We start from the raw sequence: 144,179 nt of genomic DNA on the forward strand, positions 1-144,179 counted from the left end.
GTCATTGGATTGGAAGGCTACGCACCCATGGGTCTCCACCCACTGACATGGATGTGTCAATGAGGGGGAGAGAGACAGAAAAAGAGAAGGTCTCTGATGTTGTTACAGGTCCATTGACTTCAGGATATGACTCTATTGAAAGTCTTGATAGCGAGTTTGGCATACCTGTAGTGGTTACACCTGGAGTTAAGCAGAGATATGTACTGCCTCATGAGAGAGCAGAATCTAGTTTACCTCCATTGTGGGGATCACAGAGAGAAAGGAAGCATGTGTATAGGCTTACCTATAATGGATACTTAGTGAGACATTATGTATACATGACAGAAGTGCTGAAATACAAAGAACCTACATCTTTTGCAAAAGTAATTAAGGATGAGAACTAGTGCAAGGCTATGGATGATGAATATGAGGCTTTGCTGAAAAATAGAACATGGGATTTGGTTGAATTGCCTGAGGGCAAAGCGCCTATTGGATGCAAGTGGGTCTATAAAGTAAAATGTAAGTTTGATGATTCACTAGAAAGGTACAAAGCCGGATTGGTAGTTAAAAAGGTATGCCCAATAGTATGGGCTAGATTATGAGGAAACCTTTAGTCCGATTGCTAAGATGGCAACTGTACGGATTGTTATAGAATTGGCTGCATATCTAAAGGCTGGAATCTTTATTAGATGGACGTTAAAAATGCTTTCTTAAATGGTGATTTGAAAGAAGAGGTTTATATGGATTAGCCCTAGAGGGCTATGTGCATCCCGACTATCCATTGTATGTATGCAAATTGAAGAAAACATTGTATGGCTTAAAGCAAGCTCCATGAGTCTGTAATGCTAGGATTACTTCCTACTTATAAACACTTGGATTTTAGCTAAGCAAAGCTGATCACAGCCTATTTACCATGAAAATAGAGAAAGGATATGTGATTTTGGTGCTCTATGTAGATGATCTAGCGATCACAAGTGATGACATATACGGCATTGATGACATAAAAGTTATGTTGCACAAAGAATTTCAGATTACAGACTTGGAAGAGTTGAAATTTTTCTTAGGCATTGAAGTTATGTGTACACCTCATGGGATGTGGGTGATAGAAAAATAGTATGCATAGAATATGTTAGAGAAATATGGCATGCTGGAATGCAAACCCATGGACACACCACTGAAGAAAATGTAAAGCTAGTTGTTGATACAAGAAATTTCATAGAGAACATGACTATGTATAGACAAATGGTTGGTAGTTTGATCTATCTCACTATCATTAGACCGGACTTGAGTCATGCAGTTGGTTTGATAAGCTAGTTTATGTAGCATCCAAGGAAACCTCATCCACATGCTATGAGGAGGATTTTGAGATATGTGAAGAGTGCATTATCTTATGAGCTATTCTATGAGCATGCTAAGTCGGTTGAGCTTACACGTTATTGTGATGCAGATTGGGCTGGCAATATGTATGATAAGAGATCGACCAATGGATATGCATTTGGTCTTAGAAGTAGCATGGTCAGTTGGAGTAGTAAAAAACAACCTATTGTGGCTCTCTCAAGTACAGAAGCAGAGTACATGGGTGCAACATTGGCTGTGTGTGAGGCTACTTGTTAAGTCGATGGATGACTTGGGGATTCGTGTGGATAAACTAGTCAATTTGTATTGTCATAACATGAGCAATGTGCTCCTGGGAAGCAATCCAGTTTATCATGCTAGGTCAAAGCACATAGAGGTACATTACCATTTATCAGGGAAATGCGCTTGGAGGCAGATAGACCTCATACATGTGAAGACTGAAGACCAAGTGGCATATATCTTTACCACATCCCTTGGTAGAGATACGTTTACTCATTTTAGATCACTGCTTGGGATTTGGGATATAGGAAGTGACTGAGCTTGAGGGGAAGTGTTGAGATATGCAAGCTCAGTCTACCTACTACTTGCAGACTCTATCTAGCAGTAGATTAGTTGGATGACATGTGTGTGTAATAAAATGAGTCAGAGTTAACTGGTATAGTTAGACTAGGTCTCTTTTTACTACTTGACTTGGATTGTAGTATGTTGTACTTTGTGTTACTCAGTTAGAGGAAGTGTGATGGATAATGAAGAAGAAGAACATTGAGAGCTATCTGCTCTTTGTTGCCCCTATCTCTCTCTCATCTTTCTAACATAGTGAGCATGGCACTTTCATATATATGAATGCCAACTTGCCAAATCTCATTCATCACCACATCACTCTTGGGGAATTTATTACTATATTTTGGTAGTTGTGTGTGATCACACTCAAGATCGTCAAAGCACCTTTTTCTCTCTTTAAGAGTTTTTTCCCCCGGACCTCTATATATACCTATCCAATTTTAGGGCATACTTAGTGTTGTAAATGTTATCTATTGATACCTCTCAATAAACTTTAAGTTGTGCTCTTTCAAGTGTCTTCTTCTCCAATTTGTGTATTTGCATTCTTGCTACTATGAGTTTTAATGCATTTGTGACTCTTAGTGAATTTGCACAAAAAACTATAGATCCTCATATGATTAATCTCATATTCAACTTTTGAAGTTTAAATTTTAAATTTTACATTGTTTCTTGAAAAATTTTAATCCTAAGAAGAGTTGGATAATGACATTGAACATTAGAAAGGCGTGGCCTATTCTATGGAGTCCACTTTGAATGACTATCAAAGGAGGGCATTCTTGGATGTGGTTGAGGACGTGGACTCATCACATAACTTCTTTTTTTTGTCGTTCTTGGTGGGTTGGGGAAAATATGTTTGTATAATTGCTTATTGTCAAGGTTGTGAGGGGATGGAAAAGTTGTACTAGTAATTGTATCTTTTGAAATTATTGCATTGTTGTTGCCTAAGGGATGAACAACACACTCAAGATTTAATATTTCAATAGAGCTAAAGAATACATCCTCCTATAGTATTCATGTGCAGAGCTAGCTTGTAGAATTGTTGTGAGTTTCTTGTCTTATAATTTAAAATGAGGAATCAATGATGCATTGATATGCTTTTGAGGCATTGGATAGAACTTTGCAAGACATCACAAAGCGTAGTAATCTATTTAGAGGTGTTTTTCAACATATTTTTCTAGTGATTCCAAAGAGCAACTATGAAGAGATAATAGATGTGACACTTTGTTGTTCTCCACTATGGAATCATATGCAGATTTTGTTATTGTCACAAAATATGTGGGTATCCATGCAAGGAGCGATTTGTGAGACAATCAAAACTATTTGGATGATAGTAGGCATGCTGCAATTTCCTCTCATATGGTTTTGCATGGTCTATCATGGATGATATCATCTCTCATCTTTATATGGGCATTCTTTGAGTGCGTAACTATGCATCCTATTTTAATGATTGAGCAATATTACCTCCAAAAACAAGGACTATTGATGCCTTGAATATTGATGATCTGTAAACAATGCCATGTGATTCTCATTTTTGCTATAAGTGTTGATTCTATAGCTAAGAGCAATGCAAACCTTTCCTTACTCCATTGATGAGTATATTAACTCCATTGAACTTGGTGACAATTTCCCTCTATATTGCTTGGCATTGAAAAAGGAATGCTCTTATGATTCTTCTAAGAAACTTGAATCCTACAATTGGCATATGCAATGTTATTAGATTGGTATGCAAGTACTTCCATGGAAAGGACTTGGAGGCTAAGGTATTATTAGAACAAACTTTGGTTATATTGTCTCTATACCTAGAATCAAATTTATTCCAATGTCTACTATGAAGGGCTATGAGTGCCAACCCACATAGAGGAGGTAAATTTTTAATGTAAACATAGATGCCTAGATGGCTTTTTGTAACACCCTACCCTTGGAGAGGAATAACCCAACCTTCATGCCATATCTAAGAAGGGTAGGAGTGGATTTTAACCCAAGCATCCATAGCCAATATGACTTTCCATGGATCTACAACACCAATGCTACTAAACTTGAAGAGGCCCTCGTTTTCACACTAGAGGACCTATATGATTCAGTAGTTTGCTTCATCGACGAATTTTCTTCTTGTATCGATCCTGCCTTCATTACAATGTGTAATTATCTATCATAGACTGCGTACAAATTTTCCATCGATGAGAGAGTTATCAGTCCCTTGACCTCACAAACATTCTTATGTATGAGGACTACTATTAGAGAAGGAGAAAGTTATGCAGCTAACTAGAGTTACCATCAATATCGATTCTTACATATATTGAGTTGTTGAGAGTTTAAGTACAATTTTCTTGAGATTAACTTCCAGGAGAGAAATTGAGAGAAAGGCTAATTGCCTAGAATATTCATATGAATATTGAGTTATTTGTTCATAGGATTGGATGTCTACAAGATTGTTGTTCATAATGAGAACAATACAATTTCCCATTTGATTGGCTTTTGCAATGAGTATCGATAAGTCTCAAGGTCAAGCACTAACATATATGGGATTGTATCTCAAGGCCCTAGTGTTCTCACATGGACAACTCTATGTTGATCTCAATCACGTAAAGTTTGTGAGTTCTATCAAAGTTTTCTTGGAGAAAGAAGTGCAAATTCACATAGCACAACAAACATTGTATGTCACGAAATTGCAAGGAGCAAGATGATTTGTTTTTGCTTTCTTTATTCAAATGATGCAATGCCTATATTGACATTAGCTCTAAATCATGTTGAGATTACAAAATATGATTCTCCCTTTTTTCTAAGATTTATGTGTATGATGCTTGAGTTTGGCACTATTCAATAGATTTCTACATTGTGATGAAACACAACCACTCCTTTATCCTTGAAGTCCATTTGCCCATTTCAAATACATTGCTTGCCATGTCTCAAAATATGATACCTATAGGCAATACAAAAGAATGTAAAACTACAACCTCTTGAAGAACTTGCCTTCTTGTTGGTGTCACTCAAGAATGTGTGATACTTTTGACACATAAATGATTTTTATTTACTATCATTTTCGCAAACAATATCTATTGAACTCAATCTTTGACGTTGCCTTAAGAATTCATTGTTACTATTAGTGTAGCTCTCAGTACTCTTAGGAGATGCCATTGCTAGTGTGCTTCTTTTTTCTATTTTCAATGCAAATACATTTTGATAAAGGGAAAAGACCTTGCAATGGAACAAGGAAACAAAAAGAGGGAGAGCAACAAGCACGACTAGGCTACTTGAAGTGTCATGGAGCAATGGTGCAAGCATAAGTGTAAGGTCTTCCTCAAGCACTTGCAAAATTGAGAAAAAATAGAAATATTGGCTAATCGTGTTGGTACTACCCTTGAATGTTTGTCCAAAGGCATAAATACATGGACTATATACTTGTATGAGGTTACTTAAGAAATAAAGAGTGCACATCTTTCCCTTCACAAAGTCATCAACAAGTTGTGCTATGAGTCAAAGGGTGTAACAGAGGTTGCATATGGAAGAAGAACATCGATAGATGATGTGCTTAAAGAATTGATGTCCATTTTTAGGGAAGTAAGGAAACCAAATAACTCCATTGACTCAAGGGATAATTCTCTTGTAATATTTCTAAATTTGAAGAACAAGTATCATTTATGTAAAAGGAAGTGTCACCTCTAAGGATGTAAGTTGCTAGATTCAATGGATTGTTGGCACAAATGGGCCATCGCATGCATTCGACCTAAGCCATAATATAGGCTTCTTGTAATATACTTTTGTGCTTATTCTCATATTCAATGAATTGATTTATCTGTTCTATATTTGATTTTTGCAACAATGTTGGTGTTCTCCCCACACTAAAAGTATGTTGTTTAGTAAATTTTTTGATCTTTGTAAAATAAAGATTACCTTTCTTTTGTTATTGATTTTAACACAAAAGTACTGTGATGAATTGTCAACATGATTCACACGTTTTTAAAAAACTGGTAGTTTTATTTCATACATTGTTCATTGCGGATTTTTATCTAAATTAGCTTGTGATAACATTGAGGCTTTGATAGGTATATGTAACTAAACTTTCTCATTTTTTGTTTGACCTTTCTTGCTTTCTTTTACATTACTTCATGTATTTAAGATCTCTCCTTTTTCATTTGCTTCTTTAGATGTCTATGCCCATGTGCACATACTATCTTTCTTCAAAAACTCAACTTTACCCATAGGAGGAGTTTATTTCTATGTTGATAGATCCCATGTTGCGGAGGAGCCTTGCTCACATTGTTGAGCAACTGCCTATTCTATTGTATATTGATTCTTCCTATTGGCATTTGTTGAGATTCAATATTGGAGTTTTGTCCAATGCTTTTTTCTTTTTGGGCATCTATAGATGCATTTTTGCACATCCCTCAACATTTGGAGCATCACAAGTTCATGAATCTTTCATGCTCAATCAGGGTGCATCAATTGCACCTTAAGATAATTGTATTCAATGGATTAAATATTTGCACACCTGCTTCTAATTCAAGTTACTCTATATTTTCTCTTTAATTACACATCTTCTTTTATGCATCTCCTACTGATAAGTGGTTTACATGTTCTTCTCAAGTAAAAGGAAATTTAGCTCGAGTAAAGTTGATGAGCATTCACATAAAAGGATGGTGCAAGCATCACCATTGCACAATGTTAGTAATGTTCTAGTGGTGTCAAATAATGCCCATTTGCGAAAATAAAAAATAAAAAATATTAAAAATTTGAAAGTTGTTTTTGTTCCGTATCTTCATTTCGAGACTTTCCTAATGCTCCCTTGAGGTCTACTTTAGATTGTAGTGTTTAAGCATACATTTACTTTTATATGATTGCGATCCATCTAATGGACCATTTAACATTTATATTGTTTTTGTGCAATGTGTTTTCAAAGAGTGTTGCAACAATGATCTCTTTGAAAAATGTTTCCCTTTTTTAAATCGTTGGCAAAAATTGTGCCTTTATGTTGGTCAAATTTTGTAAACCTTAAATCAACAATTGATTGCTTTTTAGCACATGTAGCACACCATTGATTTGTTCTTTTGTTGAGCATAAGGAATCTTAGCATACTAAACTCCTGCCATTATAATGCCGTGTGCAAAGACTAAAAGTACATTAAAATATTGCGATACTTTATTAATAGATGCTTGCTTTTTGTGTGCATAGTGTGCCATTGGGTAGTTTTTTGTTGAGCAAAGGGAAGCATATGGTGTGGTTGCTTCCTTTTGCTTAACAAAATGCAAAGTGAGCAAGGTGTAGCCTTGTGAGCTTTGCAATAACATCAAGCGATGTGCCAACTAGGCTAGTTAATTAATTATATACTTATAAATATACATACATAATTAATGATTATAATATATAAATTATAATGTAACACTAATATTAATGTAGCTATTGGTATTAATATAGATAGTAATATTGATAACTTATGTAACTAATATTAATGTAGCTAGTAATATTATTATAGATATTAATATTGATAACTTATGTAATATTGATAGCATAATATATGTCTTAATCCTCACTGACCTCAAGGAAACTCAAAATAGAGGCCATGGGTTTGTATAACTAGACTTTGGGTGCCGAGATGTGAACTTGAGAGGGAAGTAACAATTATCATTATGTACCAATATTTATAATTATTTGTAATATAAATATTGTAGTATATGTAGCTTGTATATTTTGTTATTTATCTTTTTTGCATGACATACAAAGCTTTCAAGGGGGTGCCATATGATGTGTATTTGTAGTTATTTGTAATATGAATAATGTAGGATATGTAGCTTTTACATTTTATTATTTATCTTATAAAATATCATATAGAGCTTTCAAGAGGGTGCCATATGATGTGTACTTAGCCCCCCATTCTTGCCTTTCCCTCAGAAACTCTATGCATAGGCCATCCGAATACAGTAACAAAATACGATGTTTATGTGTGGAGTTTTTATAACTAACACTCTTGCCACGTGTGAAGTAAGCTTAGGGTATGAAACACACTTTGTTTTTCTAAAAACGTGTTGTGATTTATGACAGGTTATTAGACACCCTCACAGTGCCCTGTACAAGTAGAGCTTGAAATCCACCAGTCCACCCCAGCAACGTTTCGAATAGCTATTAAGGCATTTGTGTGTGTAACTTAAGAAAGCCAATGTACTTTGTTTTTGCAATGTTGTGATTTTGCATGGCCTAGGGGCTGAAGCAAGCATTGTGTCATGCGGCCCCTTGGTCATCATCAGCACGACTAGTGTGTTTGGAATACGAACGTCCGAATTTTTGTTATATAGGAAGAGCTTGAAATCCACCAGTCCACCCCAGCAACGTTTAGAACAATTGTTAAGGCATCTGTGTGTGCGTGACTTAAGAAAACCAATGCACTTTGTTTCCATGATGTTGTGATTTGCGTGGCCTAGGGGCTTGAATTTTGCCCTACACAGGTAGAGCTTGAAATCCACTAGTCCACCCCAGCCACGTTTAGAACAACTGTTAAGGCATCTATGCGTGTGACGACTTAAGAAAACCGATGCACTTTGTTTTCGTGATGTTGCGATTTGCGTGGCCTAGGGGCTTGAATTTTTGCCCTACTCAGGCAGAGCTTGAAATCCACCAATCCACCCCAACAAGTTTAGAACAGCTGTTAAGTATCTGTCTGCGTAACTTAAGAAAGCCAATGCACTTTGTTTTCGCGATGTTGTGATTTGCAAGGCTTAGGGGCTGAAGCAAGCACTGCGTCTTGCGGCCCCCTAGTCGTCATCATTACGACCAGTGTGTTTGGAACACGAACGCTCGAATTTTTGCTATCGATCAGACATGAAAACACGAAGACAGAAGAAGAGGATTGCAGTGCCAAGCGGACGACGATGCCCGCCCTGTGAACGGTCTCCCTCCTCCGAATGGATTTTCCCCAAGCAATGGCGGTTTATCAAAACGCAACGCACAGAATTTGTAAATGCTCTAGGCAATGCTGCTGTTTATCAACATGCAAAGCTCAGATCCCATGAGTGTTCAAATCAACCTGGCTTATCAGGATGCTATGCACAGTCGTACCATCCTGGCTTGCTTTAGCATCACAAGGCCTTAAGCTTGCTGCCACAAACCCATGCCTGCTGACAAACAGCTGGCCTGACCGAATTCGGCAAAAGAAATGCCTTAGGAGGATCATGTTTGGATGTCATGAGTTCGCAGATCGACCACGGTGCCTTCACTTCAGCACAACCGGTTTTATGTGCACAGTGCAACCTGCACAGGTAGAAATAACTCTAGAAAATTCCATTGATGCACTGGGAGAGATCAATGGTGACCTCCCTTCACTTTACCAGCTTGTTTCTGTATTGCATAAGTGCAAGGAGAGAAAGGATCTGTTCTATGTTAAGGATGCTCATGTACACATTTGTAGTAATGGCTTGGATGCTCTTGCAGCAGTCGGGAACTTCATTGTGCCGGTGCTTTTGGAGTGTGGAAGCACATTCGATGCTCAGAATGTCTTCAACAAGCTAAGATACAGAAATTCATATTCATGGAGCTCTGTCATATCTGGTTGTATTCAATGTGGGCAGTATCTTCATGCTCTGAATCTGTATCCAATAATGCAAGAGGTTGGTGTATTTCCTGACACTCACCTACTTGTGGGCCTTCTACAAGCTTGTGCTAAGCTGAAGAAGTTGGAAACAGGGCAAGACATACATGTTGAGACGGCTCAAAAGGGGTTGGAGAAGGATCCTTATGTTGGTAGCGTCTTGGTCGACATGTATGTGAAATGTGGCATGCTTTTAGAGGCAGGGATGGTTCTTGATGCACTGCCAGCCCGGAATGTTGTATCATGGAATGCTCTGATAGCAGGCTATGCAGAGTTTGGACCTCCTGCAAAAGCTCTAGCTTGTTTTAGGCAAATGAAGTCAGAAGGCATCTGTGCGGATGCTGCTACATTTGTTTGCATATTTAAAGCTTTTAAAAGTCCAGAAGCTGCTGATAAGGTGGGAGAACTGCACACAGAGATTCTACAAAGTGGACTCGATGGTGACCTGTTTATTGGCAACACTTTGGTGGACATTTATGCTAAATGTGGCCTGTTTGCAGAAGCACAAAATGTGTTTGTTAAGCTGCCAGTTCGCGATGTTGTGTCATGGACAGCCCTAGTTGCAGGATATGCAGAACATGGACCTTGGCAAGAAGTGCTTAGATGTTTTGACCAAATGGAAGTGGAAGGTGTTCTTGTAGATGCTGCTATGTTTGCTTCTGCTTTGAAATCTTACAAAAGCAAGGAAGCAGTAGAGGATGGATTTGAAGTACATAGAAAGACTGTAGAAAAGGGATGCGACAAACAGCTTGTGGTCGGCAATGCTTTGATTGTCATGTACGTCAATTGTGGCTTGCTCATAGAGGCAAGGCAAGTATTGGAAAGATTACCACCTCGAGATGTTGTGTCATGGAATTCTCTCATCGGAGGTTATGCTGAGACTGGATGTACTCAGGAAGTTTTAATGTGCTTTGAACAAATGCAATTAGAGGGAATTTCACAGGATGCTGTAACACTCATCAATGCCTTGAAAGCCTGGGGGAACATTCGAGATGTAGCAAAAGGCAGGATAATTCATATGGAGTTAGTATACAGGGGTTTTGAAAATGAGCTTGTTATCAATAATTGTTTGGTTGATATGTATTCCAAGTGTGCCTGCTTTGTGGAGGCACAGGAAGTATTTGACAAACAAATCCACCACGATGTCATTTCTTGGAATGCCTTAATTGTGGGACACTTAGATCATGGATTCTGCCAGCAAGTATTGGATTGCTATGATCATATGCAACTGCAAGCTGTCTTTCCAAACAATGCTACATTTGTTTGTGTCTTGAAAGCTTGTGGTACAATGGGAGCTTTACACAAGGGCCAAGAAATACATGTTGAAGTTAAACGAAAGGGACTTGAAACTGATGTTCTTGTTGGCAGTTCTTTAGTGGACATGTATTCTAAATGTGGTTCACTTAAGGAGGCACGTGAAGTTCTTGAGAATCTGCCTTTACGAAGTGTTGTCTCATGGACATCTCTTATTGTAGGATATATAGCACATGGACCAGATGAGGAGGCATTGAAATGCTTTGAGCAGATGCAGCTAGAGGGTATTGTGCCTGATGTTGAGGTTTTTGCATGTGTCTTGAAAGCTTGTGGCAACATTGGAGCCTTACAAGTGGGTCAAGAATTACACAAGGAGCTTGTTGAAAAGGGATTCGAAAAAGATATTTTTGTTGGAAGCACTTTAGTTGATTTGTATGCCAAGCATGGGTTGCTTATAGAAGCTTGGAAAGTCTTGGAGAAGTTGCCAGCTCAAAACGTTGTGTCATGGAGTGCCATGATACAAGGTTGTGGCATGAATCATAATGATGGTATGATGCTTCAATATTTCAGGGACATGCAAGAAAATGGTGTCAATCCAGATGCTATCACATTTACATGCCTTCTTAGTGCATGCAGCCGTGCCAGCCTTGTGCTTGATGGCCAGGAAATATTCAGAAGGATGTCAAAAGAGCATGGGATTGTGCCGACAACTGATCACATAACCTTAATGATTGACATTTTTGCACGATCAGGGAATTTGATTGAGGCAGTGAAGTTTGTTGAAAGCATGGCAGGTTCTCCATCGGAAGAAATGTGGATGTGTTTGCTTTGTGCTTGTAAGACTTGTGAAGAAACAGAACTAGGGAGGAAATGCTTTGAGCGGCTTATACAATTGAGTCCAGAATGGAGTGCACCTTATATTGTGATGGCAAACATTTATGCGAGCACTGCAAGGTGGGGTGATGTAAAGACAATAGAAGAGATGAGAAAAAATGCAGGTGCAATGAAGAAGCTTGCAGTTGCTGTAATTGAAGTGAACAAGGAGATCCATGAGTTTGTGGTCAATAGCAAACAAGACAAGGAAATCTTAGACATGGTAGAGAAAATCAGTTTACATATGGAAGTGGCAGGATATATACCTGTTGTGGACCTTGTGTTAAGGTCTGTCTGATGACCAGAATGAAGCAAATTCACAAATCGGTGATGATGCAGCCACTCATACTGACTTTGACAAGGATGCATGATACAGTAGCAGTAACCAGTGGACAATTCAAGGAATGCATGCAAATTGCAAGGTTGCACCCACCAAACTCAGCAGACATATTGCCAACCTATTTATCTAGTGCTCCTCATTCTGACCTGTTGTACTGAATGCATCTATCAAAGGCATGCATAGCCATCTTCACTATCAGATCCTCAAATTGACAGTTGGACCATTAATGTGGATGGATACACCACAGCAACAGATGCCTCATTGAGGTTGCCAATTTCATGGGAATCTTACAAGGTGGTGATAAGATTTATGGCGAGCTTTGTGTTTCCACTTGATACACTGTCATGCAGGGGCAGGAATGCATGTATTTAAAAATCATTAGCTGTCTCGGTCAAAGTGTGGGGAACAGGAAATAGAGACCAAGCAACCCCAATGCGATTCCTGCATCTGCTGATTCATTCACTACTCTCTGAAGTTTCTAACTTCTCTTCTGGGGGAAATCTTCTGAGTTTTAGCTGCAGCTAAGTAAAAGAAATCACTGAGCAAGCATTCTACATCAAGGAAGTAAAATCGATGTCTTAAGTGCAGTGTTACTGCCTGACTGCTTGGTGGCAGGTTTTTGAGACTGGAGTACTGAAGATGGCTCTGTCAGAATAAAAACTCTTGCATGAGGATGAGAGAATACTTCCCTGTGAGGTGCACAGCCTTCTGATGGATCCTGAACATGTTAACGAATACCCTGGAATCTGATTGGAGAAGCAGTGTCTGATGTAGATCGTGAAATGGCCAGCTTTCAAAGCAACTGAACTGGCTGAGCTGGAACAAGTGAATGTTTTACAAGAACATCCTAGTATTTGCTTTGGAGAGAGAAATCTGGTCCCAATACTGATGACGATCAAGGCTGTCAAATCCTTTTTGGTAGTAGTTCAGAGTAGTTGGTGGATATTCTTGAGTAGATTTTGCAACACATTGGCTGACTTGGTAAAGAGGTTATAAGGTTGAGTAACAGATATGATCCTGCTGCCTTTGTACTGCTCCACAGCCAAAATGACAATTATGGGAGAAGGAAGTTGGTACTGTCAGGCAAGTTGAAGAGAAAGGTCTTTACTCCAGAAAAGTGTTAGGCTCAGGGCAAGTTATGAAGAGAAGGGCCTTCACTCCAGACAAGCAAGTCAGCAGGCTCAGGGCATTTGAAGAGAAAGGTCTTCACCAAAGATCCAAAGTTGTTGAATGATGCCTTGGTTGTGGCTGTCAAGAAGGTGGCCTTAATCTGTCAAAAGACAGGGAAGAACACTGTCATGTCATGAAGCAAGCACTGTCATGTCATGAAGCCAGGAGTTAGAAGGTATTTATTTGTAGAGAAAAGTCAAATGAATATGCAAAAGTTTTAAGTACACAACCACCTTGGCATTATAACCATAAATTTTAGTCCCAACCAAAAGAGGATGAACATTGTTTTCTTTATTGCAGGGAAGGAGGGCATTTTCAGCATGATATGGCATGTGGGGTTTAAGAGAATTATTTTGATTGATGTGGAGAAAGACACCATATTGGTCTAATTCTACTAGGAGAGGCACATGAAGCACCAAAACAGAAACAATGTTCAGAGATGTGAAGTAGCACCTGAGGAAGGAGCGTTCTTTAGTCTACTAGGAGAGACACCATATTGGTCCAATTCTACTAGGGGAGGCACATCAAGCACCAAAACAGAAACAAACATAAACAATGTTCAGAGATGTCAAGTAGCATGCAAGGAAGGAGCATTCTTGAGTCTACAAGATGGTATGAAGAAAATCCCACTTGTGTAATCAGGTGAGTCTCTTCTTCATTCATCTGTTTTCCTAGAAGGTGTTATGTATTTGAATTTCATGAAAATGCCGCGATGGAAAAATGAAGGGAAGTTATTCTTAAATATGGTGTAGTGGCTTGCTTAAATGAAAGCGCTAAAGTATGATCACACCTGTGGATGAAAAGGCTGGTTGCTGCTCTCATCATGCACATTCAAACAGAAGTACTTGGAGGTTAGAAGAGAGAAGAGAAAGAAATGTAAAATGGATCCCAAGTTCTGATTTTCGAGTGAGTTCTGGAAACTCATTGAACTGTTGAACTGAGGGATGTTATGTACCCCTAAAATGCCAAAAATAACCTTCAAACCTGAACTGCTAAAAATTACTATTGATAGCCTGAGGCAATACCAAGCTTACAATGGCCTGAAGTTCAGGGAAAATGACAAGATAGATCCCAAAAAGTAGGAGCAGTCTGCTTATCAGTGACCAGATGATGATGTGGCAACCTGTGAGAGCACCGATTATAGAAGTAGTACTCCAAGATGGAGAATACAGCTGTATCAACCTCCTAAGGGCAACAAACCAGCAGCACATTAGCGTGCAGAGCAGCCATGGGAAGTAGACCAGAAAAATGCAGGTGCAGCAGGCCTTGACCAGTGTGATATGCCTCAATAATGACATACTGAACATTTATGTAACATGTGTATAAGTGGTGTTTAGAAGAGTTTTTAATGTCATTTTGGATGGGAGAATATTCTCCATCCTTGAGCTTGATTTTTAGCTAGACAGAGCAGAATTTGGTTAAGGGTTGTCTCACAAAGATTGAAGAGGACGTCAAGAAGAACATTTCCTCTCTCTCACAAGCTCAGGGTTTGTAACAGTGAATCTGTGAATACTTCATCTCCAATGGCTGAAATGACTAAGATTTGTTGAGAGAACTTGAGAGATGTCTGAAGAATGAGAGAATGCTGAGGAGAGAGAAAATTCAGTTTGTCATTGCTGAGAATTGTCTAATTTATACTGTTGTCTTGTTGGAACAGCCCTTGGAGCTGTGATCTACAGCCGGAAGGCTGTGGCCTAGCTGATTATCCCTTTTCCTAGCTGTTGCGTGTTGCTTTGGGGCCTTGGACAATTGTCGCTTGCTCCAATTGCTGCTCTTGGTAGTTGAGAACTTCTCCCAAAAATCTCTGCATGGAGAAGAGCAAGGAGAAGTCAAAGAATTGGCTATTTCCATGGTAGTTGAATCTCGAAAGATGATTTTAGCAAAGGAAAACAATGCTAAAAGAGACTTCAAGCGTGGAGAGTAGAGTATCAAGTTTGATGTTTTCTATGGTAAGAGAGATTCTCAATAAGCCGTGTCTTTTATTAGAAGGATGCTACTTTAAATTGGTGGCTCAAAGTTGTTCAAGAGGAAAAGGAACCCAAGTCTTGGAATCATTAAAGAAGATATCCAACAAGAAGTTTCGGCATCCATCCTTTGAAACTGACATACAACAAGAATGGGATAGCTGAAGTAAAGTCAAGGAGACAATGTTGAAACATATATCAACATGTTTGCGGCCATTTCTCTTAAATTTACATCTCTTAATGAAGTTCCTTTCAATATCGAGATAAGAAAGTTTACCCATGGGTCATATCCAATGGTACATTGAGTTGTCAAGATGACAAAGCTTGATACTTTTGAAGTAGCTCAAGATGCGGCCCTAGAAGCTAAGGATTACATATGCCATGGATGCTTTGTAAATCCTCCAAAGAAGAACCACAAACCCTCTTGAAAGAAAGAATGGTATCTGTCTCAAATATCGTAATATACTGTATATTGATAGATGTGATGCTCCTCTATCTCTAGTTCTTTGTTACAAATTTGGGCCTTGGCATATGCAGTCTTCTATCTCCATACCATCCCATTTGCCTATCTCAATCCGCAAAAGAGAGAGAGAGAGAGAGAGAGAGAGAGAGAGAGAGAGAGAGAGAGAGAGAGAGAGAGAGGGTCGCGATGACGCCGCCTGCGTGCCCCGCCCTGCCGTCGACCGGCTGACTGTCGACCCTGCCCGCCATCGTTCCTGCTCGCTGTCGAGTGTCACACCAGCGGCTCCTGCTCGTCGTCGGTGCCCGTCCGTCCTATCTGCCATCTGACCTGCTCGCCATCAGACCTGCGCGTCGGTCCTGTTCGTCGTCAGACGCCTGTCGCCTGTCAGACGCCTGTCCTGTCAGACGACTGCCTGCCCCTGTCGCCTGTCCTCTCGCCAGCCTCTGACAACTGCCTGCCCTGTCCTGTCAGACGACTGTCTGCTCTGTCGCCTGTCCTCTCGCCCGCCCCTGACGACTGCCTGCCCTGTCGCCTGTCAGACGCCATCGCCTGACAGCCGCCATCGCCTGCCAGACCTGTCCGCCCTCGCCTGTCGGACGCCACCCTCGCCTGTCAGACGTTGCCCTCGCCAGTCAACCGCCGTGGTGGTCGCCCCAGGTAACACATCGTTTGTGGCAGCGTCTCGCAGGGCGCACTGATCTTTTCTTCCTCTCAGCGAGAGGCAGTATCCTCTGTTCGTGCCTGAGCCTGCGCCTCTGGGTTCTGCGACCTGCACACGGAGACAGTGCAGCCTTGCCTTTCCACAGACACCGAGAGAGAGAGAGAGAGAGAGAGAGAGAGAGAGAGAGAGAGAGAGAGAGAGAGAGAGAGAGAGAGAGAGAGAGAGAGAGAGAGAGAGAGAGAGAGAGAGAGAGAGAGAGAGAGAGAGAAGAGAGCAGTATGGCTGGCCTGGATATGGATTTTCTAGACCGGACGGTGGCAGCCCTTGGCCCTGATTCCGATACAGAGGAGCCGGAGGATATGGTGCCGTGCACGGAGGAGATGCCTCCGGGTTCTGAACTGCCGCCTGCGGGCAAACGCTCCAAGCATACTTCTGATGAGCCAATGGGTCCTCAGGAACGTTCCTATGCGCAGGTTGCCTCTGATCCTGTGGATTCGCAGGAGATTGACTGGGAGCATTTGCTGGACTTTGCCAATACTCTGCTTGGCGATTATGTCCAGCATAATAATGAAACTTTTTCTGACGCGGGAACTGATGATGTGCTGGAAGCCATGGTGGACCCGAAATCAGTCTTGCAGTCCTTCTCGGTGTTTTATGACCGTGCAGTTATACTTTTCTTCACTGGCAGGATCCCAGTGCTTTCACATATTCGCCAGTGGATGTACCATTTATTGCAAGGGGAGTGTGTTGAGGAGATCTTCCTTGGACCTCGCGGCTTTTATGAGGTGCTGTTGAAATCGGAAACACATCGAGCTGAGCTCCTGTCCAAGTTGCCATTATTCTTTGATCGCCGCTTGGTCCATGTTGTATCATGGCGCCCTATGGGCGACTTCCAGTGCCTGCTTCAACGAGAATGCCCGGTATGGGTGGAAGTGGAAAATTGTCCGGCGGTCTATTGGCCATTGTTGAAGGATGCGATGGCAGTTGTGGGAACAGTGTTGGTTCCCCCAAGCCTCAGGGCTATGAATCGAAACCGTTTATGCATGTTATGGGACACGGCCAGGAAAAGGCCTGCGTGGCTTCGCCTCAATTGTTCTGGCATGCCTCCTTTGCATTTTCGCTTGAAATGGGGCAACTTTGCATGCCACTGCTTTTCATGTGGTAAATTGGGGCATTTTATGGCCGAATGCCCTGAAAGGCAACCGTCTTCCGAGGATGCACAGGTTGTGCTGCCTAAGGATGACATGGTGCTTGATGCCCCGACACAGGAGGCCCTTCAGCCACCTAATGTCGTGGATAAAGGCAAACAACAGGTCCTGGGTTTGGATTCTTGTAGCACTGATTGGATTGAGGCACGTCAAAAAAAAGGTAAAAAGTTGGATGCAGGCCTGGCGGATCCTGGGCCTAATGCTTCACAGGATTCCGTGCGCACGTATATGCGCAGGAAAGAAATGTTCACTTCACAGCCGGTTGCGCGTACTATGGCCCTGTCTGCCCCCCCGTAATCAGTCTACAAGGAAAGTCTATACAGACGGCCCCAAGGGCCCACCTGCTAAGCTGGCGTTTGATACAAAAGGTAATGTGATTACACCCTGGGATCGGCGTTATCCCTGCCCCACTCCCAAGGCAGTGGATTTTCCTTCTACCTCTAAAGCAGGTCGCCAGAATTCATTTGCAGTATTGGTTGATTTTCTAGATAAGGGTTTCCTAGATGCTCTCGCGGAAAAGGTGAAATCGAGGCAATAGGCGCCTCGTTCCTGACTTCCTTTTTTTGAAGATATATGAAGATAGCCACGTGGAATGTGCGAGGCATTTGCTCTCGCCATAAGCAACATGCCATGTGGACTGTCTTGCATGAGAACCAGTGGGATGTATTGTGTGCAGTTGAGCACAAAAGTCACGGTGAAGCAGGAAAAGTTGTGGATTGTCATGGATTCTGTCTGTTTTATGCAGGGACACATGCTACGCACTATTCGGGCGTGCTGATGATTGTCCATGAGAAATACCAGCCTGTTCTTGTTAAAAATGATGTGCAGGGCCGCTTTCTGGTAATCGAAGTCTTATTTGAAGGAGAGATTTTATGGTTGCTGGGCCTCTATGCTCCGAATGATCCCGCATCCCGACGGGATCTTTGGTCGACTTTGCAGGGCTTCATGTCACTTGGCCGAAGGGGGTTTTTGATGGGAGATTTCAATATGTGTGTTGACTCTTCTCAGTCCACTTCAGGGCATTCGGTAATGGATACGCCGGAAAGCCGGGTGTGGAATTCCTTTGCTTTGCGCATACTTAAGCAAGATCTTTGGTCGTGGCTTCACCCTTCTTTTTCAGGGTTTACTTTTCATTCCGCACAATATGCAACTACTTGGTCGCGGTTGGACCGAATGCATATCATGCAGGGGAATGATTTTCTTCTTGAGATGCTGGAAATGAAGGTCTTGCAGCAATATGCGTTGTCGGACCATTTCCCCCTCCAGCTTGAGATGCGGGCACAATCTATTGCACCTTTTATGCAGTTGTTGGATAGGCTCCCTTTACGTTTCAACTCCTCTTATTTGAAGCATCCAATTTTTCAGGGCTATATGCAGCGATTGATTGAGAGGTTCTTATTGGACTTCGCCTCTGACGACTTGGCTGCATTTGCACGGCTGCTCTCTAATGTGCAGCGGGTTGCTCGGCAGTATGGGATTCATCACGCCTCTCTTTGTCGCCGACGTCGACATGCAGCAGAGGACTTACTGGCTTTGGTCCGTTCCTTGCTCGTGGATTCCCCAGATGATGATTTTCTGCTGTCACTGGAGAGGCGTTTGGCCCATCTTATTCAAGTATTTCAGTTGAAATCTTATCAGCAGGCCAAGCTGCATAACTTGACTGACACATTGCAAGATAGTGCTTGCCAGTCTCATAAGTTCTTTCGCGCCTTGCATGCTTCTCCGGCTCGCGAAAATATGACTAGACTCCAGGATTCGGAAGGTCGCATGGTCACTGATTCGCAGACCATTGTCAATATGTGCAGAAATTATTTTATGGAACTTCTTGGTTCTTCTCCCTCGCCTTCTAGCCAGGTTACGCATGCCCGCTCGGTCTTCTATCATCTGGTCCGCCAGCAGGTTCCACTTGATATGCAAGCCACTTTGGAGGCGGATATTTGCGAGGAGGAGGTTATGGATGTTTTGTTGCACCTGCCTAAGGATAAAAGTCCTGGTTGGGATGGTCTCACTAATGAATTCTTTGAGAACTCGGCCACGCAGTTGGTGAAGCCATTGGCAGTCATGTTTCAGTAGGTTTGGGAAACAGGGGTCATGCCTTCCTCATGGAAAGAAGGCCTTATCAAACTGATTCCCAAGGTCCCTTTGCCGTCAAAGCTGCAACACTGGAGACCAATTTCTTTGATGGGCTCGATGTATAAAATCTTCTCTAAAGTGCTGGCGAATCGGCTTCACAAGCACCTTCCAGCTATTGTGCATCCTCTCCAATATGGTTTCATTAAGGGCCGCAACATTCTGCATAATATCTTAAATGTGCAAATGGCTATTGACTATGCGCAACACTCCAGTCAGGAAGTGGTATTGATTCAATTGGACTTGGAAAAGGCGTTTGACTATGTGGATTGGTCTTTCATTGCAGATCTTATGTCTGCTATGGGCTTTGGTACTCGGATGTCTCGATTGATCTACACCATTAGTGCTGCGGCTTCTTCAAGAGTTATACTCAATGGTGGGGTTACAGAGCCATTTGTCCTTGCACGCTCGGTCAGACAGGGTTGCCCTTTGAGTCCTCTCTTCTTTGCCCTGGCGACTCACCCGGTCTTTTCAATGTTATCCTCAATGGCGGCTTCTGCTCAGCTGGCAGGATTGTCTCTTCCTTTGGGGCAGCACTTCATTAGCCAATCTTTGGCTGATGACACCTTTATGATTTTGCGGGCGGACAGGGACAACATTCGAAAGGCATTAGATGTTTGGACGCTCTTTGGTCAGGCCTCTGGTCTTCGCATCAATGCCTTTAAGTCAGCCATTCTCAGTTGCACGGAGCCTGATTTACAGTCATTAGGCTGGCAGGGCCAGGTGGTTTCCCGTGGCTCCATTGTCAGGCATCTTGGATACCCGTTGGGGGTGGATGTACGGCCAAAGGACCTACTGGAGTGGATTTCACAAAAACTGGCGGCGAAGTTTATATATTGGAAGTTGCAAGCGTGGCCATTCCATGTCCGCCTCAAAGTGGCTCAGACAATTATGCTACCAATGCTAACGTATTTCCTGCCATTGCTGCCGTGGACGCCTACTACTTTGAAGGCTCTCACTCATCCCATTCGTTTCATGCTATGAAAGAAGGATTCACTGCAGGCAGGCATTTCGTGGATTTCATGGTCACATACATGTACCCCTAAACGCATGGGTGGTGGCGCTATTTTGGATGCAGAAACTCATATGCTGGCTCTTCGTTGGTCTCTTTTTCGTGCCATGTGTGTGGATCATCACCCGTGGACCATCATAGCCCGTTATTTTATTGAGGACAGCGGGCTACGCCATGGTAACACACGGCTTCGGGCCTCCTGGTGGCATGTCCTTAATGCTGACTCTCGATTTTCCAGTCCCTCTTCCTCTTTGTTACTGCACTTGGTTGGCTCTTGGAAAGTGGTGCTCCAAAAGGCCTGTTGGCATCCAGTAGGGGACCGCTTGCAGACTAACTCCTTTCAGCTGGAATTGTTGGCAGTATCGAGATTACTTTCATGGGAAGACAAACATCAGCTCAGACCGAGATTTAACCGCATGGCCCGTTTAGGTGTGACTTCGATTGCGGATGCTACCCTTGCCACTCGCAATGTCCTCGCATCGTTTCGGACTGCTAGGAGACTTTTCAGGATCCCGCGCGGATACCGTGGTTTATGGGGAAAGCTTTTGTTGGAGCTTCAGGGTAGGCAACCCTTTCCTGCCCTGGCTGTGGATCGTCCTTGGCAGGACTGGGACCTTGCAGGCCGGTTGAGTCTGGAAAAGGCCTCTACTAATTAGGTGTATCATCTTCTCATTCAAGATCACCAATGGCTGGGTGTGAAAGCTAATACTGTTTGGGGACTGCGGAAATCGCTGTCATGGTGGCAGGCAATGCTGATGGAGGGCTGGCTGAATAAGGCACCTTTCAAATGCAAGGTCTTTCTTTGGCAGGTAATGATTGGTGGTCTTCCTCTTGCCTCGGCCCTTTCCAAGCGTCGAATCTCGAATGGCAATTGTTTCTTCTGTACCACTACTGCGGAATCGGCCCGACATCGTTTTCTTTCTTGCCCGCTCGCCAAGAATATCTGGTCACTCTTGTCGCAAATCTGGCGCGCAGTGGTGGGGTCCTCACTAACTCCTTTCGATTGGGTTTTTGTGCGCCCAAAGTACCCCACACCGCCACAGTTACATATGAAGATCTTATTTCACTTTTTCAGATACTGGGGATGCTGGCACATTTGGACCACGCGCAATGCTTTTCTCTTTGATTCGGCCTCTAATGTACCGAGACATATTGCCAGGCTTAAAGGGCTCTTGCATTGGCAGCTAGATCTCATTCGGCACTCCGACTTGCTCCCTCGGGAGGATTTGCATCCCTGGCATATGGCAATTGCCTCTGGGTCGTTGCCACGATTGGTGTAACCTTTTTAGTGCATTAGTATGGGGATTTCCCACACGTTGGCCTAGGGCCCTCGTGTCTCTTGTAATCATGTAATCATGTAATCTTGTACCTTTTTTTCGTAATTAATACAATTACCTTTTACGAAAAAAAAAGAGAGAGAGAGAGAGAGAAGCAATGTTGTTTGTATGCTTGAATATGGCATTGTCTATCTGGCCTCTGCGCCTTCTTCCTTGTGATTAGGTGGATTGGGGGTTTGCAGTGCCGCTAGCTTGCTGTCCAACACGCCTGTCGTCTGGCTCTTGCAGTGTGCATGGAGAGAGAGAGAGAGAGAGAGAGAGAGAGAGAGAGAGAGAGAGAGAGAGAGAGAGAGAGAGAGAGAGAGAGAGTAGTTGAACCCGATGACCTGACCTGTGCGTGAAGATGGAGACTACCTAATGACTTGACTCGATGACTTGAGTTGACGACCTAACCTGTGCGCCGACTATCCTCTAGCGTGATCTTGCCAGCTCTCTTGTCTTTTAGCATCACTTGTATTTGATCCATCAGCTTGTGTGTCTTTTGACTTGCCCCTGTAGCGCGTAGGGGTCATGCAACTTCAAAGGTGGTGAAAGAGAGACAGAGAGAGAACCCTACTTGTCTACACGAGATAGAGAGAGAGTAGGAGAGAGGACCTAGATGCCAACCTTCTTGCATATGTCTGGGCGTGGGAACCTGTCATATTGTGTGCCTGCCTTGCAGGAATTATAGCAAGTCTGTGTGAGTAGTAAGGGACAACCTACAACATATTCTATGCCAACTTGCCGCTAGATTTGTAGTCCAGACAAAAGCGAATTGTCATAGACTCAGCATGTCTAAGCTCAATATGGCTTTTATAGACCAAGTAGTTGATGCTTTGGGGCTCGATTTAGGGGACAAGGATGAGATGCTATTGTGCATGGAGGAGATGGCTGAGGAAGTGTCTCCAAGCTCTTATGCACAATCTGCAGTGAAAGGCAGTAAGCATAATGAGGATGCTCCTATGATGGCTGTTGATAGCTTGGTACCTTTGGAATCCTTGCCGCGTTCTATGTGCAGGCTGCCAATGCTTCCAATAAATCCCCAGAGCTGGATTGGAAACATCTTCTAGAGTTTGCTAACTCTTTGTTCAGAGAATATGTTCAACACAATCATAGTAATCTTCCAAACTATGATGAGCAGGACATTGTGGATGCACATGTTGATATGCAAAAAGTGTTTTAATCTTTCTTTGCATTTTATGAACGTGGTGTCATAGTTTTCTTCACAGGTAGGATCTTGGTAATCCTTGGATCCAACGGTGGTGGCTTTCATTCTTAGGTGTGATTGTGTTGATGAGGTTTTTGTGGGCCCCAGGGGTCTCTATGAGGTCATGCTCACATTTTCCACTAACATAGATGATCTTTTAGGTAGGTTGCCCCTCTTTTTTGATAGACAGTTGGTGCATGTGGGACCATGGAGACCTATGGTAGATTTTCAAAATTTGCTCAAACAAGAATGTCGAGTTGCCCTGTGGTTTATTGGCCCTTGTTAAGGGAATGCAATGGTGGTGATTGGTATGGTCTAGTGCCTTCTAGTACGAGGGAAGGCAAAAGGAATCGTTTATGCATGCTATGGGACACCTCTAGGAAAGAGCCCAATTTTCTATACCTTAATTGCATTGGCATACATCTAGTATGGTTTAAGCTTGACTATTAGGTGTAAAGGCCCTTTTGCTACTCCCGTGTATATATTTACTTGCACATGTGGACGCACCCTTGTGGGTGTAATGTGAGATTGAGAGAGGATTGAAGCTCAGCTCAGAGTGCAGTACACTAAGGTACACTCTATCAAAACTTTCTGTAATGCACGTAGTCCAAGGTGCATTCAGTGTTCAGCAACACTGTATGAGCAAAAACCCCAAAATTTCTTACCCCAAAATGGACCAAAATAGTCCATCTTTGACTGAGACTGTAGTATAGGTGCCAATGTTTCCATAAAACTCAAAAGCCCCAAAATTTTATGATAAATTTTCCTAGAAATTTGCATCAATTGTGTCCCATATACGTATCCAGACTCCTGTACTTGTTGGTCAAAAGGCCCCTCTTCCATAGATGAATCTAGAGTAAAAAGGTTAAAAAAAAAACATCTGAAATTTCGAGCTGGAGGTAGCCGATGCAAAGATAGGCGCCAATGGCCTCGTATGCAGCTGGCATGGTCGGGCGCTACTAAGGAGTGGTGGGGGCAGTTCACAGGTTTAGGCGACTTATGTGGCATTGGGTAGGCGGACGGAAGAAGGAGATAGGATGCATAGGAGTTGGGCTGAAGACGCAGGGACTAGGCGGCGCAGGGCAGGAGTTGCAAACGACAGGCGGTGCTCCTAGACAAGCTAGCGGGCAGCTGGCGCAGGCGAAGTCGTTGGCGGGTACAAGGGAGGCGCAAGGTTCAGGCGCAACGCTCAGGTTGCTGGTCAGGGGTAGGACGTCTGCTTTTGACGGGCTCAAGCTGACTTCTTGGATAGGGGGCAGAAACCAGGACTCCTCAGTGGCAGAGTTGAATTGAGCGGGAACTCTTGGAGGTTGAGCGGATGTGAATTGTTTAGAGCCTCAGCTTTGATACCAAATGTGAGATTGAGAGAGGATTGAAGCTCAGCTTAGAGTGCAGTAGAGAGTATGGAGAGTGAAGCATGACACCCAATGCAATAGACTAAAAGAGTGTAATCTGAAAGTACAAGGTACAACCCTTAAACCTTAGGGTTGTAGGGGATATTCACACCCGAACATGATAAGTGCCAATAAGTGTGTGACATAAGCACATACAAAATAAGACGATAAGTCTAGGGGGAAAAAACCTCTCGTACTGAGAGTAAAAAGTGCCCCTGTGTCCTACTGATCACCGACACTCCTATGTGAGCGTAGACGTAAGTGAGGCGGAAGTGAAAACCCAACATGTAAGTGTACCGTACCCTAAGTATAAATACATTTTTTTATTCTTTGTGTGTACCACATTGGTACCCACCCATTTCGAGTCTCCACTCTCTTTGCACACTCTCTATTGCTGAATACACCTCCTTTGCCGCGCACATTACCTGAGTACTTCTGCTCGCCCTTCAAACTGGTATCAGAGCTGTGGCAAGAGTGTGTCCCTTTCAAGGGCTATATGGGTCAGTCTTTGTGCACGGGCGTCAGGAGACATGCAAGTCGTCACTTCTATGTGCAAGTGACAGGCAGTTGAGACCAATCGGTGGTAAGTTTGACCAGTGGCAGCAGGCACAGGTCATGTTCAGGGCAGACGGCAGCTGGCACGAGGCGCAGGTCAGCTGTGACAGAGTAGATCACAATCAGGTAGTCGGCGGTTAGTTTTTTGACCAGGCGGCATCAACGTTTGACCTGTGTGACTACAGCGGAGACCAGGCGCAGGTCACGGGAGGCCACGGGGGATTGTTGCTAGAACTGCAACAGCATTTTTCACACAATTCAGTCAGCTTTAGTCATTTTTTTCTATTCATTATTTTATTTCCAGCAAGCAGGCCCCCTGCTGATTGACGGGGGTTCGCGCGTCCAAGTACAGCTTGCAGATTTGTGCTTTGGGGCTTTTCCCAAACTTGATGCTGTTCATGTGAAACAGTGATATCTGACCCAGAAATTGCAGACATTGTGCGCATTTGCTTTGGAAAATTTGGGGCTTTTCCTATACAAGTGAAATTTTGCTTAGTTGAGCCAATTTCACTGAGATTTGTGCACATTTGACCCCGAAATTTGGGTGTTTTGCAGAATTTGTGAAATTTCTGCAACATTTGCCCGTATTTGACACTCGAGATGATGTATTAATACAATTGGGGCAGATTTATTGCAAATTTTGGGGCTTTTTGCATCGGTGATGCATTTTGAGCCAATTTGGACTTGGGATGTATTAAATGTTGTAAAAGGGCAGCTTCTCTTGGTACATGTATTGCTGAATGCTCATTATGCAGTGAAACAGCGGTACATACAGCACTTAGGTTATTGCATTTGGGTGTTATGGTGATGTATTATTGAAGTGGGAGCTGTCCTTTGTGCATATGAATCAGATTTGGTTCATGTATATGCTGTAATCAGCCCTTGGGACAGAAATTGCAGCAAAATATCTGCTTCTTGGGCACTTTTGGAAGTGCAAGTTTGCATACCTGCTGTTATATTCAGCAACCTTGCTATTGGCTGAAAGTATTCAGCATTTTATTGCAGTTTTTTATCGCTGAAGATGGCTAGGAGTGCATCTACATTTGACACAAAGAATCTTTTTGAGATTTGTAAATTTGATGGCAATGGCTTTGATCTTTGGATAAATTGTATGTAGGGTATACTTTTTCTGAAGGATTGTGATGATGCTTTGGCAGAACATAAGCATGTTGCTTTGTCAGCCTAGGATTGGGCTAAAATGAATAAGAAAGCCATTACTTACATCAAAATGGCAATCATAGATGATATCTTGGTTGATATCAAGGGACTCACTACTGCTTATGTAGTTTGGGAGAAACTCAAGGCTACATATGAGAGTACGACTCCTGTCAATCAGGTACATCTCATGCGAAAGTTATGAGTCTAAGATCGCCTCAGAGTATTTAAATGCATTCAATGATACTTTGAGTTAGTTACATGATGCAAGCTTGCCAGCTTTTGATCTTATGTTGAAGGCTATCTTCTAGCTCATGACTTTGCCAGATTCATGGGAAGCATTGGTTGTGTCATTGAGCAACAACCCCAATTTAGCATTTGATAGTGTATGTGGTTCTATTCTCAATGAGGAGACTAGATGCAAGGCAAGTGGGGAGAATAGTGATCAGTTTACAATGTGAAAGGAAGATCTGAAAAGAGGTCAAATGCTGCAAATAAGAAAAAAAATCGCAACAAAAGCAAGGAAAAACAGCAAGATGTCACTTGCTATCAGTGTAGACGCAAAGGGTATAGAAAGCCCGATTGTAGATACTATAAAAAGGAGCAAGAACACAAGAAGAAGGCTAATGCAAAAGGCAAAAAGAATGAGAAGGATGGCAACTCTACCCCTAAAGAAACAGAGAAGGCAAATGTAGTGTCTAATATTGTTATTGAGGAGATAGAAGAAAATAAAGATGTTGATTTGCTGGTTGCATCTTCAGATCCACATGCTATGATAGTGAAAGATATGTATATCACTAAAAGGGATGTAATAGATGCCTTGTTGTCTGCTCATAATGGTTTGTCACAATCGTGGATTATTGACAGTGGTGCTTCATTTCATGTAACTCCATCTTTGGAGTGTTTTTCTTCTTATGCAGCAAGTAACCTTGGGAAAGTTTACCTAGGGAATAACCATGCATATGATATTGAAGGAATGGGCACCATACACTTGACTCTTGAAAATGGTCAAGAATTGATTCTTCATGATGTCATGTAAGTACTTAGCATTAAGAAGAGCTTGCTTTCTATTGGGTAGTTAGACAACAGGGGTTACTTCACTTCCTTTTGTGGTGGAATGTGGAAGATATAAAAAGGATCCATGCTAGTCACTAGAGGCGTTAAAAAGGGAACTCTATATTATCTTAACTGCAAGGTACTTCCTAGAAAGTTTGTTGCAATTGTAGATTTGCAGTCACTGATGGAGTTATGGCACAAGCATCTTAGACATATGAGCCGAAAGGGTTTACAAGCACTTTCTTCACTTGGAAGTGTTGATGTGAAAAACTCAAAGTCTGACTTTTGTGATGATTGTGTTTTGGAAAAACATGCAAAGAGTTCATACTCGCATGGAGTCTCTACGAAGGCATGTATTTTGGATTTAGTCCATTTTGATGTATGTACCATGCCAATAAAAACTCATAGTATAGCGGTTTCCGTTATTTTGTATCTTTTATTAATGACCATTCTAGAAAGTTATGGGTTTACTTGCTTAAGCAAAAGAGCGACGCATTGGACGCTTTTAAAAGGTTTTATGCGTTTGTTAGTACTCAAAAGGGTTTAAAATTAAAATGCAGAAGAACAAACAATGGGGAAGAGTCTGTATCTAAAGAATTCAATAAGTTTAGTGATGACAATGGGATCAAACGGGAGCGTACAGCTCCTTATAATCCGTCATCTAATGGTGCGGTTGAGCGAATGAATCACACTTTATGTGAGAAGATTCAGTGCATGCTGTCCACAGCTAATCTCTCGCAATCATTTTGGGGGGAGGCATTTAAAACCGTGATGTATATTTGCAACGGATCTCCACATCGTGCACTTGAAAGTGGCATCCTTGAAGAGGTTTGGTTTGGCAAACTTGCTTCATATGACCACTTAAGGGTCTTGCGAATGCTATGTACATGTACTTGTTGATAGCTGAACCAAACTTGACATGAAATCTCACCAAGGCATCTTCATGGGTTATGGAGATGAAGGTGAAATGGGTTATAGAGTTTGTGTTCCAAGCATGAAAAAGATACTACGCAGTCGAGATGTGGTATTTAACGAGTCAAAGCTATTGAAAACTTCCATATCTAGTGATTTAGACAAAAAGAAAGTAAAATTTCCGCATGATCAGCCACTCGGATTGCCATCAGCCACTTGAAATTTACCTCCATTTGATGCTGATTTTGATAATCAACATATCATTATTGAGCCAAATGACAATGGGCAGCAAAGGAATGCTGAAAATCAGTTCGGACAACAAAATTAGTATGCTGAAAATGAATCACAACAGCTTGAAAAGGTATTACAGCGACCTGAAAATGCAATTCAGCAGCCAAATAATGAGGTCATTGACATTCCTTTGGATGTGGATCCATTGCCTGATAACACAAATTATTGGGTGAGAAGGTCTACACATGTCAAAAGACCTATACAGAGGTTTGATCCCTCTTTGGACTACATTTTACTCACAGATAAGGGTGAGCCTCTCACATATAAAGAGGCATTATCATGTGAGTTAAAGAAAAAGTGGGAGCTAGCTATGCACGAAGAAATAAAATCTTTGTATGAGAATGATACTTGGGATTTGGTTTCATTGCCCAAAGATAGGAAAGCTATTCCTAATAAATGGGTCTATAAAGTCAAGTGTGTGGATGGTAAACCCAAATACAAAGCCAAGCTTGTGGCTAAGGTTTATACACAGAAAGAGGGGATTGACTTTCAATAAGTCTTTTCACATGTTGTCAAAATGACCACTCTTCGGGTATTGTATGGTGTTGTAGCATCTATGGATCTTAAACTTGATCAGATGGATGTCCTACATGGTGATTTAGAAGAAGAGCTGTACATGAAATAGCTAGAGGGCTTTATAATGCCAGAATAGGAGCACTTGGTGTATAGGCTTAAGAGAAGCTTAAAACAAGCTTCTAGACAGTGGTATAAAAAATTTGATGTCTTGTTCTCACATGGTTTTAGAAGAAGCAATGGAGATCAATGCTTATATATAAAGAAGGCTGATGATGGAAGCCTTATAATACTTGTGCTTTATGTGGATGATATGCTTATTCCTGGTAAGCATAAAAGCTAGGTTAATGTACTAAAAAGACAGTTAAATTCAGCCTTTTCCATGAAGGACATGGGTGCAGTTGAACACATTTTGGGCATGAGTGTGACAAGAGATAGAGAGCAGCAACTCTTATTTCTCTTACAAGAAAAGTACATCAGCAAAGTACTTGATCATTTTTCTATGGCAAATGCTAAGTCACTTGGTGTTCCTTTACCACCATATCTTAAGCTTAGCAAAAGCAGATTGCCCAAAAGCTGATAAGGCAAGTAGCTCTATGAAGGATGTTCCTTATGCTTCAGCTTGTGGGTCACTCATGTATGCTATGGTTGCTACTAGACCTAACATTGCTCATGCAGTGGGATTTGTGAGCGGGTTTATGTAAAATCCTGGCAAAGTGCATTGGGAGGCAGTGAAATGTATCTTCGGGTACCTTAAAAGCACACAAAGAAAATGTATTTGCTATGGAAAGGGTACGTTAGAGCTGCACGTTTATTGTGATGCAAACATGGCAGGTGACTTGGATACTTGTAAGTCTACTAGCGGGCACATCTTTATCTTAATTGGTGGGGCCATATCTTGGTGCTCTAGATTACAAAAAATAGTAGCACTTTCTACCATTGAGACTGAATATATTTCAGCCATTGAAGCTTCGAAAGAAGCTGTTTGACTTGATTGCTTGGTCAAGGATTTTGGGCTACCCACCAAAACACATGTACTTGGATGTGATAGCCAAAGTATTGTACGCCTGGCTAAGAATGCCATGTTTCATGTACGTACCAAACATATTGATGTGCGGTATCACTTTATGAGACAGGTTCTGGATGATGGTCTAGTCACACTGTCTAAGATCAAAACACAAGATAACCCTACAGATGCTCTCACTAAAAGTCTTGCAAAGGCTCAATATGAGCATCGCATTCGGCTAGTGGGAGTTGGTGAAAGGTTTGCTTAGGACCTCTAAGTGGAAGGTTGTTGGGTGTAAAGTCCCTTTCGCTACTTGCGTGTATATATTTACTTGCACATGTGAACATACCCTTGTGGGTGTAAGTGTACCGTACCCTAAGTGTAAATACATTCTTTTATTCTTTGTGTGTACCACACTGGTACACACCCATTTCGAGTCTCCACTCTCTACACACACTCTCTACTACTGCTGAATATGCCTCCTTTGTTGCACACACTACCAGAGTACTTGTGCTCCCCCTTCATTAACTATGCCCTGACACCTTTACATGTCATTGTTTCACTCGTGGCAAGCTTGGTCATTTCATGGCCAAGTGTTCGGACAAAAAGGATGCTACTGTTTCTCGTAATGGGGATACTAAAATGATGATGGAGACACTGCTTGCTGGGGAATGGCCTCCGTAGAAGGATGTGGTCTAGCAAAAGCAACCCGTGCTTTCTTCAAACTCACATGATTTGAGATGGGTTGATGTCCAACGTAGAAAGGGTAAGAAGGTTGAAATTTAGTAGTAGATGGATTCATCGTTAGGCATTCAAGATGCCTTTTGTACATATGTGTGTAGAAAGGATAGATCTTTTGAGCTGCCATGTTCAACTATCATGGACCCCTCTAGTTCAAAGCAGGCCGTGCGGCAACGATCATAGGTTGAGCGCCCTTGAGAGCACCCCGTGGACCCTCCGACACATCTTGCTTTTAATCATAGAGGCAAGGTGATCATCTCAAGGGATCGTCAATATCCTCATTTGCCTGTGACAAATGGAAGCAATCCCCTGCGAAACCTCCTCACACAGGACATGATGCTTTTGTAGTTTTGGCAGATTTTTTGGATAAAGAAATTTTGGAGAATTTAGTTGAAAAGGTGCAAGCAAGGCATGAGCAACCTCGCCTGTGAACTCCTAGATTTTACGAATGCGGATTGCCACTTGGAATGTCCGTGGGATTTGTTCCCACCATAAGCAACATGACATGTGGCGTATTTTTCATAATAACTGCTAGGATGCTTGTGTGCTATTGAGCACAAAAGCCATGATGATCGGGTTGTCATGGATTCTGTCTTTTATATGCTGGTTGCAAGGCTAAACACTATTCGGGTGTTCTCATGGTTGTTCACGAGAAATTCCAGCTAGTGTGTGTTAAGAATGATGTTCATGAATGCTTCTTGGTGATCGAGATTGTGTTTGAAGGGTAGGTCTTATGGCTGGTTGGCCTTTATGCACCCAATGACTCATTGCATCGTCAGGCCTTGTGAAGCCGTCTTCGGGGTTCTTTGAGATTGGGAAGACCAAGTTGCTTATGGGCTATTTTAACATGTGTGTTGACTTGTCCTAGTCCACTTCAAAACACTCTTTGATGGATAACCCAGAAAGTAGGGTGTGGCAAGCCTTTCTTATGGATGTCCTGAAACATGATCTTTGGTGTTGGCTTTCTCCATCGGCTTTAGGATTTACCTTTCACTCACCTCAATATGTGGCTACGTGGTCTCTATTAGACTGCATTTATGCCATGCATGAAGACTCCTTTTTACGAGAAATTTCAGAGATGCGAGTCTTGCAGCACTTATGTATTATCCAACCATTTTCCTTTGCAACTTGACATGATTAGGCAGCCGGTGGTTGCTTTTGCCGGTCTCTTAGGTAGGCTGCCCTTGAGATTCAACTCTTCCTTTTTAAGTCACAGTTTTCAAGGGCTACATGACCTAGCCGCTCGAAAGGTATCCATGTGATTTTCCACTACAAGGATTGAACTCCTTTGATGGATTGATTCCAAATGTCCAGAAGGTGTCAAGACAATATGGCATCTATCATGCTTCGCTTAGTAAGCAATGTTTGCATGCTATGGAAGACATGTTGGCCTTGGTCCATTTGTTGTTGCTTGGCCTACCGCATAATGATTTTTTGACCTCATTGGTAGCTGGATTGGGAAAACTTATTCAAGGCTTTCAACTACGGCCTTACCAACAAGCTAAGCTAAGGAATTTGATTGACAGTCTTCAAGATAGTTCTTGCCAGACTCTCAATTCTTTCAGGCCTTGCATGCATCCTCAGTGCGGGAAAATGTGGTGAGATTGCTAGATGCAAAAGGTCAAATGGTCACAGATCCTAGATCAATTGTAAGTATGTGTCAAGAATACTTCGCAAACCTTTTGTTCTTCTTCACAAGTTGCGCAAGCTTTTGCACCCTTTTATGCTTTGGTCAGAAATCAGGTTTCCCATGACATGCAAGATTTCCTAGAAGCTGATATCCGTGAGGGTGAAGTTATGGATGTCTAATTGCATCTACCAAATGATGAAAGCCTTGGCTAGGATGGCACCTGTGCATCCCTTTTGGAAAAACCTTTGGTTGCCATGTGCCAACAAATTTGGGCATCGTGCAACATGCCTTTATCATGGAAAGAAGGGCTGATCAAGTTGATTCCCAAAAGGTTTCCTCCCGTCCAAACTTACCCAGTGGAGACCCATTTCATTGATGGGCTCTATGTATAAGATCTTCGCGAAAGTGTTGGCAAACCACCTCCATAAACACTTGCCTTATCTTGTTCATTCTCACCAATATTGGTTTATTAAGGACAGAAATATTCTTTATAATATCCTCAATGCATAGATTGCCATAGACTATGCACGACACACACAACAAGAGGTTGATCTGGTGCAAATAGACTTGGAAAAGGCCTTTGACTTCTTGGAATGGCCTTTTGTTGCAGATCTCATGGAAGTTATGGGTTTTGAACCTCTCATGTCAAGGTTGATTAGGATCTACACCATCAGTATGGGTGCCACCTCCCATGTCATGCTAAATGGAGTCACTGAGTCTTTTTCCCTTGTGTGATTGATCTGATAGGGCTGTCCTCTCAACCTACTTTTCTTTGCACTTGCTACTCACCCTACTCTTTCCATGCTATCGCATCTTGTGGATATAGGGCAGCTAGTTGGTCTTTCTCTACCTTTGCAGTGGCAGTTTGTTGGTCAGACACTGACTGATGATACTTTCATGATTTTGAAAGCAAATGCTTCTAATATTTAGTTAGTCTTGCATGTATGGATGTTGTTTGGGCATGCATCGGTGGGCCTGCGAATCAATGCTACCAAATCTTCCCTTATTGATTGCACAACCTCCAATGTGGCGGATTTAGGAAGACAAGGTAAGATTGTATAGTACGGCAACATTGTAAGGCATCTTGGTTATCCCTTGGGGGTTGACGTGCAGCTGAAACTCTTGCTGAAATGGATATTGCAGAAATTGGAAGCCACGTTTGTCTATTGGAAATCTCAAGTTTGGCTATTCCATCTACGTCTCAAAGTAGCCTAGATCATTATGCTTCCTATGTGCACCTACTTCTTGCCATTGCTGCCTTGGAACAATATTGTCTTGAAGGATCTTGTCTGCCACTTCTGTTTCACGCTTTGGAAAAAGGATTCTGTGTAGGTAGGTATATCTTGGATATCATGGAGTCGTGTTTGCACCCCGAAATCCATGGGAGGTGGGGCCATTTTGAATGTAGGGGACCCATATAACAGCCCTCCGTTGGTCAATGTTTCAGGTCTTGAGTATCGGTCAACAACCTTGGACTCTTCTTGCTCATGCTTTCCTTGAAGAATGGGGCCTTTGGCATGGCAATACAAGGATTTAGGGTTCCTAGTGGCAGGTGCTTTATTTTGAGGCTCGCTTTTCTACATCTACCCCGGGTCTTCTTAACCATTTGATGCTTCATGAAAAATCATCCTTTCCAAGGCCCGTTGGCATCTAGTAGAGGACAGATAGGTGGTTAATTCATGCCGATGGAAATTCTAGTGTTTTGCCAATTCTTTCGTGGGAAGACAAGTTGGAGGAGAGACCTAAATTTAATTGCATGGCATGCCTTGAATTGACCTCAGTGGTTGATGCCTCTCTCTTGCCCCAATGCACCCTGATGTCCTTTCACACCATTAGAAGAGTCTTTCGAGTACTGTGTGGCTATAGAGATCTTTGGGGTAGAGTCTTCGATCTCTTGCAGGACCAATAGCCCTTTCCTATTTTGGATTCCGATTGCCCTTGGTAGGACTACGATCTTCCAAGGTGTTTGACCCTTCAGTCCTCTTCAATTAATCAGATTCATCATGATTAAAGATGGCACAATTCTCTTTGGGGATTGCACAAATCTAAAGCTTGGTGGAAATTGACAATAATGGAGGGATGGATCAATAAGACGCCATTCAAATGCAAGGTATTCATTTGGAGAATGTTGGTGGGGGGCCTCCCTCTTGGGTTGGTCCTTCACCACAGAGGTATATCTAATGGGAATTGTTTCTTTTGTACCACAACAGTGGAGTCTTCCCGTCACAAATTCATTTCTTGCCCTTTGAAGATTTGGGCCCTTCTCTCGGACATTTGGCTTGCGGTGCACAAGGATGTGTCCGCTTGACTGGAGTTGGTAACATATTTGGGCCACTCGCAATGCATTCATTTTTTATGCTGCCTCGGGCATTCAGTGTCGTGTTGCGAAGCTTAAGGGACTTCTCCAGTGGCAGCTTGACCTTCTGACTAGAGCCATCTTGTATCTTGTAATCTTGTACTTGTTTTTTTCATAACTAATACAATTACCTATTATATATATAGAGAGAGAGAGAGAGAGAGAGAGAGAGAGAGAGGTGTTGGAAATCATAATTGATTGATTGAATAGTGAAAAGAAAGCATTCATTGCATTTGTGTTGGTCATCTCCTATTTGTGACCTAGTTAGTTTGATAGGGACATTTGGAGCTTTGAGGAAAAGATCCAACTTGCATACAAGACACAACACAAGCCATACCCATGTTAGAGAAAAGGGGATGGACATCAAACTCATCTCCTAGCCATAGAACCAAGCAGGCCCATCCCTAAGCTTGGGGCTAGCAGCGTGTTGGGTCACAATCACATCCCAAGAGTTGGTGTCCCATACCACCAGCCCACACCATCCTAGTGTATGGACATGACAGCCATTGGGCCGAAAGTTCTAGAGTGGCGATAACACAATGAATTTTCACAATGGGCCTCTTGACCCAAGGCTGTGAGCAATGCTGTCCAAATGTCCAAGGATGTAACATCTAACATGCATCTATCTTCCGCCTGATGCATTACCTGCTTTCATCTGGCATTTTCAGCATTTAGGACAAGGTGCATTGTATTTTAGCTGGCAGCCCAATTGATCATTTGCTGGTTGGACATCTGGCCCATCTTGCTGCAATTGGCCCTTTTGGAAGTAGGGCAGCCATATTAGTTCAGGTGCTGCTACATATAGCAGCCCTCTTGCATGCCATTGTATTGACTCCAGCATTTTGCCATATTCATCATCAGCACTCTCCTCATCTTCACCGTTTCTCTTCACTCCTACTGTAGCAATCTTGTGCCCTCATTGACATGGACACCACTCCGTACCTGCACAGGTTTCTCCCTTGTATGCAGCCTTTGTTCAGATCAGTGCGGTTTCTCATTCATTTGCACCCCTGCATGCACATTTCTTCCATTTGCACACTCACATGTGTAAGGGGTGGTCATGTGGGAAAAATCATTTCCTAGCCTAAAAATCAAACATCTCCATGTGCTAGAGTGTGTCAAAAGTAGAATGAGGAGAAGGGATACAATGCTTAGGTGGAACACGTAGTAAGGGGAGCTATTGATGAGCTACTATAGATTGACAAGGCTCAAGATCATGATGGATTAGTTGTTGCGCACTTCCACATTCTTGAGGGACCTACATACTCCTCTTCAAGCGTGTGCATGTTAATAGAGCCCTATGCAAGGGGTTCCATCCAAGTGGGCTACCAAGTTTTGGACCCATCCAAATAGTAGAACTACAAGATGACCATGATTGGTCACACATTGGACAAGTTTTTTGGTTCTGTTCTAGGGCATCAATTGAGCGAACATGCTGAGAACCATGAGTACAAAGGAGTTGTGTAGATTGGCTTTAACAAGGATATCTACCCCTAACCATAATTTTACCATTAGTGTCATTGTTGAGGACAGCAGAGTACACAAATAGAAGATATATGGCTGCTTTGTGCATTTTCACAAGGCATGTGGGATCATACCACATGCGGTGGCATGTCATGCTCTTACACTGATTGAAGACTATAAGATTACCATGGGAGATGGATGTGGGGGTTCCTTTCACTCTATGAGTTAGTAATATGCAAAGTGCAAGCCTTAAGTGGAATGTTTTTGCATTAAATTGAATGAATTACTCGGCTATTTAATCTTGGTTTTGTCATTTAATGTATTATTCTTCTTGTTGCATGTTTAGTTGATGGTGGTGGTAACTTGCCTTTTTTTGTTTCTTGGTCTTGTAAGCATAGTGCTTTCTTTTTTTTCCCATTGGTGGGGGCACAGAGAGAGAGAGAGAGAGAGAGAGAGAGAGAGAGAGAGAGAGCTCTATGTGTAATGTCTTCACCAATCAAAAAAATTGATTTGCAAAGTTTCATAATGAATGTTTATCTTACATACAAACTCCTTGGTAGGCACTCTAAATCAGTGTGTGTGGGGTTCAATTCCCCTTGAGTTTAGATTAGTAATTTTCTTTGTGGGCATGAAACATGCATATTGAAAATTTTAGTGGATAATGTTGTGATGCTATGCAAACACGGTGTGAAAAAGCATGGAATGCATCATCATCTGACTTTCTTATTGATCAAGAGAGTCAATGTGATCTGAGTCAGTAGTACTAGTGTGAGTGGCATGAATGGTTTTAGATTTTTGGACAATTTTAACCTATTTTTGATATTATTTATTGTAAAAATATAAAAAAGTTAGAAAAGCTTCTAGATTAGGATAGCACGCAAAAAGCAAGTTGCTTTTTCAACCAGTTATTATGAGAATTTTCATAAAAGACAGATTGGCGAAATTGTGCGCGTCGTGATCACTGTTGACTAGCTGAAAACTGCACTTTGAACTGGAAGAAGAATGAGTGAGCTAGATCCCTGACCAGGTGTCGTGGTGTTTTGGAGTTTTACCGTCCTTCCGTAGCCAATGGAGCCATCAGATTTGGGTTTCGAGCAGCAGAGGAGTTGTTTTTTTTAAAACACGTCTTTGGTCTACGAAGAAGCTCCAAGAGCTCTAATGCCTGGAGATTGCTTTTGAGTAGTGCCAGACAAAGAATTTCAGGTTTTGTCAATACATATTGATTCAATTCATTGTGCTTTGTCTTTGTCGTGTTTACCTCTTGTCTGTTCTTTTTCTTCTCTTCCATCTTCTATCTCTACTTCATTCTATCTCTAATCCCTGGTGGATTCAACCTTTCGACAAAAATCCCTCTGACTTTGATGTTTTCTTTTTTATGTTTGTTTCCCTTTAATTTGTAAGATTCTTTGCTCTTTGGATTTAGAATATACTTTATGATGTTAAAAACAAGAAAAAGTTTAAATTCTGCAATAAGCAAGACATAGTTGCAATGCACTTGAGCCGAATTGCATTGTAGAGAGCTACATAGTGCACTCTTGCGAGTTTTAAAATAAATAACAATTGATATCAATGTATGTTGTGAATAAATTTAATATCATTAACATCATATGACAAAAAACATTATATATTCAAAAGATAGACCAAATATGATTTGCATTTTTTGATGGATAATGTATACAAGAAAAGTGTGTTACAGTGAAATTAGAGATAGATGGGACCTCCTTATCTTAGATTTACATGTTTATTAAGTTTCATTAAAAAGTGACAAGACAGCCCCTTTGCTTATGTCGAGAGCATAAGGAGAGATGTTGGGAGCACTATTAATAACCTTTGGGTAATATTGCTTTGGAACATTGACAAGCAAAATGACTTATTTGCTTATCTTTATTGCAAGCATTGAGAAAAGAAGTGAGCTAAGAGGGTGTTGATATGGGAAATAAAAATTTAACCTTAAATCCAAGAAAATTGCTACCAAATGTTGCTAATAAACTAACTTATATGTAATCTCTATGGTAGGGAGAAGATAATCTCAACACAAAATTTGTTCAAGAGTGCTACATCAACATGCACAATTTGACTAAGCAAATAAAAATGAGCCATTAAGTGAATATAGGGATGACTCTTTAGTGAATTGCTTGAGTTGCAATTACACCAAAAAGAAAAACTCTATCAAATAGAAAATGGAAGCTTATGATTTGTGCCTTAGATTGAGGGTATGTGAAGTAAATAATTGTTTTTCAATGCTCTAGTTGATTGTTCCACTTAATGCAATATTGGGAAATCTATTTTTGATATTTTATATTGATGTACTCTTTACTCCCTTTTATACTTGAAATAGCAATACTAACTTGAGATCTATACCTTGCATCAAGAGCTAATAAAACAAAAACATGCGTTTTTCAATTCTTGGCTAATGGTCCGGACCACTCGAATGTAATGGTTGATCTTGGATACTCACTTTCAAGGGAGTGTCTCAATAGGTTATCATCTACACTCCCTTGGGCATTCAACAATATCAGTTTCATTGCTTGAGATTCACACATTAGATTGAGTTTAAAAAAGTAAAACATACTCTTTTCAATGCTCTAACTAATGGCGCCACTAGAGTGCAAAAATTGAGTTTATAATATCCATTTTTGAGCAGCATTTCAAAACAATGTCTCGCTCGCATAACCTGATTTCTAGAGTAATCCATGTGTAACTCAAATTTAGGAGTTATTTACAAAGTAGTTTGAACATTTGAATGCAAATCTTTCAATCGAAGAAATCTATTCACAAAGTTTTGATTTAGAACTAGACCATTTTCACACACACACACACACACATATATATTGTAGGTTATACATTGTTCTTTTAAAGTAAATCCATTACTACCATGAGAGAGAGAGAGAGAGAGAGAGAGGTTGCCCACATTCAACAGTATAACAAAGTTTTAATGTCCAACATCAAATTTCCCAAACTACATATTTTCTTTTTTAGATCTTGTTAACATGGTTCTAAAAAAGTGCAAACACACATTTACAACACCACCATTTGGGATTCACATTTGAAACTAATCCAATAATGTGATTACACTATGTATAGTTTCTAGATTATAATACTCCATGATTATTATAAGTGGCCACATGTGCACACACACACACACACACAAGTTTTTAATCTCCTAAATTAAAGTGTGGAGAAATTTAAATAAAGCACATGTAGAGATACCAAGCTAGACATTATATCAATGTCAAGAAAAAGACACAAAAACAAGGTGAAAACAAGCACATTTAATCAATACATTACCAAGCTAAAAGGCTCTTACATTTGTAAGGCTTAAAGTGAGTCCCACATAATTTAGAGTGTTATGTAACCTCCTCTTTATGATGAAAAGATTCAATAAATAAATTGAAAGGCCAACACAAGTATTATGCTACATACACCTCCAATAGAGGCTAAATGGACTATGAGATGATCAATATTTCTCATATCATGTAAAACTTAGGAATGAATGAGTTCCATGTCAAGTCCCTAGCTAGTGTTGCCAAAAGAGTACAATCATGATGAAAAATGAGTTACCTACCACTAGGGGGTATGCTAAGATGTATTATGTTATACACAAGGTAGGGGGTGAGGGCTCTTAGGAGCTCTTTAATCACTTCTCCAGTTCTATGACAACGTACACCTAATATGCTAGTTTGTGTCCAAGTAGTCTCTGTCCCCTTATGGCAGTAACTTTGGAACTGTTCACTAAGCCATAAGGAAACCTGTAACATAATATTGATGGAGGGCTTAGGGCACTTTGAGGACTGGTTGTAGAAAGCTTTTGTGACTCGTTGAAATACAATCAACTTGCTCCCTCAGGCTTCTCTCTTGCTTTCTTGCTAGAGATTTGTAAAGGCACTCCTAACAAATTCATTTTAATTCAATGATCTGCTCAGATTGCTATATGAGAGAGAGAGTGTGTGTGTGTGACCCCATCAAAGGTTCCCTTTGTATATGGATAAAGCTGATTTTAATTGTTGTAACTCGCTCACAATTTTTAGTAAGCCTCCAGGAAAACCTTGATTGGCAAGAAAAATGCCATTCAATTTTTGTTTCCTGTCTTGAGGAAAATTGCCACCTTTGAAGGCAGGCCGAAGAAATCTTAAACACTTGATGGCCATGATTAAATTTTTGCTTCCTGTCTTCAGAAAAATTTCCACCTCTGTGGTCCAACCCAAAAAGCCTAAAGTTGAACTCTCTACTGTCAATTTCGAACACAGTTTTTGGGACTTTTTGCTAAGGTTCTAATTTCAAGCTACCCAGAACTGTTAAAATTTCAGATCTCAAGCTAAGGTTGTAATTTCAGAACCATTAAAATTTATCAAAAGACCAGAGACGCCTGGACAATGAGACTTCTATAAAGAGCTTAAATTGACATCCCGGAGTTCTGCAGTGGCTTTTTCAGGAAATACAGGAATAATGTGACACCCACTACCAAGTTCAAACCCACCAAGTGTGAGTAGGTGTGGTACAATCCGAATGGACCAATGATAATAGGGCACCTGGCAATAGTCCTGTACAGGACTAGTGTGCAGCATGTAATTGTAAGGAGCATCATCAAGCAGAGCTTCCAACTTTCTGAGAGTCGATGCAAGTACACTTGCCAGCTTTTGCAACTGCATTAATAGCATAAAAACACGATAAGTTACTGGGCTTTGATTCTATTTGTTTCCTCTGAAAATGAATGAAAGAAGACATCACTGAACAACAATAGAAAGTATAGTATGGCTAGTTGTACTGAACTTGCACATTCACCACACAACCCACAGGCATTACAACCAAAACAAAACATGCATTTGTCCTCTATAAAGACAGCAGAGACAACAGAAGTGTGTGCACATTGGTATGTCATCAAATCCCAATCATACATACCAAAACCAGAACATTCTTCACCTTCTCTCCAACTGTTCAGCCCATCACAAGTTCTGCACATTCCTTCTGATGTCCCTCACCATATAGCGGCAGCATTTTCAAATGGTTATTGACTGAATTCTAGTTTACTGCATCCATCATGAAAAAGAAGCAAAGTGATAGACCAATAGTTGACATCTGGAGGACATTCAAAGAGACTATTCCACGTAAAGATGGGAGCCAGGGATGAAAGAAACACCATCTCTACCTCGACTGTGGCAAAGGGATGTTAAAATGAGAAGTTCTTCAATCAGGAGCATTAAGAAAGTGTAATGTGAGGAGGCACCTAGAGGTGAAGAGGGGTATTGTCCATGGGGGCGAATGGGCAAGGTCTTGGAAAAGAGAGACAAGGCCAGGACCATAGGAAGGGAGAAAAGAGGGATCCGCCAGTGGTTGTTGCAAGGGACGGGATCTGAAAAGAACAGCAAAGAGAGGAGCAACAATAGCCTCCTATCCAAAGCCTAAGAACAGCAGCTCTCAAACACAAGGTCTGCAAAATAAGAAAGTCAAAACAAGTGTGGCGCATCTAATATATATATAGGAAATACTCAATAAGTGGCCACATAACCTCACTGCTTGTATATTATGTATGTAGTACTCTCTCTTTTTCTTGTAGATTGTAATGGTGGAGAAGAAGAAGAAGAAAGACTGGGATTTTCACCTCCTATCTTGTGTGCATTCTTTGTGTATTGTGTGTTTTGCAAGAGCTCAAGCTCCCTCTCTCCCCCCATCTTTTCATCCCTCTCTTACACTGCCACACTCTCTTCACACAAGCAAGAAGGTAGAGGCAAGAAGCAAGGAAGCTCTCTCAAGATTGCACACCACAACAATCACCTTATCTATTCACTTTTTAGTTTTTATACATGAGGTTGGGTTGGGTATCCTACGCGTCTTTTTGGCCCAAAACTGGACCTCTTTTGATTTGTGAATACATTTGTTTTAATTGGCCTTTCTCAATCTAAGCAAATTGAAGGTCCATGCCCATGTGACCATCGATAAAGAAAACACAAAATTTGAAATGCATCATGGACACCTAAATAGGGTGTACTCCACTTGACACACTTGGGAATCAAACCATAACCCAAATGTTCACGAAGTGAAGAACGCACAATAATCTAGGAGCTGTACAAGTCACATGTTAATCAAGAAACTCTCCATGAGCACCAACATGATGCTTGTTCCCTCATGTAAAGCATGTACCAAAAGCATAAAACTACAAGCATCCATGAACTTGAGACAACAACATTCAAGTACTCCATCCCCAAAAACATTCTATGTAGTAGAGGAACATATCATTAGGACACGTTTTTCCAAGCTTGATATTAAAACATGTGGTGGAACTCCTAGATCTTTGGGCAAGCAAGATATTTGCATAAGTTATGCGAGACATGGGCAGGTCCATCAATGGCAAGGGTTCAATAGTTGAGAACAAGTGATTAATGAATGATCTAATGTGCAATTGCAAGGTGCAGAATAATCGGGGCTTTTGAACCTTAGTACCAAAGTTTCAATGAAAATACTAAATTTGGGTACTTGCAATTGCAATTCTTGGATTAAAATATGTTTTTAATGCAAAAACATCAAGGAAAAAGCTGAAAATGCAAGCCAAGTTTTTGTGTCAATTTTGAGAAAATGAAGGTAGTTTTTGAGGCAGTTGTGGCATCCAAGGAAGGGGTTGTGGCTGTTTTTACAGCATCATGGTGGTTTCCCCTCTTTCTTGCAAGCATGCATGCAAAGACACATCATTTTCTCATCTTCTCCAAAGGGTGCTCAAGGCAGTTGAAGAGGTCATGTTATGCCAATACTAGCTATGGGCTGCTTTGGACAGTGTAGACTTGCTGTTTAGGGTTGCATGTAGTTTACTGGTAAACGCAGCAGTGTACCACCGATCAGAGGTTGGAGACTGTGCACAGTCTGCTGTAAACAGCAGGCTGAAACAGTGCATGAGAATGTCAGGACCTGCAATGCTGAAAACGCAAGCTGGCTAACCTTGGAGATGATGGACAACACGCTGAACAGTAGTCTCGGATAGTTTGCGGCAGTCGCCAGTAGCTAAGAGCTATCGCCTACAGCAATGGACAGGATGAAGATCATGTGGCTGCAGTCGATGATGGCTAGATAGCAGATGGAGGCAGGCTGCAAGCTGGAAACTGGGCGCCAACAACAGCAGAGGGTGTGTGGGCTGGTGTAACCTCCAAACAAGGATAATAGCTGAATGGGGGCAGCCTGTCTATTTATAGATGTGGAAGGGTGTCCCAAAAATTAGGGTTTCCACTAAACTCTCTCAAACCGCTCCCTGTTTTAGGGTTTCCACTGAACTCTCTCGAACCACTTCCCGTTTTAGGGTTTTACTCTAAAAGAGCATTTTAGTGTGTTTTGGACCTGTTTAAGAGGCTAATCAACAAGTAATGCATATTTTAGCTCAACAGTATTCTGGATTTAGTCCATTCTGATGTTTGCACCATGCCAATAAAAACTCATAGTGGTTTCCGTTATTTTGTGTCTTTTATTGATGACTATTCTAGGAAGCTATGGGTCTTACTTGATTAAGCAGAAAAGTGAGGCATTGGATGTTTTTAAAAGATTTTATGCATTGGTTAATACTCAAAAAGGCCTAAAGTTAAAATGCATAAGAATAGATAATGGGGGAGAGTATGTATCTAAAGAATTCAATAAGTTTTGTGATGACAATGGGATTAAACAAGAGCTTACAGCTCCTTACAATCCATCTTCTAATGGTGTGGCTGAGCGAATGAATCGCACGTTATGTGAGAAGATTTAGTGCATGCTGTCCACAACTAATCTCTCACAATCATTTTGGGGAGAGGCACTTAAAACCGCAGTGCATATTTGCAACCGATCTACATATCATGCACTTGAAAGTGGCATCCTTGAAGAGGTTTGGTCTGGCAAACCTACTTCATATGACCACTTAAGATTCTTTGGCTGCAAATGCTATGTACATGTACTTGTTGATAGCAAAACCAAACTTGACATGAAATCTTATAGAGGCATCTTTAGGGTTATGGAGATGAGGGTGAAATGGGCTATCGAGTTTGGGTTCCAAGCATAAAAAGGGTGCTACGCAGCCATGATGTGATATTCAATAAGTCAAAGCTATTGGAAAATGTCACATCTAGTGACTCAGACAAAAAGAAAGTAAAATTTCAGCATGATCAGTTACTTGAGCAGCCATCAACCACTGAAAATTCAGCTCCTTTTAATGCTGATTATGACAATCAGCGTATAATTATTGAGCCAGATGAAAATAGACAACAAGGGGAGGCTGAACATCAGCTTTTGAGCACCAAAATCAGCATGCTGAAAATGAATAACAGCAGCCTGAAATTGTATTACAGCAACTTGAACATGCATTTCAGCAGCCAAACTATGAGGTCATTGACATTCCCTTGGATGTGGCTCCACTACCTAACAACACAGATCATTGGGTAAGAAGGTCTACACATGTCAGAAGACCTATAGAACGATTTGATCCTTCTTTGGACTGCATTTTGCTCACAGATGAAGGTAAGCCCCTTATGTATAAAGAGGCCTTATCATGTGAGTTGAAAAAAAAATGGGAGTTAGCTATGCAAAAAGAAATGAAGTCATTGTACCAAAATGATACTTGGGATTTGGTTACATTGCCCAAAGATAAAAAAGCCATTCCTAACAAATGGGTCTATAAAATCAAATGTGTGGATGGCAAACCCAAATACAAAGCCAGACTTGTGGCTAAGGGCTATACACAAAAGGAGGGCATTGATTTTCAAGAAGTGTTTTCTCCTGTTGTCAAAATGACTACTCTTCGAGTGTTATTTGCCACTGTAGCATCTATGGTTCTTGAACTAGATCAAATGGATGTTAAAATTGCATTTCTGTATGGTGATCTAGAAGAAGAGTTGTACATGAAACAACCCAAAGGCTTTGTTATACATGGAAAGGAGCATTTGGTATGTAAGCTTAAGAGAAACTTGTATGGTTTGAAACACGCTCCTAGACAATGGTATAAAAAGTTTGATGCCTTCATGCTCTCACATGGTTTTAAAAGAAGTAGTGCAGATCACTGCTTATATATTAAGAAGGCTGATGATGGAAGCCTTATTATACTTGTGCTTTATGTGGATGATATGCTTATTGCTGGTAAGCATAAAAGCCAAATTAATACATTGGAAAAAATAGCTGAATTCAGCCTTTTCTATGAAGGATTTGGGTGCAGCTAATCATATTTTGGGCATGCGAGTCACACGAGATAGAGAGCAACAACTCTTATTTCTCTCACAAGAAAAGTACATTAGCAAAGTACTTCATCGTTTTTCTATGTCTGATGCTAAGCCTCTTAGTGTACCTTTTCCACCCTATCTTAAGCTTAGCAAAGCAGATTGCCCAAAAGATGACAAGGCAGCCAGTACCATGAAGGGTGTTCCTTATGCTTCAGCTTGTGGTTCACTCATGTATGCTATGGTTGCTACTAGACCTGACATTGCTTATGTAGTAGGAGTTGTAAGCAGGTTCATGTCAAATCCTGGCAAAGCACATTGGGAAGCAGTGAAATGTATCTTACGGTACCTTAAGGGCACACAAAAGAAATGTATTTGCCATGGCAAGGGTACGTTGAATCTACAGGGGTATTGTAATGCAGACATGGCAGGTGACTTGGATACTTGCAAATCTACTAGCGGGTATATCTTTACCTTGAAGGGTGGGGCGGTTTCTTGGTGCTCTAGATTGCAAGAAATAGTAGCACTCTCTACCATTGAAGCTGAATATATTTCGGCCACTGAGGCTTCAAAAGAAGCAGTTTGGCTTGGTCGTTTGGTCAAGGATTTTGGGCTACCCACCAAAACACATGTACTTAGATGTGATAGCCAGAGCGTTGTATGCCTGGCTAAGAATGCCATGTTTCATGCACGTACCAAACATATTGATGTTCAGTATCATTTTATTAGATAAGTTTTGGATGATGGTCTAGTCACCCTGACTAAGATCAAATCACAAGATAACCTTGTAGATGTTCTCACTAAAAGTCTTGCAAAGGCTGCACATGAGCATTGCATTAGACTTGTGGGAGTTGGTTAAAGATTCACTTAGGACCTTTAAGTGGGAGGTTGTTGGGTGTAAAGGCCCTTTACGCACTCTCCCGTGTATATATTACTTCACACATGTGAACCCACCCTAACGGGTGTAAGTGTACTATACCCTAAGTATAAATACATTCTTTTATTCTTTGTGTGTACCACAATGGTACACACCCATCCAACGACTCATTCACACTCCATCACTGTCAAACACTCCTCAGCTCTTAGCTCTCTTTCTCTATCTGCTTCCGCTTTGCCTCTGCATATGGACACTTTAATAATAAGTGTCAAAGTGTGGTGTGCCTTAGGACTTCAATGTGAATGCACAGTGATATGGGATGTCATCTACTCTATCTACACAGTGGAGATACACAATACAATCTTCATGATCTAGGACAGCTCATTTGCAGTTGTGGGCCTAGAGGCTCTGCCCAACCATCCAAAACTAGAGCCTATTAACCTCACAAGGTGGCATATCTAGAAGACCCATTGCTAGTTGGTATTTAGCAATAAGAGCCTCTCAGTGCATGCCACTTTTGTAGAGCTCTAGCGATTCATCATTCACTCCCTCAAAGCCCACTAGGAGCAACTTCAAGGAGAAACTCTGCATCGACGGGAGCTTCAGCAGTAGTTCCTTCACACTTAGGGCTGCCATAACCTGTTTTTCATCTACACTCCTCCATGGCTTCCTTTCCCCATATACCCCAAACCACCCTAAGAGGCCTTATATAGATGAGACATGATGTGATTTGCACCCAACTCTAGTTAGACTGTTGCGCATTTGAACTTCGTTTTATTTTCTTCTTAGTATAATCAGCCACACCTTTTTTGGCAAAAACAGAGTCGTTCTAGTTGATTCAACCCCATCCAGTTAGCTGCAAGTCAGCCTAAAAGAGATAGCACACCAAGTATTGACCTGATAGTGTTAGAGAGATGTAGTTCCCTCACATAACTTTTGTTTACATGAGGTTGGAAGATCTTGTATGCAGCCCCATTTAATGGAATCAAAATCATATGCATTGAAGAAAGAAGGGGTTCAAGAGCTCCAAGACTCTTTATTGTTCTTTGATGATCATGGGGGGAAATCATCAAGCTTGAGCCTTGAATATGATTGAAAGATGAACTGATGACTGCTCCTCCAGCTTTGCGCTCATGGCAGCCATCTATTCCTCCATCCATTGCATCAACATTGGCATCCATGTCCATGTTGATGGAAGGGACTCTGGGGTCTTTGGCTATTGTGATAGCACAAAGGTTACACACCAAACCAAAAAAATTTAGTTGTTCAATATTGAAACAATAAACTCACAAAGAGAGAGAGAGGCTAGATTCTGTGCAAGTCCACAACACCCAAGAGAATTACTGTACACATCCAAGGAATAGGACTGATCAACAACATACAAGGGAAGGATCTGCTGTAAGCAAATCTGAAGATTGCATGAGGCAGAGTACAAGGAACAAAATGCCTTGGTGCACTGCTAGTCATGCGCTCCTCTGTATTGCACCACCATCAGTGTCCAATGGGAAAGAAACCAAGGAGTTTGGAGCACTTGGCTATGACAATATGGAAGATGGAACAGAAAAGAAAGAAACTGATGGATTCTGTGCTATACGTTACACCCAACACCCCAAGTGTGCCTGCACATACAAGAAATGGGACTGATCTACAATCCACGAGCATCTGCTGTAAACATCAGGAATCTGGACATCTGAGAATTGCAGTAGGTGGAGCACAACATACAAAAGCCTGGGTACAATGTTGTAAAGGAGATCAGCAGCCTTTGTACACTGCTAAGGGGAAGTAGCCGACCGGCAGCTGACCTCTTGATCAGGCCAGACCAGGTCCAACCTGGCTGCCACATGGAGGCTGGACCTGCCACAACAGCAGTCCAACTATCCACTGATGTTCACAGCTCCTGTCCACTGATTATGGTATTGCAACAGCATGCTTGCTCCTGACGAAGGTCCATGCTGGATACAGTACCTTTAAGTGTAAAAAGTATCCAGGACTAGTGAAATGTGTATGAGCTTGTACAGTTAAAGTTTACTGAATTGACTGGACCCATGTGACAAATATGCCCAGACTTGACTTTTGACTCTTAACAATCTCCTCATCAAAAAGACCGGCAACCAGGAAAACAAGATGTAAAAGGCTACATTAAAAGAACAAATAAACAGAACACATATGTTCCAGTTGTGCCTTGTGATCTTCCTCCCTTCTCTCAAAAATCAGAGCCAAAGAAATGAATATTTTCTCCAATCAAAAGAAGGGCCCAAGAAAACAAGGATAATTCAGGAAATATCTTACTTCTAGATCACTTGCATCTTCAAAGTTGGAAGCATGTATGCGAGGAAGAATCCACGTTTCATATGGGTATTTAGGTGCATAGGGTGCAAGGACAATATACTCGGATGAGCAATCTATCACCCGACTTCCATCTTTAAGCTCCTGCTCCAAAATGTCACAGAAGACACACCTTCTTGTTTTGTTAAAATGGCTTATTGAGCCATCAATTTCAAGTTGCACATGGTGAGGAATAATTGGCAGTCCAATAATCTGACTATGTGAATGCTGCAAAGAAGCTCCAGCTGCTTTCCCTTTGTTCTTGAACACCTGCATATCAACATGGAAATCTAAAGATATGTTCATTTGTGCTAGCCTGGCAGGAAATTGTGAGGCATCTTCATATTTCTGGCCTTTCATGAGATAAAGGTTTAATTACCTGTACGAATTTCACATGTAGACATTAAACAAGGACATGAATGTCCCTATATTAACCATGTAAAACCCTTGTTTACTGATTGATGTTCAAAAGGGATAGTCCTCAAGGCAGGACTAGCCAAGACAAGTAAAATTTGCCAACTACATGATCTCAAGAACATAATATCAAAAGATTTACATATGTTATCAAAGGACTAGAATTGATCAAGGTCTTAAAAGACTGGGCTCCAAGGAAACTATGATTTCTTTTTCTATACTAACCAAAATGTTCCTCCAACAAAAGACAAGAAATCTAATAATCTGAAAATCAATCCCCAACAGCCAAATTGCTTCCTAAACTGCATGTGGCTCGAGCAATTGCATGTTTTGCAAACTCGACCATTATCATATATCAAACAAGATGACTATTTCTTATTGTAAATAAGCCATGTCTTCAAAACAACAAAAGAACAGAGAAATGAGTAAGGCCTTGCTTTTTTTACGCTCCTCTTGGTTGAGGGAAAGGTATATTTTAGCTACATATGAGCCTTTTGTCAGGCTACTCTATGCAAAATCAGCTTAAAGCAGCAAACCAGCAAATAAAACCACTCACAAGTAGTGTACCTAAAATCCACCCACTTGACAGCCACAACACTGATTGGCTCCAACCCTCGGTGCTCCTTGCAGTATTACTAGAGAAGAGCTCTACAAATGATTGATTGCTCATCTGATTATTCAGACAGGTCAGGCAGGCCTCAGGGCAGCACTGCAGCAGTTTGACCAAAGTGGGCAGCAGGCAGGCTGGTTGGCGGACCAGCTTGCTGCAGTCGGCTGCATTTAATGCAGTTCGACTACATTATTTTATCTTTTTCTTTCTTGCTACTTATGCCAGTCTGCCCCACAATCTCTGTCACTGCAGTTGTCTGCAGGTTGAGGGATCTTCCGACTATTCATATGCACACAGCCTGTTGTACATACTTTGCCTTCTATATTCAGCATTCAGTTTACTGCAGCCTCCAGCATTCTATTGTCTCTTTCTATCTACTCTCCGTGTTCAGTGTTTTCTTTTAGTCTGATCATACGCTTCCACATCACAGCACTCTAACATGATACCAGAGCAACGTTAAAGGGGCTGATCAATCATGGACTGACCTGAAGAGGAGATTTTAGCACAACACCAAGGCTGCATTTTCAGCATTTGGGTGTGAGTGGGAGGGCTTTGCATTGGCACAAAGCTGGAACAGGCAAAGATGCATGGGAAAGGAGCCTTGTTTGCTGTTTTTGTGCTAGAACAACTGTCAAGTAGGAGAAAGGCTGCATTTTAGGCCTTTTGCAGTGGATTTGAATTTTAATTGCCTTGCATGGTTAAAGTTAATTCAGGACGAGTCAAGGAAGCCCTAGCAAGCTGCCTTTTTGGAGTCAAAGGAGCTATCCAACTTGTGCGAGCTTTTCAATGGCAATGTCTTCCAAAGCAGATTTGGAGATTCGAGCTATTATGGACCACAAGGTCCTGGTCCCTCCGACACTTTCACAGAATTAGAAGCTTGATGGTGAAAATTACAGCATTTTGCAAGTAATGATGGAGGCTATCGTGGAGTCTTATGATCTTGCAAAGCTCATGATTAAAGCAATTGACCATCCAAAGGTCAAGGGTTCTACCACTCCTTAGGGGAGAAGAAGCAATTGAAGAAGGTTCAGGCACACTTGGACACATTGAATGCCTGCATTCATTCATTCATATTTCTCTCATGCACACCAACCGTGATTGCTCACATTAAGAATTTGACAAGTGCTCATGACAAATGGCTAGAGCTGGACAAGCTTTACAATTGGATGATTGTTATAAAGTGGGTATCTCTCAAGGTTCAACTTTGAACATGAACAAGTCCATCTCTATGTGAGATAACATTAACAAGCTCTCGCAATCGCAAATGCAAATGCAGAATGCCAATAAGGTGATTTCATCCACAAACACGGCAAGGACTTTATTGTCGCAATTGCCCACCCAATTTAGTGCTTTGTATTTGTTGGGAATAAAGGCCTCGTGCCTTTAAATGTGCTTGGGTGTGAACACACCCTTAGCACTTGTACTTACACACAAATATATCTATCTAAAAACCTAAAGGTACACACTCGTTATTGTACCTACAAACGTGCACACACTCTGCTCTACTCTCTCTCACTCTCTGTCTCTCGCTGCGCGTAAAGACTAACTGTCTCGATCCTCGTGCCTAACCTGTCACTACAAATTGGTATCAGAGCATATGGTACAAGACCGACATGTCGTGCAAGCAATCATTGAATAGGTCGTCAGGCAAAGGCCTGTGCAGCTCAGGTCGTGAGCAAAACAAACTAGCGTGTGTGGCAACTGGGCAGCGCGGTCCATCGACTAGGGAACCAATGTCACACTAAAGACCAGCGGGCAGCGACCAGACCAGGTCTAAAGACACACTGCAAGCAACATCAGACGAAATGGGCTGTAGGCGACACCAGACGAAACGGGCTGCAGGCGACAGTCTTCAGGTATGTGACAGGTTAGCAACTTGGAGGCGACAGCTCCCGTGGCATTAGGCGGCACCTTTTCTGCAACAGGATTGCAGGCGACACGTCAGGAAGAATGCTGCAGGTCAACGGGGTCACAAATTCGTTTTTTTTTTCCTTCAAAATTCTTATTGAATTTTCCCTTGGCCTGACGAGGGTTCACGTGCATAAGCATAGAATTCAGATTTGTGCATATTTTGGCCCGAAAATTTGGGGCTTTTCCGGAATTGGGGATTGTGATGCAGAGCAAGATCATCTGTCTCAAAATCGCAGGAATTTTGTGACATTTCGTCCCCGACATTTGGGGCTTTTCATGTACATGCACAATTTGGGCTGAAATTTACCCAATTTCTCGACATTGCTGCACATTGGACCCCGTGCAATTTGGGGCTTTTGTAGTTTGGGCAAAATCTGTGTAGCATTTGGTCATTTTATGTACATGCAGGTTGAATTCCACGCAATTTGGACATCAACACTTGGTAAAATTTGGGGGTTTTGCTGATATTGCTCTATTTTGGCAGAATTGGCATATCCTATGCATGACAGAGAAAATGCAAATGTGTGGTTAATGCTTTGAGCACAAAATTTTGGGGTTTTTGACCGTGTGTATCAAATTTTATGCCCGTGGGTACATGTACAACAGAAATTCCAGCTAAAATTTGGGATTTCTCATGTAATGTGATGCATATGCCCTTGGAACAGCTGTAATCACTTGTGGAATGCTGTAGTTTGGTGCTTCTGAAAATTTAATTACAGATCTGAAATCTGTGCTTCTACGTGGTTATTTATTGCTAGTTGGTATGTACCTTGGTCACTTGGGTGACAGTTTTGGGCCTGCATTTGCTGTTTTTTGGTCACATTTAGGATGAGAATCATGGTTGGCACCAATGACAACACTAATCTAATGCACATAAAGAAGCTTGAAGGAGCACACAACTTTGCAGATTGGCAAAAATAGTGCTACAATATCCTGTTGCAAAAGAAGCAGGCAAAGCCGATCAAAACCAAAAGGGCAAAGCCCGCGGACATGGAACGGGGAGATTGGGATGAGCTAAATGAGCGTGCACGCTCAACCATTGAGCTATCGATTTCTGATGCCTTGCTGTTTAACATTGAAGGTTTGGATTCTGCATATGCTATTTGGACTCGACTGGAAGAACTGTATGCACAAAAAAGTGCTACAAGCAAAGTGTATTGGCTGAAAAAGCTTATGGATTTGCGTATGAAAGAGGGTACAGCAATGTCTACTCACCTGAGTGAGTTTAACTCTATTTTCAACAAACTGGTTGCCTTGAAGTTCTTGATTGATGAAGAATTTAAGGCTACGTTCCTGCTTTGTACTCCTCCAGAGAGTTGGGATACATTGACGACTGCTATGAGCAATTCGAATGCGATTCTTTTGTATGCTGATGTAGAGAGTGCTCTACTCATGGAAGAAATGAATCGGCAGAATAATGCATCTAGTAAGTCTTCTAGTGCTTTGCATACTACGGGCAGATCACAGCAAAAAGGCAAATCTGATAGCAAGGGACGTAGTAAATCACGTGGCAAAGATGTTGAATGCCATCATTGTGGCAAGAAGGTTCACTTTAAACATGACTACTACAAATGGAAAAAAGAGAAAGGAAAGGGCAAGAAGACAAACAATAGCAAGGAAGAGAAGGAGGACAATCAACCTAAGAAGAGCAGTGTAAAAATTGAAGAGGTAAATGTAGTCACTCATGACAGTGATAGTAGGAGTGATGTACTCTTTGTCTCTTCACACTTTGGTGCACATGCTCTACTTGCATATACAGATGATGACATGCATACTTGGATTCTCGATTCAGGTGCTTCCTTTCATGTCAACCCTCATCGTGAGTGGCTCTCTACCTATACAAAGGGTCGACATGGTGTTGTCCATCTTGGGGACAACTATGCATGTGAGATTGCAAGTATTGGTAGTGTGCAGTTTTAGTTTCAGCATGACTCTGTCTTTATACTTCAGCATGTACGGCATGTACCTCAACTCAAAAAGAGCTTGATTAGCACAAGGCAGCTAGATGATGATGGTTTTTATACCACCTTTGGTGATGGAAAATAAAAAATTTGTAAGGGATCTAGAGTGATTACCAGAGATTGCAAGAGTGATACTTTGTATCCACTTCATGTATCTAGTGTGTGTGACCATGTTGTTGCCGTGACCAAGCAGCCAATTGTTTCTTTGTGGCATGGCCGGTTGGGACACATGAGTCAAATATGAATGAAAGTGCTTTCTTGCTTGGGTTGCTTGCCTTGTCATCATTATGCTGATTTTGAGTATTGTGATCATTGTATTTATGGTAAACATGCACAGACGTCTCATAAAAAGTCTCTTTCTTTGAAATCAGAGTTAGTACATTCAGATGTATGTCAGATGCCAGGATTATCTTAAGGGGAAAAGAAATATTTTGTCACCTTTGTTGATGATGCTACATGGAAGGTCTAGGTTTACCCTATTCGTAGGAAGGATAAAATACTTGACAAGTTTAAAAAATTCTTAGCATTGACTGAAAATTAGACTGATAAGACACTTAAGTATTTTCGCTCTAACAATGGTGGGGAATATGTATCCAAGGCCTTTCGGGCATTTTGTGACAGCAAAGGGATAAAGAGAGAGCTCACTGCTCCTCATAATCCACCCCAAAATGGAGTTGCAGAGTGTATGAATCAGACCATACAGGATAAGGTCTGTACGATGCTATCTCATGCTACATTACCCCATGGTTTTTGGACAGAGGCTGTTATGACAGCCGTACACTTAATTAATCGGTCACCAAACAGGTCTTTTGGGGGGGTGTTGGGGGGGGGGGGGGGGGGGGGGAGAGGAGGAAGGGGGGCGAGTTCCCCAAGAAGCGTGGTTGGGCAAGCCACCTTCATATGCTCATCTAAAAGTGTTGGCTGTGAGGCTTTTGTACACATTCGTAAAGAAAAATGCAGCAAACTTGAGCCAAAGTCCTGTAAATGCATTTTCCTAGGATATGGTGACGTGGATGAAATGGAGTATAGATTGTGGGATCCCAAGAAAAGGAAAGCAATATGCAGCAATGATGTTATCCTCCGGGAAGATCGCATGCACAAACAACCCGAAAAGACTGAGGAGGTCCGTAGGGTTGTATTCCGAGAAGAAATACCTTTTGGACAGCAAAATGTGCCCATTGTACAGCCGCAAATACCTGCTGTAAATGAACCTGTAAATGCAAGAAATAATGTTGGAAATGATCAGCCAGCTATTGCCCATGATAATGAGCCACTACATATGCAAGAACAGCCAGGACAGCAAGTTGTTAATGCTGATTTGCAGGCTGGAATGCCAAGATAGCATGCTGAAAATGAAAATTTGCAGGAACTGCCAACAAACAATGATCATTGGGTTAGGAGATCGTCTAGGGCTACTAGACAACCTGGCAAATTTGTTCCTCGTGCAGATAATGTGGCTGATTATGTCATATTGACAGACTGTGGTGAACTGTCTTGCTTCAAGGAAGCAATGGACAGATAGGACAACAAGCAATGGTATAAAGCCATGTTGTCAGAAATGGAATCTCTTGAGAAAAATGGCACTTGGGACTTGGTGCAGTTGCCTAAAGGGCAGAAAACACTTCCATGCAAATGGGTTTACAAGATGAAGGTCACTTCTGGTTCCTCACCAAAGTACAAAGCAAGATTGGTTGCTAAGGGATACAAGCAGGAGCATGGAGTTGACCTTGATCAGATTTTCTCTCGTGTAGTCAAGATGACTACATTGAGAACCATTTTGGGCTTGGTTGCAACTGAAGATATGGAGCTCATACAGATGGATATAAAGACTGCATTCTTACATGGTGATCTGCATGAGGACATATATATGCAGCAGCCTGAAGGGTTTGTTAAACAAGGGAAAGAGAAGATGGTATTTAAACTCCAAAGGAGTTTGTATGATTTGTGGAATTTGCACGTGTTTGAAATTTGCTAGACTTAGGTTCTTATAAAGGACATTCATCTGCCATTTTGCAAAGATTCTCTCCTCTCTTTGTGCTTTGTAATAGAAAGGAGTGTCTTTCAAATAGGCTGAAAATGGGATTGCAAGCTTACCTTGAATCAACAAAATCAACCTTGAATACCAAATGGTTATGAGAAGGCCCATGTGGACTTCACCATTGGGTCAAGTGGGAAAAAGTTAATGGTATACACTAAGTGATGAGTTATGGGGATTTGGGGAATATTCCTAGGAATATTCTCAGGTGGATCGGATGGATCATGTGGGTGGAGAGTTAAGGAGAAACATGTGAGTTGTGAGTTAAGAGGAACCATGTTGGAGGATATTTAATATCCTGCATGTTGATGGAGAATATTTAAAATCCTCCTCCCTAACAACCTTATCCATCCACCTCCCTCTCACCATAATGGATCCTACTTTATGGATCTACCTTTTCCACACCTACCATCCACATTATGAATGCACCTACCCTCCACTTTATGGATCCACCTTTTTCTCACCTACCATGTTGACCTCTTTTTTATAAGGTTGTTATGTATATAAACACAACATAGCTGTTGAGTATGTCGAGAGAGTTGTCACATACCTTCTACAATCACTATTCTCCATCTAGCATTTGTCTAGATCACCATTGAAGCTCATAGGAGTGCACGGGTGGACAAAGCCTTCAGCCATCCATTGTATCAGTTTAGTAAAAGAGAATTATTTTTAAATTTTTCTCCTATTCTCCCTTGTACTTCTGCTCACTACTATCTTCCATTGTGCTCTATTTTCTTACATGGCATCACATTGCAAGACACTCTTTAGTAACAACTTTATACAAGAAAATTCAACTTTTGCTGTTGAAAAGGCCAGAAGTAATGTCAACTAGTGGCAGCTGCAGCAATAGCGGAGGGAACAACAATGTGGCTACACCAACGCAAGCCTTACACATTTCTCCACTCACTGTCATGGAAAGCAAACTTGATGAAACGAACTATACTTTTAAGGAAATTCAAGATCAGCACCATCTTGGATTCATATTATCTCTTATATACAATTTAGCATTTTGACTTAGCATTTGAGCGATGGGCATACTTGATTGACCGCTATGCGGCTCGGGACAAGACCTGTCATATCAATCTTGACCATGAGCTCCAGCTTTTCAAAATCACTGACTGAGATGACTAGAAAGTCAAGTTGGCTGAGTATCGGTGTCTTCTCGCTGAATTCTCCACTAGGGGAACTCCCAAATCCTCTAACAATTAGGTCACATTGTTCCTAAATAAACTCCCCAGGAAATATTTCAATTTTGTGAAAGGTATAGTTTCAAAGCCTACCGTGCCTACATTCTATGAATATGAGTGTCAAAAGTTGCATTACACACGGTTGTTCGATCAATTTCATAAAGCAAAATCCAAATCAAAATCAAAAGCAAAATCAATCCGGGAAATCAGAAGGAACATCCCAATCTCTCAAACTTGGGTGGCAAAATATACCTAAAAGGAATAGGTATTGTCAACATTGTTAAAAGGCTGGCTATTTTGACAACGAGTGTCAATCAAAGGCAAGAGGCACAGCACCAAAATCCAAGTCATAGACCCCCGCCCCTCTGTCGGGCAACCCCTAGCAAGGGACGTAGGGTGATGGCAAGGGGCAGTTTAAAGGTCAGACTCATACTGCCACCGTTCAGCCATCTCAGTCGACAACGTTCTCAACTCCAGAGGCTTGTCTGACTGGTCTGCAGAGGCCTACATCGTCTCCATAGAGACATTAGATGCGAGTCTTGTCCACATCTGTGAGTTGTCTCCTGACGAGGTTACCGTAGAGGCCCACTTGTCACAGCCGAACACTTCAGCTTCTGTTTGGATTGTGGACAGTGGAGCTACACATCGTATGACTCCTATAGCGGACATTTTCCGTTCCCAAGCCCCTACAGCTAGATGGGTCTGCACAGGAAAGAACTCCTCGGTCAAGATTCATGCTCAAGGTTGCATCAGTTTTGCCATTGACAAGGGTCCGGATCTGGCTTTGTTGGACAATGTATATCATGTCCCTCAGCTTGGGGTGAACTTGTTATCTGTTCAGCAGCTTTGCCGGTTGGGGCGAGTAGTCTTCTTTACAGCGACCACAGTTGAAGTCCTTGACTCTCAAACTAGTTTAGTGATTGCTCGCGGTGAGACACAACCTAATGGCCTATACCACATGACACATTTTCTGACCGAGCCGACAGCTGAGCACTCCGTGTTCCATAGCTTCCAAGCCTTAGCCACATCTCGGGAGCCTTCGAACAATGAGTGCCTTTGGCATTTTCGCTTAGGGCATCTTGGTTATGACTCTCTTTATGAGTTGTCACGCTGTGAGATGGTTGAGAACCTTCCACACTTGAAGCTAGCTCGAGATGTCTATAAAGCATCACAGCTCGAGAAGCAACACCGTACCCCATTCCCTTAGCACACCTCACATCATGCTGAGACGCCTCTTAGATTGATTCATGTTGATCTTTGTGGACTGACATCCACTGCCGCCTTGAACAGCGCACTGTACTTCTTTTAGATAGTGGATGATCATTCCAAATACATGTGGGTGTATTTTCTCAAGCATAAGTCAAATACTTTCACATATTATTCTACTTGGGTGCTGCTAGTTCATAACCAGACTGGTCATCGTGTCAGTTACATGAGGAGTGATAGCGATGGTGAGTTCATCTCCCGTGAGTTTTCTGAGTTTCTACATGGCATCTCCCACCAGCTCACCTCTACCAACTCTTCTTCTCAGAATGGAGTTATAGAGCGTAGGAACTGGACAATCATGGAAATGGCACGCTCTATGCTGTTCGCAGCAGAGCGCCCTGAGCGCCTTTGGGTCGAGGCTGTTAACACTTCAGTGTACATCCTCAACCGCTACCCGACTACGGCTCTTCCTCAGAAGACCCCGTATGAGGCATTTTTTGGCTCTCGGCCTGTTATTTCCCACTTCAAAGTCTTCGGGTGTCGTGCATATACACACACACACCAGATGACAAGATAGGAAATCTCACTCCCCGAGCTGATCTCCTTATTTTTGTGGGATATTCCTCTAAAGTGAAAGCCTATCGTTTGTTTGATCCTCAAACAAACAAGGTGATCGTTAGGCAGGATGTCGTCTTTGACGAGAGAGATATCGTGCAATCCTCTGCACCGAATTCCGATCCGATTCCTTCTTCCACATCATCAGCGATTATGCCTACTGAGCCTGGTCTACTTACCGCTCCTGACATTTCCGCAGATTCTTCCGCTCCCAAGTCAAAGTCTTCGAGTGTCGTGCATACACACACACGCCAGATGACAAGATAGGAAATCTCACTCCCCGAGCTGATCTTCTTATTTTTGTGGGATATTCCTCTAAAGTGAAAGCCTATCGTTTGTTTGATCCTCAAACAAACAAGGTGATCGTTAAGCAGGATGTCGTCTTTGACGAGAGAGATATCGTGCAGTCCTCTGCACCGAATTCCGATCCGATTCCTTCTTCCACATCATCAGAGATTATGCCTACTGAGCCTGGTCTACTTTCCGGTCCTGACATTTCCGCAGATTCTTCCGCTCCCAAGTCCCCCTCCTCGAGACCTGTTACCTTACTGGTACCAGCAGACCATGTGGGATTTAGGGATCCTACCACTGGATTCCCCTCCTCCGGAGGGACCTAGAAGGTCTGCCTGGCTTGCTCCTCAAGCATCATTTGCGTCACTATTTACAAATGATTATATATCGCATTCTAAGCCAGATACATGGCAGGAGGCTCTTCAGCACCCTCAATGGCAAGAGGCCATGGAGAAGGAACTAGAGAGTATTGACCGAAATGAGACTTGGACATTGGTGGATCATCCGAGCCACAAGAAAGTCATTAGAACAAAGTAGATTTTTTGGACCAAGCTAAAAACTAATGGGACTTTAGACGAGTACAAGGCTCGCCTTGTCATGCAAGGGTTTCAACATAAGCATGGCATTGATTATGAAGAGACTTTCGCGCCTACTGCACGGTTGACTTCCTTTCAGTTGCTACTCGCGCTAGCCGCTCACCACGGTTGGCCGATACATCGAATGGATATCAAGAGTGCCTTTCTGAATGGTTTCTTGGAGGAGAAAGTCTATGTGGAGCAATCACCAGGCTTTCCTTCCGGGAACCCTAGGGATAAGGTATTCCACTTGCATAAAGCTCTTTATGGGCTGAAGCAAGCGCCGTGGTCTTCGTTTCATAGGATGGATGAGTTCTTGCAAACTCATGGATATCATTCTACCCCTTATGATCCGAACCTATATGTTCAATCTACTGCAAAGGGGGTTAGCTGCAGATATCTTGACCAAAGCGGTCAACCAGCCGGTTCTTCAGTACCTGCTACCCAAGACCGGCTTAGGTACACCCTTCCCTACTTCTTCAGCTTGACGGGGAGAGGGTGCTTCCCTCTTGCTTTCCCTTCCACTTTGAGAGGCGGCGGCTTCTACTCTAGAGAGTGACACTTACAATGCTTACAGTTTTTTTTTAGACATTACATTCATTTATTCTTTTGTATTGTACTACGGACATTTGTAACTTCATTTGCACATCTCCCTTTGCATTACCCCATGCATTGGCATTCTGTTCATGTAAAATGCATCTGTGCACATTTATCCCTTTTCGATCGTTTGGAGTAGTCGACTCTAGGATCCACCATATTTGTGGCATTGCACATGGCAATCTCCAAGGCAGTCTTTCCCAGCTTGCTTACTTGCTTTACTTGTCTTTCTTGCTAAACATATTTGCTATACACACACCTTAGCCATTGTCTTCGTCACAGACACCTAGCTTGTTTTGTGAAGGTCTTGGGTCTGACCATACCTTATCACTCTCTCGTTTGGGGCACGGATACTCAATAGGACGAAACCTGATTTGAAACCCTCACTTAATGCTAAATCTATCAAACCTAAAAAGCCCTATAATAAAAAAGTCCATGGCTAATTCCATCTGCCTTTGTAAGGCTTGGTAGGCAACCGACGTACATCCTTTGTCCGATGCCCTGTCCTCTCTAGGGTGATCACTTGGGCTCCCTTGGTAAGATAACCATCGCCTTTGTAGTCTTAGTAGGCCATTGGGCAGCCGACGCACACCCTTTGTTCGATGCTCTAGTTGCTTTAGGATGGGACGCCTAGGGGTAAAAGATAAACCAAGAAAGGGCTTGGCTGGCCTCTATTCTCATGGCATCATTGCTGGGCTTGAGAGGGGGTGTTGAGCTAAAACTGCATTAGCTTTACTTAAACAGCCCCAAAACATGCTTAATTAATGAAGAAACCTTGTTTATTTAAAAGAAACGCGATCTTAGAGAGTTTCTGTGTCCCATAAGCACAAACCCACTTGGAAGGGCCCAAACTTTCTATAAATATGTATACTGCCCTCCATTCAGCCCTTAATCTTGTTTTTGCAGATTTCAAGTGTTTCAGCTTGCTGCCCACTATCATGAGGACATGTATTTTTGAAACCTCACTTAACATGCGGATTAATTTTTAATCACATAATTAAGTAAATGATCCACATGTGAGATACAACTGGGGTTAAAGTAAATTTAAGAGCACGGGACTCGAAGAAATCACGGGATGTCAAAGGCAAAAGTTGCTATAAGTTATGCCGCACAGGTACTTGGTGGTATCTGGTGCCAATGTTGGCCTAGGTCATTTATTTGGCCATAAGTGTCAGTTGATGGCACTAGAGTTGTAGTGTTTATTGGTACCTAACACCAATCTGATGATCAAAGATGACGCAGAGACACTCGGGAATGGAAGTTGCCTAGCCAACTTAATTATTGGCCAATCATATTATTTTTCAGGGCTCCAAAATTAAATTAAATTAATTTTCAGTATTTTAAGGCTGAAAATTACTATTTAATTATAAAAAATACTGAAAAAACCATTTGGGAAGGCTGCCACTTGTGAAAAATACCCATACAAGACTGAAAAACGTCTTTAGAGGCTAGAGAGAGGCATTTCTATAAATTCAGTCTGCAAGAGAGAGGGAGGGGAGGCTGTTGGTTTGATTTGCAGCCATTGGAGGATCTTCTGAGGCAGCCAGGGGCAAAAGAAGACCAATCAATAGCAGGAGACAGCATCTATAGCTTGTTGAGGCAGGGCAACAGCAGTAAATGACTGATTTTCTTCATTTCTTTGCATCTACATGCTGTTGTGGCAGGGCAGCAGCTGCACTTGACTGATTCTCAGTCATTCTTTACAACAAAACTCTGAATTTTCTCTCTACAGCTTTCCCTCTCATCTCCCAATCATTTCACAGCCTTGCTCCAAAAATCTCAACATTTGGACCCTTGGAGGCTGAGAAATTGCAAATTTCTCTGCTGTAAATCCTAATTTACAGCAAAAATTAGGGTTTAGCAACAGCCTTGGGAAGCATGTCAAAAATTGGAAGCTCCAAGGCTTGGATTCAACAAGGCTGAAGGTGAATTTCAGCTGAATTCGGATGGAAGACTAGCCAGCCATTGAATTTGGGGCATTTCCATCGCCTAAGAAGTGGGTGAAAGCCAATTGAGTGCCCAAATCAAGGGGCAAAATAGATTGAAGACTTGCTGGTCACTTTGGACAGCAAGGGGAGTTGAAATACTAAAAGGGGTTGGGAGAATCCCATTGTGAGTCAACTTTTTCTTCAATAAAGCTAAAGAAATACTGAAAGGGACGCCAATTTTGGGGCCAATCGGGTGTGCATTGTCCAAGATCAATAGGTAAATTTGTATTTTCAGATTTGCATTTATTGTTTGCTTATGTAATTGAGTTGTAATTAGGGATTTACCACCCTATCCGAGGAGGAAGGCTGGTTTCAACCACACCTCGTTCGCGGAGGACATCTCAGCCGAAGCTGTCCATAGCTGTCTCCATCAGTTGGCGCCTGATTTCCAACCCTCTTCATGCAGTTTGGAGCTGATTCCAGCCAGGCGACTGCTGTTCCTATGCAGATTTGCTGCCGTACAGCCTGCCACGTCATCACAGCCCTGCGTTTGCTTCCTGCAAGCTGTCGCCAAGCTGTTCTACCTACATTTGGCAGTTTTCTCTCTCCTGCAGGCTGTCCTGCCTGCGTTTTTAGTCTCTCTCTCACCTACAGCCTGCATTTTTAGTCTTTCTCTCACCTACTGCATGTGTTATTAGTCTTTCTCTCTCCTCACTGCCGTTTGCATCAAATCCAGCTTCTCACTACTGCATTAGCTGGTGTTCGACATCCGAAGGCTGCCTTGCTACAATTCGGGATCCGTTCAAAGTACGACACACTCTCCAGCTCATTACCCCTGCCCTGATCCTTGAGATATAGGAGTTCGAGGTACAATATTCATTCACTGGATAGTGTGTTTGCTGCATGAGCATCATATATTCAGTAGTCATATCACTTCATTCATTCACTGTGTTCATTGTCTCGGAGTTACCTTAAGCCTAACTATGTTCTTTTATCAATCTGTGCTTTGTCGTACGGTTTCTATTTATATTTCTGTGTTAGGGTATTTCTTTACAAGATGTTCAAAAGAAAGTGCCACTACTGTGAAAAGAGTGGTCACATGATAAAGGAATGCAAAAAGGAGTAATGAAAAAAAGAATGGCATTGTAAGGTCCCCTTCCAAAGGCAAAGACTCTGTGAACACTGTAGAAGCTAAGTTGAAGCCATTCATACCAAATGAGAAGGTTTGTTCCTCAACTTAAACTTCCAAGGCTGATGAATCTTGAGTGCTAGATAGTGGAGCGTCTCATCCCATGACTAGCAAGAAAGAATGATATAGTTCTCTAAGACCCCATCACTGTGACAATCAAGAACAATGCAAAAGGCCCAATTGAAAAAATAGGTATTGTTTCATTTGTGGCATTAAATGGAGAGTCTAAGAAACGTTTAAATGTATTATATGTGCCTCACATTAAAAGAAACTTGCTATCCGTATCCTTGATTACATATCATAGTCTCAAAATTATCTTCGACAATATAAGATAAAAGATTCTTAATGGTATTGGTAATGTTGTTCGTAAGGGAGTGAGACGACACAACTTATATGAGCTCACAACTCTTACAACTACTATTGGGGAAGGCACTAGTAAGCTTTGGTAGGAGCGATTTGGCTATATCAGCTTGTTGTGCTCAAAGAAATGCAAAAGACTAGGATGGTTGCACACTTACCTAATTCTGATGAAATGCAACAAACATGTGAAGCTTGTTTGATGGGCAAACAAAAAAGAACGTCATTCCCCAAACAAAGCAACTATCGTGCAAAGACTTCTCTTGAGCTTGAACGCACTAATCTCTATGGTAAGATGACTACTCAAGCTTTGGAAGAATCTTTCTATTTTATGCTACTTGTCAACAACTATAGCAGAAAGATATAGGTGTATTTTCTTTGAGATAAGGCTAAAGCTCTTAGCAAGTTCAAACTGTTGAGCTAAGAAATGCATTCCATGCTGATTACCCACTTAAACAGCCCCAAAATAAGCTTAATTTAATGCAAACCCTAAAATGGGGTGCGTTTCAAGAGACTTCAATGAAACCCTGATTTGGGAGGGTCCATCTTCATCTATAAATAGACACCCTGCCCCCATTTAGCTCTATCCCTTTTTGTGCAAGTTTCTCACCCTTGAGTGCAGATTTCAGCCATCAGCCCCCACACACGTGACTGTTCAGCCCCATCAACTACTACCACACCTTCCTCTACATCTAGCGCTCCTCCATCAGCATTGGCGACAATTTCTGACCCTCTTTTGCTTGCGTTTGGAGCTACCACATTTTGGCGACTACATAAACAACTTTGCGTCAACCTTCCACATCTTGTGATAGCCTCTCTTCATTAGACGGCAACTTCTCTCATCAGGCGGCACCTCATTGGCTGCATTTACAGCCTTTGATTGTCACCAGCCCTCTTTCATACTCCCTTTGCTTGTGTTTAGGTGTTCAGCATCAACTAACACTTGCATTTACAACATCCTCTTCTTCCTACACTCTGACTGGTGGTCACAGACTTGGGATTTGTCTCCGGTGGACATCACTCTTTGACACACTACTCTGCCCTTGGACACATTGTATACTCTTAGATTCATTTACAGCATTCATTCACTTCATAGTTTCTGTGTTTGAGTTTTGAGTTTTGCATTTAGGGTTTGAGTTTTGCTTTTTGTGTTTGTGTTTGTCTCCTTGTGCTTCTGTCATGGTTGTACACTCTGTGTTTCCTCAGTGCAAACCCTAGCGGTGACTCCATAGTCTTCTTCACATGGTATCAGAGCTAGTGCACTTATACAAAGAATCCTGCGGATATTATGGAGTGCTAGTCTTTGCACAAGACACACAATACGACTTGTAAGCGAACCACAACGTCACAAACACCTTCTTCTTGTGACCCCATGATGTCTTATCAAGCTTCTCCATCACTGGAGGCCCTAAGGAGGCATTATGAACTTGGCGAGGAAGACAATACCCCATATTCACCCTCACCATCACCCTGTATGTTTACACCCATGCTAGATATTCCAGATTTCATTAACCTCACAGAGGAGGAGTTTGAGGAGTAACTACACAACAAGTATGGGCCAAAAGGCATCCCTTCTTCCAATTTTGCTACTCCTTCCGGACCAATTGGTGAGGTTGACCACCTTTCTAATCATGGAGGCAATACAACATTTGGGACAATTGGTGATCCATTTTCATCATCTTGGCCAGGCCTTGTGTTAGAATCGTACAACCCTTTTGAGTCGTTCGAATCAAAACCCTCTCCTATTTTGCAATGGTCAAATGTATGTAAATCTTAATAGAGGGGGCTCAAGAAGCAAACACTCATCATCAGGTATACCTCCGTCTTCTATTTCATTTGAGCAAGTCAATTGCTCTTCTTCTCTCCCTCGCATCCCACCCTCTTCTCTTGAAGCCATGTCACACTCATTTCAAAACCTCAGCTTACATTCCACATTCCCCTCTACCACACTGGGGGTTGGACCTTCTGTCTCCGCTCCTAGTACATTCTCATTCTCTATTCCATATTCACAGTTCCCTACCACTTTACATCACGGTGCCTCGTTAGGGGACATTCCACCTCTTAACACTATCACCTACCCTTTCCCACAAGCCATTTAGCACTATGGGCTTTGTTACAGGGAACATATTCACACTTCCCTACCACTTTACATCATGGTGCCTCGTTAGGGTGCATCCCACCTCTTAACACTATCACCTACCTTTTTCCACAAGCCACTCGACACTATGGGTCTTCATTACAAGGAACATAGTTTTTCCATATGGCAATCATACGTCATATGTAGACAAGTATGAAAGTATGATTGGAGTATGATTCACACCTTGGGGCTGAATCATACGTTGCCCTAATTTTAATTTTAAAAAACTGTAAAAATGTATCTAAATCTAATATTTTATACTAAATTGAGTAAACAAGCTAACAAGTTGAATGAAGACTAGAATCCCAATTTTGCTAACACCACTTGCATTTGCATGTAAACTGCCCCCTTCCATTGCTTCACAGTTGTTACAAATTTCCATTCCACTTTTTTCTTTCTTCCCATTTATGTCGGCTTGAAGCAAAAGAATGGGGATGAGGCTCCATCAAATGAAGACATTACAACTAATTTAGTTTGCTGAAATGTCAAGTTCAGCTGTAAAATCAGGAATTTCAAAAAATTTTAAGCCAATACTAAAGGGGAAAAGAGTGTTTCTCAAGAACTTGAGAGTTAAATGGCTGTTAATGTCAAAAATTTCTGAAATTTTCAGATTTCTAATCAGAAATTTCAGAGATCCTTAAGCTAATACTAAAGGGAAAATGAGTGTTTCTCAACAATTTGAGAGTTAAACGGCTGTTAATATCTGAAATTTCTAAAAATTTTAGAAATTTCAGACTTCAGTCCAAAACATTTGCAACAGTAATCAGCTACTCAGACTTGAGAGTCAAGACACGCAAGAAAGAGAGAGCAAGAGGGAGGGAGAGAGAGGGAAATGCAGTCTGAAATTTCAGACAGACAAAAACAGCACATGTAAAAGATGAGAGCGAGAGAGAGATAAAACAGTAAGAAAAAGCATTCAACTCCGGGGCAGTCAATATCGAGGCTGAAGGTTGAATCAACCTGTTGCACAGTCCACAAGCAGGTTTTCCATGTTTTGGGGCAAGGAGAAAACAAACAACAGCAAGTGACACCTTCCAAGGTGAAATTGTCAAGTGTTTTTTTATGTTATTTGCCAGGCAACAACCTTTTTGGCAAAATCATGATGTTTATTGCTTTTTCCAGTCTGTTTTTCCCCTCAAAAAGTATGTCAAGTATGAAATAGGATTTCATACTCCTGCTTTCATACATTTTCCACGTTTGATTGGGCAATCAAACGCATCTGATAAAAACTATGACAGGGAATGCCACCCTCTAACACAATTCCCTCTTTCCTCATGTAGGCACATCTTTTCCCATTGGGACAGCTGTGGTGGGCATCTGCCTCACTACCCCCAGCTACACGCACGCCATGACCTCTCAGACGCAAGGATTTCCATCCTTTGCTTATGGTGCGTCACCCCACTTTCCATGGGTCACTCCTAAGCAGGGCTTTCCATCCTCTGCTCCACATGTCTCTATCCCTCCACCATGGGGTACTCACGCAGCGACAATGCCCATGTCTAGTCATCCCATGCAAACATTTGGATCCACCATGCACACTTCTCATATGCCTGGTGGGCACTCTGGTACCCATTCCCAAGTGTACTCCATTCCACAACACTATCCGCCTTACCTAAGCACTACCACTCCTATTGCATTGGTCAAGAGTGCCTTCACGAATAAGACGCGTTTCAATGGGTCGAATTTCACCACTTGGTCGGTCAAGAATACCTTCACGAACACGACTCGTTTCAACGGGTCAAATTTCATCACTTGGTCGAACTATATGCAGCAAGTGCTTGAGTCTCAAGGTCTTTGGGACCTCAAGCCTATGCCTAACCCTCACCTAGCCCACCCTAATTACATCCGTCAATGGAGAGCTCGCAATGCGCAACCAATGTCGAGCTGATGCAAGGTTTGCTCCCCGAGTTTCACTCTCAGTTACAACACTCCCCTCTCGCATTGGAACGTTGGAGTCATCTCACCGACCACTATGTGGCTAGAGATCGTACTTGGCATATAAACATTGACTTTGAGCTTCAGAAGTTTTCCATTAAGGGGATGATTTGAAGTCAAGTTGGCCAAATATCCACAGCTACTAGTCGACTTTGCCACTACTAGCTCTCCAAAGTCAAATGACGATCGAGTCACGTTTTTCTTGAACAAATTGCCCAATAAATACTTCCATTTTATCCAGCACATTATCTCCCTATCTAGATTGCCAACCTTCTACAAGTTTGAGTGTTAGTTATTTCGTTATGCGAGGTTGCATGATCAAGTCCACAAGAAGTTCTCCACACACATTCATTCAGAGGGGTAAGGATTGGTTGCCTCTTCTTCGGGAGGGAAAACCAACAATGACAAGAACTCGTAAGATGCAAAGGCAAGCTAAAACAAGGATGACACCACTTCCTCCAACGGAAACAAAGAAACATGATCCCTTTGGCAGCAAATTCCTAAGAAAAATAGGTTTTGTACACATTGCTAGAGGTCAGGCCATGTGAATGAGGAGTGTCTTGCCAAGGCCCAAGGTCTTTCTCCTAGAAAACCACAACAAACTACTATGACTACACAATCTAGTGGGGCTACACCTCCTGCTACTACCCCATCTTCTCCTTCAAGCCCCACAGTTGCTAGACATGTGCCACACAGATAGCCTCAACAACCATCCTTCTCTACTCTTGAGTGGTTGACTGATTGGTCTACTAGCACTGATCCCATTGCACTTTATGCATCCACATCACATTTGCCTCCATCTAGGGCTACCTCGCCACCTTGTCAAGTGTTCCCCTGGCAACTACCTACTAGTGGGCCTATGCGATGGTGGCCATCCTCGTAGTTTTTTCTCATTGTCGGACTCTTAGGACTTTAGGCTATAGAGTAGGCCCATAGGAGTCTTTATCTTTTTCCCTTTCATTTTTTAGTCTTCCGCTGCATTTATGCACCCATGCACATTTGCATTATTGCACTTGTTCGTTCAATTAATTTTCCATTTTTGTTTTGTTTTTTTTTTTAAAGAGCATCTCACTACTGACCTCTGTGATTGTAGATCTTGATCTCTTTTGTAGAATTTGTTTTCAATGCAAGGCTGACATGCAGGTTCGTCTAGTCCTTCCTGAGTTGGAGACAAGAGATACACGCAATTCCTTTCATGGTTCCATCTACTTGGAGTTTTGCTCTTCTACCAGCATAGAGGCTTCTCCTCTCGAGACGGATGGTACAGTATCCCTCTTGATGCTATCGTGGCGCTAACTTCTATCTAGCTCTTCCAATTGGGATGCCTCTTCTCATCATGGTTCTTGGCACCACTGACATTTGGCTTCTCTTCCTCTTTTGGCATCGACATTCAAGGTTGAGAAGGGATTTCTACTTCTCTTGGTATTCTACAGGTTTCAACACTTGTTTTCGACATAGGCCTTTCCCCCTTGTTGTACTTTTACCCTTTCCATTGCATGATTTCATCATCTTTGTACTAGGGCACTTGGACAAGTAAACAATTTTCCCACAAGGGACATTGTCCAAGTGATACCTACTGCATTCTCATTTCACAGTATGTAGCATACTCTGTGTTCAGCACCACTAGATGGATCCTAAGCTATTTCCATCGGCAATTTATGCACCACACCACCATTACTTCATCACCATTCCCTCATCATCGACCTCCTTAAGTCGATGGGTCACTTGTCTATTTTGTGATGGGTTGGACCTAACCATCCCTTCTCATTCTCTTGTTTTCTCTTATTACTCAATCAACCACAAACCATCTCTCACTTAAACAATCAAAAACAAAAAACAAAAAATCAAAAAATCAATGTTCATTGTAGTTCCATCCGCCTTTGTAGAGCTTGCTTGGCCACTGGGCAACCAACGAGTACCCTTTGTCCAATACCTTGTCCTCTCTCAGGTGACTACTTGGACTCCCTTGGTAAGATAACCATCACCTCTGTAGTCTTGATAGGCCACTAGGTAGCCACTGTGCACCCTTTGTCCGATGCCCTAGCTGCTTTGGGTTGGGACGCCTTGGGCAAAATGGGTTGGCCTTCTTTTCTCACCCTCTTTTGGGCCTTTTGAAGGGGGGGGGGGATTTGGTTGTTAGAGCTAAGAAATGCATTCCATGTTGATTAGCTACTTAAACAGCCCCAAAACAAGCTTAATTTAATGAAAACTCTAAAATGCAACATCGTTCAAGAGAGTTCAGTGAAACCCTAATTTGGGAGGGTCCATCTTTATCTATAAATAGACACGCTGCCCCCATTCAACTCTATCCCTTTTTGTGCAGGTGTTTCACCCTTGAGTGCAGATTTCAGCCATCAGCCCCCACACACATGGTTGTCCAGCCCCATTGACTACTACCACATCTTCCTCTACATCTAGCATTCCTCCATTAACATTGGTGACAATTTATGGCCCTCTTTTGCTTGCTTTTGGAGCTGCCACATCTTGGCGACTGCATACACAGCTTTGCATCAGCCTTCCACAGCTTGTGACAATCTCTCCTCATCAAGCGGCTCCTCATTGGCTGCATTTACAGCCTTTGACTATCACTAGCCCTCTTCCACACTCCCTTTGCTTGCATTTAGGTGTTCGGCATTAGCTGACACTTGCATTTACAGCATCCTCTTCTTCCTACACTCCAATTGGTGGTCACAAACTTGGGATCCGTCTCTGATAGACATTGCTCTACCCTTGGGCACATTGTATACTCTTACATTCATTTACAGCATTCATTCACTTCAAAGTTTCTGTGTTTGAGTTTTGAGATTTGAGTTTTGTGTTTAGGGTTTGAGTTTTGCTTTCTATGTCTATGTTTGTCTCCTTGTGCTTCTATCGTGGTTATGCACTTTGTGTTTCCTCAGTGCAAACCCTAGTAGTGAGTCCACAATCCTCTTCACACAAACAATGGCATAAGCTTGTGAAGAATGAAAGTAGCAAGAAGATGAAGAACTTTCATAGTGATAGAGGAGGAGAGTTCACTTCCAATGAGTTTGTTGATTACTTGAAGAAGAATGGCATCAAGTGCCAACTCACAGCAGCCTATACACCTTAACAAAATGGTGTCATGGAGCGATGCAACCATACTATCATGGAGATAATATGGTGTTTGCTAAAGAGGAAAGGATTACAAACCTCTTTTTGGGATGTAGTCAACACAACACCATATATCCTCAACCAGAGCTACACTAAGGTGCTAAAGGAAAAAGCACCTCAAGAGGCCTACTTTGGTAAAAAAAAATCCCTCTAGTGCACATTCCAGAACATTTGGATTTGAGTATTATGTTCATTTTTAGGACCAAGCTAGAAGCCAAGAGAAAGAAGTGTATCTTTCTCGAGTAAGTGCCAACCATGATGTGGTGTTTGTCGCACTACCATATGCAGTAGAGAATGAAAAGGCCCCCTGTTTTATCACCGTCAAAAGAAGTCACCCTGGGTCTACACCAAATGCTGAAGATTCTCTAAAGGAGAAGGAGGATCTCTCAAACAATGAAGTTCCTCAACCACAACAGCCTACTTTAGTGCTACAAGGGAAGCCACTTCCCAAATGGGCAAAGCCGCTCTTTGATGGGAAGAATCCAACTCCTACAGTAGAGGAGGTCCCACTTGCTAATGGACTTTGAGGGTCAAAGAGAATAGAGAAGCAAAGAAGGGCTTTTAAACACATTGTCAATATGACCTTGTTGACTGAGATAATGCAAGTAAAGATAATCCAAAGTGGAAATCTGCCATGCAATCAAAGTATAACGTCATCAAAAATCAAATTTAGGACATAGAAAAGTAATTGATACAAAATGGGTTTGGAAGTCCAAGTAACAAATCTAGAAAAGTACAAAGCTCAATTTGTAGCTCAAGGCTACTTGCAAATAGAAGGCTTTGATTTTCAGAAAACATTTGCACCTGTAGCTAGGATGACCACTATTTGTGTGGTACTAGCCAATTCATAAGAATCTAGTCAATCTTTCAAATGGATGTAAAATCTATAGTCTTCAACGAATACCTCAAGGAGGAGATATATGGCGCCCAGCCACCAAGATTTAAGGTACCCCATCAAGAAAAATAAGGTTTGCATACTTAGAGAAGCATTGTATGGGTTAAAATAGGCCCCAAGGGCATGGTATCAAAGGATAGATGGATTTTTCAAAAGCATCGAGTTTACTAGATTGCTTTTGATGCTAACATGTATGTGTTTTAACAAGTTGGAATTTATGTAATCATTGTTTTGTACATAGATAACTTGCTCATCATGAGAGACCATGAGCATATGCTTCAAAAAACTAGGGAAATATTAGATTCTGCATTTAAAATGATTGACTTGAGGCTCATGTATTTCTGCTTGGCCCACACCAAGCATATAGAGATTTAGTATCACTATGGACAGGAGCTCATTGAGGATGGAGAAGTGGAGAAAGAACATAATAAAAAAAGGACAATGCGATGACATATTTACCAAGGCTTTTGGGAATGATCAACTAGCCAAGCTCCTCCATCAACTTGGTGTTGGACCAAACAAGCAGTTCACTTTCTAGTGGACATTGAGGAGGGTGTTGAAAGTTAGTCAAATGCCCACCTTTCAAGTCACCTACCTATGATCCAAGTGCCAAACGTTCTAAGTCTCCCAAATGAGGAGAAGCAATGATGGGCACTGGGCATTGGTAGGATTTTCAGTTTAGACATTGGAAGGGGTCTAACCTTGAAGACCAAATAGTTGTGAGATGGCCCATGTGGACTTGACCATTGGGTTCAGTGGGAAAGAGTTCATACCTTTTCCTCACCTACCATCCACTTTATAGATCCGCCTGCCACCCACTTTATGAATGTACCTACCATCCACTTTATGGATCCACCTTTCTCTCACCTATCATATTGACCTCTTTATGAGGTGGTTGTACATATAAATACAGCATAGCTATTGAGCATTTTGAAAGAGTTGTTACATACCTTCTACACTCACTGTTCTCCATCTAGCATGTATCTAAATCACCCTCAAAGCTCATAGGAGCGTACGGGTGGACAAAGCCTTCAACCATCAATTGTATCAGTTTGGTAAAAGAGAAAAATATTTTTTAAAATTGTCTCATATTCTCTCGTATGCTTGTGTTCATTGTTATCTTCCATCGTACTTTATATTTTTTAAGATTTATCTTTGGAGCACTCTTTAGCAAGTCCATGACAGTGCACGAGTTATGTTGCACTAGTGTTCACGAAAAACATTTGGTAGCATATACAAAGACGTTTAACTCAAAACTTTGGAGGGCTATTTGAATAAAATTATATTTGCCACTTTTCTAACTAAGAATTTTGTAAAAGTTTAACATATTATATAGCTTCATTTGTAAATTTTTTTTTTTTAATTTTCACAAATTGTTTCACGTTAAACCTTAGCTATTTGTGAGCATCGTGCTGGGGTTGAGTAAACACATTAGTAATCAAGCTTCTACTATGAGAAAAAATGAAATCAATTAATGTGTAAGTTTATGTACACATATTAATTAATTTAATTGGAATGAACCTTAATAAAAGTTTCACTTAATCTATTTAATTTGGGCATGGGCCAATGTTTTGGATTGGAACACCTAAATTTAAAGAATTAAAGGATTAAAGGCTAAATAGTGAAATTGCAATATTTAATTTGATTATTGTTGTGAAAAACAAATAAAATGCAAGAAAGGGTTGGAAAATGCCTATATGTGGTGTAAAATGCTGCAAAAGGAAAGGCACGAGATGCAGCTTTTCCTCAAGAAAAGGCCTTTATCAAGAGAGGCTATGGCTGCCTGGGAATCATATCATCTACGGCTTATTGCCCATTGGTTTACAATGGCTGATCCCAGATAGTGCATTATTCCAAAACCATACATGGCCAAAAGAAGCCACGAAGGCCAGCACATAACAACCACATCATCAATGAAATATGCCAATAAAATATGTCCTCCTCCGCCCTGAAATAGGCAACGGTTCAACAAAGATTCTATGCAGACATGCACACATGAATATACATACACATACAAACAAACATTCGGATACATATAAAGATATGACAATGAGACTATGGTTTCAAAGAATATCTTAGAAAAGCAGAGAACAACACAAAGATTTAGCACATAAGGAGAAGACATTACAGTGAAAAAGTATAGAAGTAAATGAAGAAAAAGGGATATTGGGTCTAGACCCTCCAAGAGAGAACGAGACTATCAGTGTTCAAAAGCTCCTTGCTTATACAGCTGTGAGCTTCCCTGGTCACTGCAGCTCTTCTATGGCTCCACAAATACAATACGTACAACAGAGCCGCATTAGAGAAGGGACTGAGTGGCACACCTGCACATACTTGAATCGACCGTCGTCGCGAAGGCAGCGTATTCGGTGGCGGAAGGCCATTAGAACTTCTTTAACATGGTCAAATGGAAGATCAGTGAGTTTGGTGTCGTGATCAGGCGTTTCGATAACCACCTCATGAGACCCAAAACCAGGCAAGCTGCGCGTGACAGAGCCGCCATGGGCGGAGACAGTCCCGAGCTCTGCTTCTGGAAAGACCGCGGGGTAGATGTTCTTCACGACGCGCACACGCCAATCGGGGGCGCTCACGGTGGTGCCAGCGCGGAAGGCGAAAAGCTCGGCGCCGGTCTCGTGCTCATGGTGCTTGCAGAAGGCGCAGGGGCCGGCTCCCTGAGGCCGGGTGGGGGGCTGGGATGGGTCCTTGAAGTCAGATGGGCGCTTGCTTCTGACAGAAGACAGGATTACCCATCTGCCAGAAATGGGATCCTTCCGAAACTCAGACATTGTAGAGATTCAATTCAGGCCAAGCGTCTTGTCTTGTTCTTTCCCTGCACAGGACCAACAATACCCTGCTCCCCACTCTTCCTGCTCCTGCTCCTCCTTCTCCTTATATGACGAGCATCACGAGCCCCCCCGGAAGACGAAGAGCACACATTAACTCGATTGTTTTTGCACCTTTGCATGTAAGCCATGAAAGCCCCAATCAGTGTAATCGCAGGCACTTCATGCTACGCACCACTAGAGGCAGTTCTCCCGTAGCCCCACCAAAAAGCGCGGTATTACAAAATGCAACCAGCTTCCTGCTCTAATAAGCCACCCTTCACGCACCAAGAGAGTTCATTCTCCACACATACTCTACATGTAGGCATCATATTTTGTTGTTGTGATAATTGTACTAAAAGACACTTTATGCACCGGAATTTGCGCTCTTTTCAAAATGTGAAAAATGTTTAATATTGCTATTAGAAATGTTTACAATGCATCCTTACGGTGGCTGCCACATGAAAACCCAAAACATAGGTGCCCAACACAAGATTACACTTTAGCCTTCTTGAGAAGGTGGTACTATACCTTGAAGACATGACCCTTCTTTCTAATCTTCCTTAGCAAACCAAGTACATCCCTAACTACACAAACAAAAAGAGGCTCAATCTTGAACCTAACGTTCTTATCCATAGCTACTCTATTTTTGTTATGCCAAATGGCTTTGATGACTAAGCCCTATTGATTCCAAAGCTTTAGAGTTTCATCATCAACCTTATCTCTACCCCTAGACAAGGTTGTTTTCTATTTTTTTGCAGTTGGTTGGACCCATTGATTCATCCTTCGCCAAATTGTTTGTGTTGTCACACAATGCCACGATGCATGAGGTATTGTCTCCTTAGCCTTAAGGCACATAGGAAACCAACAAGGAGACACCTTAGGAAATTTTCCTATTTGGGTTATTAGTGCTAAGTTTCTTATTGCACACCTTCCAAAGTATGGTGTTAAGCTTGTTGGAGGGAATATTCCTTCATACTTTTCCTATCCAACATCGCCACGCCTTCCAATGGTCCCTAAGAAAGATAGTTTTCCAAGATGCTTGAATTGCTAAGAAGTTGTCATTCTTCTCTAGCTCTCCGATGCTAAACCACATTGGACGCGTACAGGTTTCCTTCCCTACAGGGTATGAGATTATAACTCCCCTCTTCTTCCAAAAAAAACCCACTCCACCCAACTCCCCTACAACATGGCATATCCCTCTCTCCCCCTCCCAAGAAACCCCACCCCTTGCAACTTTCCTACAATAGGGTACATCTCCCTCCCCCCCCCCAAAAAAAAAAACCTGCTCCATGCAACTCCCTATGACATGGCATCCCTCCCTACGACACAGAATATGTAAGGTTTCATGTGTTTGCTGGGTTGCAGACACAAAAGGCATCCGAATGCAATTGGGTTGATGAGTATGAGAGTGTGGCTGTGCAAAAAATAGGTCAACCGTCACCAACATTGAGTAGACCACAAGAGTCTCCTAGTCATGGTTTTGTTAATAGACCTTGGAGTGGCAAATTGAGGCCACATGTTACTCCACCAAGTACATCACAAAAGTCAAGAGAAGTTGGGGAATCACTTATTGTAGGTTTGAGCTCATCCTCTTTTTATTTGGAAAGCACTTGTTTTTCTACCTTATCTTGCTTTGGAGCTAGCCTCGTCTTTTCTATCTCTTGCTTCTTGATTAGGTCCTCTCATACTTTGTTCACCTATGGCTACGTCTATGTTGGTTTAGGTTGCTCCATTTTTGTGGTTTTTTGGGGATAATCGTTAGCAAAGTGGCATGTTGCATGGCAAAGGTAAAGAGTGTGGAAAGAAAGATAACTTGACCTTGATGGTGAATCTCAATCATATAGGTTCAAAGAGCTCCAAAAACTCAATATGCTCTTATAGCAATCCCATAAAACACAAGCACGCTTCTCAGCATGCAGTACACCATGAGAAGGAGAATAAATATACAAAACATGGCCTAGTGCCTCTACTAATGCTAGAACTTCACCATCCATACAATCAAGAAAGCTAGGGAATCAAACCCAAACAGGACACTAATGTGCCAAGTTTTTGTGGAAGAAAATCGAAGTGTCCATGGCAAGATGTAAACATAGTTTCCTTTGTATCCCACTGAAGATCCTAGGATCCACTATCACTCGAAGCCCACCAAAGCAAAGAAAAACCCTTTACCAATGAAGTGATACTATTGCAATGTAGCTTTGGCTGAGTAGGTCACAAGAAACCATCGACCAAAATCACGGTATGCATCCTATAAAAAAGAAGAAGAGAACAATTATGCTAAAGTCGACATACCTTGGTTTAATTTATTGTAGGGAGAATGTGATTGGGCTATGAAAGAACTTCTATAGATCTTGGATGTAACATTTCCATATCTATGAGAGTGCCTTAAGTTCTCCCTAGGCCTCCTTCTTGATGTCTTCCATGTTGATGGCATCATTTGTGATAGCAAAGTAGTTTAACTCCATATAGTCTCCATTTCTTCCAACCTTGGCTAGATGGTCCTGTGACTCACCATCCTCATGCGACCATTTCATTAGAGATTTGGACTCAAGTTCGGGCCTTTTAGTTTTAAAGAGAGAAAGCCTCTCAACCAATGGGGTGAGAGTTACTATTATAATAAAATTAGGGTTTTCCAATTTTGAAGTCTTTTATCTTATATTTCAATATTTTTAAAATAAATTATTTTGAAGTGTTTGGAGCACAAATTCATGGAGACACAAAATATAAGAGGTATTGGCACAATTAAAGACACTATATGGAGATATTTCTTGTCAGTCATGCATACTCTTGTAGTCTCCTAGTCTTTTTCTTGAAATTCTTGAATAATGCACCCAAATGTATTCCCTCCATTGTAGCATTCCTCTCTTTTTTTCAAAAATCTCAAACATTTTAACAAAGTGCGTGTGCTCCCTTCATTTTTGAATAAAATTTGCGATTCTCTTTTTTCACTCAATGTCTTCTTTAGCTTCATCTTCTATTTCAATGGAAGCTTCATATCCTTGACATCATTTGTCTTCTATCAAAGTAATCACATACATATAACAATTTTGACCTTGACAATAATAGGTGAATTTCTACTACCATCTTTGTTGGTTCTTAGATTATGCTACAAACAAAAAAGAGAAGAAGATGCATAAATTAATTCATTAATACTTACAAGGGGCAAGTTAAGGATTTCAAGCTCGAAAGACCAATTTTTTTTTTTTAAAGGAGGTGTTTATATAACATGCATATATGTACTTAGAACTATGGTTATAGAACTGGTCCATTGGCATGCCATGCCATGGACCAAATTGTAAGTTTACTAAAATATTTCAATAGGCTTCAAAAATGGGCTTTATATTTAAGGAAATTGCTGAAGTTTGCCTATGTTTGTAGAATTATATCCATAAAAGCTCGATATATTGGTAACCTATTGAAAGCATGGTTGGAATCTTTGATGCATTTTATGGCTCTATTGGTGAGCAATTATACAAAGTGACCTCAAATAGGTTGTTGGCTGAGGAAGGTGTTTTCTTTTATGATAAAATTTTACAATGCACCATCAAGCATGATACGATACAGATCTCTCACGCCTCTTCCACTCCTAGATCTAAATAGTGCAAAATGGCCAATTCTAGACCCAAAAACATGTGAATCTTTAGATTAAAGATTTATGTAGATATTCAAAAGATATCAGCGACCTAATGTAGCGATCGAGAGATAAAGATCACAATTATACCATTACATGTTTTTGTGGACTTCTTTTATGATGAGGAAGTTTAGAAAACATCATCAATGTTCATATGTAAATCGGAGAAATGCATGGACTTCTTAGGTCAAAGTTGGGATACAAAAGAAATATACTGAATTATGTCTAAAGTACAATAGAAATCGATTGCCTATAAATATATGATTGCATTACAAAATCTTATTTTTTAACTTTCTACTATATGAGATGGCATTATATGTGGATGGAAAGATTGTGTTAATTGATCAAGACTTATAGAATGACATTAATAATCCTATGACAATGTTAGAGATTTGGAGAGGACAAGCCCTTCACGATGCTAAGTGTAAGGGAAACATCTATTTACATCAAGTGTGAATGGACCTAATAAATGAGGACATAATTATCATTGTTTCTTATCATTCAAGTGCAATGGTTGCAAGGTAAATAGGATACCTCATCCAAAATTGTGTTGCATTGTCTAAGATACATATTTTTTTATTTTCTAATAATTTTAATCATGGTAAATCTTATGTGCAAGTATCCCAAAGAAAAGAGAGAAATAATTTATGTGGGGACATTATCACAAAATAAGTTTTCCTCTTGCCACCAATAAGAATACACAAGCAATAGTTGTAACAAGGAGAAAATGTAATATAAAATAATTTAAGTTTTGTTCCTAGTGATTGCAATTTGATTACAAGGTTGTGTTTTATATACAAGAGGATAAATTTTTATTTTTATACAAGATTGTTGCATATTTACAATCTTTACATTCTCTCTATATTTGGGCTCTTGAAACTGTCAATAGTGTCCTCTGCCTCCTCACTCGCCTTCACATTGTCTAAATGTACTTTTGATTTCTTTGGGCATTGGGCAAGGTGATAGAGGTACATAGGCATGTGGTATCGAGATATTTCTATGTGTTATACAATTGATCAAAATTTCAATCATCTTTGATCTAAACAAAAGAAGATCGTCGTCTATGTAGTTTTCCAAATGATCACCTTCCATAAACTTGTAGAAAATGAGACTAACTATAAAGTCACTAACACTATGCTAAGTTAATTTAAGAAAAATAAGACTTACATAGCTGGTTTGGATCCTAAGCAAATGCTCTAAGAGTAGTTTGGCATTGTAGCAAACCCTCCATTCGGCAGCTATGTGGCCATCACCTTGCTCTAGCACTTTGCAATTGATCATGTGTATATTTTCTAGCATTTTGTAACCTTGGGTGACAACCTCAAAGCCTTTGATAAGTTTCTCAACACATTTGTTTTGGTGAAGGAAAATAATGTTAGTACCTCTCTCTCTTTCTCCCCTTCTCCCTCACTCGGGCTTAGGAAACTTACTTCTTCACATTACTCATATGTTGAATTGGCAAGAAAGCATCTCTTTGTGGTAATATCAAACACTATTAGGCTCCAATGAAATCTACAAGGAAAGGAGGTCAACAAAGTTATTTAAAAAATATTTGAGATATTTTAGAAAAAACATATCAAATAGTTCCTTACCTTTCATGGTATGCCATCACAATGTGTTGTATGAGATCTAAACTGTGATATTTGTACCATGGGCACACATTCGCACAGGATATTCTTTCTTGGATCAATATTACGAATAGTAGAGAGTCTAGGATGAAATCCTTGTCTTATTAATCAAATAAAAGATTTACAAGAATTAAGCTATAAATTTAAATAAACAATAAGGTTCAACCCATTTGATACCAAGAAAAGCATGCAAAAATTTTAAAGTACTTAACAAATATAACTTAAGACATTATTCATCACATTATCATTAACCTCCTTGTGGAGGTCTGTAAGCGCTAGAATATCCTCCTTACCAAACCGAAGGACACAATTCTTACCTTCTTCCAGCTTATTCCAGCTTGCTCTGTACTTATTGAGGAGCTTTCCAAGGCTTAGTTGAGCCTTGTTGAGTGCTTATTGAGCTAAGGAGTAGCCATTTTATCCATTCTGAGTGGATACAAAGCATGCTATAGAAGTCAAGGACAACTATAGCAGCTTGATAACACTGTTGTATTTTGGCCATAACTTTTGCATACGGTATCAGACTTAGGCATTCTATAGCTAGAAATGAAGATGGCAATGAGAGCGATAGATGTGGGGACTCATAGAGTCCCATGGTAGCTTCATAGAATTGGCACATGGCTATTGTGCTTGCCAACATAAGAAAGGAGATTTGACATTCTCACACAATTGGGTGGATCTTTTTGGTTGTAAAAGCACAAAGGAAATGTTTGTGGATGCGAGTATTGGCTAATGTATGATCAGATTCTCCTTTGGTTTGAAACCAAGAATTTGCACATACACACCATACATGTGTTTGCAAAACCAATGAAATATTTTCGTGTACTCTCTCTTTTCTGAAAATCAAGATAGGTGCAACTAGGATCTTCTTTAATGTGAACATCAGATGAACTCTCTATGAGTATTGAAAATACTACATGTTATTTTTGTACTTTACATATCATGGGCTCCTTGTAAACTTGAAAATTTAAAGTTGTTAATAGTTAGACCTACAACCACTAGATCACAATTCTCAATCACATATATAGGGAATAGAGTACTCTTCCAGGTTGATGCAATCTTCTAGCAATGATCGTGCCCATTTATACTCATCTGTGTATGCTGAAACCTTTTAACTATAGACTTGTTAGTGGTATGATATACTTAATTACTATACTTTAAGCCCAAACACATGGCATGCACCAAATTCCTCATTGGTCTTGTGCTCAGCAAGCATATTGAACTTTTAAAGATTTGCTTAGCACAATTTTGGTGTTGTATTACTATTCTGATGAATCTATTTTGACATGACCTTCCCAAAAGTTTGAGTTCGCATAGACATTGGAAATCAAAACATATGCAGCTATGGGATCAATCTCATCTATATCCAACATTACAAAATTAATCATTTTCATACCAAGATTGACATCACGCCACTTTTGACAAGCCCCTAAAATTGTATTCCATGCAACAGATTCAGAAGTTAGTTGTAGACTTTTCAACATTGCAAAAGCTTCACTAAGTTGGCCCGCTTGACACATGAGATCAAGTATACAGTTGTAATGCTCAAAAGATTTTGCAAAGCCATAGCTTTGACAAAGAGTCTCAAAGCATGTCCAACCTTGCTTTATAAGGCCACATGGCTACATATTAAGAGCACATTAAGAAACATGATTCCATAGGGTTTTATGCCTTCATGTTTCATGCTAAAAAACTCCAAGACTACTATAGCCTCTCCTTGACAAACATATCCTGAGATAATTGTAGTCCTTGATACCACATCTCACACTAATAGTAGATAATAAAAAATTAAGAGTGCATCACTGAGTGAGCCACATTTGGCATACATACTTACCAAAGCATTTCCAACCAACTTCTCATGTTCAAACCCATCCTTAACAATATCAACATGTAAATCTTGACTTTTGCCTAATGCTCCAGCACAGCCACAGGCTTTTAAGATACAAATTCTTGTGACTGCATTTGGATATGTACCCTCCACCTCCATCTCTAAAAAAAGATCTAAAGCTAACTCAAGAACTCCGTTTTCAACATGTGCTCTGAAATCAGTGTATTCCACAAGCTAGTTTCTTTGACTGGCTATTCATAAAAAATGTCTCATGCTTCCTCAATGAAGCCACATTTTAGGTATAAATTAACCAATAAATGTGCAAGAATGTGGAAATATTCCTTTAGCAATATCTGATCAAAATAGTCCAGTGCTCTTCCACACTACCCATGTTGACAATACCCTGTGATTCATGCATTCCATGAGACAATTGTTTTAACTGTTAGATCATTATGCAATCTCTCAACTTCTACAAATAAGCCAGCTCTTGCAAAAGCATCTAAAAGTGCGTTGGCAACAAATTCATCTTACAAAAAACCCTATTTTAATATTTATGTATGTGTTTCTTGAACCCAGCCTAAAGACCCCAACCTTCCACCAACTTTCAAACTACACACATAAGTGGTATCATTAAAAGATACACTCTCAAACTGCATTTTCTTAAGGCATCTTAGCACTTCCTCATTCAGGCCATGTTCCATGTAGCCAATAAATCAAAGCATTCCACAAGACAACATCTTGGATGGTTGAGCTATCAAACACATATTGTGCTTCTAGAATTGAACCTATTTTGGCGTACACATTCACTAGACTGTTGACTATGAAGGGATTGCTCTTGAGCTATTCCTTGACAACCTCTGCATGTGTGGCATGCACCTTCTACACGTTTCCTGATATGCTGCATACTTTTAGCACACATATATGTGTAATTATGTTTGAACCCACACCCTTCAGTTGCATCTTATCAAAACACTCTAAAGCTTCCTTTGCAAGTTCATGTTCAACATACCTAGAGATAAGTGTAGTCCAGCAAACAACATTTTTGAGTGGTAGGTCATCCAACACCTGATGTGCTTCTAGAAGCAGCCCACATTTCACATACATGTCTATCAAGCTACTGGCAACACGGAGATTTCTTTCAAGCCCCTCAATAGCAATTTCAACATGGAAACCTTGGTCCCTACCTTTGGCGCATATGCTTCTACACCATTTTAAAATGGATATGTAAGTAATAGCATTAGGAGAGAGACCACTTTTTATCATCTTTCCAAACAAATCAAGTGCTTCCTCACTAAGTCCCTCCTGAGCATAGCATGCTACTAATATGTTCCTTGGGACTACAGATTTAACTATGAAATCATCAAATGCATCATGTGCATCTTCAAGTGAACCTCGATTCATATACATATCAATCAAGGCATTATTGACCACATAATCTTTTTCACATCCTTGCTTCACAATCAAATCATTCCCCTAATCTAAAGCTCTCATGCTACCACAACCTTTTAAAATGCAGACAAATGAGGCACATCTAGTGAAGCCTAATCTTGCACCTGCATGGCATTAAAATAATCCAAAGTTTTCTCACTCAAGCCATTTTTGACAAAACCTACCATTAGGGCTGTCCAATCAACTATGTTTTTAATTGGTAGGTCATCATACGCATCCTGTGCTTCTGCAAATGATCCACATTAGGCATATGCATCAATCACACTATTGATAACATACTGATCCCTTTCAAACTTGTGTTTCACAGTCTCACAATGTACACCTAGAACCCCATCTGTTGTTCCCATGGTGGAGCAACATTGCAAAGAAGAAATGAAGGTAACCACATTTGGTGAAACTTTGTTCCATCTTCATCCATTGCAATGTTTCTAATGGCTCATCCTCTAAACCGTGGTCAATGTATCATGCAACCAAAGCATTCCATGAGACCACATCTCGAGTTGGAAGTTCATCAAATACTGCAAGTGCTTCTGCCAACGACCCACACTTTGCATACATATCCACTAGTGTATTTTCAATATATAGATCTTTTTCAAAGCCATGTCTTGTGATTTCATTATGTAATTCCTGACCACTATCCATGACTCCTATCTTAGTACAGTCTTTCAAGCTACAAACATAGGTGACACCATGAATAAATATACTCTGAAGTTGCATCTCTGCCAAGCACTTTAGTGCTCCCTTAGTAAGTCCATGCTCCACGTATTCTGCAAGCAGAGTTGTCCACATTATAGCATCTTGGTAAGGCAACTCATCCATGACTGCATGTGCTTCCCCAAAGAGACCACATTTGGCATACATATCTATCAGCTGAGTACAAACAAAAACATCCTTCTCAAACCCCTCATTGACCACATCCACATGTAGTTTTCGGCCAACATCAACAAACTTCAGCTTTGTTCCAGCTTTGTTCAAGCTTGCAATAGTGCCTCAATTGTAAACCGCATACTAGGATGGACAGAATCTGCTTGCATCTTTTGGAACAAAGTGAGAGCACCTTGTATATCACCAAATTCAATGTGCCCTTGCAGAAGAGAAGTCCAAGAATGCTCACTTTGCTACCTTCAGAATATTCAGGAGCATACCTCCAGAGTCTCTCTCTCTCTCTCTCTCTCTCTCTCTCACACACACACACACACACACACACACACACACACACACACACACACACACACACACACACACACACACACACACACACACACACACACACACACACACACACACACACACACACACACACACACGCACACACGCACACACGCACACACGCACACACGCACACACGCACACTCGCACACTCGCACACTCGCTCACGCACACGCACACGCACGCACGCACGCACGCACGCACGCACGCACGCACGCACGCACACACGCACACACACACACACACACACACACACACACACACACACACACACACACACACACACACACACACACACACACACACACACACACACACACACACACACACATCATGCACAAGTTGTCAAGCCACAAATTCTCCTCCTCATGATCGTAGAGCAGCCTGCTCGTCCACGCGTGTGTGGACAAACGGGAAGCTACTGCAGTTGTAGGATCCATTTTTGCAAGGTTCATTAGATGGTTTGTCATGTTGCACATTTGTGATGGTTTAGATTATTTATTCCTCATGTTGCACATTCATTGCTCATTAATGATTCCTTATGATGCACTTCTAATTGGTTCCATTGCTACCGTGTAGATCCCGTGAACTTGCAACTCTATAAACCCAAGAGCCTCAGACCAACAAAATAAAAGGGGGGTGGGACCCCCCTTTTTTTGCAAGTTAAGCCTTTTATTATCACTTAAGGCTGATTAAGCCATGGAGGACCTATGAGAGGAATCATCTTTCCCTTGCATCATCATCAAACTTCATGGTGATTAAGCCATAGTCCTAGGGCTGATCAAGGCATAGACCCTTACATCATCATCAAATCTTGCATGTTTATATGCCACTTTTACTTCCTCTCTTATCAACATCTGCAACATTTCAATCTTCTTGTTGAGATCCAACAACACATGTAGACTTTAGGCCGTCTTATTATTAATAAATTGGATGTTTTTATATCACTTTGTAGAGACATGGCTACTTCACTTTGCTATCCATCATATGATTCTCCTTTTGATGCTATGTTGTCTATCTATAACATGCAAGATAACAAAGAAATTAGTCACTCCATCTTCTATATACTTTAAGAATGTAGTCCGTAGTGCATACAAAAAAAGTATACTTTAAGAATGTAGTCCACATAAATTTGGAGCTATGAAGAAGAAAGAAATGTGATTATCCTTCCTACCAAGTATTGCAGCTAGCCACCATTAGGTTTTGCTAGCATGTAGGTGTGTAGTTCACCACTCACATTGTTGACATGTTTGCTAGAGGAACATGTGTACTAAATAGTTGAGATCTCCATGCTAGATTGCATATAATGATAGTGTGTAGTATACAAATTAGTGGAAAAATGTGTCCACTATCAAATGGGCATACAATTAGGAGCCAATTCTACCACTACAAGTGCCCCATGGTTTGCACAGAAGCCTGCTATATTCTAGAGGTCATTACTATGTAGTTGAGATATCTATGCTTTATAGCACATATTAGTTTTATATAGCACTTGACATGGGTAGGCACTTGGGACACATTCTATACCGGTATAAGTGCCCCATGTTTGTTAAGGGCTTTGCTAAATGCCAAAGATCATTGCTTTATAGCTAAGATCTCAATACTACATGCAGAGGTTAGCACTATATAGCACAACGTCTATATTATGATATAGTGGAAAACAAGCTTATGAGGTATTGAATAATAGTAGGTCTTGACTAATGTCCCATTTTGGCATAGGGTGTTGTGAATTATTACTCCAATAGCTTATCCATTTGTGTGTAGAGGAGCTCCTAGGATAACACTTTAGGCCACCATGATTTGGACCTATAGATTACAAGCTACATCATAGGTAAAGCTTTGATAGAAGATGCTTGCACGATGCACAAATGATATAGATGGTTAAGAATTCACATTAATTGCTTAGCTGATTGCAAAAGAACAAAAAGGAAATCTCGCAAAAATAAAATCCCCGAATGGATCGTGCTTTATCAATTTCATGGCCTTCATGCTCAATTGTTGACTTGCATTTGGTGATCTGCAAAATTTCAGAAAAAATATTATTTGCCCATCCTCTCTTTGGCACATTGCCATAGGTCATGTAAGGTGATCATTTGCTACAAGGTGATAGAAAATTGCTAGCATGGGTCTCTTTGTTGCTTGCCAATGTCTTCTTTTAGTTTTTCTATTGCCACCAATAGTATATAGTTAAAATCTCTCTGCAAGTAGTGTCTTGGGATCACCACAAGGGGTTTATGCATTCCATAGTGACCTTCAACTTCCACTATTTTGAGCTACAATACAATAGGTAGGTGATTAGATAAAAGACATTCAATATCCACCTCTAGGGTGGTGATTGCTAGGAGGGGACCATGAGCCATGGTCACTACAATACCACCTATATAGTCAAGCCCAATAATTTTTATGAATGAATGAGTTCTGGGTAAAGGATGGTTCACAGATTCGCAACATCTTTGTTATGTCCTCTATCCCCCAACTATGTAATACTTCCTTATAGGAATCAAGCTCAGCACCTAAGCAAACTAAAGATTAAGACGATGCATCACACTAGTCCATGATCATGTTGAAGTCACCCCCAACAAGTCCTATTCTTGGTGAGACATCAAGTAGTTGACCCCATTGCTTCCCCTTTGTTGTATTGTCATTAGCACCATAGACATTGATGTTCATTTTTCTCTTTTCCCACCTTATAGAATAGTCAAAATGCTACCATCTTCAAACCTATAAATGCATTCCGAGTCTCTACTTGATTTGACTATGTCATGCAATCAAAATTACCATTTTTGACTCCCTCAAGGAAGCATGAATACTGCTTGTGCTGGAACTTAGAACTACTCCATCTATGTCACTTGCGTTTCAAAGCATTAATAACATCAAATTCATGCTTAGTAATCCATTTCCAAAAAAAAAAAGTTTCTTCACCTCTCCATTTGATCTATTTTGATATCCCTTATCTCCATATTCATTTTAGGAGTGCTCCTTAAACCTTTTTTTTTCCTAATGTCTTCCTCCCAAGCTCTAGAGTTGAGTTGAGCCATGAAGCAAATTTGATTGTTATTCCCTACTCCTTTATGGCAATGCCCATGTGAGGCTACCTTATTTTTGCAACATGAACTGACAAATCAACTTTAGAAAAGGTTATGCTTCAGTTCTCCTAAAATAGGAATGTCAATGTTGATGAAGTTTGGCTTCTCCTCCATTATGCTCCAAAGCAAGAAAATGTAATTTCTCCAAGGGTTAGCAAGAGGGAAAATATAAAGAGGTCTACTCAAGCCCCTAGCAATGTTGAGAAAAAGATTCCATAAGTAGGCTAGGAGCTCCTAGACTTAGAAGTAGACTTCAGTTTTGAGTAATTTTGGCATTGCACTCTTATTGCTAAATACCACGTTACCCCCCTACCCCTATTATAGATCTACTCAACTTGGCATTACAATTTGAGAATCATGTGAAACAAGTTAGCCAAGTTAAGAGCTTTCAAAGCTTTCCTAGTAAAGAAAACCACTAACACTCTTATGTTAAAGTGCAATACATTGTGATTCACCCTGTTTGCATCCAAGGTGACTTAGTTGGCTATGCCATCCATTCTCTTATCCCTATTTTTGTATTGGAAAGATTTTTGAAACACCCCCAAGTATAGTTTGACGTCTTCTTGTGTGTTGAGTGAGGCTCATTTTCCTCCTTGCTAGCTTTGCCAAAGCCTTCAATGCATTCTACTACACCTTTGCTCCGCTTTCTCTTGTGTGGTAGTGCTAACTATTCTTGATGAGCTCATATCTCCTACATAGTCCTTCATTGCCACATCAGAGCTATTTTGCTTGGTATGGCCTAAGAAAGCTTCCATGCCCCCACTTGTATGGGCTCACATGCAAGGTGGGATATAGACTCTTATTGCTAATAAAATATATTGGTTTTCAACTAAGTTTTTACATTATTAAGCAACATGGCATTCAAACTTGCAAATCTTATTGTCATGATGAATTCCAATCCCTGAATCTTTAGCTATCAAGCTATGAGCTTTAGGATGGTTGCAAAATGAAGATTTGGCTGCCTACATAAAGAGGGCCAAGTCCCAGTTAATGATATCAAGAATGAATAGCATATCTTTAAATATATAAATTTGTACTCATGTAAGGAAAATATAATGAAACATTGATTGTGATGACAGTGTCATTGTAAAAAGAAAAATGATAATAAAATAAAACACCATTCTTCTATGTAGTGATCACTCATCTCTATCATTCTAGCATATCTATGTCACATTTTTTCTACACTCCTTAATCTCCAATATCTCCACCTACCCCCTCTTTCTCTTACTTCTCCTCATTGACTCCCCCCTCCATTGCTGATGTTATTGCCCTATCACTCCATCCTCACCACATCGTTTCCAAAACTTTATCATCATGTAGCAACCCCCCGCTACCTCCATCACATCCCTACCTCAAGGTAGATGTTAATCAAGTCCTTTTGTCCTATTCACACACCAGAATCTAAGGACCCCACTTTGAAAAAGCATTGATGAAAACTATTTTCACTCACCCTTCTACTCATGTTTATACTCTCTCAAGGAAGACATTTGTTACATGGAGTGAAGTGGAAATTTACTCTCTCAAAGAAGACATATGTTACCTTGAGTGAAGACAATGTGATCTTCAATATTCAAAGTCCTAATGTGTATTGCCTATTTTCTTGTGCATCAACTTGGAATGAGTCATTTTTTCCTCTATTTATGTGATAGAGTTTGCTTGTGGTCCTATAGGCTCTTAGTGTTTCTTTTTTGTCTTTCCCTTCTTGGCTAGTGTATCTAAGGGTCATTATGCTACAGGGATCATTCTAATTGTCTCTCTTGACTTTGGCTCTATTTAGTCTTGTATGCTTAATTGAGTTTGTGTTTAAGATATTGTCTTACATAGCTACGCTTAGAAGGTTCTAGGCAATGTGCAAATGACAAATTTTCTCAATGTTAGCTTAGGGTCAACTATTAGTACTTTGAACTAAAACACTCTATTGACATATAATTTTTGAGTGGAAAATCAAGTGCTTTTGAATAGACAAGACTAGGTGTGATAGTTTCACAAAAACATTAATGGAGCAATTTATGATAGATTAGCCTATTTAGACTTTGACCATGTGCACCTTCTTTACTTGTATTATTTGGTTTTGCCAGTTTCTTTATGCTGCATATATGCACATGCACTTTTCATAATGCTAAACAAGTTCTATACCTCACCATTTGCTTGTGGCATTAGGTGGGTAAGCGAGTATTGTTTTATAACTGGGAGGTTGGTGAGGCCATTGATGTAGTTCACTTTCCAACTCATTGCAACTATGTGCTAGATGGATTTTTCTATCCTACAAAGGTGCATGGGATTCCTACCAGGGTTGATGTGGAGAGATTTTATTTTTTTATAGGTGATTGCTATTGTTTATAGGGTGCGGTGGTTCAATGCAGAGGAGATGAGACATTACATGTATCTAAAGCTAGATGATGCCCTCTATAGGGAGTGCTTGTCCACCATAGCATGTGGACCGGTATCGTGATGAGAGGGAGAGTGTTTTTCTTGAGAGACTCTAGACATTTCATTTTGTTGCTACTCTTATATGTTTATTATGTACTTCATCATGTGACTATAGTTTTTTATATGACTATGCCATGTGAATATGTAGTTATGTTGAGAATATGCCATGTTGGTTTTGTTTTCTTGATGTGTGTTCATGTATTGGACATAAGCAAGAAATATTTTTACCCTAAATTGGTTGGTTATGTTGAGAGTATACCATGTTGGTTTTATTTTTGTGTTTTTTGGATAGCCTTTATCCAAATGAGAAGTGTCATACTCTTTTAGTAATAGTGAAAATTGTTAATCTCTTTTTGTATGCATGAAAATCATGAACTAGGACCTTTTCTATTTTGGTTGATCATGCTATGAATCTATGCATGAAATTCATGCATGACCTAGGATATTTCCATATGGGGATATGCTACGTGTATATATATATATATATATATATATATAAAATCCTTGAGATATAGTAGATCCTGATGGTCTACGAAGAAAGGAAAGGCATAGCTAAAAGATAATGCCAAAATTTCTTCATAGCAAGCACCATGACCAGCCCTTCTCTCTCACTTGTGGAATAGTTCATCTCGGTATCAGTGAGTTGTCTACTAGCAAAGTTCACTAGATAGTCTAGGTTGTGTTCACCCGGCTGGCACAAAAGAACTCCCATGGAAAACTTTGAGGCATCGATATGTATGTGGAAGGTTATGGTCCAGTATAGGGCTCTTAGGATTGGCACAGTTGTCAGAGCCTTCTTCAACTCTTCGTAATATACGCGTTGGCATTCCTTGGTCCATTTGAATACTATCAGTAGTTTATAGAGTGTTCTAGCGATTAGTGTATAGTTCAATACAAATCGGTGATAGTACCCTATATGTCCTAGGAAGCACTAAGAACTTCCTTGTAGTTGGTTGGTGGTGGAAGGTCAACAATAACCTTGACTTTAGAGAAGTTGGTGGGAATGCCATTCTCGGACACCATGTGCCCTAGGATGCATCCATGTTTCACCCAGAACTGACACTTAAGGAGGTTCAATGAGAGACGATACAATTTACATCGTTCAAAGACTATGTAGAGTTTGTCTAGGTGTTCCCTCCAACTTGAGTGAACACACAGATCATCAGACGAATACTTCTAGCTTGTGCCTAAGCATGTCCTTGAAGATGGCACACATGAGCTATTGGAATGTGTCTAGTGCATTTGTCAGCCCCAAAGGGCATGGCTATGTAGGTAAAGATGCCCCACTTTGGTAGCGAGTGCAGTCTTATGCCTATTATCATCAGGGTGCACTTGCACCTGATTGTAACCTGAGCCAAGAAATTGTAGGATTCTTTGCCAACCACTCTCTCAAGCATATGCTCCGTGTATGGTAGTGGATGGTTGTCTCTCTTCATAGTAGGATTGACTTTCTTATACTTGATGCTCGCACACTCTGATTTTTTTGTTCTTATTTGGGATGATTATGATGGGCAAAACCTAGTACGTGTGCTCAATTTCATTGATGAATCCAGCCCTTAACAGCTTGTCTATCTCCTCCTTGACTACATGAGCATACTTGGGATTCATTAGATTTGGTCATTGCTTGACCAGTGTTGCATATGGTGCCATGGGAATATTAAGATTCATTACACTTGGATCTACCCCTTTCAACTCATTGAGGGACCAAGAGAATATGTTTATGTATTCTCATAGGAGTGTGATGAGATTTGCTTCTTCCTACTCGGTCAAGGCGTCAGCTACGAAGACAGGTTGTCAGGGCTTCTCCCCTTCCCCAACCAAGTCAACCTCCTTGACTTTGGCAGGCCCTTCTATGGGTTCATTCGCTTGTCCTTTCCTCTTGGCACCCACCAAGATCACTACTCTATCACTCTTCTTGAATTTTGTGAATTGCTTTGGTAGATCTTGCAGTCTTTTTTGCTCCTCGGCTTTCGACTCTCTAGGTTGTCTCTTTCTTTCCTCCCTCAACCGTCTGCACCTTAGGTGGATTGGTAGGTCCCCCTTGTTGCGTTTGGTTTTAGGTGGTCGAGGTATTTCACGATCACTATCTGAGCTTACTTCTGTCTCAAAATTGAACTCTTTGTATTTGCTAGAAGAGGGAGTCTCTCTTGGTGGTCATAGCTTTGAAGGTGATTTTGTTCTAAATAGTGATGCAACACTTGGTTGGGAGAGCCCTTCTTGTTCATGATCAACTTCCCCTAAGTGTTCCAACCACGTGCATTCACACTCCATTCACATGATTCCTCTCTTGATTTTAAAGGTATTCCCCTTTTGCAGTTTGGAATCTACTCGTATTTGCTCAATTACATATCAATCAATGTCATACTCTATTATATCAATCTCCTCTTCGCTCTCTCTACTGAGGGAATAATAGTCTTCATACTCATCATCTGAATTATCCTCTTCTGACTGCTCGTCATCTCCTAGGTTTCTATGCTCCTCTTCTTTCTCATCTGTGACTAAGGCCCAATTGTACATCCAAGTTTAGATTATGTACCTTGGTCCACCTCCACTTGGGTTCATCCATGAGGTCCTTGAGGGATTTAAGGTTAGCGGTAGGGTTGCCAACTTGCTTGTCCATCAAGTACTCCAAGATCCCGTGGAGCTCTAGCTTGTTGTTCGGGACATGGAATAGGACAAGGGTGGGCCAGCTACAAGAGCTTCTAGCTAGCTACATGGAATAGGACAAGGGATTACTAATGGGCTCGATGACTATCTTAACATCTTGCTCGTATTCCTCCTTATCATCTAAGAATTCCAGATCGATGGTGGCTAGCATGTGCATCTAATCTCGCTCATCCTCAGGGCTAGGGATATATTTCATTAGCGATCTGTAAGATTTCCTAACTTAAGCATCACCCTTTAGCATAATAGAGATGGCAGTCAGGTCGACTGGTGTTGTCTTCCAAGTGTCCATCTCTACTCTCATTGCTTTTGTTCGGTTGCTTAAGAAGATCAAACCGTTGCCCCAATCTTCTATAACTCGTGTGTTCCACATCTAGGGTTGCCCTAGCAGGATGTCATAGTCTACTCCCTTCATGATGATGAAGTCCACTAAAAATTGGACTCCTGCGATCTTCAACTGCCAATTCTTCAACACTTTGAATGGCCTAAATTTTGTTCCATTAGCCAGTGTGACATTAAACCTAGCATTCTCAACATGCGGATTACCCCAAGCTTGGAGCGCTGTGTGGTTAAGTACATTGACTCCAGCCCCATGTCCACAATCCCTTTTCTCATAGCGTCTCCTAGTGCTAAGACTAGCAAGACTGCATGCATCTATGCACCTTCCTAGAAAGCATTAACATGTAAGGACTTAGGCATTGAGTGCATCATCAAGCTAGGCATCTGAGTCACAACATCGTGGTCATGTAAATCAACTGCCCCTTGCTCGATTGGTCCTTCCACCCACTGCTTCAACTCTTTCCACAATGTTGGGAGCTGCCTAAGCAGGTATCCTAAGCACAGTCATAGGGTTTGTCACTAGTTCTATAAGAAGGTTGTCAACTACTTGATTTCCTCCTAATTTAGTGCTTCTTGGCCAATGGCCCTAGCTAGTTTGCTGGCCCATGGCACTTGAGATTTGTCTATGCAGTACTGCTTGAGGTGTAGATGCATCTCTTGATTTCAGTTGCATAGGTGAAATCAGTATGCTCACACTAGAGAGCTCATCGATTCCATCTTCTAGGATGGGCTCAGCATCCTTCAAGTGCTTTATGGCTTCTCTCACCCACTCCTTGACCTTGTCTATGGCTTCAAGCTGGCACTTCAGGTTGGGATACTCTCCGATCTTGGCATTCCCCTTTTCCACAATCTTCAGAGTGGATGTTTTGCTTCTGTATCTGTGACTTTTTTCCCTACGGTTAGTGTCGTGGCACTCTCTATCTTAAGCATGACCTTCACTTCAGTTCCCTTCCTCCTTTGCCTATGGCTTCTTTTTCTATTGAGGCTACATCTAGGTTACTAGGCACCCTGGGGTAGTGATACGTCGACCCGCTTTATATGTGCTTGGGTCATAGCATGCAATGGGATAGGTGTAGCCTCTTCGTCAAGTGTTTTAACTCTGAACATTCCCAAAATGGCACTGATGGCACGATTGCCAAATTAGAGGGTGGTTTTCGCCTAGGGAAATTGGCAAATAGGTGGGTGATTCTACACTCCGGGCATCTAAGGTCAGCCTTCTCTCGATTGGCTTGCTCCCTCTTGGGGCAGCGTGAAGAGATATGCCTTGGATGACCACAAGTCACATGCAATCGGCTCTTGTGTCTACCCTCCTAGGCCTCTATCCCTACATTTTTCTCGTGCCATTACAGGCTTTGGTCAATAGTCCATGGAGAATAGGACTTCCCTCTTCGTCATACAAGACATAAGGGTTCATGTATGCTTTCTCATCATTCGGCTCCTCCACATAGTGGACTGGAGCATCACTCAGGGTGGGCGGGTTACGAAAGGTCCACGTGGCCTAGGTATGCTAGTGGGATTAATCTCCATTCCAAGGATGGTTGGTTTCACATTGTTAGGTGCTGGAAGAGCCAACGGGGTTTCCCTCTCAAAGAAGGTTGGTGGCCTATTCCCTAAGTATGGCTGGTTGTATGGTTGGGGATATGGAAGTCTCCTTGGTAGTCTGCAATGCATAATGTCACGATTGAACCCACCACAATTGGTGCAAGGTCAGGTCCAAGGGTCTTGACATTTTGCAAGAAGGTGGTTTTTCGTTGCAATGCACGCATTGAGCATGTGGGCGTGTAGGTCTCCTCACTATCCCTTGTAGTCTAGCTAGCTCCAACTTCATCTTTGTTGGCTCTTGGCTTTGGTCAACGCTTTTCCCTTTGTCTTGGGTGCTTGGGATTGACCGTTCTTTGCTAGATGTCATGGATTTCTCTAAGGATCTAGAATTAGCATTGTCTCGGTTTGAGCTCTTGGAACTTCTCTTCTTGAGCTGATCGTCAAGTCATATAGCCTCTTCAAAGACCCTAGCTAGTACGTTCTCTGCAAGCTTAACTTGCTTGCTAAGGCCTTGTAGAGATTCTCGCTGTAAATTGCATTTATGAATACTGTGGAGACCGCTCTTTCATTGGGTTGTTCATTAGATGGGATCCTCTTAAAGAGACCCCGCACGTGGGTAATGTAATCTCTAATGTCCTCCTTGTACTTTTGCTTGATGTTTATCGGTCGCATTATGAGGTTATCAAAATTGCCAGCCTTGGAGAACCTCTTGATGAAGACATCCTTGAGGTTGTTGAAGTTATTCCATTTTTCCGCATCTAAGCTGGTGTACCATGTCTTACCCTTGTTGCTTAGGGAAAGGTCGAGGGATTGCGAGCATTGGGCGAGATTTGTGAAGGCCTCGCAGACTTTCTCGAATTTCTCTATGAAGTTGTACATGTAGTTTCCCAAGTAGTTACTCGATTGATACTTTTTAACTACTTTGCAAATGCAGGGATTTTCAACTGGCTCTTGGAGCCCTAATTGATTCCTAAGCTTGCAAGCAATGAGGTTGTTAGGGCTATCGCGCCCTCTACCATGAGGCCATATTGTCTAGGAGTCACTTCATGAGAAGCTATCTCAACAGCAAGTCCGACTCTAGTGCTCTCTCCCTTTCTATGTTAGGTCTTGTCTAATTCCTATTGGCTAGGGCTAATACACATTGGACTTCCTACATCTCAATGTCTTGCTACAACTTCCTAGCCTATTGCTCATGGTTGTATGATATTATGCATTGTAGTGCTTGTCGTGCTAATCTCCTCTCCTCCTCAAGGTCCGCCATGATTTCCTCGGTCGGTCTCCCATGGTGCTCCATCTTGGTTTATAAGTTATATTTATTAACCATCTATTGGATATCAACTGGGAAGTTTCCCAAATCGAGCTAGATCATTCTCGCATAGCTCGAGCTAGAGATCTTGACATATCGATAACTTCTTACTCCACTAGGTTATCAATTCGACTGATTAAGTTTGCGACAATGATGCATCTCCAATGGTGTGGTTCGTCTATGCTCTTGAGCCTTCAATGTCATGACTCTCTCTTGGTCCTACTGGTCGGGGTTCTTAGTCACCCATCTAAGTTTGAGGGTCATCTCCTATTAGTGGGTTCGATTCATTTATTATGTCTTGGTGTGTTCCTTCTTATTGCAAATAGCCCTAACCTCATGCACATTCAATGTGTGCATGGTGCTCTTTTTCATGTGCAATGCAAAATCATGCTTTTGTGAGGTGCCTCCTCCAACAGACCAGGAGGAGTCCTCTAGTAGTCGACTAAAATTCATATCCATGCACATCACCATCTTGTCTCCCCATGGGAAACCTTGGACTAAGTTGAACATGGGAATCTCAATTCTACTTCATAGGGGAATTGTGGACAAGTCACCCCTAACAGCAATCTAACGCCCACCTATGAAAGACCACTTTGTAATCAATCAAAGGTAGGAGTGAGGTTAACACCGCACTTGGTTCAAAGAGAGTGAGAGACGGGGGAGAGTGTAACTTGATCCCCCTACCCATAAGGTAAAATCTCAGCTTCGGCCCCCTAAAATGGTGTTAAACCTGGTAACTAATCCTACCGGTATTGGAGGGTCACAATTTAATTAGCTCTATCTAGTGTTAGAAAGTTACCCGACTTTTTGGGTCCACCTAGCCACAAGTGTCCAATCATCAGGATCGAAGCCTCCCACTTTCCCCGATGGGTTTGCTTAGTTTTCTAATTAGCAAAGCATTCTACCACACTGTTTGGACATATAAAATCAGCTTCCTTTTATTACTCCGTTAGACTAGGTTCATTAAACTCAACCTTTAGCACATAACAAACCATTCGAAAAATCAGATACTTTATTTCATAATAATATCTAGAGCCATCACTCCACAGAGTGTTACAAAACTGTCTTCCCACAGAAAGACACTGTCCAACCTAGGATAGGACCTTCCAATCCCTCGAGATTGGGCTGTATGTGATTTTCACGGTAGTTGAAAAGGGGGGAGCTCTTGGGGTCGGTCACTTTAGTGCTTTTGACTCTGAGATGAGAAAGGAAAAGTGGCAGATATCTTCATGAATGGAACTTCTATAGCGCGGCTTTTGCATAAGGAGATGAGACATCCTCTCTTATTCAGATTTCCCCGAGTCTTTGGATCGGTACTCAGGCTTGAAGTAATTGGATGATATGTACACGCTGTTGACTTGAGCTCTATTAATGCCTTTGAGATAATTCTTTACGATTGCTGCCCTTATACAATCATGGATGGGGATGTTAGCTATATATAGTCTGTCTATATATAGCGCCCCATGTCCCCTCTATATATTTCTATCATGTGTGCTCAGTTGACACACTTCTAGGGTTCCACTTCTGGTGTCTCATATCTCTCTTCTCTCCTCTCTTCCTTTCGTCTCTTGTCTTCCTTGCAATTTCCAACAGAATCAACACGGCAGGACAAGAGGACATCGGTGTTGAATTCGGCAATGTTCAATACATCCTGCCGCCACCGTCCGTCGAATTGGTGAATATTTTTAATCACCTAATTTAATTATCTTAATTCACTATAAATAAATTAGAAATACAAAGATTTTTTTTTCTATGTTTATATGATCTATAAATACCATGAAAATAATTCTTGATATTTACGTAATTCATAAATACCAAAAGAACTATTCTTGATGTAAATTTTGCTTTTTCCTACATTTACATAATTCATAAAATGCTAAAAGAAGTATTCTTGATGCAATTTTCACATTCCTTTACATTTACGTAATTCGTAAATGCTAAAAAGAAATATTCTTGATGCAGTTACTTACTTCTTAGCTATTGCTAAAATTTGTTATGGGTTTTTTTAATGATCCTTCTTGAATTAAAAAATTGATTTTCTTAATGCACTTTGTTTATAAGTAGCTAGAGATAATTTGTCCAATGCATTGTAATGTCATGCAATTTATTCTACCTTTAGAAATTTAAAGCTCTAAATTAATAATCCCTACTTATTCTAACATTTCCTTCCTTTTGAATTACCGTTAAGCTATAACTTCTTCATCAAATAATAAAACTCTTTCACTTTGATTCTTATTCATGTATTAATAAATCTACAGAAGAACTTGATTTTGTATTGCGTGTGACTGTGTGTTGACCAAGTTCCCGATCGTATTCATAGCTCCAGTACTCCTCGCTCCATAATACCATCTCTTCAAGGCCATCATGTGATTGGGGAGTTTGCATGTGCTAGCTTTGGACTTTGTGATCTTGATCGGGAGTCTCAAACGGTTAGGGGATTCCTTTTGCGAGATGGAAATCTTGTGGAGAGAAGGATTGTTTGACGAATGTAATCAGGTGGAGTTATTGTGAACCGAAGGAATACATCTTGGGCTTGTTGATGATGACCTCCTCTTGCTCTTCTTCTTCTCACTCTTTCTCTTCTTCTTTTACTCTCTCTTCTTCCCTTCTCCTCCTACCTTTTCCCACTTCTTCACATCTTCTCTTCTCTTCTTCTCCTTCTACTCTTCCTTTCTTCTCGACCTCTTCTTTTCTTCTCTTCCTCTATTTTCCTCTTTCTCTTCTCTTCTTCTCCACCTCTTCTCCTCCTTCTCTTCCCTTCTCTCCACCTCTTCTCCTCCTTCTATTCCCTTCTTCTCCACCTCTTTCTTTCTTCTCTTCCTTCTCTGCCTATTCTCTCTCTCTCTCTCTCTCTCTCTCTCTCTCTCTCCATACATCAACTAGGTGGCAAAGATAAAGAACATTAGCCTAAGCTAATGCTAAGGCTTTATATCCTTTAGCCAAGGCTATAGAGCCTAATGGCTATTGATTTTAACAATGGCATATTCTCATTGACAGGTCACACGGTTTGCCTTGGAATTAATGTGTAGTAGTAGGTTTGATGATACTCGCGGTGTATTCGAGGGAGGTGATGATTTGTAGTGATTACGAGGAGGACAAGTAGCCTGACGGTAGCAACAACTTTTTCATCTTCTCCTTTTTTCCCCTATTATTTTTCTTATTAATGTTGCGATTTATTTCTTTGACTCCTCTCCCATAAGCCTTGTTCACATGGTTTGGGTATTATACTCTCTCTTGCTCTTGCTCCTTCCACCATAGCTCTTGCTTTTGCTTGTATGCTTCCACTTTGAGCTCACTCCCTTCACCACTAAAAGGTAAATATGTCTTGAGTGAGAAGTGGAAAGAAAAGAAAAATTGTAAATGTACATAAAGTACAATAGGACGAGGAAAGATGTCATCTCATCCATCATCTTCCTAAGGAAGGCAAAACATTCCACTAAGAGACTTTTAGTAAGTAGATCTGAAGTATTTTAGTCAATTGAGATCTTGACAATCTTAATGGACTTGTCTTGTCAATGACCTTTGTGATAAAGTGATAATGCACCTCAATGTGCTTTGTCTTCACATGAAAATTCGAATTCTTATCCAATTGAATCACATTCATAGAATTCGAATGTAATGTAAGGACCATATTAGTAAAACCAATGTATACCACTAGATGGCATAATTAGATAGTGTCCTTGTAAGCCTCAATGGTGGGTGAAACTTACTTAGCCTTTGTAATAGATAGGGTTGTGCATTTCTACACACTGAATATCCAAGAAACAACACCTCTAATAAATGTGAAGACATAGCCATAGGTGGACTTCCTATTGTCTACGTGGCTTACATAATTAGACTTAGTGTATCCTATGACTCATGTATCCTGGTCACCATAACATATGCACATATGTGTATTGCTCTTAAGGTACCTTATGGTACCCTTCACCCCATCCCAATGTCGCTACCTACCAGGTGTAGCCATATAACATGTCACAACTACCACTACAAAAGCTATGTCAAGGCGAGTGATTGTCATGGCATACATCAAACTGTCCACTATGGATGTATAAGGGATCTTGGACATCTTGGTCGTTTGGTCATTAGACTATGGACAATCAGCCTAACTAACCTTCACATGAGAAGGTAAAGGATAGCCAACTAGTTTAATATGATGCATATGAAACCTCTCAAGGACCTTTTGGATGTACTCCTCTATGACACAAGTAAATGAGCCCCTTAGAGCGATTGCATGTGATGAGTATCCCAAGAATGTGTGAGGCCTATCTCATGTCCTTCATCTCAAGGCTCTTCTTGAGTTGACTTTTCAAGGCATCTAGCTCATCATGAGCTCTCCCAACAATCAATATACCACCCGCATAGAGTGCTAAAATCATGAGGCTACAATCACATGCCTTCTTCATGTATAAGCATTAATCCATATTAGTGTAGGTATATCCTTGTGAATGCATGAAGACATCAAACTTGTGGTACCATTTACTAGGTGCTAGATTAAGGCCATAAAGGTTCTTTCTCAACTTGCACATTAGGTGTTCCCTACCTTTTTCTAAAATCCCTTAGGCTACTACTACATATGAACCTCATTATGCAAGTCCCCATGTAAGAAAGCCAGCTTGACATCCATTCAATAAATATCCTAATCAAACTGAGCAACCAAAGCCAGTACCAAGCATAGGGTAGTCATCTTGACTATAGGAGAAAAGATCCCATTAAAATCAATACCATGCTCTTGCTGAAAATCCTTTTCAAAAAATCTGGCCTTATGTATCAGCTTGGGGCGTCTAGGGATACTCTTCAACTTGCACACCCACTTGCATGGCAAAGCATGCTTTCCATTAGGCAAAGGAACCAAATCCTATGTATGATTTTTTTGCAATGAGTCATACTGTGACTACATGGCCCTCTCCCAAGAGTGATTATCATCTCTATGCATGGTCTCATCATAAGTAAGAGGCTCACTAACATCTAGCACCATAATATAGTTGACTATGAGGTTTTAGAGGAGGTATGGTTTGGAAAACCTCTATCATATACTCATTTGCATATCTTTGTGGTTGTGTGTCTTTCTGCTATGTTTCCAAGGACAAGCGTAATAAGTTGGGATCCTAAGTCAATAAAATGTATCTTTCTTGGTTATGGGAATGCATGTGAGATGGGGTATCACCTATGGGATCTATAGGCTTAGAAGGTCATCCACAGCCATGATGTTGTTTTCCATGAAAAGAAAATGCATAAGCAGCTTGAGTAGGTAGGTGAGGTATGCAATGTGATATTTCAAGAGAAGCCTCCAACTCCCATACAACCACCTAAACAACCTATAGCTAATGCTCCAATGATCCATGACCATGATGTTAGATAGGAAGTATAGGCCCCACAACCTACTTTAGACATTCTCTTTCACGGGTTGTTGTTGTGTCTGTGTGTGTTCCTAATGTGACGCTCTACCCTTGTTTATATAGTAACCAGGGGATAAAAGGAGGACGTTTGATTTTTAGTGTTTTTGATGACATCATCGATGATAAAGAGGGAATACTTTCTTTTAGCGTTTTTGAAGATGTCATTGATGACATCAGGGAGGGGCTCCATTTTCTTAGCGTGAGGATACCAATTTAACAAATATATGGGGGAACACCGCATATCTCTTTATCAGGCAGCATCACTCCAAGGTTCATGACCAAGGCATAGACGTTGGCATCTTGGCCTTGGTATACTTTGCAACAGGCTATGAAGGCTTCATTGGTGCCATTTGGCTACACGCGATAAGCTTCCACTAGCTTGTAGGAAAATCTTCTCGGAAGGTCACCCATCTTGACAATGTCATCACCCAAGTGTACTTAACTGCCAAGTGACTATCCACTAGGCTAGTTCTTTTTGTTGTTCTATACTACAAACATAGTTTTAATAAGTTAGTCTTGGGAGGGATTTCAAAGTCTTTCTTCCATAACTGACATATAATACCTCATTAATGATGACAATTATCTTCATAATTAGAGCTAGTTTTAAAAATGTGCAAAATAAATCAATTTTCTTTGGAATGCATACGCATATTAAAATAAACTAAGTAATGGGGACATTACATTCTTCCCTCCTTAGAGAAATCAAGATGTCCTCATCTCGAGAGAAATTGGGGGTATTCTTTTATAAGGGTTACCTCATCTCGAGAGAAACTAGGGATATTCTTTTATAAGGGTTACCTCATCAACCCAAGTGGCATCCTCTTCATGATAATTCTTCCATTGTACTAGGTATTCTCTTAGGATTAGGCTTCTTAGAGGTTTCTCCCTTGTATCTAGAATCTTCTCAAGTTGCATTTCTAGAATTCCTTGGTCAAGCATAACTATTTGTTCATCATTAAGCACATGATTGGGGTTTGGTGCATAAGGTTTCAGTAGGCTTACATGAACTATATTGTGAATCTTGAGATGGGGTGGCAATTTAAGCTTGTAGGCTTGCCTTCCCATTGCTTTGATTACTTCATATGGTCCATTGTACCTCGGACTAAGATTTTTGTATTTCCCCAAGGATAATGAGCTCTTGTCAGGCCTTACCCTTAGAAACACCATGTCACCTTCCTTGAATGTTCTTATGGATCTTTCAAGAACTGCATAGGAATTTTGCCAATCTTGAGCAACTTGGATGTCATGTCAGATCAATTGGATTTGTGAGAGTGGGATCTGAGAAGTTTAGAGGTGTATGATATTCTTACCATACAAGGCTTGAAATGGTGACATCTTGATTGTTTGTTGAAAGGAAGTGTTATAAGCAAACTCCACCAAAGGTAAATGTTCAATCCATTGTTTTGGTTCTTTGCTACAATAAGACCTTAGAATATCTTCAATGGTTTGGTTCACCCTCTCAGTTTAGCCATTTCTTTGAGGATGATAAGCAATACTGAAGCATAGATGCGTTCCAATTACTTGGAATAGGCAAGTCCAAAACTTAGAGGTGAACCTAGAGTCTCGGTCATTGATTATGCTCTTTGGTAATCCATGTAACCTAAATACTTCTTTGATAAAGACTCGAGCAATGTCAGATGACTTATAGGTTGTTTTGACTGGGAACAAGTGTACAACTTTTGTCAATCTATCAACCACTACCATGATGGAATCATAACCACTAGCACCAGTAGATAATCTAACAACAAAGTCCATACTTATTGATTCCCATTTTATTTGTGGAATATCCAAGGGTTGTAACTCGCTAGGCATCTTGATCCTTTTCGTCTTGACTCTTTGACAAGTCAAGCACTGAGCTACATACTTTAATACATTCCTTTTTAATCCTAGCCAATGATAGCTCTTACGATCTGCATTGAGTGTCTTAGTGTATCCCTTATGTCCTGCAATGGGGCTGTCATGTGCTTCCCATAAGATCTTTGTCTTCACTTCTGGTCCTTTTGGGCCAGAAAGGTGATCATGGTAATATAGACAACCATTGATAGCACGATAATCCTTAGCCTTAGACCTTTCATTGTCAGAGCTTTCTCCTTGAAGTACCTTAGGCATGAGTCCTTCATATTCCTTATCCTAAGAAATAACTTGGCGTACAAGCTCAAGTACTGGAGTATCAGGTATGGATATGGTTCTTAAGCTTTGAACTTCTACAATGCTATCAAGAAAGGCTTTTCAGCTTAAGGCATGTGCAACAACATTGTCCTTCCCTAGACGATATTTGATTTTAAAATCAAATTCTTGCAATATCTCTATCCATCTTCTTTGCCTCATGTTTAGGTCAACTTGGGTGAAGATCCACTTAAGACTTTTATGATGTGTCACTAAAGTGAATTCCCTTCCCAATAGATAATTTCTGCATAGTTTCAAGGCATGGATTGCTGCGAATAACTCAAGGTCATGAATGGCATCGTTGGACTCGTAGGGTTTCAATTTTATAGAAGCATAGGCCATTGATCTTCCTTCTTGTACTAGCACCCCACTGATCTCAAGTCCAGTTGCATCATTGATCACCTCAAATGGTTAATTGAAGTCAGGGAGTTTTAATACATGTGCATTGGTTACAACTTCTTTAAGCTTATCAAAGCTTTCTTGATGCTCATTGGTCCAAATGATTATTGTATTTTTCATCAAAAGATTTGTCAAGGGTGTAGCACTAAGGGAATAATCCTTGATGAAGATTTGGTCCCATCTTGTCAGTCCCAAAAATCCCTGGATTTCTTTTACTATCTTAGGTATTGGCCATTCTAGGAAATCTTTCACTTTGGTAGGGTCTACAGAGATCCCATTAGCAGAAACAATGTATCCAAGATATTCAATCCTATCAGTGAGAAATACACATTTACTCATCTTGGCATAGAGCCGATTTTCACGGAGTGTTACTAGGGCGATCTTTAAGTGACCTTCATGTTTGTCTATTGATTTGGAGTATACTAGTATATCATCGAAGAATATTAGCACAAAATCATCTAGATATGGTCGAAAGATGTCTTGCATTAGATGATTGAATGTAGCTGGGGCATTAGTCAATCCAAATGGCATGACTAAAAATTCATAATGACCATATCTAGTGCTGAAGGTAATCTTTGGGATATGTTGTTCCTTGATTTGAATTTGATAGTATCCAGACCTTATATCAATCTAGGCCCCGTGTAGGCGATCTAAAGTTCATCTATCCTGGGTATGGGATACTTGTTTTTTATCGTAACCTCGTTTAATCCTTTGAAGTCAATGCAGAGTCTAAGTGTTATGTCCTTCTTTTTCTGCAAGAGGATAGCTTTCCCCAATGTGAATTACTTGGGAGGATAAATCCTTGCTCTATTAGTTGCCTCAGTTGTTCCTTAAGCTCGATAGCTTCAAGAATAAACATTTTGTATAGTCGTTTTGACACTAGCTCGGCTCCAGGAATCAATTTTATTTCATGATCAACCTCATGCTTTGGAGGCAATCGAGTCAATTCTTCTAGAAAGACATCCTTGAAGTCATTGATCCAGGAAGGTAGAGTGCCTTCATTAGTCTTTTTGACCTTATTCAACCGAATCATGTAGATTGGTTGACCTTTCTTCAATCCCTTCTTGAGGCGACTTGCCTTGGCTAGACTCTAGTTCTTCCAGCTTTCCCATTTGCCTTTACAGTTTCTTCTTCCAAGTCTTGAAAGATTATTTCCTCTTTAGCACATGGAGTATTGGGCTTTGTTATTCTTGAGCCAATCCATTCCCAGAATGCAATCGTAGCATCCTAGTGGTAGGGTTCAAAATTCTACTTTAGTATGGTAGTCTAACTCAAATTGAAGTTTCCCTATAGTTTCGGTTGAGGCGATTTCCTTCCCACTAGCCAATTCTACTATCATTTTCCTTGTCCCCTTGGATTCTAGATGCAATCTTTTAACTTTCTTGGGTGCAAGAAAGGAATGTGTGCTACTGCAATCAATTAAGATTATAAATGGCATACCCTTGTAAGTAGCTGGAGATTGAATTAGTGAACATTGGTGGTCTGCTCCTTTCCTTTCCACAGCAGCATGAATGGATCCACTTTCAATTTCTTCAACTAATGTGCATTCCTTGTGTTGTCCAATCATGCTATTTACCCAAGCACTAGTTGTTTTTTCACGTCCATGGCCTAGGTTGTTGTTGTTGTTTCCTCGGCCTCTTCCACAACTTGGTTTGGGCTAGGATTTTGAGGATAGTTAGGACAAATTTCCCTTAGGTGTTAGATTCTTCCGCGCTGGTAGTAATTCCTAATTCCTATCCTGTTTGGTCCTTGGGTAATTGCATTAGCTCTACCATTCCCTCTAGCATTGGCCATGTCGACACAACGGTTGGGTAGCTCCTTCCATAGTTATTTATTGGATGGTTCCTTTGGCCATTTCAAGCGATTTTCTTGGTCATAGGTTTTGCTCGCATAAGAGCATCTTTGAGAGTCATTGGTCTCATTGATTTAAGGCGAGTGTCCAAAGGTGGATTTAGTCCTTGGCAGAACCTTGCAATTTGTCAATTAGGAAAAAAAATGAACTCACAAATGGGCCCTTAAAAATAATGTAGTTTAAGATGTGGGCCTTTTGGATTGTCCAATAGGAAGGCTAGATGTTGACATCCATGGAGGGTGAATCTTCTCTCTCCAAATCTTGGGTTTTCTATTAAAAAAAGGGGTAGTGGGGGATTAAAAAAAGGAAGAATGAATAGTGCATAAAATTTGAGTTTCTCTCACCTCGTATTTTCCCTCTTTTTTTGGAGAGGTTTCAATTTCGGTTTTTTTCCCTCTCAGAAATCAGTTTGACCCAAAAGTTGAGCAACATACCACTTTCCCTCTCTTCTCTATACTCGTGAATTTTTGTCTCCATTGAAGCTCCTTACTGAGAGTAATTAGGGTTTTGAGCGTTCTGCTTACCTTTGTACTTTCTTCTCCACGCAGCTCCAAATTTTGGGCAAAACACAGGTGCCCATCTCTCTTTGCATTTTCTCTTGTTTGCTATTTTTTCAATAGGGTTTGATGTCGTTTCTTACTGTTGTTGTTGTTTTATTGCAGAGGTTGTTTGGGGCAGGAGACAGAGGTGCTCATCTCTCTCTCCTTTCTTTCCCCCCTCTCTCTATGTGTTGTTTCTCTTTTATGTTGTGTTGTCAATAGAATTTGATGTTGGTTCTAATTGTTGTTTTCTTGGAGAGTTTATTTAGAGAAAGAGGCAAATGTGTTAATCTCTCTCTCTGTTTGGTTTTTTTTTGCTGATATCTTTTCAATAAAACACAATGTTAGTTCTAACCCTTGTTGTTATTTTATTGCAAAGATCATTTTGGGTGACATTGCATAAGTGCTTATCTCTCTCTCCTTCTCTCTTTCTCTCTCTATGTTTCCTCTTTTCTACTATTTTTTCAATATATCTTTATGTAAATACTAACTCTTGCAAAATTGTCTTTTGCAGATATCAATTTGGGCAAGATTGGATAGGTGCTTATTTCTTTCTCTCTCTCCCGCATACTCACACACACTCTCTTTCTTCCTCTCTGCATTATCCCTTTTCTACTATCTTTACAATAGGGTTTAATGCTAGTTCTAATTTAAGGATCAATTGTTGTTGCAACACTTAACACAAGGTAGAGCAAAGATTATGTAGCTCAATTTACAGGTAAATCTGCCATATTTTGTGGTGCCAAAATTTATTCATTTAATTAGCGACTTCTATATTTGATGTAGTTATCTAGATATTTTTTGCTAAAAGGGATTCATGCAAGTATTTTTGTTAAAATGAATTTATGCATGTGTTTTTTTGTACATGCAGGTATTGTATAAGGTTTAGGTGACGCATATAATTCTCAATGAACTATTTTGATGTGGTGAGTAATTCCTTTGTGTTTGATGATATGGATCTGCTGGAAGTCGATGGTTCAAAATCCTCTGCTTTATTGGTCCTATGTGTCCATTTCGATCTCCATGCCAATTGGCAATGATCCATGAAACTCTTGTATCATATCATTCATATAACACACAATGTATTGAGTCTTAGAATATCTTAGGTGTCAATCCAATGTGCCTATTAAGATTTACATGCCATGTGGCTGCTATTCTTGTAACAACTACTCTATAATACCCACATTTCATACAATGTATTGAATCAAATCAGACTCCTCTTCATTATAATAAAATTTATTTTGGCAAAATTCTCTTAGTATTATTGTGCTATTCTTTTCATTACATTTCATGTAAATGGTATAATTAAAGTGATATCTTGAAATTAAATCTATACTTTGTGTTGATGTATATATCCACATGCATTTCAATATCGATGTTTATATCTCTTTACAAAAGTGGAAACATCTCTTAATTCCATGTTGATTTGTATGGCATATTGGTGATTACTGGACATACTTTAAATGCTTATTATTTAGGGGTTAATACATACTTCTTTACATCTAATGCATAGGTTATAATGCATGAGAGAAGAACAAGCATTCTCTCGATAGAAGTATGTAACAGAAAAGATGAAGAAGGGAATTGGATCACTAATACGTATCATTGCTCGTCTTGGGTACATATGCATCCAAGTATGAAGGGAGCTTTGAGGGTGAAAGCATCTGCAATTGTAAATGTATCAAAGCACTGGAAGGGTAAAATTTTAGCTCTCAGACAAAGGAATATTGATTCTCACCTTGTAACAGAGGCGTTTGTATAACATGTATTCATGCAAAACGAATACATATTGCGCCCACTATACCCTTTCAATGAAATATTGCAAACAGTAAGTATTTGCAACTCATTAAGAATGAGAAATTTCATGATACCTATGTAACAACTTGTCTCGTATTTACAGAAGTATACCCTTCGGATTGCTGTGAGTGGCAAAATGTTGAGAGTTTCACTGGTTCTTTTAAGTGTTACCACCTCAAAATTGGTAGATTGCTCTTTGAGGGGTGTACAGCTAAGCAACTTGCAGAGGACCTTGTTTTTTTCTATGACTCAAAGTACATATTGCCCAAGGGGAGTCGAGAATATGGAACCCTTGAGTCTATGCACATATCGAATCTCAATAGCATAGAATGTCCATTGTGTAGTAGCGACATTTTGCACATGTGTAGCACAAAAATTTTAGCAGACATATTGAATTCTATGAAGCCAAGCACCGACTCAAAGAATGTACATCTAAGTTGGTTCATACCGATTGCAATTTTTGCACACATGTTCAAGGAATGTAAGGGTTTGAGACGTACCAAAAGCACGTATGTCATAAAAAATACATCAGAGGATTATGTAACAAGGATTCTAGGCAAAACTTGGACATAAAAAATAACTCACAGTCTTGACATAGTGGAGTGTTGAGTCACAACAAGGGACATGGCTTTTAGGTAAAAATTATCTCTCTTAGTTGACTATTATCTTACTTTGGGATGAATCGGCTAACTTTCCTTTCCAAATACAGGTACTTTGTTGCATGACAAACTTTATGCCTAGTATTCAAGTATCGTAGATTGAGGATGCTCAAGGGTAAATGGTTGTGCCTTGATCAAGACATGTGTGAAAGTGCAGCTGTGGATGTTACTGTCATTTGTGAAGGCCACGAGCCCCAAGTGTTGCAAATGGAGGATGATTGGCCCTTGAGTATAATGCGCCAGGAAATTACAATGTTAATGCAGAATCCACCTATTAGTTTCTATTTTAAACTAGATGGTAGGAAAATTCAAAGCCGAGCTAAGGATGCTGTTACCAGCGGAAAGTGTGTGGCTCCACATATTTTAGAAATTGAAGAGTCTCCCTAAAAATCCCAGCACCACAAGTTGTAATATCCAACACCTATAAATTTTAGGATTTTTTTGGCCAATAGAATATTGTCGCTTATAAACTTACAATATTTAAAAATTATGGTATTTATGCAAAATCATACACTTGTTATACACTTTCCACATCAGCACATTTACATATGCATGTAAACTTTACAAAGATGTAAGTAAAGCCATAACTAAATATCATATGCGAATAACCCTTAATGGTTTAAAACTTAAGGTTTTTAAGGTAGAACTAGTTTAGTTCTTGTTTCATTGTTTCATTTCATACTTTCTCTCTTCATCTCTTTATATCCACCACATCCCTCCTACTTGCTACGATGGATGCTTTTGCACACTTTGATGAGTGGATCCATGAGACTATATTTGCCAACCAAGGTGACAAGATATTCCAGGTTTTCTCTAAGAACTTCAACCTTGAAAGCGTGCTCTCATCACTAGATCCCCCCCTTCAGGTTTTGGAAGACTTTGTGAGCACCATTGCTATATGCACATACTCCATCGAGCGATCCGACATGACTTGGGTGTCTCTGGAATAGCTCATGGTATTTCAGGCAGGGAAGAATCACCAAAAAGTGGTGAATAGATGTTTGGCCCATGCGGATCCTTCGCATAGAGTATGCACTGTTCCCATGGGAAGTGCACCAGGTACATCACCTTTGGATCTCATGGAGTGTGATTGTGCATTGGCAATTTACCTCCTTGCATTGGATACACCCCTAGAGGAGGAGAGTGATGAAGATACAACTCCACAGGTTGTTTCTATCACATACATGGGAGAAGAACCGATTGAAGAGCTCATAAATGTTGAAGAGGAACATCGAGTGGTGGTAGAGCAAGGGTTGGCTCTCATGGTGCCATCTTCTTTAGAACAGCCACAAGTCGATAAACCCAACCTTGCCTCCTTGACACCCATTGAAGTAGATGGTGTACAATACTTGCTTCTATCAGATGTACTACAATACTTGGAAATGAAGGAAGAAGAGTTGTTTTCTATCCTAGTCAGGGATTCAATGGAAGACGTGATCGATAATGATTACATGGATGTGCATCCAACAATGGTAGAGATTGGAAGATATGATGGCACAAGCTTAGATACTGTGAGTGTGATCATAGCATCACAGGAGCATATTACCTTGATTGAAGAAGATTGCCTTGTGTTAGATGCTAAATTTGAAGCACTATGGCGTGATTTGTTCGGACCAAGGCCCCAACTTCCTACCAAGGAGTTTGTAGATCCCTCTGCCCAAAGAGGTGCCTCCCTGATACACGAGGAAATGAAGATACAAGATGATCTGGAGAAGGTGAGATTTCTAACTACCATATATTTTTATGCAATGAAACTTGATGGTAGGGTGTGTCGGGTCCCTAGGAGTCCACTACTGAAATCTTGGCCAAAAATGATGCCTCTGGACATGGCAACTGTAGGCATCATTTTTTGCCAAGATTTCACTGGTGGACTTCGGGGACCCGACGCACCCTACCATCAAGTTTCATCGCTTTTTGATAACTCTAGATTAGTCACTAAATATTTTGTTTGATTTGACTTTGTCATTCAGAACATACTGTATATAGATGAGTTTGCATCAAGGCCAGGAGGAGCTTGATATGCGGATCGACGCAAGGATTCAGCTCTGAAGGAGTATATCGGTAACCTTGTTGTAGATTTGATGGTCTTCCATAAGAAGTGTTCACCAAGAGGGCAAGAAATAATCATGAAAATTCGAGGTTTGGACCAAGTTTGGACATTTTCAAGCGATACCTGTGACATCTAGCTTGGAGAAGGTGGTGCTAATCAAGCGGTTAGAGCTTCTTTACTTGTTTGACCAAACGCGTGGTGGAGCGATGTGTGTGCTTGTGACATTAGGCAACCTTGCTAAAGTGTTAGATTCGCTTTTCCTAGAGAAAGAGCTGAAGGGGGAATGCATCCTTTTTTAAGCAAAGAAGGAACTTATATTCTCATCGGAAGTTGGTCCCTCCTCTCTCCACACCGATGAAAAAGCCAAGGAACAATTGAGAGTTCTTGTTGGCTATCGACTTTTTGTATCTACCATCACTAATAACCATCACATGTATTTTTCTTGATGAATATAAGATACTTTACTTTGTTCTTATAAACAAATATTTATTAAATAAATATGTGGTTCGTATAAGTGTGACGATAATGTGTGGTACATGAATGACGCATTTGCATACGTTAACATAATTCAACACGTAGTACTGCTGTGATTGTGTGAGTGTGACGATAATGTGTGGTACGTGAATGACACATCTGCATATATTAATATAATTCAATGCGCAGTACTGCACTTGCGATTGTGCATAAGCAATAACGTAACTTATATCCATACGTATTACTACTTTTGATGCATTCGTACATTAAACAAAAATTAAGAGTCATGCATTTCAAGAAACAAAACAAAACAATGTTACTTAATTATTTAAATTCAGTACACATCGCATGAGATATTATGTATATATAAATAAATATTCCAATGTGACAGAGTATACAACATTTTTTGGCCTTTCAATATGTTATGGCGCTGTAACACTCATTACAAACCTTGCATCATTAATCTAGTAAACTATGGTGGAGTCCCCTTGCCGTGTTGAAGTCGAATGATAAAGTTCATGTCTTTATCTGTGATTGTGACACGCTTTGCATGGATGGATGCAAGCTGTGTATCATCGAACAAGTCGATGAGAAACCCCTCTACAGCTGTTTGTAGGGCATCCATAGCTGCAGTAGCCCACTTTCCTGCTCTGCTGGGCCATCTTGCACTCGTGCCCAAAATCTTCCCATCCCTTTCAACTCCAAGTCTTGCATGACTTCTCGAACAACTTTATGAAAAGAAATTTTCGGGATGAGAAGCTCATATCCACGTTGGATTCTCCTTATCTCTCGAAAGGCGATAGTGCCCGGTTTCTATCTCCTCTTCTTCTGTGGTGGTCCTTGTGCTCTACAGGGAGCACATGCTGTTGCACTAGAGGAGGCTCCACCTTGTGCTTCAGGTGGCGGGCCTTGGCGTGATGTCTTCTCAGGGCCAAAATGGCGACATACTTGCTTGGTGCATGCCATGCAATCTCAAGGAGGGCAAGACGGAGAAGAGATCGAGGTTGGGGATGTGAAAATGGAGGAATCAAAGAAATCAAGATGTGAAAATGAGAAGAAGAATGAACTTTTAACCCATTTAAACCCCAAAATCGGGTTAATGCAGCTTCATACGCACTGTCCATCGTGTGATCATAAATCCATAACCTTTTATCGGAATGCAACAAAACTTCATATGTGCACTTAAATTATAAAAAAAAGGGCTCTTGGCCACCTAACGAGTGCGCGTGTGAAGTTTTGTCGCATTCCGATACAGTTTAGTATTTTAAAAATTACCCCACACTAAAATTATGGATGGATGGATAATTGAGAAATCAACATCGCGACTACTGGCCCTTAGAAACTTTACAACACATAGACTATACAGAGGCATTAGGAGTAAAGTCTACAACAAGAAATGGCAAAAGTTTGCATGTTATTCCTATTGAAATTGATAGTGCTAACAAAAACTGTAAGTAAGAATTGAAAATACAACGAAGATGCAAAGTCAAAGTTGAGAGCGAAGGATAAGTGTAAAATTTTAATTCATATTTTAAGGGCACATACAATAGTTTTGCACTAGGACATAGTCATATGTCCAATGCACGAGGATTACACTATGCCAAAAAAGATAACATTGCAAACTGTGTTCATTCCATTGGAACGAATGCATCCTTTACTGCTTGAAGATTTCTTACAAGTTGGAAGTCCTTGGGAGTTACAGTGATGCGCTTCGCATGTGGTGCACAGATCGGATGCCATATGCGCACGTAGTGAGTGTCAGAAGGTCCCCAAGAACAAAAGAACTCTACTTTTTGCACAAAAAACAATGAAGAAAGCTTGCACGACATGAAGCAAGAGACTAATTGGGTGCAATCTTCCCCCATGCCTTGTGTGAGCGCTTCACAAAGCATGTATTTTATATATTATTCATCTTCAAGCTCAAGAAATAGCCCAATTTACAATTAGCACGGTTTAGCTTTTGTGTTTGCTTTTGTGCCACTAAAGAATTAAAGCTATTGGGCGCCCAAGAAGTCAGGCGGTACCCAAATACAATGACTAATACAAATATTTAAATCGTGCGTCCATGCACATACAAAAGTAATAAATAAATATCAAGTGCTTTAGTAAATAAGCGCGACAAAATATGGACGCCATGCCTAAGATACACGCCCATAAAAAATTGATGATAATTTGAATACATGCTATCCTCTAATGCTTCCTAATGCCACCGCTTGCTTACTCTACACATCAACTGAAGCATTCACAATTGTTAGAAAAATAACATAATTAAATTGACAAAAGTGAATACCTAGCAGTCTTCAGCTACAAAAAATAAATTGGTTAGAACTCAATCCTAACCTTAATTTATTATGAGTGCGCACTCTAAACTCATAAACATTTATTAATTTAAATATGTATTTTGCGGAATCATCCACTTACACATTAAATTGACAAAATGCCCGAAAAGGATAGGCGTCCCTATCGACTTTTCATACAAAGAATCCACCTTGTGTATGAGCCCCAGTAATAAAATTTTACGGAATCCACCGCAAAACCTCACAGAATCCATCGTGGAATATGCCTCCTGGCATCATACTCCCGGGGTGTGATAGCAATTGTCCTCAATTGCTATTAGCTCAATGTGGAGCTAACAGTGTGGGAAAAGCACTTAGGTCTCTAGTGTGCATCCATTGGGCCTCTTCAACAGGATGATTTTTAAACTTGACCAAATATCTAGAATATCTACGACCAGTTCTAGTGGTCATAAAATCAGTATCTATAATAGTTTCAGGCTCAAGGATTTCAGTTTTATCATCTAGCAAAGGACGGTTGTCATAGATAGGATGTACAGGTAGTTGTCCTCTAAAAGGTCGTAATAAATTGATATGGAAGGTGCTGTGGATTTTCCAATGTTGTGGTAATTCTAGTTTAAATGCATTGTCATTGATTTTGTGTATGATCTTGAATGGTCCATAAAATCTAGGTGCTAATTGAACAACGGGGTGTTTATCTACACTTTGTAATCTGCGTTTTTCAATTCGTAACCAAACATAATCATCAACTTTAAAATTTATAGCTTCTCTTTTTTTGTTTACTTGTTTTGTGTATGATTGCTGGGCTTTGGCAATCATATCTTTAACTTCATAAAAAATAGTAGCATGCATGTTAGCAATATGATCATCAGTCTGAATTTTTTTTGATAATGATGTAATAGGTGTAGGTAATCGATATTCATAAATAATTTCAAATGGTGCTTTCTTTGTAGCTGTATGTGGTGTGTTATTATATGCAAACTGAAGTAAATGTAGATATGTATCCCATGTGTGTGGTTTTGAAATGGTGTAAGCATGCAAAAGATCTAAAATAGTACTGTTAGTAGATTCGGTTTGACCATTTGTTTCAGGATGAAATGTAGATGAAAAAACAATCTTTGTTCCTAAGTTAGCAAACAAAGTAATCCAAAAATTATTGCAGAATCTAGAATCACGATCAGAAATAATGACTTTTGGTAAACCATGGTTAGTGAAAACAGTTTTCAAAAATAATTGAGCAGCTTGAGATGCAGTTAAAGTTTTCTTGTATGGAATAAAATATGCTTGTTTGCTGAACCTGTCTATAACAGTCCGAATCATATCATGATTAGCTTTAGTGTTAGGTAGACCAATGATAAAATCCATTGAAATTTATTTCCATGGTCGTGAAGGAATGGATGATGGCATTAGTAAACCATATTGTTTACCATGGTGTCTTTTTACTCGTTGACAAATTAGGCATTCAGATACAAAGTTAGATACATCAGTGTCCATATGTGGCCAATAAAAATCTTCAATCAATGTACGCAAAGTAGATATAATTCCTCTATGACCTTGATATGGGGGACAATGAATTTCATGCAAAACAAATGATCGAAATGGAACAGTCACACATAATCTTTTTTCATAAAACATAAATCCATTAGTGTAAGACAATGAATCAATAGGAATCCAATTATTTGCAACTAGTTTATTCCAATCAGCTTGAAAAGTAGGATCTTGATGATAAGTATCTTTCATTGGAATAAGGGAATCAAATGATATCACAGAAATATTATGAATTGTCAGTCTTCTACTCAAAGCATCAGCAACAACATTCTCTTTTCCAGGTTAATATTGTATAAGGGGATGAAAACTTTGAATAAATGCAGCCCATTTAATGTGTCAGTCAGATATTTGTGGTTGACTAAGGAGATGTCTGATGCTTTGTTGGTCAGTTTTGATCATGAATTCAGATCTAATTAAATAATGTTTCCATTGACGTAAGATTTGTACTACGGCTAGCAATTCCTTGTCATAGGTAGAATATTTAAGTTTAGATGGTTTGAGTTTGCAGCTAGAGTAAGCTATGGGATGAGAATCTTGCATAAGGATTGCTCATATTCTAGATCCACTAGCATCAGTAACTACTAAAAAGAATGGTCTATTGAAGTCAGGTAATTGTAATACAGGAGCATGAGTTAAAGCATGTTTCAGCAAATCAAAGGACTTTTGTTGATTGTCAGACCAATTATACACGATACCCTTCTTTAAGAGTTTTGTCAAAGGTAATGCAAGTAATGAGAAATTCCTCACGAATTTTCTATAAAAGCTAGCAAGACCTAGAAAAGAATGTAATTCATGCACATTTTTAGGTATCGGTCAATTTAAAATTGCTTCTATCTTTTTAGGGTCGACTTTAATACCTTATGATGAAATAATATGTCCTAGATATTTAATTTTTGTTTGGAAGAATTCACTCTTTTCGGGGTTAGCATATAATTGATTGTCTTTTAGTAACTTAAAAACTAAAGACAAATGTTCATAATGCTCATTCTCATTTTTACTGAAAATTAATATGTGATCAAAGAAAACAATGACACAATGCTGATGTTTCAAAAATATGCGATTCATCATACGACTGAATGTGGCTGGTGCATTAGTTAAACCGAAAGGCATAACCAAAAATTCATAGTGTCCAAATTGTGTTCTAAATGCAGTTTTGAATATATTAGATTTGTCCAATCTTACTTGATGATATCCAGATTTAAGATCTATCTTATTGAATATGGCAAATCCTTGTAACTTGTCCATAAGATCATCTACCCTAGGAATCGGGTATCTATTCTTAACAATAATTTTATTTAGGGCACGATAATCAATGCACATGCGATAGGTATTATTTTTCTTTTTCACTAATAAAATAGGTGCACCAAATGGAGAACTACTAGGTCTAATTAATCCTCTGTTAAGCAATTCGTCTATTTGATTTTGAATTACTTTCTGTTCAATTTGGTTATATCTATATGGTGCTTTACATAGTGGTTGTGTTCCAGCAATTAAATCTATCTTATGATCTTCAGGACGTGAAGGTAGTAATCCAAGTGGTAAATCAGCAGCAAAATAATCTTGGAATTGGGCAAGAAATTGTGCATGCCTAGGATGCATCTGTTTTTCCTTAGCTTGAATTTCATTCACCCATATTAAATAGGATTTGCTACTTTTACGTAATGCAGGTTTAGCCTAAGTATGAGTAAGCAACGAAATTTTATTGGAAGCGTGCGTACCATGCAATGTGATTTGTTTTCCTTGAAAATAAATTTTGATTGAATGCGTAGAATAATCTATATTAGGATTGTATTGATGACGCCAGGGCATTCCTAAAATAATGTCACTAGATTGCAAAGGTACAACTAAGAAATTTCTTCGTTCAATATAATCACAAATTTTAATTTCTAAATTATGCACCTCTTGTGTTCCATTATATCTCGTACCTAGGAATGTAGCCTTGATGTGATAATGTGTAGAAACAGTATGTAAATTCAATTCTTTGACCAATTTTGCAGAAATAAAGTCATGTGTGCTCCCATCATCATGTAAAATAGTCTTTTCTTTACCATGCATAAAACATTTCATTGTTAATAAGGAATGGGAAGTTGGCATACCTGGCAAAGTATTAGAAGTAGTACCAATGTCGTCATCTTCTTCCGTAAAGTTCCGCATCTCTTCACGTTCTTCATCTTCTATTGCTCCCAGATAGTTGATATAAACAAATGGCTTTTTGGATTGATAATTGGCTGCTAGATGTCCAGGTTGATGACATTTGTAACAAACTATGGGTTTTGCTTTAGATACATTATTGGTGGTCGTGTCCAAGATTTACGGAATGAAGATGGAAGAAAATGACTTTGACTAAATCTTTGAAAATTTGAATTGAATTGTTTGGAACCAAAGTTACCATTAGTTGGGAATTGTTGTGGTCACTTGTCTCGTCAGCGAATTTTGTCTTTAGTGTCATGGGCCAAGGAAATTGCATCTTCAAGGGTTGTTGGCTTGAGCATATTGACTTCCGCATAAAAATATCCAAGTAAGCCAGACATAAACTTGCGTTTGTGAGTTGCTTCAGGTACATCTTCGAGCATTTCTAATTGCAATATAGCATTTCAAAAACGTTCGGTATATTGTGAAATAGGTTTGTGATCCCTTTGTTGTAGAAGATCCCATTGCTTGATTGCTTTTTCGTGGAATTGGGAAGGAAGGAAATTTTACAAAAATTTCTTTTGGAAAGTCTCCCAAGTAGTGGGACAATCAACGCTTTTGCGGACTACAGTCCACCATAAGGATGCTCAGTCAACTAAATGGTTAGTGACACATTTAATTTTGTCTTTCTTAGCATATGTTTCTTCATGGAAATAATCATCAAATTGACTGATAAAAGCAAGAACAGTCTTTCCATCGCGTGATCCATTGAAAGTGCGAAATTTGAAGTTTCTTTTACTTATCTTTGTTTCTTTCCGAATAGATTGGGCTTCAAGTGTTGTATCGATGGTATGTCGTATAAGATCTTTAGGTTGCGATCCATCTTGGTCGGTGGGTAGATCGTTGCAGATTGGCCAATTGAGCTTGCAAAGCTTGTCGTGCTCTTCGTTCTTCTTGAAGCTGCATCATAATCAAATCCAACTTTTGCTCCATTGTTGGTTCGGGTAGATCACCTTCAGCCATAAAATCTTCCATGGTTTGATCAGTCATCCTGCAAAAATCCAAAAGACCTCACATACTCGAAACCTTGTTAGCGGAATGAGCGTAGCTCAAAGGCGGGTTTACAAGGCTTGTATATATATTTTTACGATTGCGAAATTCGATGTCACAATCGTCTTCCAAGAAAATAATTGTGCATATAGATTGCGTATAGTCTGCGTGCTGATGATTGATTGCTGTAATCTACTTCTGTCAGTTCACAGGTGTGAACAGGGGCTTCCAGAGGGTAGTAGATTGATTCGTGAGTTGCTGAATACGAACTGCCTTAATGATAGTTTTGGAAGATGACTTTTGTGACCTTAGTGACTTGGGTTACTTAGAATACTTGGAGTACTTGAGACTTTAGTCTAAAAGACTAATCGTTGATTTCTAGGACCTGAGTATGTCGTCGCCAGATTCTGCGATAGGCAATACGTGCTGCTGCCGCCGTCGGATGAATTTGAGTAATAAAGCTTCTTATTAAGCTTCTTTTGAAGCTTAATAAGCTTATTATTAAAGCTTGGAAAGCTATGGATGAATTTTCTTATATGTACTCAACGACTTGATGAAAGATCTTCCCGCGTGGTCCTCCGCCTGCAGAGGCTGGTCCCTCACGATCTAAGTATACAGCAAGGGGTTCTTGACTGCCAGGAACATGCTGGTATCGACCGTTTGCCACGAGACTGATTGTAGAGCTCGATTGTTCCAAGAGCTCTGCCTTTGCATGAGATGATAAAGCGATTGGAAGCTCTTGATCTTAGCTTTGCTCTAATACCATTGGTGCACAGATCGAACGCCGTATGCGTGCGTAGTGAGCATCAGAAGGTTCCCAAGAACAAAAGACCTCTACTTTTTGCACAAAAAACAATGAAGAAAGCTTGCATGACATGAAGGAAGAGACTAATTGGGTGCAATCTCCCCCCATGCCTTGTCTAAGCTCTCCACAAAGCATGTATTTTATATATTATTCATCTTCAAGCTCAAGAAATAGCCCAATTTATAATTAGCACGCTTTAGCTTTTGTGTTTGCTTTTGTGCCACTAAAGAATTAAAGCTATTGGGCGCCCAAGAAGTTAGGCGGTACCCAAATACAATGTCCAATACAAATATTTAAATCGTGCGTCCATGCGCATACAAAAGTAATAAATAAAAATCAAGCGCTTTAGTAAATAAGCGCGACAAAATATAGACGCCATGCCTAAGATACGCACCCATAAAAAATTGATGATAATTTGAATACATGCTATCCTCCAATGCTTCCCAATGCCACCGCTTGCTTACTCTACACATCAACTGAAGCATTCACAATTGTTAGAAAAATAATACAATTAAATCGACAAAAGTGAATACCTAACAGTCTTCAGCTACAAAAAATAAATTGGTTAGAACTCAATCCTAACCTTAATTTATTACGTATGCGCACTCTAAACTCATAAACGTTTATTAATTTAAATATGTATTTTGCGAAATCACCCGCTATGGAATCACCCACTTACACATTAAATTAACAAAACGCCCGAAAAGAATAGGTGTCCCCATCGACTTTTCGCACAAAAAATCCACCTTGTGTATGAGCCTCGGCAATAAAATTTTACGGAACCCATAGCAAAACCTCACGGAATCCACCGTGGAATATGCCTCCTGGCATTAGCATGTATTGCACAACGTTGAGCATCATTCATCAAGTCAATTAAAAAGGCCTCTACAGCACACTGTAGAGCATGAAGACATTCTTTTGTGAAGCGATTAGGTCTATCCTGACCTTGTGCCAAAAACCACCTCCTGCTTTCTGTGCGGTAGAGGTCTTGCACAATCTCGCGAACAAGTCTCGAGAAGCTCGCCTTCGGAATGATGAGATCAAAAGAGCGTTGATACCTTCTAATTTCTCTCAAGGCCACTATACCTAGCTTCCACTTGCATTTCTTGTGGGGATGCTGAGGAGGACCGTTGTGAGAGTGACTTGAGGAAGGTGGATTAGGTTGAGAAGGGGGTGCATCTGAGCTAGTAGATGCTCCAAGGGGCTGAATACGATATGGGGCTCTGAGCGGAAGCTTATTTGCAATTACCTTAGACCTAGCCATCTTTCCTGCACAAGAGATGTGAAAAATCAATGAATAAGATGGAAAGTGAAACCCTCTTTTTTATAACCCTAAACTGTGAGACTCATTCACATAGATGCACACTCTCTCTTTCTCTCTTAAACTATGAATTGCATTCACACTGACTCACATTGTTCATCTTACTATCTTAGCTCTTTTCGAACCCATTTACTGCCTTGTCAAAGCCTTGTTTCTAGCCACTTGGCATGGTTTTCTTTGGCACTTGAGGCTTCATAGCGCACTCTTTTAGTGACGCGATTCATAGTACACTCTTCACTTGTCACCTTTCACCAGTTCTTCTTTCCATCCTTTCCTTCCACCCTCTCTGTCAAGCAATGTAGGCATGGATTCTTTGTATTTGCACCATTGGAGATTCGACACATGCATTTTAAAGTTTTCAAGTCTCCTGCAAGATGCCATTCAACTAAGTATTGACCATACCCTTCAACCGAGAGCATCTCACCATGTTCCTGGCAATCGATGATGCTTGGAATGCTTGTGTGTATAAAGAATAGCTGCAACACCTCAAATATTTCCTTAGGAACTTTAAATGTAGCGAGCCACCACACATGGCACTCAGATTGAACACTAAAGTTCCTTGAGTTGTTCTTGTCAAATTGTAAAGCTCTATTCATCAGAGTTACACTAACTCTTTCAAGCTTTACTCCTTTGACGACCTCACTTTCATCTAATTTTTTAACAGACTGCAATTTACCATTATATTCCTCAATAGACATATTGTAGTACATTACCATTGCTGACTACACCTTGTTCAAATCTAAATAGTAATTGTTGAGTTCGGTGAACTTCACCTCATATGCATTTTTTGTCCCAACCTTTAGTGTTTCCGCACATTGAACATGCATGGGATCTCTTATCAACTCCAAAACCTTTGTATTAAGTTGCCGTCGGGCCTCTATTAACTTTGAAGGTTGAGGAAGAGGTATGATTCTATTTCTCTTCAGCACACGACTAAACCCAGCCTTCACACCTTTGAATATCTTTGAGTAAGTCGTTGTGCTAATGCCGACCTTGTCATAAATAGATTATGCATCCATAGCTAAGAACTCATTTGACACATCTTTTAATGTACACTCAATCACATTTTCCTTCACAGCCTTAAACTTACGATTGCTCAAAGCGTTTTCCAATGTACTTGCCTTCAGCAATCTACTAATACACGATCCAACCTCGCCCTCACCTAGGTTCTCTTTCTGAGCTACCTTACATGCTTTGATACGTCACTTCCACTGCCCAATATTCACAATTAACTCATTGATTGGCTTCTTCTTTCATTTGCGCTCATGTGTTAGCTTGCTGTTAATCTTTCTCAAGTCGTCCAATTGTGCCTTTGCCTCCTCATATGAGATACCAATGTCATGGATAGTGTCTTGCATTGAAATAATTGGATTGTTTTGTTGAATTATAGTGTCATTCAGTTGTACCACTTGTCCTATGAGCTGTTGTATATGAAGTTGATGTGTAGCGATCGCATCATGGAAATTTTTTATGGTTGCTTGGCAAGTTGTAAATACTTTGAACGCTTGATCATTGAGCCGCCTAGTATAACCAAGTAACCCATATTCACCCTTGCACACATACTTCAGCAAATTTGTGATTCCTGAGAAAGTTGGAGGCCTATTATTTAAGAGGTCAATTGGGTAAATTCCCCCATCAACCCACAAATCCACATGTTTCAATCCCATTTGCCTGTAACTCTGCAAAACCTGAGGGTTGACATTGGTACGCTGGGTTCTTTTGAATAATGGGGCATATTCAATCTCTACCTCAATATGCAGCTCTTTCTTTTCTGTATTCATTTTAGTATTAAAAAAAATAGGGAACCTACTTGGTTGTCACAAGAGGTAGAGTGGAGATACACAGAGAGGCACACAAAGGTGCCAAGGGAAAGGAGGGTGTAAGTAATTCATACTGTTAATGAAGGTTGCATAAACACAAAGAAGAGGTCACAATAGAGCCACGAGAGAGTATAGATATGGGGGGAAATAGCTTAGAGGGTAGGGATGTCCAAGACTTTTCGTATTTTAGATATTTCTATTTTGCCTCCAAAAACATCTCCAAAAAACACGAAATTTGACCAGTTGGTTTGTTTCTTGACCAAAAGCTAGGATATAAAAAATCCCCAAAATATATTAAAAGGAACTTTCGAAATTTCATTTTCCTTGTTCTCGATTAAAAAATCAATTACCTCGTATCTACTAATCATTTTGCATTGAAAACGAAATACCACGCTCCTGTAACTAACTCCTTTTTTAATATAAAATTTGGTTGAAAAAGACTTCTTGAATGAGGAGAGAGAAGGAATCTGAGTATATCTTTGTAGATAATATAAAAAAGGCAAAACGAGATTGCAAAAGTGGAGAGAGAGGAGGATTATTTTACTATTATTCTCTCATCTTTTCCTTGTTTTAAGGAGGAGAGAGGGAGGGCTAAAAGGCCCATTTGTGAGTTCATTTTTTTCCTAATGAGACATTGTCATTGGGGGTGCATATTTGCGTAGACTCACAAACTTAGAATAGTATCCTTCCAAGGTTAGGCTTAATTGTCGTAAGTTGTAGAATTCATTCATCTTGATTGATTCAAAAGATGGGGGAAGATAATGTTCTTTCATAGCTTCTTTGATCTGATGCCAAGTTTGGGAAGCTTCTGTTACCCCTTTATCTCGGCAAAACTGTTTCTACCAAAGCTTAGCTTCACCACCAATAAGACGAAGATGAGCAGTCATGGACTGATTTTTACAGTAGTAGTTTCAATGGCTAGGAAATAGTCGTCCAAAGCCTCAATCCAAGCTTATGTATCTTGCTCCACCTTGGGTCATTCACTACTAAATCTAGGTGTTGGTGTCTGCTTGAGAAGAAACTTCTTCTCTTGGAGTTCCTTGTATGTTTCATCAATTCGCACTATTTTGGCGATTTTGATTATTTTTGTAACTTCTTTGTTACAAAACGAGGTGATTTGGCCTTCATCTCTAGAAATTGATAAGATTTTGGGAGATTGTTTTTTTTTTTTTGGACTATACACTTCCGATAAGGGCAATCCTATCGGGAGAAATAACCTTTGTATATTGGTCATACACCCATTTACTTCTTATTACAAATTTTCCATATATTTTGCCCTATCATTTCGAAGAGTATCATACTTATAATGTCTTATCAATTTGAGGTCTTCGAGCCATTTCAACAACTTGGAATGGACTTTCACATCTTTATACAGAGTTGAGTCTAAGTAAACGTAAGGGTTGTCCCATCCCCGAGTTTGGGCTCTAGTTGTAGCCCCTTCGTAAACTTAAACAACTCCATAGACAAATCTTCTCTAAGATAGCCATTAACCTTTCTCTTAATTCCAACATGTTTGACTAGTAAGTAGTGGAGTACATGATCTCAAAAATTACTCACATCAAGCGTACTTCATCATTAACTTGTCAAAGAAGCTCAACTATCATCATAAGTTCATAACTCACACTCTTCAAAAATAATAACGAGACTTTATATTTATGAAAGTATTTACAAAGATGTATTGATCATACTATGATCTACCATCTCATGGATCCTTTCCTCATGAAAAGTATCAGGGTCTATATTCTCATATCTTGGGGGATTCTCATGTACATGGCAAACAACATAATGTGGTGGCTCTTGGGGATAACCAAAACATCCCGTACCAAAATAAGGCCTTCTTGATACTACAACAACTCTCTTGGGTGGTACTATTTGTAACACTTTTCGATATACCCACAAGGTTTCAGATACATGCTCATCCCCAATGTTTAGTAACTGTTTAGCAAAGGCACAAAACAAAAGATATATCTTAACTATCCTTAGTTGTTCAGCCCATCGAACCCTCCATAGTTCGTAATGAAGAAGGATGTTACGCCCATAATATATATCCATATGTGACCTTTTCCTTGGCCAGAAATCTCTCATCATGTACCTAAAGAACAACAGAGCTCTTCAAAAAAATAAATTTAAACACAACACATTCTATCATACAATAGTCTCATATGCTTTTTGTAGTAAGTAATAAATCAATCTTCTAGACCTTCTTTCAAATGCTGTTTCTTAATAAACTAATGTATTCTCCAAATTTTCTTCTCCAACTAATAGATTTATTAACAAACTAATGTGCTTTCCTCATTTTCTCCTTTACAGATACACAACACCCGTCAAGGCAAATATGACTCCTGATGAGGTGCACACAACCCAAACGATACCTAGTATGTACAAAAATACTAATAGATTACTTTACCTAACCACATTGACCTATGCATACAGATGTTCCAGCTATACATTGAAAACTATAAAAATACCCAGCGCCATATCGAGAACCATTCTGCAAATACACAAAATTGCATGTACGTAACAACAAACCAAATGAGAATAGCAAATGTCACACGTCAAAAGCTATCAACACATGTCAATGGCTTCACAACGTACAACGACCTCCAAAAACTGATCGCCACATGCACTCAAATTCTCGACAATGAACGTTGTCTCGTATCAAATGACAAACTCGCAACTGGTACACAATCTCCTAAAACTTCGCAACCTTAATTTTTACTTGAAATAATAACGCTAACTCATATGCACTTTTGACATGTAGGATTCCTCAAATACATACTCGACATACTCAAACTTGAGTACGAAGACATGATTGACAATCCACTACGAACAAGCATGGCCCAAGAACTACTAAACACAAGAACAAACGACATCGGAACATACCTAATTGAGCTGCTACACTAGGGATTTAACATCTCACTCAACGAGTTAGTAGAAGTCACGAAAAAAGAAGGTAAGGAAACATTAGAAGATTACATGAGAAATAACTAGTACAATCACGGTCGTGACAATCGTGCAATAATGATCGAGAAGGTCACATATCTACTGAGTAGAGAGGTCTCCACCCAGAAACACGGTACCAACTCCGATCCATTCAGCAACATAAACTACGTAACATGCAAGTTCTCAAACATGACTTTTTCTCAAACATTAAAAAAAAAAAGAGTAACAATATCAACTTCTCTCTCGCAGAAATGTAGACAGAAGCAAACCAAGGAGAAACCAAACTTTTGGTAGTGCCAAACTTGCAGCCTCACAACCACTGCAAGCCCTGCCACCAGCTTAAGTGCTTCCATATTGTCTGGCATCATCTGCATAACCAAGACCCATGAGCCAGTCCAGAAACACCAATGTAGAGATACAAAAGCAAGTACTTCATCTATAGTGTATGTAAGAAAAACGACAAAGAGTATGTAGGACATATGACCAACATCGGGAAAAGAATCCAACATCACTGAAGAAATTCCGTCAAGAAAATGAAGAAAGACATAGAAACATTCCAGCTGTTCGTGGATAACTTCGAGGTTAATATAGAATCAATAATTGATAGCATAAATAAGGCTAGGAATTTTGAGCAGGCCATCACGTAAGAAAAATGCAATCGTGTGACAAGGTACAACAACCTATAGGGATACCCAACAAGATGCAAAAAGTATTCTTTTTTGACCTCATTTAACATAGAAAAAAAATGTAAATATATAAACTCATGATCATTGACTCGAACTATATAAGTATACATATTCTCCTTTCGACATTCTCCATGTATTTAAACAACGCTAAATCTTATCTACAAACATACTTCAATTTAAAACACGTCACATGTCTAAATACCATGAGTAAAATTGCTACATAACAAACATGCAAGAATTACATATGGAACTTTATACTCCTTTACTTAGCTGCACCTGTCAACCTAGTTGTTAATTTAAAGACATTGATAGGTGGCGATAACTCAGGACGATGAAAGAATGAAGGCTATTTAATCCGGGCACCAATTTCATCGAGACATGAGAGTTTCCTGGAACGGAAAATAAGCAAAAGCCCCTGGTGACAGCCCCCGTTCGCATGCAGGACGCATCCGGTCACACGCCTAAATAAGGGAAAGCGCAGGTCTCCACACGAACACCCACGATAGGCTATGTAGCATGCGGAATCTATTTGTGTAAAGGATCCTCCTGCAGCGTTTCCTTTTCTCAGCATGCCCGCCATTATCAGCTTCGACTTGGCTTCCTCTCACTTCGGTTCCGTCTACCCTTTTAAGGTACTCTCTCTCTCTCTCTCTCTCTCTCGCGCGCGCGCGCGCCCTCACAGATCGATTGATGTTCACTTCGGCCTCTTTGAGTTTGATTCTAGGCCTCTGATAGACAGAAATTGATCTCTAATTTAGCCTCTCTGATGGGTTTTGAGAGAGAGAGAGAGAGAGAGAGAGAGAGAGAGAGAGAGAGAGAGAGATTTTCACTTTGGCCTTTTAAGGTTATTCTTGATTTTGATTTTGATTTTGGCCTCTGCAAGTCTTTAATTTGGCCTCTTTGATGTTGATTGATTGATTGATTGATTGAGAGAGAGAGAGAGAGAGAGAGAGAGAGAGAGAGAGAGAGAGAGAGAGGCTTCACCCATGGCTCTAGGTGGTTAGGAATGCTAAATTGGCACGTTAGCCTAAGGCTTAACGAATCAATCGCAGGGGACTTGCATGTAGGTATGTGAGTTTGATTCTTTTTCAATTGCCGGGTTGGGTTGTGTATGCTTGATTCATTTCAGCACATGAACTATAGTGAAAGCAGGAGATGTTTCCATCTTTTCCTTGTTTAGACCACTCTTGATTTTAAATTTTTGGCCTTTCAAAGAGAGGGATTGTTCTTTTCCCTAAACTTAGGCATAGACTTGATGGTCATTTTGATCCCTTGGAAATCATATTGGTCTCTTTCAGACTTGTGCCAGCTTTCAGACTAGTGTTGATGTGTTCAATTTGGTTTCCGAGAAGGAGAATTTCATTTCATTTTGGCTTCTTTCAGACTAGTCTCCTTGTTCATGGTAGAGGTGGGGGTGGCTCTACACGCTTGAGAGAAGGGTTTTCTTGCTTTGCTAAAGGAAGTGGTGGACCTGAAAATGGCTCAGAAAATAATAAAGGTACACCTAATTTCATGAAATTTGGTATTCTTCAAACAATTTGGAAGGCTTCAATGAATAACTTGGAGAGTATAATTTCAAGGTGCCGGTAGTGCTTACATGTGAATGTATAAGTTATATGGGTGCTAATGACAGAGGAAAAGCAAGCAGTTGATTGGGATAAGGCTTGGTCCAGTTATAAACAGAAGAAGAAAAAGAAGTCTCTGTTTTCCATGTTGGACATGGAAAAGTATGTGACTCGCAGCCCAGAGAGCCGGGACTTCCCTCTCTCAGAAGAAGTTGATCCATTGAAGAGGACGGAACGATCAACTCTTGGAGTTTGGACGGATCCAAAGTTTACCTTGGCTGGATTTGGTGTCATTATTGGCTTATTCATTTACATGGTTGTGATTGTTGGAGCACCACCTTCAAAATGATGTGGAATGTACATTTGTACACTCTTTGTGCAACTTGTGTCATGGGATGTAATGTTACTGTACAGAAGCTCAGTATTTCTTGTTATCTGCATTGTTACAATTCTTGTATTTTACAGGGTATATGTAAAAGGTGCCTAGAGTTTTTATGAACCAATTCTTGGGTCTATTTGGACTTCGAGATTTTGAAGCTTCATCACCCAAGTTTGTGAATATATGCTTTTGCTTAGATTTTTGACTTTACCATGTTCATTTCTAAAAGTTAGGTTGTATACTTAAAGATCTACTTTGTTGTGTAGGGTTTAAATGTCACTTTCATATTTTCGGCAGCAAAGTTTGTTTTGGAACCCTTTGATGTAACCATTCTTAGAGATGATTCAGAGTTTGAAAATGATTCCGATTTGATTTTCTTCCTTTTCTTCTTCTTATTTTGTCCTAAAAAAGCACGACTAATTGTGCTTGCTCCTCTTGAACCTGTCCCCTTGTGATGCATATCCTACTTTGAAATCATCGGGACTAACTCTGCCTGCCAACTGAGAAGATTGGTGTACAAGACACCACATTTTGGTGATGGAATATGTGACAAGAGTGTCACAGCCATATTTTCTGACTGAATAATCTTCCCAAGGAGAATCTTCTCTATCATATTGATGTCATCTCTCATGGTGGGGGAATCTGCGCGTCAGGTAGCTGTCGTAGCCTCATGTCGAGGGTCATTCGATGAGTAAACTTAACATGATAGAGGGATGATAACTGGTCTAGAAGAGCATTATATACTTCTTGTGCATCGTATAATGCTCTGTTTAATTAGCTGTCTAAATAAAGGTCCTAATCAACTGCTATCCTTTCATATACAAACAATGGCTTGAGCTTATCTTCGCACACATTCATTACTCTTTAGGAGACATTTGCCCCAAATAAGCTACGGCTTACAGTGTTCTAGATCTCGACACCGTCACAAATGTATCAAATTTGCACAAGAATAGAGTCATTGCAATTCAATAAAAGGATGGAATGGGCATGAGAGTTGAGCCTATCCCATAGGCTGTGAATTTGTGGAAGAACCTGAACGGGGATCTGCAGTAGGTTGGGGATGAGGGATTGTAATGAAATCTTATGGGTCAAACGTGTAAAGGATTGCTTCGATCTTGCATGACTAGACGGTGTTATTGTTTCTATCCAACTTTTGGCGAGGCACAAGATTGGGCACTTGCACTTGCGGTGCCGTGATAGTGAAACAATTGTGAGATGTCTTAGAAGACGAGGGAAAATCAAAACATGAATGGATGGGGTATGGGAGGAAGTCTGCCGACCACGGTCCACATCTCATTTGTGTAATGATCACATCGGTCTTTGGATCGATCCTTGAGATCCTCCCGATCATGATAGATTGGAAAGGGTGGGCACTGGCACTTGGAGTGCTGTGAGAGTGAGACAACGTGAGATGTCTTGGAAGACGGGGGGACCAAAACATGAATGGATGGGGTATGAAAGGGAGTCCGGCCACTGTCCACATCTCATTTGCATAATGATCACATCAGTCTTTGGATTGATTCTTGAGATCCTCCCGATCATGATGGTCTTTGATATGATCATCCCAATTTTGATGGTCTTTGTGTTGACCCTCACTATCTCATCGGTTGTTTTACAGTGGTCCTCATGGTCTCGATTGAGATCCCAATCCGCACGATCCTAAAAGGCATAGCAGTTAGACATCTTGAATCTTTCGAAATCTACAAAAAAGAAGCTGCTTTTGATGAAGATAGCCACCACTGATCCACCAGTTTCAGTCTCCATTCTGTTGAGCATGAATGGTTTGAAAGGAGGAGAATGCAGTAGTTGTGTAGAAAACATAGCAGATAGATTACTCTCTATGCAAAGCACTTGGCGAATGATACCACGTGAATGGAAGAACAATGCACATGATGATGCAGAAAACAGAATCCATATCTGAACAAATGCAAAAGGAAATCTGAGATAACAGCCCTACGTCTGTGGTCTGGCCATGTCAGTGAGGGCGGCAGAACTGCAGAAGGCACGAGGAAGAAATCTGACCAAGGAGAGATGAGAAAGCGATGATGGCTAGAATGACTGACTGCAACAGCAAAGAGTGGAGGTCAGGCTGAATGCAATGCTGGAGCAGTGATAGGATGGGGCTATAAATAGCCGAAAGGGGCAGCAGCTGGCCGACCTGCAGCATCGAAATGCCTGACTGTAGTAATACATCAGAAGCTGGCCGACTGATCATGAAAAGTGGGCACCCTGGTCAATTTCCCACTAAATGTCCTGTCTGGCCCTGGAGATTTCCGTCAGCATCCATGCAATGCAGGAAACATGTCGCTGTAGTAGAAGAGCCACGCGGACTGCCTGCAAAAGACTGAGGCAGAATTTAGAAGACCAAGGACTAATCTGTGCAGGACTAGGAAATTCTAATCTCAACTACATGCGCCTATGATGAAGGCTGCTGCCACAAGAAAAGGACTGACAAATAGAGAATGTCAGAGTTCCAGATTTCCTTTCTAACTTTGGTTGAGGCTCACAAACAGGAGATGAACACTTGAGAATGACTTAGGGAAGTATCTCTGCTGGAGAGTCTCGTAGGCCAACCTTTGGATGGAGGTCCTCCAAAGAGCCTTTTTCCCCTGATCATGGGCTATAGGCCCATCTGTGCCTAATCCACTTTTTTAAAAGTGGAAGTTGGGAGAATGGAGTTCGTTTACTGAGTGTTAGCAACGTTTTTGGCTGGGAAGGAGACTTCATCAATCTCATGCCATCTTGTTGTTGGTTTCACCCTTCCATATGCAGGATTTGCTGCAGGCACTCAAGATTAGGTGGAGGAAAAATGCTCCAATGAGGTTGAGCTGTTTGGATCTTTTCCTTCACTTTCTGGAGTTAATCCCTTCTCGTAGCATTCCAAAAGATCTTGGGAGACATGCAGGAGCTATCATTGGTGCCCCACGACTTTAGGATCATATCTTAAATTTAGTGCCGATATTTTTTCAAGTGATTCAAGTGCTTGTTTTCTAGGGTAGGCCTGCATCTTTCCTACTAATTGACCTTAGAGGTTGGATTTGAAGGTGTGTCCAGTTTCTTCAATCGAATCTAGGTCAAGTCACATGTAGGACTTGAAGTTCTTGATGTCATATTAATGCCCACCTTTATATCTGGATTGTAAAAGCAATGTTGAATTTGCATCAAGAGCCTTGGTGGTCAGCATGAGCCTGGTACATTGGTTGTTGCCGGTGTTTTTAAACTATTGCATTGACCATGGCACATCTATGCCGCTTTGGTTTGCCTCTGGTGAGTTTGATGTCTGGTCTCTTTCATTGTGAATATGGTCTGTTTCGTGTCTTGTGTGCAGGTTGTATCCTAGGGGGGTGTTTCACAAGGTGCTTCTGAGACAACATAGCTTGCAGACGATCATTTGGTACAACTTATAGGGAGGTATGGGCATCATTGTGTTGGTTAGGCTTTCCTGGGCAGGCTAGTACCTAGAGGGTTCATATTGGAATCTTTTACTTCAAGAGAGGTTTCAGGACTATCAGCCCGTCCATGTTTTGAGTTTTCACCATAGCCCCTACTGGTCTTGCCTCTTCATGCTTCTTCATAATCAGTAGTGGTGGCAGAGCCTCTGCAATTGCCTATGCAAGGTCTCCCAATGCCAGGAGATTGACCAACAGCTTATCATTTGGACTGAGAGGGAAGACATGTTGCTGGATCAGAATACCACTTGGCAGGAGCTTCATGAGTGGCAGCTTTGGATCTGGGAGAGCAGATTCTGGATAGGTTGGATTTGGACTTGGGAGTAGCATTGGCCAGGCTCTTTAATTTTGGAGGTTTCAGGGGTTCTTATCCTATAAAAGAAGGGGAGGCAGATGCATGTTGATGCAGGATAATGTCTTCCATAAAGATCAGCTAAATACAACTTGAACATGTCAAACTGAAAATGAAGTTTCAGAAGAAGAGCCTAGGTTGGGTATTTGCTTTTATAGATTGTTGGAATGGCTTGAGAGACCAATGTGGAGCAGACTAGCACCTTTGCACTGAATTGAGTGAGACTTGTGGACAAAGCCAAATGATGTGCTAATAATTGAAACTCACATCCATGGAATGCACAGAACGCAGCCTGACGATGCAGACATGAACTGCTGCTTAAATACAGCAAGGCAGCTATTGCAGCATGAGTACCACAGGAGATAAAGGCACAAGAGCTGCAGGTAAGTTGAATTGCAGCAGGGGAGCTTCTGCACAGGTCAAAGAAACAACTTGGCAAGATCACTTGACCTTTGGGCAACTATACTGGCAGCAGACTTTGGTTCCTAACACTGAATAGACCTGTTAGCATTCATGTTATTCTGCTGGCCATCTCCTGTTTGTGAGCTAGTCTGAGTCAAACAGAGGCAGGGTTGTCCATGTCTGTGGACAGGTCAACTTGTCTGACCCGTCTAGTCCTGTCCGACATGTCCAGCAGTCCCGTCTGGCGGACCTGTCCGGCCTGATCCCCCCCTGACTGCACCCATGCCTCCTGTATGCCAATGGTCACTTTTGTGACCGTTTTTCCTCCTTTTCATCTGCGTTTTCTTTTCTTCTTTTCTTTCTTTTCCTCCTCTCTCTCTTCTCTATTCTCTCTCTCTTTTCTATTCATTTCTCTCTATCTTTTCTTTCTCACACACAAAGACTCAATAGAAAAGTTTAAAGATTAAACTAACAAGTTTAAAAACTCTCTCCTTCTCTCTCTCATGATTCATCCATCTCTCTCTCTCATATACACACAATGGCACAATGCAGCCATCCGCTCCCATGGGCCACCACTCAAATTTCAAAATTTGAAAAAAAAATAAAAATCTCATGAGTGAAGGAGAAATCCAACACTTGCACAAGTGGCAATGCAAGTATTGCCCCAAGTTCCAAATCTCATTGGTCACTCGCCTTCTCATCCAACTTTGCAATTTAGGAGGGAAGGCTATACCATGGCTCAGTCTGGGTCGAAATTAAGGGATTTTTATGATTTCTAGTTTGTAGGTAGGTGGGTGAATGTTTGGCTGATCAATGGTGAAGAGTTTAGAAAATTGAGTAAATGTTACGAGAAAACCGTATTTGTAGCTATACTTGGGCAAATTATAGGCCAAAATATGTACATTTTTGTATGTATGGGCTATTATTTGAGTTTTCAAGCTTAAAGATTTAGCTTGGTGACCAAGAAACCTTTAAAAAATTAGCATTTGGACTAAAATTCGCCCCTAATTTTTACCTTGGTCTTGATTCTCGACGATGTCTATGAAGATTATCATTAGAAATACTTGCCATTGAAGTGGTGCAAAGGCCTTTCAAGGGCAAGTGAGGAGGTAGTTTCCCTTGGTCATGAGCTCTCAAATGTGGAAGAATATCCCTCTCCAATCATCTCAGTTTTCCCCATTAGAGGGTCTCTAGAAAAAGCCATTCGAGTGGTGCAACCTATGCCCAAGAGACAAGCCGCTCTTACCAAAGCAACGTGGCAAGTTTTTGATTCTCTCTCCTTTCTCAAGGAGAGGCAAAGGCAAGCGGAAATAGAGATTGCATGTACCGTAAATCATTTTTTCCATATTCTTAAAGTGGATCGATGGAAGCGGATGGTGAAAGCCATTGTTGCCGTCGGTTCATGCAATGGATGGTATAGTATTATATACAATGACATGTATAGTACCAAGAAACTTGATGAGGAGAGAGAGAGGATTTACAAGTTCCTTGAGCTTATGAATGTTGGTTGGGCAAAGTATGGATCCTTTATCTCACCTGATGGATGGAGTGATGGCAAAAAAAGGGGGATCACAACATCCTCGTCTCTTACACGCTTGGCATATACTTTCAATGAGTGGTGGATATGGGCATAAGGGAAAGGAAGAATGCGGGCTTGTCCATGTATTGGTACATACGTCAAGCCATCATTGAGGTAATGCTTTTAAATGCATTATTTTGTAATTTTTTTTCTTTTAACCTCCCAAATTTATTCTAACTTCATTATGTGTATTTTTGTAGGTTGGGCCGTCAAATGTGGTGCAAGTTATCATGGACAATGCCTCGAATTGTGCATCTACAAGGTGAAAGCTTGAGATTGAGGTTTTGTCTATAGTATGAACACTATGTGTTACACATTGTCTAGATTTTCTTATGGAAGATATATGTAAGTTAGAGTGGGTGGCGAGGATTGTCAACAATGCTTGCACAATTATTGGCTTTGTAAACTTTAATGTCCGAGTTATTACGATTTATTGATCATACTTAGACTTGAAGTTGAAGAAGCCTTCAAAGACTCAGTTTTTAGCCATGTGGCTTCTCCTCAAGCGTCTTTATGACGTTCGCAATAAGCTACAAAAAACAGTCTTGTCAGATGAGTTCTAGGAGTGGCTTGAAGGGGAGTTCATATCAAGCCAAGTGGAAGTAAAGGCTATTTGAAAGCTTTGCTTAAAGGGCAAATTTTGGATGGATGTGTGATTGTCGTTACTCCCATCTACAAGGTCTTTCGCATGACAGATATGGAGAGGGCTACTATTGGCCTCCGCTATCATCTTGTGACAGATGCGATGGAGAAGATACAATCATTGATCATCTTGGATAGGGAGGTCTCTTTTTTATGATATTCTTTTTATTTTTTTAAAAATATTTTTATATTCTTTTAGAGTTTTAGATTAATAATTTACATTGTCTTACTCTCTTTCTTTTCAATTTTCACCTGTAAATTTTCCTCTAAATCTATATCCTCTTATACCTATTGTAGTGATATAATAGATACCATCCTTAAAAGAGATGATATTCTCTTTTTGACGAAGAAAAGATGGGATGAAAGCAACCCATATAGGGGTTTGCAGCACTCTTGCATCCTGACTTAAAAAAAATCCTCTCTCTTTATGAATGTCAATGTCTTGCTGATCACGATGCCTTTCTTTCAAGGGCTTTGGCAAAAGAGTACCATGGTGCCTTCCTCTAAGAGCTCATCAATTAAAGCAATCAAAGGAACACCACTTTTGCATTTATCATTTGTTGGAAGCAAGAATCGTTGGTGAAGCCCCTTTTTTGGTAGGAGTCATTTGGTTACCAATCATCCCACCTTCAAAGAGTGGCCTTACCCATTCTCTTTTTTTTTTCATTTAATTCTAGTTACAACTTGTAAGTTTGAAGTTTTAACTTATTTTCTTTTCACATGGTTTACAATTATTTGTCAAGTGTATGCGAGAGGAATTGGTTTGTCTATTTCCTTGTGCACATCAAAATTCATAATAAGCTTAGTACGCGACAATTGAAGTAACTACTTTATTGTCGCTCCAATTTATGCATGCTACATAATATGCATGAGATGCTCATATCAAGACAAGTATCGTATATCTAATTTTTATACTTTTTAGTTTATAACTTTATTCATAAAGTATGAAATATATTTAGAGATTTTTCATTTTTTTAATTTGGGTTTTTTATCCTTTAAATGTATATGCGAATGTGGATTTACTTAAGCTCTCCGTTAGTACACTTAAAAAAAGTGTAACTCGCAACGACAGAGACTTGGAGGAGCAACAAGTATCTAGGGAGCTTTATTTGGAGCTAGAGGAGATAGACCGATTGGTTTCTCACACTTGTGCATGTTGTGCTCGTGTTGTTATTTGTCCTCATGCTAGTAGTGATGGAGCGTTCACTTCGGCATCCACATCAGCTGCCCGATGCTCATGGGGCCCTTAGATGCTATACGAGATCTGGGAGTGGCTTAAGAAGTACTACTAGTTCGGCCCATGAGGATATACTCAAATTGTTGAGGAGGGTGTGGATTCTTAAGCGATGACGAGGATGCTTCTATCTTCAATGTTGAGAGTGATATGAGTACTTAGAGTAATCATATGTCTCAAATCGGATTGAGCCACGGATGATGGCTTTTATCTCAATTCAATTTTGTATGCTTTTTGTATGAGATTGCATATTTGGTTCATAATAAAATTGTTGATTTCATTATTCATACTATACTCTTGGGTCTTGACTCTTGTTCAAACTCTCTTTTATACTTACTTTGATTTGAATCTCTAAGTTTCCAATTAGTACCGTACTAGTATTGGATTGTACTAATTGAACGCCATCATCGCATGTGAAAACCCTAGACAGGGATATTTGGATATTTGACATTGTCAATTTTGCATCTATTTTTGGTTTGATAAATTCCTTACCTTTGTGTCTTTATTATGCCTAGAGTTGTATATTAGATGGTAGCCTAGTGGCATTTTGCCTTCACTAATATGGATAGTATCCACATGTGGCTTCTCCCTTGTATGTATCCCTTTTTCAGATCAACATGGTTTCTCTTTCATTCTGTGTGTGTGTGTGTGTGTGTGCTCATTGCTTTTGTTTGTGTACTCACATAATATTGTCACAGAGCCCTACATTGCTTGATCAATATCTAGGTTTCAGTGTATCGGAGAAAGAGGGTCATGTCTATTACTTACAAATGACTTTCTATAGCCTAAAGGAGGCTTGTGGGGCCTAGTATCAATGGATTGACTCATTTTTCCTTCAACATGGATTTTTAGGAGATTAGATCATGACTCTTAACCTCTACTATCAGTTGAAGGTTAGTATTTGTATACTCTTTGTTTTATATGTTGATGGTTTGATTCGTATAAGGATCCATTTACAAAGTTTGCGATTGATCTTTGACTATTTTCTTGATCTTTGCAAGCATTGTGAAGAATGTGAGAATGATAATATATTGAACTTAACCAACTCCATCAATTATCACCATGAAAATTAGAATACATACATACATACATACATACATACATACATACATATATATATATATATATGTATATATAGAAGTTAATACCATGATGAGAGGGGAACTGGTCTCTTCTCCTTTATAGGAATTTATTGAAACAAAACCACAAGCACTAAGTGCTTGAACCATATACAAAAGGATTAATTTGCTACAATTATGAAAATTAGGGTTTTGAAACCCTAAATTTTGCAAACTTTGAGCAGCAAGATAATTTTTTTCTTTAGTGCTTGGATTAGATTAAGCTAAGTAGAAAGTGCTTCTTGGATGAGAGATATATAGGAGAGTATAAATCATATGGTTGAAATTTCAATATGAGAGCTTATTTCAAATGAAGAGAGAGACTTTAATATCTAGGTGTGGGGCTTGGATGTTCAAAAGTGAAAAGTAGAGGTTACAAATGATGAGTGTTTGTTGAAAATGATAAGTGTAGAGACACTTGTGTTTTCAAAATGACACGTTATATTCTAGATGTTACATATTACTTTTTTGGAGAAAGAAGCTTTCAAACATTCTAGTCTAAAAAATGGTTAAGAATTTGAGATAGCTATTGAATAAAAAATTGTTCCTTGCAAAATTTCAGAGCCTTTAGGATGAACAAAATTTCCATTTGAGCAACTTCCAAAAGTAGTAATCTTCTAAATTTTAAGTCTCACCAAATTTTACTTCCGGAGAGCTTCGTTAGATAGGTTCACCAGTTCATAGTTTGTTTCTTTGATCATGCGCATCTAATTAATTTGGAATCATTGATCCCATATGTCTTGGTAATAATTGATATACAAAAGGTTTGTTACATCCCTCCATATTGAAATCCATCTTGTCCTCAAGAAGTTGCTTGAAGTATTTCTAATCCTAGAGCTTCTGCAAAAGCTACAAATATTTTTGGATAGTCTTTTATAACTAAGATACTCATCACTACTGTTTGTTATTCTATCTCATCTCCCATAGAATGCGAGTTCAATTAGTTAATTTCAAGACCATGGGAATTGTACCAAGCACATTGGAAAGAATAAAAAATTCGAGAGGAGCCTCAAACAACTTCTAGGCCATTATTGACACTTTCTAGCATGATGTCGAGCTTTATATCTCAAGCATGACTCCCCAGGCCATGAAATAGAAACTCATAAGATTGTAGGGGCAAGGAAAAAACACCCTCAACCAATTATTGGACATCAATTGTATCATAGGGGTGGTATAGAGTGCGGTGACACCTTGCCATCGTAGTTTGGTTGAGTTGCTGATGCGACTCACTCATCATTACGTTCAGTAGAATATCATGGAGAAAAGATAGAGTTGATTGATGCTGCATATATATTTGTGAAGGCCCTTGCTTTGCTTCCAATGCTTCATCACATGTGTCTTGTAGGTCTTCATTTACTCCCAGAGAGGGGATCTTGGTATTCATCCACTACTCTAAGATTTACAAGGACACTTGGAGCTTTGACATTTGTAACTTTGCAGCTATGTTCTAATGCATTCCTTGCCTTCCATTGATCATGTCTACATTTATCAATGCCTATAAATGCATTTTAGGCAATAGCCCTAGCGGTCATTTTGTTTTCATGCATAGAAAAGAGACTAGTCAATTGAATCAGCCAAGTTTTCATGCAATAATCTAATGCATGGAACCTTAACTTTTGTATGAGAAAATATCACACTTCTCACCTAAGAATGTAGATGAGAGTTGAAACCTTCACTTGAATTAGAGTGTAGCCAATTAGTTGATGATGTATGATGGTAATAAACCTACCTTTCCAATGCTCAATACAACTAGAAATGGAGTACAAATTCACCTAAGGTTGGGCTAGTTGTTCCTTGTGTCGATAACGCTTCTAGTTTATGATTATATCATTGTATGCAAGATCCAATGGATGCATGTGATATATCCTATCAATGATATAACATAGTCCTTACTAATGTAAGGGACCTTTGGAAAATGTCCTAGTTGAGCCTTGGTGAGGGAGTATCTTTTTTCTATGGCTTGTATTACTTTCTAATCATGGAAAAAAATAATGACGTATAGCTATTTGTTCAAGAAATGTGAACCTTGTGTGGTGGTTCTATTGTACAATATAAACCATTACACATGAAATAAATCATTCAACCCAATGGCATAATACATTTGCAATAAGCAAGGGAGAAAAGTTAAATGCCAAGCATTTGTGGTCCACTTGGTTTGTTTGATGTTTGAGAAACTTCCAATCTTCTTTCTAAATCACATTCATGATGGGTTTTATTAGTTGTTGTAATTTTAAGTTAAATGTTGATATTCTTTCATAGTTATTTTGAAGTAAACATGCCCTACACTATTAGGAGGGTTTTGTCTCCAATGTGACACCTACATTGGGTATAGGTTATAAATAGACTTGGGGTCTTGATGTTTGATTTCATTTTTGGCATTCTGAAAGTAAACCCCTCTCTCTCTCTCTCTCTCTCTCTCTCTCTCTCTTTTGTGTGTCTGTGTGTGTATGTATAGGGTTGGGTATAGGTTATAAATATACTTGAGGATCTTTGATTTTAATTTGGCATTGTGAAAACCCCTCTCTCTCTCTTTCTCTCTCTCTCTCTCTCTCTCTCTCTCTACCCCTTGTTCTCCCAATCAAACACTTTATAGAGAATGGGGTGGCATTTCTTACTGATTTTTTTCAAACAATGACCATACACGATACACCTATACACAGAGGGGTGAGAGTCCAAATGGTTGAGGAGATCAAAGCGATAAGCTAACCTAGGGTATAGGGGTACTAGACATAGAGGCTTCACTAGAGAGATGAGGGTGATCCACTAATGTCAGAAGTAGTACCTAGTAGAGACGAGGGATCAATCCAAATGTTACTCCCACACTATCTCATTAGGGATGCATGTATGACCTACCATACCCACCTCTAATCTTGATTGGGTGGAGCTAATCATCATGTATCATTATTCTATCACATAGTTAGCCATGTAAAGCTATATACGTCCACCCATCCTCTTCTCGTTGTATCCCTATGTGGGAAACTTATTGTAGATCATTTTATCTTTCTTTGTGCTATATGTCACTGATCATCATTTAGAAAATGACACTTTGATGTTTAGTGAAGAGTATCATTCTACATGGTTATGTTGCATAGGCCATTTTTGGCCTTAGTCGGCATTGATCTCCCCCCTCCTCTCCCCCCCCCCCCCTCTATGTCTTGTTGTGTACAATTAAAGAATGTATTCTTGGCACAAAACTTATCGTCAAGGATACTGCATTTCATAATTGTCAGGTACGAAAGATATGATATGGTATGGTATGATAAAATATGGTATTAAATGGTACCTTAAGATTTTATAAGGTATGATACGATATTAGTACAAAAAAATTTGAGTTAATTTTTTAAAAACTATAAATGTTAAAATACATGTTTAAAATGAAAATACTAATGTGATTACAAAATAAGATGAATACATGAGGTTAAAAGCCAAAATTGGCATATGCTAGGCTTTTACAATCACTTGCACAACATGCATACTCCATCAAGGGACTCAACATGACTTGGGTGGCTTTGGAACAGCTCATGGTATTTCGAGTTGAGAAGAACTACCAAAAAGTGGTGAACATGTGTTTGGCCCATGTAGATCTTTTGCATAGAGCATGCACTGTTCCCATGCAGAGTGTACTAGGTACAACACGTTTGGAGCTTGGAAGGCATAATTGTGCATTAGAAATCTACCTTTTTGTGTTGGATACACCTATAAAGAAGGAGAGTGAAAAAGATACAACTCAAAAGGTTGCTGCTATCACATATAGGGCAACATAAGAGCTAATAAATGTTCAAGAGGAACATCAGATGGTAGTGGAGTAAGGGCTGGCTCTCATGATACCATCCTCTTTAGGAGAAAGACAAGTCAACAAACCCAACCTTGCCTCCTTGACATCCATTGAAATAGATGGCTCGCACCATACATGGATCATAGATCATAGGTAGAAATTAAGAGTGGATACAATGATACAAAAAAAAGAGAGAGATAGAGAGTGACGAGGAGAGAGAAATGTTAGAAATAGAGAGAGAAAGACAGAAAGAGGTGAGAAGCCATAGAAGCTAAGCAAGGTAATGAGGAAAGAGATTGTAATGTATTAATGTTTCAAAAGATGTAAAAAAGTACATTTTTTTCTTTTATACCTATGTCAGTGTGACATGGTATTACTATTATTTTCACACTAAACAAATATTCTTCTCAGCTTCTTACAATCCATCCTGTCCCAAAGGTTTTTGCCCTAAAAAACAATGTTGCAAAAGTTGGAAAAGGATGGATGGAATAGAGTACTATGTTTTCAACTATACAAATAGGAAAATAAATGAAAGATTAAAGACATATGGATTGAAATGAAGGAATGAGAGTAAGCCTCAACTATATACATGATCAAGATACTTGGAGCCTTAAAGTCTTCAAATGATGGACTCAAAATGAGGTAGATAGTCTACTGTAAGAAGAGACCCTGCTGAACCAAATCTGCCATAACTTCTAGTAGAAGTATCCAAATGAAGCGTGCCACATATCAAAGTGTAGATATTGAAGAGTACTTTGATGTTATGTAGGTGGCATAATTTTGAAAATTGGGCAGAATAAAAATTATTCTAAAACAGTATGATGCTAAGACCTTGTCTGCATCATAATTGGCTCCATAGTTAGTATGCTTCAGCCCCACCAATGTGTCTCGTAGGTAAGGAAACTCATCTAGTATAGAATCAGGCCTCTAAGAAGCTTCCTCAAGAGGAAAACCTCTCCACTTGATCAAATGTTCAATGATAGAGCGAGAGCAAAGCTTCTTTTCATGGTGACCTATGACAACCTTTGGAATGTATTGAATAAGACCTTCATTAGTAGGTGGCACCTCATCATGTATCAACAAGATCACCATAGAAAGGCTTGATCTGACTAACATGAAATACATAATGAATCTTAGTAGAAGAGGGTAGCTCCAATCTACATGCTAAGTCTCCAATGGGCTTCCGGATCTTGTAGGGTCTATAAAATCTGTGAGTAAGCTTGTTACTAGATCCATTCTTTAAAGTAGAATACTGAGACTTGGGCACCTTCAACAAAACTAGTTCTCTTTCTTGAAAGTCTAAGGGTCACCTCTTCTCATCTGCATACATCTTCATTTGGTCTTGGGATTTCCTAAGATTCATCTTACATTGAAGGGTCTGCATTCTTTCCAATTCTTCTTTCCCATGAGAATTGATTCTTTCATTAAAGATGATTGTGGGTAAGGGCACCTTACAACCATACATAACCTCAAAGGGTGAAACTCCAATGCTAACATGAGTAGAGTTCTTGTAGTTAAACTCAGTCAAGTGTAACCAAGAATCATATGAATTTTGCACATCATAACAAAAATGGTGAAGATAAGTCTCCAACCACTTATTTACCTTTTTTGTCTGTCCATTAAGTTGTGGATGTTATAGGGGGAGCCAAATTAGTGCCCATGGATGTGAATATTGCTTGCCAAAAGCTACTCATGAACTTTGAATCTCTATCACGAACAATCACCTATGTTAATCTATGTAATCTAAAAATCTGCTCCATAAATTGATTGGCCACTTGAGAAGCAGTCAATTGGGTCTTTGCCCCTCCTATGAGTTATGTCAAAATCATAATTTTACAGTGTAGATATCCACCTATGCTGCTTAGGAGTAAGATTTGACTGAGTGAGGAAATACTTAAGGACCCTGTGATCACTTTGAACTCTAAACCGACTACCATAGAAATAATGATACCATTTCTTTATTGCATGTAAGATAGCCAACATCTCTTAGTCATAGACATTCATAGCCATTTCATTATTTGTAAGCTTGCAACTTTCAAAGGCAATCAATCTATGCTCCTGTAACAAAATAGTCCCCATGCCTCAGCTACTGACATCACACTAAATGGTAAACTTCTTCAAAAAATCTGGGCATACTAGAATAGAAGTAGAAGTAAGAAGTTCCTTTAATTGGCTGAAGCTAATATCTGCAAGTTCATCCCAAAAGAAAGCTTCCTTATTCAACCTATCAGTGTGAAAGGAGTTGCAATAGATGCATAATGCTTGATGAATTGGTGATAAAATGAAGATAGACCAAGAAAACCTCTAAGTGAAGTAGTGATAGTTAGGTATTGGCCAATCTTTAACACACTGCACCTTCTTGGGGTTAGCCTAGATCCCTTTCCATTGACAATATGTCCCAAGTATTCCACTTCAGTTTGCATGAAAGAGCATTTTTTCTCCTTAGCAAAGAGTTTATGATGCCTTAATGCATAAAAAATCTTCCTCATATGTGATAAATGGTCTTGAAGGGTCTTATTGTAAATTAAAAGGTCATCAAAGAAGACCATGACAAACTGAAAGAGGAAAGACTGCAAAATCTTGTTCATTAGAATCTGAAAGGTAGCTGGAGCATTTGTAAGCCCAAATGGCATCACTAAGAAATGGTAGAGCCCTCGAAAAGTCCTAAAGGCAGCCTTGATTTCATCACCCTCTCATATTCGAATTTGATGATACCTTGACCGTAAGTCAATCTTCATAAATAATCTAGCCTCCTTGAGTTCATCAAGCAAATCATCAATTATGGGTATTGGGTACCTGTTCTTCATTGTGATCTTATTAAGATCCTTGTAATTAGTACACATATTGAAAGATCCATATTTCTTTTTAACTAACAAGACTAGAGATACATAGGGTGAAGAACTAGGCTTAATGAATCCCATTTCAAGAAGCTCCTTGATTTGCTTGGCTACTTGTTCACACTCACACTTGGGCAATTTTTAAGGTGGCTTATTAATTGGCTTTGAGTTGGGCTCCAAATCAATTGGGTGATCTACTACTCTCTTGGGAGGCAATGAAGTAGGCACTTTAAACAAATCTCTATACTCCCCAAGAAGAGCTTTCAAATCTAGATGATTTGCTGATTTTGTGGATTGATCTTCAATCTCTTTATTCACATGCAAAACAAAGATCTATGGTGGGTGCCTTTTGAACTCCTTTTTGAGTTGTTGAGTGGTGATAAGATAAAAATCTGATTTACTAGGAATTCCCTGTAAATGGATGAGCTGTTCATCAAGGATAAACTCCATATATAGCTATGAGAAATCCATAGTAATTTTTCCCAATGTCATTAGCCAATCACACCCAAGTACAATATCTATGGGCCCCATTTCCAAGGTTATCAGGTTTACTTTTGCTTTATAATTTTGAGCCAGCTGTAAAGAAATCTGTGGGCATCTTTGAGTGTTGATTTCTTCTTCACCATTGGCTACCTGAACTCTTATGGGTTGCTATAAGTCAGTGGGAAGACAATTCATCTTATGCATACTAGACTTATTCATAAAATTGTGTGTACTACCACTATTTATTAGAATAAACACATCCTTCCCATGAATATTATCCTTCATACGTAATGTATTAGAGATCTTAGAACCTGTCCAAGTATCCATGGAAATAGAACAACTACATAAAAGTGTTCTTGCCCAACTTCTTTCTCAACATCTTCATTTTTAGCAGCAGATACAAATGCATTGACCTCATCAATGTCATCTTCAGAATCCTCAAAGGCTAACACACTATGAACCTTGGCTTTTGCATTTTTGTTTACACACTTTGTGGCGTGATCAACAGTATACTTTTTCCTATATTTGAAGCATAAGCCTTTTTCCTTTTGTTCTTTGTAGAGGTCCATAGGAATAGACTTTGGATTCATATTGGCTGAAATAAATTTAGGCTTGCTGTCCCCTTGTTTAAAATATACTCTTGGATTGTTTGCTGTCCTGAAATTCCTTTGAGGTCTTGAAGCATTGAATGATGGATAAGTTGGTACTCTTAAGATCCCACTTGGTGCATGATTGCTACCATAAAAATTACCAACTTGTCCCTGTTTTAAAACAGACCTTGGCTGTCTATAACTAGGCTAAAATGGGGACTCCCTTCTATATTTCCTTCCATAGCAATCCGCAATCTCAATAGCTTTGAAAAGATTGGTAGGGTTTCATGCCATAACATCAATTGATAAAGAAGGTTCTAAACCATACATATACTTGTGGAGTTTAGCTTCATCACTAATGCTCTCTACATACATGGTAAGATTGAGGAATTGGTTTGTATACTCCCATACACTTAGGCCTCTTTTC

The 144,179-nt window shown here is 40.3% G+C and overlaps 3 protein-coding genes across 9 annotated transcripts; 2 read left to right on the forward strand and 1 right to left on the reverse strand.

Annotated features, from left to right (window-relative positions):
- Positions 1 to 8,566: 8,566 nt before the first annotated feature.
- On the forward strand, positions 8,567 to 37,337 carry LOC148023210 (putative pentatricopeptide repeat-containing protein At3g01580). Of its 4 annotated transcripts, none has more exons than XM_087696203.1 (2): positions 8,567 to 13,751; positions 37,171 to 37,337. In XM_087696203.1, exon 1 carries the CDS (start codon positions 8,925 to 8,927, stop codon positions 11,895 to 11,897), a length of 2,973 nt encoding a protein of 990 aa, XP_087552329.1. In that variant the 5' UTR covers positions 8,567 to 8,924; the 3' UTR covers positions 11,898 to 13,751; positions 37,171 to 37,337. The 4 variants fall into 4 exon arrangements, with proteins under 4 accessions (XP_087552329.1, XP_087552330.1, XP_087552332.1 ...); XM_087696204.1 differs by lacking the exon at positions 37,171 to 37,337 and having other exon boundaries at positions 8,567 to 13,284; positions 13,410 to 15,502; XM_087696206.1 differs by lacking the exon at positions 37,171 to 37,337 and having other exon boundaries at positions 9,003 to 9,143; positions 9,319 to 15,502.
- A 2,165-nt stretch (positions 37,338 to 39,502) lies between these two features.
- LOC148023211 (putative galactose-1-phosphate uridyltransferase) lies at positions 39,503 to 74,473 on the reverse strand. 2 transcript variants are annotated; one of them, XM_087696207.1, is made up of 3 exons: positions 73,806 to 74,471; positions 48,468 to 48,773; positions 39,546 to 40,786 (listed from the first exon to the last, which is right to left on the reverse strand). In XM_087696207.1, exons 1-3 carry the CDS (start codon positions 74,265 to 74,267, stop codon positions 40,526 to 40,528), a joined length of 1,029 nt encoding a protein of 342 aa, XP_087552333.1. In that variant the 5' UTR covers positions 74,268 to 74,471; the 3' UTR covers positions 39,546 to 40,525. The 2 variants fall into 2 exon arrangements, with proteins under 2 accessions (XP_087552334.1, XP_087552333.1); XM_087696208.1 differs by lacking the exon at positions 48,468 to 48,773 and having other exon boundaries at positions 39,503 to 40,786; positions 73,806 to 74,473.
- Positions 74,474 to 125,724: 51,251 nt separating this feature from the next.
- On the forward strand, positions 125,725 to 134,925 carry LOC148023212 (2,3-bisphosphoglycerate-independent phosphoglycerate mutase). Of its 3 annotated transcripts, XM_087696212.1 has the most exons (4): positions 125,726 to 125,979; positions 126,731 to 126,845; positions 133,274 to 133,335; positions 134,908 to 134,925. In XM_087696212.1, exons 1-4 carry the CDS (start codon positions 125,917 to 125,919, stop codon positions 134,908 to 134,910), a joined length of 243 nt encoding a protein of 80 aa, XP_087552338.1. In that variant the 5' UTR covers positions 125,726 to 125,916; the 3' UTR covers positions 134,911 to 134,925. The 3 variants fall into 3 exon arrangements, with proteins under 3 accessions (XP_087552336.1, XP_087552338.1, XP_087552335.1); XM_087696210.1 differs by lacking the exon at positions 134,908 to 134,925 and having other exon boundaries at positions 125,725 to 125,979; positions 133,274 to 133,998; XM_087696209.1 differs by lacking the exons at positions 133,274 to 133,335; positions 134,908 to 134,925 and adding an exon at positions 126,981 to 127,487 and having other exon boundaries at positions 125,748 to 125,979.
- Positions 134,926 to 144,179: the final 9,254 nt, after the last annotated feature.

Source organism: Lygodium microphyllum, chromosome 16 (assembly GCF_053477565.2).
Source record: "Lygodium microphyllum isolate KBCC chromosome 16, Lygodium_microphyllum_v1.1.10, whole genome shotgun sequence".
NCBI classification, from domain to species: Eukaryota; Viridiplantae; Streptophyta; class Polypodiopsida; order Schizaeales; family Lygodiaceae; genus Lygodium; species Lygodium microphyllum.

Excerpts from the sequence above, each read along its gene's own strand:
- LOC148023210 (XM_087696203.1), top strand. The coding sequence starts at position 8,925 with ATGCTATGCACAGTCGTACCATCCTGGCTTGCTTTAGCATCACAAGGC.
- LOC148023211 (XM_087696207.1), bottom strand. The coding sequence starts at position 74,267 with ATGTCTGAGTTTCGGAAGGATCCCATTTCTGGCAGATGGGTAATCCTG. Across the intron at positions 48,774-73,805 it reads GTCGATTCAAGTATGTGCAG|GTGTTCAAGAACAAAGGGAA; the intron begins GTGTGCCACTCA and ends GTTGATATGCAG. Across the intron at positions 40,787-48,467 it reads AAGATGCAAGTGATCTAGAA|TTGCAAAAGCTGGCAAGTGT; the intron begins GTAAGATATTTC and ends CTATTAATGCAG.
- LOC148023212 (XM_087696209.1), top strand. The coding sequence starts at position 125,917 with ATGCCCGCCATTATCAGCTTCGACTTGGCTTCCTCTCACTTCGGTTCC. Across the intron at positions 125,980-126,730 it reads GTTCCGTCTACCCTTTTAAG|ACTAGTCTCCTTGTTCATGG; the intron begins GTACTCTCTCTC and ends GGCTTCTTTCAG. Across the intron at positions 126,846-126,980 it reads TGGCTCAGAAAATAATAAAG|AGGAAAAGCAAGCAGTTGAT; the intron begins GTACACCTAATT and ends TGCTAATGACAG.